This window comes from Netta rufina (genome assembly GCF_964035555.1).
Source record: "Netta rufina genome assembly, chromosome: 4".
NCBI lineage: Eukaryota > Metazoa > Chordata > Aves > Anseriformes > Anatidae > Netta > Netta rufina.
The window spans coordinates 51567610-51711788 of record NC_140127.1 but is presented as its reverse complement, the minus strand read 5'-3'; the positions used below and the strand labels follow the sequence as shown (position 1 = coordinate 51711788).

The following is a 144179-nucleotide window of genomic DNA, read 5'->3' as shown; positions in this document are numbered from 1 at the left end:
TCAACAGGGAGACACCAGATTCTCAGCTGTGGTGAATTTGGTGTTTATTTGGAGATAACAAGAGGCTTTCCTGTCCTGTTAAAGCCTCTTTACCTATTTTTAGAATCCTCTCACATTTATTCATGCAGTGCTTATCAATGTGTGAAATTAAAGCACGAACTGATCAGTATGTGAAAGTGAGGCTCCCAGAGTTAATTTATGAATAAATTATCATAGGGATGCTGAATACATTTAAGGAAAGCTTCAGAACCTGCTTAAATGAGCTACTACTACTGCATTGAAGGCTGAAACTGGAATGACTGAAAGTGTAGACTGATTGACTGACTGACTAAAGACAGGCAAATATTACAAGTTACTAAATAAGGACACTTATTTGTATTTTTCTGGGATGGCTAGTATAAAATCATATCTTTAAAAATGAAAGGTGGGTTCACAGAAACTATTTTTTTTTGCTGTAAAGATGTACAGTTTGAGGACAATGTTTTAATTTATAGAAATTTTTTATGTATAAACTGTATTTTTCTGTTGAAGTTATTGAAATAAATGCTTCTATATGTCATTATAAAACTTGTGTATTAGGAGTATTAGTGCTTTAACTCCTCAAAGTCATTTTGGAGTAAGTAAGTAAACACATATTTTGTTAAGTTAGTCTCGTGTGCCCAAATATACTAGATCACTTTCTTACAGCTTGGGCTCAAAGAGGCTGTGAACCATACATGAAGTCAGAAGTAAAATGGAATGGAAAAAAATTATTATGTGGAAGAATGCTTAAGCTAAATGCTCCATTACACATGAAATCCTCTGAAAAGTCAAAGTATCTGGGAAAGATTTAAGCTGTATGCAGGGTACTAGTAGGAAGACAATTGGAAAGTAGCCTAATTTGTGCTGATAGAGAGTTCTGGTGCACTGTAGGCATCTAGACAGACAATTGCACGTCAAACCAATTTTGTTGGAACTGGGATATATAGCATAGTAATGCCTGACATGATTGATAGTTTATATATGCTCCACTTTCAAACAGAGCAGTGTAATAAATAGCTATTTTACAGCACTGGGTAAAAAGTATTATGTGGACATAATGAAAAAAAAAAAAAAAAAAAAAACACGTAAAGACTCTCTCATTCTCAAAATTCTCAAAAATTCTCTTCTGAGCTGTTTCACAAATATTTGATAAGCATAATATATTAAGTAACAGAAGCTGTGAAACAATGGAAAATTAAAGGTAGATGTTTTCCCAGATAAATTTATAATAATATTGAAACATAATTAAAATTATAATAATTTCATAAATTATTTTATAATAATTTTGTGGTCATAAGTCCGCAAAGATCTGTATAAAGATGGAGATATGTTCCTACAGTAAAGATGCCGGTAAACTGGTAGATATGCTCAAGCCCAGCAACTTCTAAAATTAATGAAAATTGTATCAGAGGGTATCCATTCCTGCTTACAGCCACCAAATGGAAATGCTACCCTTCAGATTTGTAGGTCATAGTAATTGTGTTACTGTGTTATAACAATATAGATTTGTGATTAAATCATCTGAGAAAAATAAAAGCAATTATTTTATTTCTCAGGCAACAGCAACGGATGCATTGCTCACAGCAATTAGTTGCTAGCAGGTGTGGGAGGGATGGAAGACCATTCTTCAAGAGAATTTGAAGATTTATTAGTTCAAGAATACTTTAGGGCAAGGCTAAATACCTCATTATACATGAGGTAAAAACCAGTACTGAGATTCTGTTTTCTCATTTTGAGAACAGGAAGATGCTTATTTTCAGACTCTTCTGAGCTCTGTTGTATTTATTTCATCCCATAGAGATCTCCCTTCACCTCTTTTTCCTCCTCTTTTTACCCATCTATTCCAGCAGACAGGATGTTTCTCTGACATGACTCCACTTCTCGTAAAAATACACCTTCCAATGTTCTTCTTTGGTGTGCTTTTTTTTTTTTTTCCTTCTTTTCCCAAATAATTTATGTTGATCCAAATTTTCTGTTCTCTGAGCTTTGTCTTGCTCTCATGCATCTTTTCCACACAACTTACTGATCATGATTCTTTGTTCTTTTTCCTGTCATTCATAACAATTTTTCCATGACTCTATAGATTTCAATCTCCATGTTAATGATAGCATTGACTGTACTTCTCTTCTAATATTTTGATTTAAAATATAGTGAACAATAGGTGCAATAGATATTATGGAGGCTTGATTTAGTTCTATTTTTTATTTTTTCTTCAATAAAGGGGATCTGTTTATTCCTAGCTAATATCATTTTATTATCCTCCTAACATTTCTCTAAAAATGACAAGGAAGAAAGAAAAATGCACTATAATCAGCTAGTATAAGTATAAAGAGCAATGTTCCAACGGGAAATTAAAAAAAAAAAAAAAAAGTACATGCAAAACCCAAGCTTGACTAAAACATCATCACAAGTTCCAAACATTTTACAATGCACATAAGAGTATTTGGTGTCCAGAAAACTGCATATTTCCTCAAATATTTAAGTAAGTCAAGATTAAAATGTATTTGCTTAGTCAGCTATAAACTTTTCTTATTTTTTTATTTTTTTTTTCAGGTTAATGTTGTAAAAATTAAATTAGATTGACATAAAAATGTTTCCACAGCTCCATTCCAGCAGTCCTTCAAAACAATACTGCACAGTAGTATTTTGATATTTTGGGAAGATAAGATTTGCTTTCACACTTTAAAAATTATGATTTTGTTTCTTTTAGAAATGGAAATTATAGCATAGAAATTATAAAATTGGAAATAAATTCACAATTGTTTATTTGCAGCTATTTTAAGCAACTTTTTTTCTGTTACAATGTTGAAGGGAAATTCATTTTTATGTGAAAAAAAAAGATTCAAATTTAAATGAAATACTAATTTATTGGGTTTTAAGGTAATAGCAAAGTTGAAATGTTATTAAAAATGATTATCTTTTTTTAGACAAAATGACAATGGGATGTAGTTGCAAGAAGTGCAGCCATGAGAGGAAGAAATTAAATAAACATTATTTAGAAATGTGAAGGATTAAAAAAAAAAAAAAAAAAGAGAAAAAAAAAGAGATATCACAGCTTTCAGTGTGATTAATGAAGCTTGGTACGCTGTTGTGCTGAAAATAGAAGACGTTACTTTATGTCATATTGTCTGATCTTGTAAATTCAGAGACTGATGCTAAACATGTCAGATAGCTCTTCAATTTTTATTAATCTAATTTTTAGCTCTCTTTTGTTTGTGAGCAGTCACATTGGCTGAAAAGTCACAGTCTCTTACTTTTGCTGCTGCTAGGAGTACATTTATAATATCTTTTACCTTTGAAAGGAAGTGAAATGCTCTAAGTTTATTTAAGAGCCAGCAGATTTTAGACATAAAAATGGAAACATGATCACTTGTATATTCATAAGTTTTAGATACTACATTTTAAAAGTCTGAAATCTTTTGTGTGCTCTTGTTTCACATATAAAAGTACAACCTCGTGAGCAATTAAATCATACAGAAAATACATTAAAGGCTCTAATGCTGCTTTGTATGGCTTATGAAATAATGAACATGTTCTGCTCACAGCCTTGTCCATTATAATGTTATTACACAGTCATTAAATTGAAGCTGTTATTACACTGCTAAAACAACTGATCAATATCCATTACCGTTCAGTGATGGTTGGAGCCAAAATGAGATTATATTGCAAATGAGCCGCAGACAAGGTAATGATCCCTCCACTTTGATATATTTAAAGGCGTTCCCTAAAGCAGATAATTTCCTTAAGAGAGAGTACAACTTTTCTATCAAGTCTCCAATCTAGGTGAATAAAAGTGCTCTTTAATTATCAAGAAACATATTTAATATGGTTTATAATGAAATAATAGGGGCAAAGTGGTGATCACCACAAAGATCACCACTGCTGGATCAAAGAAATTGTTTATAGTTTCCAGTCATTGATTTCTATATGTTCTGCAGTTCCATATGTTCTTGCACACAACATATGTTTTGTGAGGCTGAGCCTATGTCTTACAAAAGAAACATCAATTGATATGGGCTAGAAGTCTTAGTATATCTCAGTGAGGTAAAATTTAGAGTTTGTCTAAATAGATAAATGAGTAAACAATGAAGGGAGAGATGTCCTTAGAAAGATATTTGTGTCTTTTTCCCATGAAACTCATGACAATTTGTTTTTTCCCCTTATATTTTTCAAAGTTCTGGCTGAAGCTGTTTCAGGCTGTGCGTGATTGGTTCCTTCCATGGCTTTTCACTTGAGGGATCCAGTCTTTCCTATCACCTCTAATACTTTCCATTCATTAAAGTATCTGGGTGTTTTATTTATATATTTTTCTTTTATGTTAACCTGATATTCTCACAAGATAGGTTTCCTACAGCCCAGGTGTCCACATCTCCTTTACATTCTATATATACTTACAATATGCAGAAGTTGTTCCAGTTACACCATCTTGCATCTCTTTTTAAAAATTCTGGTAGTTTTGTTATTGAAGCAAAAAGCTTCACAATTAAACAAATTTAGTAATATATAGCACAGTAATATATGAATAGTATATAATATAATATAATATTATACAGTATATTTTAGTAGTAAAGCATAATTTATTATTATATCTCAAGTCTGTTACACCTTTCCCGATTTTCTTTCTTCTATATGCACCATATTTCATTCACATTTTTTTTTCCCAGAGAGGATGTTGCTTTGTCATACATGGACAAAATTATCAGCTTCTTCCAAACAGCACTTTTGGAACTAGAACTTCAATTTATTTTTCTTTTGAATTCTCTCTTTGTTTTTTTTTTTTTTTTTTTTTTTTTTTAATATATTTTTCCAGAATATTAATAACACTGTAGCCCCCATTTATATGGACTAGTTCAAAAATATAGCCTTACTTTTGAGACTATATTGACTATTTGGAAAGAAAAATTATGATAGGATTACATAGGCAATTTTGCACTGAGGATAAATGCTTCAAGTGTCAGCGAGAATTTTTCCAACACTAATGTAAATATACTGGAAGTCTAATATCTCCTCTTTGCACACCTACTTGATATTCCTCTGAGTCTTACTTTGTTCAGTCTGAGCTCTGAAGCAAGGGTCTAAAAGACTTGGCATGTCCATATCTCTGCAAATGTCCTGAATGAAAGAGGGAAAGAAGACCAACTTCTCCATGGGTATAGATTAGGTTATTCTCTTTGTACATGTCCATAAAATATAAGTTGTGACTTAACTGTACAAAAGGGAAACATTGCCTGTCTGAACTTTTAAGCAGAAAAAAATGTTGGATATAGGCTGGGTTCTGAGGGCAATATATGCTGTTGATCTCTCTCTGTCTTTTTGTGTGTGTGCATGTGTGTGTGTATTTAAAGCTATGAACTCTTGTAGTTTTTGCAGAAGTCACGTTTCTAGACCATTTCTTTGAGCAGGTCATCCTCAGTTTCTCCTCCATCTGGCTTGCTCTTCTCATGAAGGTTTTTTTCCTCTTACCAACCTTATTTGATATCTCTATTTAACAAGTACTACTGGGTTTTCTCCATCATTGCCCCTGAGCTATTTTATTCTCCTCCTTTTGCTTGAATAAAAGCTTTACTAGTTAGGCAACTGGTGTCCTGTGACCATTATGCATGAAATACCAAGCCACACTGCTTTTTCCACTACCTGTTTGCCTGTCTCAATTCACCTTGTTGTGTATCTTTGCTTGTCCGTGATTCTGCTCCACAAGTGTTCAGCTGCCTGGCTTGGCTGGCTGCCACCACCATCACTGTTGTACCACAGAGTTCAGTGGGAGCAACATAAGACCATCTAGGATTTCAAGAATGGACTGAGGCAGCCACTGTGTATGCTATTTTGCTGCCATTATTACCATGGCAAAAAGAGTAAAGCTGACCCAGACTGTGCTTGCTCTTTAAACACACTCTATTATAAGTTCGTTGGCAGAACTGTGTACTGCAACCAGAACAATTGGATCATAGTCCATGGCTACTCTGAGGCACAATAATAATACCTATAATAACTAGACAACGACAATAACCTTGCATCATCTGACAGCTCAAAAGCATATTTAATGTAAAAATAAATAAATCATTGTTATGAACAGACTCTTACAGCCTCTTTTATACTACTATATTCTGCTTCATTTAATGTAAAGTATGCATCTGAGTCTGACAGCCTTGACAGCAGAACTGTCAGAAGATTTAGTGGAATTGTTTGATTTTTCCTTCTCTGATCAAACCGAGAATCTCCTCGTCTTGGCAAATCTGTAATGAGGTTTTGAATGTTAACAGAAGAAGGACATAGTGGGGAGAGTCACAGGTCATAAAAACTAACTAATCTAATGAATATTGTAATTCTTAATTAGTTTTGTCTTGTTTTCTTTCTCTCTCTCTCTCTTTTTTTTTTTTTCTTTCTCACAGTTGTTTTTAGGCAGTATTCTAGTCTTCATTGATATATTCTATATGGATGCACTAATTACATCTTAGTTTTCAGAGATCTGAGGGTTGTGCTGGTAGCAAAACTAGATGCTCCTATTTATAACAACTGTTTGATCAATAATGTATTGCAGATGCGCAGCCCATAGTAAGTTGTTACAAACATACACATGGGATGCCTTCCTACTGCACACACTGTGGTAACTCAATTTGCAGTGGCAAGTGCTGTTCCACTGGATTAGAAGTTTACAGAAATCTTGCATTCATTGCATGTCCATTAGAACAACACCATAGGTTAAGTTATTGCAGTACTGACATTTAACTGGCAAACAGGCGAAGTCTGAACAGGAGAAAGGAATTGTGATGTTATTTTTATTGTATGAAAAGAATAATTGTACTGAAGTCATAAGTATAGCTCTGAAATAACTCCAGAATATACACTCCTTGGCTTCGGCTGAATGCAGTAATAAATAGAAAACAGAATGTAAAGATTGAAGAGAATAAAGACTGAAGAGAAAGAAGACCTTGATTTCCTTTTACTTACACCCACCTCATCAAAACTGACTGCACTGCAGGAAATACGTAGGGGAACTGACTCTGACGGGTTGTTTTTCACTTTTATGACATGAATGCCAAGTAAGCAGAATCTGATTTTGTCCTTATTACTTTGTTAGGTTTGGTGGGTACAAATAAGAATAACTTCCAACAAAATTCAATGTAATATAGACAGCAGGCATATTTAGATTTGTTGTCATTACAACAAAAATATTGCACTCTATTCAACAAGTAATAGTGAACAACGGTGACTATAAATGCCTCAGCTCAATGGAGTGGCTTAAGTACATCTAAGATACATACATAGTAATGAGAAAATATGTTATTTTTCATAAATAAAGATTCCAAAAGCTTTTTCGTACCCAAAGTAGTAACATTTTTTCCAAGGAATAAGCTACCTTCATCATTACTTTGTAATCTTAAATCATTATTAAACACCTTTCTAAATATATACACCAGTAACTTCCTGAACTGGAGGCAAGATCTTTTGGTAAAACTATTCCACATTTGTAGACAGAAAGATATAATGGTCTCTCTTAGCTTTAAAAGTGAATTTTATAATAATATTTTATAATAAAAAGCAACACATTCCTAATTCTTCTGAAGATAATTTATGTTAAAATAAAAAATATATTGTTTTCAAAAGCTTGTTAAAAGTTTTTAACTTTTTGGGTTAGTAGAAACCAAATCATTTGCTGTCATTTTTAATTTCTATTCTAATTTAAGTTCTTTTCAATCAGTCCCTTTTGTTATGTTTGTTATTGTACACTATCTTGCACATCCTCTATTGTCATCATAAATTTTTAAATATTTCACCAGAACTTCACATAATACATTTTCTTCAACAAAAGTTAACTAAATAGGCAAAGATTCTAATGTTTGAGAATAATTCAGAAGATAATTATTTTCCAATGATTTTAAATGATTTCAAAACGAATATCAGATCTGTCTCAGATTTGTCTTAGGTACTCCAAAAATTACAGAATTTGATTGCCGGCATCATTCTCTAAACAAAACACATAAATTAAAAGTTACTGTCTGGCTGCTAATCATAGCTCTATTATATTTATATATATATATATATTTAATTTAATACAATTCTCAGATATATATTTACCTGTAAACTTATGAAAATTTATCTTTTGTTGTTTAATCCCACTATTTTCCTAAGAGGTCTTTTTTATGCTTTAGTTTAACAGTAAAAATGACAGCTATATAGTGTTTTATATCTCTTCAACACTTTAGTTTATAAAACACACACACACACACAAAAAAAAAAAAAAAAAAAAAAAAAAAGACAAATTGCACCAATTCATCTGGCTCTTCTTGCCTTCTGAGCACATCACCGATGTGTGTAGTGTTGTCTGTGGGATATCACCAAGTGATTGATGGTACTTTTTTCCTACCTAAGTGCTTATAAGTGTTTAGAATACAATTAGTTTTTCTAATGGAGTTTAAGAGAGTATGATCATCATCAGGGAAGCTACTACAAGTTTTTAGTTTAAATGGACAGTTGTGTGCCAGCTGAAGTCACAGAAATAAGTCCATTAATTTGCAGACAGACAAGTTTAGACTACAAGAAATTCAGGATAAAAAGCCATAAAGTGTGAAGATAGAGCAGCTAAATTCCAGTATCCTTTATACTAACTTTTTATGGGTATAGTTCTGTCAACATCACTGGAGCTGCTCCCAAGGTACATTGGTAGCAATGGGACTAAAACTGAGATTTAAATAGTTCTCATGGAGCATTACTTGATTCAGTAATTCTTGTTCATCAAAATAGGCAATCTAATTTCTGCAAGATTACCTACATAGGCTAACCGATACAAATTTCAATCCAAAGCTCTAGGAGTCCACAGTTTTTCTGCATCATTGGTTTAATCATAGTGGAAGATCACATCATGGTTTTATGCATCCATATGCGCATTTGACACGTCTCTGAGGAGCTGAATGTTCATTACTTTGACCCTAAGTAAAAGGGAGAAAATGCAACCATTTCTTTTAGGAGCTTGATTCACCATCACACTGAGCAGGTTGTGGAAATGTCAAGGGCTTTGAATTGCCGTTAAAGTCAAAAGCTTGAAAGGTTGAGTCATATAGACATTTATTTTATAGCAATTAATAACTTGAGACATTAAGTCTCTAATATGCTATACATCTTAATTAGAAGCCACATCTTCAGTTCAATTTAATTACCCTCCTCTATCATGTCTTCAACTCAATTAATTTCCTTTGCAGTTTGATTTTTCCTTCTCATATTCTGTATGAGATTTACACTGGATTCAATAGTTGTTATGTTGTGTGTTTATATGAAACTTGATGAGAACAAAGAGGAACACTTAAGTGACTCATTTTTACTCCCCAGGTGACATGCAAAATTCTCATGGATACTGGAAGATGCATCACAGAATACCTCTCAGCGCCTCTGAGAAAGTCCTAAAGCTAACTTGACTTGAAGATAGCTAGCCTTTTTTAGTTTATTCTTATTGCTTTTACAATAAGTCACAGTTTATCTTATTGCATGTCCAATTAGAATTATAAATTCAATACAGTGGGAAAACAAAACAAAACAAACAAAACAAACAAAAATAAACATAATGGGAAGGACTTCTTTTAAATACAAATTTAAAAGCAGGTCATGAATTAAAAGAAATCTCTCAACTTCTAAGTAAAAAAAAATAAAGGGAAGGGAAGGGAAAAAGAGAAGAAGAAAAGAGAAGTAACCCTCTTTTACAGATTATTCTAATTAACTTAATACATTAATTTGGCATTTTATGTTCTGCATGGATATGTTTATTTTTCTAACTAACTCACTATTATATTTCATATCTAACTACCATGCTGACTTTAGTCTATTTCCATGCATAACTTACATCACCTAATTTCTGTCTTTACCAATCTCCTATTCAGATTACATAAACCAGTTTGCACACAGCTATTTTGAATTCAGTATCATCTCAGCAGCACATTTGTCCCACCCACCTGGTCCACAGGAATATGTGGTGAGATTCCTCATGAACCCAATTTTTTCAATTTATAAGAAAAGGAGAAGTGAGCTAGTCTTCCATTAGGCAGGCAAAGATTTGTGCATAGATGGGAAATACATAGTCAAAGCATGATCCACCAGAATTTCCTCCCTTCTAAAGAATGTGAATTCAGGGAAGGTTTAGGTTGGAAATTAGGAGACATTTCTTTTCAGAAAGAGTAGTGAGGGTTGCCCAGGGAAGTGGTGGAGTCACCATCCCTGAGGGTTTTTAAGGAAAGGTTGGACATGGTGCTTAGGGACATGGTTTAGTGGGTGACATTAGGAGTAGGGTAATGGTTGGACCAGATGATCTTAGAGGTATTTTCCAACCTTAATGATTCTATGATTCTATGAATGTTGTTTCTGACATAATACATCTCTTTTCTGCCCTGCTTATTAGCCTAGATAAAGACATATGTCTATTCAGTGTTGGTAAACTACCACCACTGCCAGCCCCAGCATGCTGTTCCTCACTGGGTGTGCTCAAATACTTGAATCTCTGTTTCCCATACTGCATGTGTTTTGGTTTGGTTTGGTTGTTTCTTTGTTCTGTTTTGTTGTTTTGGTGACAGAATACCTGCCTCCTTTATTCACAGACATCATCTTTCTCCTTCTGCTTGTTCCAGATGTCAGTGGTTTGGTTTTAGGGCTTCAGAGACCTTGTGCCTTGTGCCAGAGAATAGTCTTGACCAACACTGTCAAGAAACTCTCAGAATCTCATAAATCTGAAGAGATCTCAGGCATCTCCAAGACTAAGTTGTTTAGATGTCTCTCTCTTTCTGTCAGCATAACTCTTCAGTGTTTGAGAGATGAACTATAACCTTCCTATAAAACAGAAGGCAAACAGGGGGGAAAAAAGCCTAGATCCAAAAAAGGGTCGTCACTTAAACATGAACTTCATTTCACTGCCAGCACCCATGTCCAAAATTTTGAGCACACACCATCCACCAGTGTCCTAGCTTTTCATTTTCTCATGTATGTGGAACAGGAATGAACAATCAGACATCTCTCTTGTGCCTTAGCTTCCTTTGAATCACAAGTTAAACCTTACATTATGACACAAGTCACTTGTGTTGTCAGAAAACACAACAAATTGATATAATTCTCATTTTCCAAGCCTGTTTAGAGAAAGGGTGTGTTAGTGCTTTGTTTTTAGCAGTAGCTTAATGATAGGATTACTCCTCCAGGCTGGGATTTAGTGTTTTACTCTGCCTGAAGGATTACAAATGAACATCTCTTCTTCTGTGGCCTAATATAAGATACGGGGCTCTTCTCTTCCCTGTGAAGTCATTCCAGCCCACATGACATACCTGAGGGCTTTCTGGAACAGGAAGAGTGAGACAACTGTGGTCCTACCCTCCAAAGACAGAATGGGAGAAAAGGAAACTTAAATCTTGGGAAGTGTTCCACTGAATATATTCTTCATCCTGGGATCAAGGACAAAAATGAAATTCTAGTCCTTGAAAAGAAATTCTCTAGTTTACAGATTTTTCTTTCTTTTGCACTCTTCTGAAATATTTAATTATATTCTAGACTTAGGAAAATCACTTGAACAAGACAGAGTTAAAACATCCAGGCTTCCCTAACCAATCTATTACTTGGTGGGTACAGCACATACAATTTTCTATTATAAACAGAAAACTATGGGCTTAGTTAACTGAACCCAAATGACACATATCTGTGGTGAATATGCTAATCTCTCAACTTTAATGGAAGATGGAGTTAGTCACTGAGCTGTAAAAATAGGGTTCTATACATCTTCACAGCCCTCAGAGAGGACTAGGTGAATCCTCAGCTGATCTCAAGGAAAACTTCAGATGTGTGCTGCACCTAGATTTCCTGTCAGTAAGGTCAGGTGCTCAGTGTTCAGAGTGATGGTTTCAGTGTTGCATTACTTTCTCCATATTTGCAAAAGGAAGCCAAGGTCCCTAAATCAAGTCTGTGAGCCTGCTTCCAAGTGCCAACTTAACTTCTTCTAAGTTAGGAAGCTTCTTGCTAAAACATGTTGTGGAACTAAAGGTATAAATGGGTTCATGGACACAGTCTCAGATAATAGAAGCCTATTAAACATAATTTCCCTTAGGTCAGGAAATCCCCCGGCTTCTGACTCTCAGCTGTGGGAGGTAGTGAGAGGGTAAGGATGCTGGTATCTACACTGTTTCCTGAGGCATCTATTACAAATCACTTTCCAATACAATCCACTGATTGATTGATTGATTGATTGATTTTGTGATTCTGTAGCATTGCTCATACATAAATTTAAATTGAAATCAGGTAATAATAATAGATGTGTAAAAAGAGAACAGTCAGTACGGTCGAGATTAACTTTTGTCATAAATATTATCCTGGAGCAAAGGATGCAGCTAATAGTAATGAGTTTTTCAGATAACAAGGTTCCTTCAGTACTTAATGTAATCTTTTTTTCTCAGTGAACTGTGCATTGAAAAGCTTAAACTAGTTGTATCAGAAATCTACAATAACAGCAACTGAGGTTAAACATATGTACATACATATATGCATGTTTCTGCAGATTTTAACTGTGAAAATATTAAGACACAAAATGTTGATGTTGAGAATATATTGGTAAAGAGAAAAAAAAAAAAAAAAAAAAAAGAAACACTCTTTAAACAGTAGCTTTAAAAGTTGCGCTTATTAGGAATTCTGCAAATGCACTAAGCCACTTTTGTCCCATGAATCTTCCTAGAGCTGGTGGATTTTTAACTGTTTCCTCTGGTCTGTTGTGCAGAAAACTGATAGATAGAGTAAATCTACCCTCACAACCTTCCAAAGACAGTTAGTTCTCTGACATTTTAATGGCCTCCATTCACATTCGATTACCATACTTGTAACGTCAAAGCCATTCCAAAAGTGGGGGTATTCCCAGCAGCCATGTATCTCATTGCTCACAAATGCTAGTCCACAGATTCTTAAATAAATATGTTGTAAAAATAGTGATCAGGGAGTATTCTTTTGAAGATTCACCTCCTGAGTCACAAACTGTTACATTTGTTAAAGGTCGTCAAATGAAAGGGAAAAAAAAATCCCTTGATTCACAAAAAAATGTGCTTTATTTTTTAAAAACCTAATTAGTAGAAAGTCCTCCAGAAAAGGATTTCCAAATCACCTTTGGCAGGGCAGACACAAACCTGCAGAAACAGAGAGGCCTGTAGTAACCCTTTATCTTCCTGCAAGGAAGGGTTACACATGATTAAGTAAGCTTTCACCATCTGGCTGAAAGCACCTGTCTGCTGGTATTATCCCTGCAAGCCAATGCTCCTGAACAGATCTGCCACCTTGGCTTTTCAGAAAGCAGATGAAGTTTTGAAAGTGAAGAGATCCAGGCCTGATGGACTCACAAAGTCCATCTGAAGGGAGAAAAACATGAAAAACAGAGAGAATCTGGAAGTCATGGTTTCAAGAAGCAGCATTGTGAATGATGGGCATATAACTGAAAAAAAAGAAAAAAAAAAAAAAAAAACATAAGGAAAAAAATATATTTGTATATTTCTAATTCAAATTTATTCTTACATGTCTTCCTTGAACTATCTCTAAAACAAATACATAACAGGGGGTCCTCTGTTCTCCTTTGAGAAAACAAGTGAGTGTACATGTGCATGATGGAGGGAGGGAGTGGGGAAAAGATAAAGAAAAGGTAATTTGGCAGCCACAGTTCCAGCTCAAACATTTATATTAAAAGGTTTCTAGTTGGCATCCATACAACCCAGATTTTTGATAGATCCTTCCTCAATATATTGCATCCCTTCCTCTACTTTCCCTTTTAAGATTAATTCAGGCTTCTTTTTGTTCATTTTTTAGTTCTCATCCCAAATTGTTGTATTTGACAGAGTTCAGAAAGTGAGTGTAAGGACAGCAGATGTGACTTTTTTGTTTTGTTTTGTTTTGTTTTTCTTGAGGGACACCCTTCTACAAAGCACCTGTATATGCAAGACTTCTTTTTATTTGACTTGAGACGTCTTATTTTACTCAAAATACACACAGGTATGTAAAAAAAAGCAATTTCATTTATACTCATTTAACATTCAGATAGATGGGATGAAGATCATAAAGGTGTATAAAATTTTAGAAGGAAATTCTGTCTTCACAGAGAACTTTTCCAGTGTTCACAAGGATGTATAGTCAGCAAAAAGCATAATGAACATTTGCTCCCAAAATGAGGATGTTCTTCTTGTTGTTGTTAATTTAGTTTCCTGAATTTGACACCAATCCTAAGAAAAAAACTGTTTGCATCTAGCTAAGACTATCAAATGTGTTTGAATATTTGTTAAATACCAGGAAAAACTGAAGATTTCTAACTTTGTAGGGACACCATTCTTCTAATATAACCATTTTGATGGGGTATGTAATAGGTAAGTTTTGTGGTATGGCTTTAGTAAGTTGGTTTCTGGAATAGAGTTTTAAACTGATATTTTTATTTGTTATCATTTATTTATAATAGAATTGCTTTTACTAAAGACTACACCCAGAGGTCTCAAGTGAATTGATTGCATAAGAAAGTCTATTTTTAACACAAACTACCATCTCAGTCTCCTTCCAATAATATTGTTACATTTCTCACTTTCCTCTTCTTCAGGCAAGAATAATATATTATAGAACAAAGACTTATACTAGCAAAATATGCAATGAGAATCTTCACAAGAGGTCTCTCGCAGAGAAATCCTCTGATTCTTAAATATAAAAAGTATGTCCATATTACAAAAAATGATGATATATAAAGGAAATTTATATTAAGTATTGTTTATCAGCTGTTGAAACTGGACAGCTCTAAAAGTAATTATATAGAATAATAATAAAATAATCTAATAAAACATTATAGATAAAATAATACAGAATAAAAACAGGCTTGCATCTAGATGAACTGTGGGCACCATAAGTGTAAGAAGAATTTTATTTTAAGCATATGTAAGGTGACTGCCAAGGAATCAAGAAATGAATGAATAAATAAATAAATAAGAACAGAAAGGACTCTCAAAATTTACAGAAATGCCTGGTGTTTATGTGTTCAGTGATGCAATCTAAGTACTTTTCTGACATCCTAAGAAAATAATTTATGGATGATGGGAAAAGAAACTTTCATTGAAAAAAAAAAAAAAAAAAAAAAAAAACAGAACATCCAGGTATGCAATTATTTGTATCTACTGAATTCTCTCTTGTTTCTTTCTGCATTGTTTCAAAAAATTCATTTATTTTATGGTGATTTAAAATTCTTATATTATGATATTTTTGTTTGTTTTCAGTTTGTGCCTATTCTAGAATTTAAACAAGACAACCCTTTGTATCTTTGGCAAACATTTACAATCAAGAAAATGACAGTTTATCAGATTTAATTGCATGTAAGAATTTGATGTTAAAAACAGTTGACAACATGGCAGATGTTCATCATGTGCAGTAGGACACAAAGGTATTATTTTGCATCTTGTCAGATGGAAATGTTTAGATAGTACTTAGTAGAGGCAGGTTAGGTGATTTTGGTTTGGATCTCTGAGAAATAAGAGATTATAATAAAAGGCACCTTATGAAATAAGCTCTTAGGAGCTTCTTTACTACCCAAAGAGAAGAAAAGAGAAGACTTGGACAGAAGATGAAATATTTCAAAAATTTAAAACAATCAAAGAGGTCTCAATTCTTGAAGATGTCTCATCACAAGACAAAGAGCTGATTTAAAATTTATCAACAATACTGTGAACAACCTCACTAATTTCAAATGTCTACAAGAAATTTAACTTAAAAACTCTTTGGCTAAATTTGTAATTAGAAAAAGATAGAACAATAGTCCTGGGTCTCTGGGTGGCTAGAGACCAGATATCATTCTTAAACTTAGTATGAAGCTGTAGTCTACTAGTCTACTGCTTGCTTTTGGTAAATTGTCTTTACAAAGATATATATATACATATATATATATTTCTTGTTCTGATCATTGTTAATTTGTTCCAAGAGAACTGATAGAGAGTTTGTTTAGTCTCATTATTGGAGCTGGTGCTATCTTAATAACCTTTCTCAGTTTTTCCTTTCAGTACGGAAAACAAATTTGCAAAGACACTGCTCCATTAATCAGATTGATTCTAAGTCATTAATGGCTGTTAATTACAAAGCAAAAATAAACAAACATACCCTTCAACCTTTTTGTTTCCTTCTAGAGATCTCTTTACAGACTTGAATGTTAGTTTATTTCTAACATAAATATGTTGCATTTCATCAGAAGTATAATTTAAGTCTAATAAAATATATTAGAATTTTAGATCAAAGTTTTTTTTTTTTGTAAAATATCATGATTTTACTAAGATAATGGTTTGTGTTTCATTATTCATATTCAATCTCTATTCTTCTGGTTTTAACATGGTGCAAGCTAAATGATTGTTCACTGAAACAGAAATCATTATTCCAATTAGAAAATACACTTGCCCTATACATCAAAATATTAAGACCTTTTAATTACTTGATGGATATAGATAGCTTCCTTTCCCCAGTGCTTCCTGAAAGAAATAACATAAAATCTTTATTTCATAGCAATGTTTCATATTAAACCACTAGCAATCTGTCAAAGAAAGGGGACATTAAATTTTCATAATTGTAAAATTGTCAAGTAAGAGCACCACTAAAATGTTATTGATTAAAAACGAAGGGGGGGGGAGGAGGGGGAAGAGATGGAGTGGGAAGGAGGGGTATGACTAGAACTTGCACACAAATATCTTAGATATTTTCCTATTTATTAGAACCCCGAGGTCAACGAAAAATCAGGAAGACTCACTGTCAAAATACTTGCTAAGTTTTGTGTGTCAGGAAGGGCTCAGAGGCAACTGAATCTCCATCTGTAAGAAATGAATAACACAATTTGCATTAGTAGGCTCTCAAAAATTATGCTAAGTTTTAAAAATTAGTGAGCATAATACAGCTCCTAAACTTGCTTTTGCTTCATCTCAGCAATGTTGAACTCACCCTTGGGATATGATGAATAACTTCATTAACCAGCTTCTTACACTAACATGTACATGTACATAGGATTCTCATCTGTATGCAGCTGCTACGGCACACTCGTTCCAGGTTTACACATAACGATAGTTTACACATCTTCATTCACAGCCTAAATTCAAGTCAAAATATAGAAATTCATTGTCAGTGTATTCAGCAACAGTTGTCCCCAATTCTTACCACAGACTTCTAATATCATGCTCTTCAATCTTCCTTCACTTACAAATAAGCAAGAAAAAAGAAGAGAACTTCTGACTGCAGGTGAATGGAAAAGCTATTACTTAAAGCTGTGAAGTATGTAAGCTTTGTTAATATGATAAATGACTAAGAAGCTTCTATTTAACTATTTACAGAAAGAACTAGTTTCGTGAAAAGCAAAATAAAAAATGCTATAAGGTCTTGCATCAAAAAAAAAAAAAAAAATCGTGCATAGATTTTTTAAAAAAGGCTATCTTTTATATTTAAGATTGCAGAAAAGAAAGCTGATGGGCCATGAGGTGGGAGGAAAAGAGTTATTGACTGTGAGATCTCAGAGAGAGAGAGATGAACGAAAAATTAAATGGAGAGATTTCCCTGATAGACTGGGTAGTTGTCTACATTATACATATACATTTTACACATTCATACCTTGCATGTGAAAAGAAGTGGTCGTCTGAACTTCATGTCTCTGTTAGAGTGATATGTTAACCTCTGTTTTACAATACGGCTTACTCCTAAGGATAGTTTTCAGATTATTCAACCAAACTGAGTCAATATCCAATGGCAAATATAAACACAGTAAAATAGGAACAGAGAAATTTATTTAAAACCTTTTGGAAAAAAATGCAATAAATAAATAAATAAAATAAATAAATAAATAAGGATAACCTGGAAGGGGCTGGATGGGAAAGGGAGTGCAGCTGGTATTTGTTTGGCAGAACATATCTGTCAAAAGGGCTGATGTGAAAACTAAACTGGAGGGAACTCCAAATCATGGCAGGGAGACAGACAAGAAATTCTGGGTATTGGGGAAACAAGTTTAATTGCAGTGCAGCATCAGGTAGCTGAAATCACCCTGATCAAGTGTGGCAGGAGAACAGGGTGAAGCTCCACAGAAGATGAAGCCCACATGTCTTTGCACTTAGAATGGAAGGTAGAAAGGAAGTAGATGCTGCAAGTGGCATCAACCAATGCTTGTAGAGACAGTAACAGATATTTGTATTAACACAATTACCAAGCTATATTCTTTGTGGTCAGCATGAAAGAAAACATCTGTTACAGAGAGTGCAGAGGCTTTGCATTCAAAAGAAATTCAAGCTTTTATGCTCATAAAATTTATGCCCATGGAATTTAATGCATATTATGAGACTTTTATCGTGGTGCCTCACATAAGCTGTGTCTCCCTTGTGAAATTTCACATTGGGGTAGGTTATAGGAAGCCAGTAGCCATTACAATGGTAATTTGAGCTGGGACAGAGTAATGGCACCATATTATGAACCAACAATGGGATACTAATGTTTGTAGTACACTCTTGCACTGCATAACAATGAAGGGGAAATATAAGTTTAAAATCAATGTTTAATTAGGTGGATGACTTTCTGACTCTGACAGACACTGAAACTTGCCCAGAACTTCAGTACTGATTCAAAGCTTTTGCAGTGTTTCTACCTTAGAGCACACAGGTCTCTACCCAGCAGTTATTCAGGGCTGTTTGTTTTATCTTTGATTGCATAAAGTCACCCGAGTCTCTGAGTAACTTCTCAAAACCCTTAGATTTGCATGCAGCTTTATTCCTGTTGTGCAAGTGATCTTATGCCATTTGGCAGCACCCACTGTTGCAATGAACACATCACTATTTCAGCAGAATTAGAAAGCTACAAAAAGGGAAAATGCTGGCGTTTCGGGTGCAGTCAACTTTCTTTTGGTAAGTGTGAGCAAACAACTGCCAAAAATGATTTCAGTAAACATACTCTGCATGTTCATCCAAATGCTCCAGGTGGTGAAGCTTCACACTGTGGGTCATGGCTGCCTACAGGACACCTTGCATCAGAAGGGCAGTGATTAAATCAACCTGTTGTGTTAGTCCAAGTTTGAATGGCACTCACAGGCATGATATGGATAGTTTTATTCATCCCCTGCATAACCTGAATATCATGCCTGAATATCATATGTGAGGAAAGAACTGGTAAAATAAACAAGCATATGGCATGGTTAAGTCTGCCACTGTTCTTACACGCTGGCCTAAATTCTCTGCTGCTGCACAATGACATCAATCAGAATCGGTAAGTGGGGAGTGAAGCTGGGCTCCTCAAAAGCTAAACTGCACAATCTCATTTTTATTGTTATATTTCTGGTTCTATTTATTTATTTATTATTGGTTGGTACAAATGATGTGTAAGAATTCTGTGTGTGCCCTCAGGTTCAGCTGTACCAGCTTCATAGTCCATTAAGCTAAATGTCCCTGCTATTTTCACTAATTTTATAGATGTGGTGTAAGGGTTATGGAATTCTGCTAAATATCTCAGAAACACATTAAAATCTGAAGTGTACAGATACTGTATGTAGAGCATGTTCATCAATCCTTGTCTTCACACATCTGGAAAGCTGACAGACTGCTTGCTGGGCACTAAGCACAAAGGAGACAAGTTTTGTGGGGCAGCAAAACAGAGCAGCAGAAAGCAAGCTGCCCAGTCCTCATTTCCTGCTTTTCGTGCTTACATTGGGAATTCCTTAATTCAAAATATTATTTAAAGTCCCCTTGCTGAAGCTTGTGGGTTTTCCTAGAAATGTATGGAAATTCATTTAAAATAACAATCTTTATATATTTATTATATAAATTATTTGGGTTTTCCTGAACAGATGCATTCTCTTCCTCTTAGAATATTACTAGTTTCACCTCAGTTTGCTATTTACTGCCTGCTCACAGGTTAGGTCAACCAATTTGATTTTTTAGTGTCCAATCATGATTTTAAGTCATTTCATTTAGAGCAATTAAGTAAGTTGCTAGAAGTTTCTGGACACACCAGGTCAATTCATTAAGTTTTATAATTCTTCTGAAGTTTAAATTTAACACTTTTCTGTTGAATTACAACTCTAATTAATTATCCTCTGCACTATGCATCAAAAGGAGACATCTTCTCCTATCTTAACCTGCTAATAAATGGCAGTGTTTATAAAAAGGAATGTGTCAGATTCTCATTTGCACCAAGGCTGTTCATGAAAAATGACAGGAAAGGAGGCTTCAGAGATGCACTGTCTCCAGTTTCAAAGGCCCTTCTCTACTGATATAATGGACAGTTATTTTGATAGTGTCTAAATAAGGAAAGATCTAAGATTTTGTGAGTAGAGAGGCAAATAGGCAATGAAAAATGTCACTTCTGGGATTTAGAACCCATTTTATTTATATACATATATGTACACACTATTTTTTTGTTGTTGTTTGATACAGTGTTATATATTACTATAGGAAGAGATCTTTTCTCAATATCCCTAGGGACATGTCTGACTCTCTCCCTGTTGATAAGTCTTTTTAAGCTTCATATGTTTTGTTCTACCAGCTTCATTGTTTTTAAAAGTCACCCTTGGCAGATTTATAAATTGAAGATACTAGGGGGGGCAGGGGTTGGGTAGAGAATGGGGTTATTTTTTTGTTTCTCTGACAAACAGGTATTTGCAGAAGCATGCTAACATTTCATCATCCTCAGGACTCTCCTGGTGTGGAAGGAGAGCTATATTTTGTGGGTGATTGCTTCCGATCCAGAGTAACAGCTTCATTCCTGTCCTGTATTACTATAAGCACATAACCTTTTTGTCCTGAATGAAATTATTATGAGCTGTTTAGAATGCAAGGAAGGAGAGATGTATAGTGAGCAGACCTGTCCAAGGCAGGTATTTGCATGGCCTCTATTCCCTGACCTGAAAAATACAATAAAATTACAGGAAAGAGAATATTTTCTATCAGCCAAAATGCCAATATGACATTGCATTATTGCTGTTACTGAATTTTTGTGACTTTTTTTTTTTTTTTTAAATTTATACATTACTGCTTTAGTATTCCATCCCAATTTTTCTTCCTAAAAACATACCTAGATGAACAGCTCCTGTACACAGATGCATTGTCAGAGACTGTGGGGTCTCCCTGGGGTGGGGAAGCCAGGGTCAGCCAGGACCCAGGCAGCTGGGAGCAGCTGAGGGCAGCCCCAGCCCCAGGCATAGGTCCCTCACTGGACTTGGGGATGGAGCCAGGATATCTGCCTGCAGGTGGGGGTCTATAAAAAGGCATGATGGCAGTTTTGTTTACAGTCTGGGCATCCCAGACATTTTTTAAACAGTAGCTTATCTGAAGCTTAACCCTCCAGGTGTTTGCTCATTCAACATTACCTAACTACCCAAATGCCTGTAACCTGAATACACACCAAATGTTTATACCCCAGGGCTTGTACCCAGTAAAAGTCCTCACCTGGAGCTGGTGGCTCCAGCAGAACATCTGGACAGCCACATCTGCCACCTTCTGGAACCCCCTTGCTGATCCAGATTTCTCAGAAAGCCTTTTTTAAAATAAATAAATAAATAATAGTAATAGTAATAGTAATAGTAATAATAATAATAATAATAATAATAATAATAAATATTTATTTTATTTTATTTTATTTTATTTTATTTTATTTTATTTTATTTTATTTTATTTTATTTTTATTTTATTTTTTTAATAATAAGGCAAGGAATGGACCTGCCATGTTGTTAGTGTGGCTCAGTTATGCTGAAGCTCAGCAGTCATTCCCCATAACATAACCATGTCCCATATGCAGCACTGCTTACAATCATTAAAAGGCAGCTGGTGAAGAAAACCCTGTCAGCAGATGGGTATGGAGGGGGAAAGGACAGGTCTGCTTTGGGACTTAATTTCCCCCTGGAGGTATGTTTCTATCCTTTGTGGCTTGCAAGGGAAAGGGAAGAAATTGTATTTTGTTTCACATTTCACCCTCCCTGAGCAGCCGCTGTTTATTTTCACATCTCTGATTCTAGCTTCAAGTCCCTCTTACAACCTCTCCCATGCAACCCAGAGCTTCCGATGGCTTCCTTTCAGAGAATTCACTAAGGATTTCAACCTCAGCCTATGAAAACCATGGTGGCTGAGCACACCACACCTTCTTCAGCTTCCTTCAGGACCCCCAGACCACTTCCTGAGGGTGAAGCCAAGACAGCACTTCACTGTGTGGTTGGGAGAAGCTGATATTAGTTCATCAGCATCACTCCCTGGACACTGCTTGGCCATAAGCTTCCCATATGCAGGCACCTGACTGTCCATGCAGCACTTGTTCTAGGATTCTTCTCTGGGGCAGCACCAAACCAGCTCACAGCAGTGTGTGCAAGCATCACGTAGCTGATACAAGTGAGCTGTGTGATCTTCTTCTGCCCTCTCTGCACTTTCCACAAGCTCGGTCTTATTTTTATTCAAGGAGAGACAAAGTTGGCTGCAGGCCCAGATTTGCAGCTGGTGTCTCCAGCTTACAGAGGGGAAAAATACAAACCAATAAACAAAATAACCCAGATTCCATGCTGAATTTGCAGGCTATGCAGTTGGCATCATTGAGCCATACAAGACATTGGAAACATAGAAGGAGGTTAAGGCTAAGGTTTAGGGGAGTGTAGCAGTATCTACTGTCTCTCCCCCACTGGTGTACAATAAAATGAGAATCCCGGGGGGACCAATGCTTTTAGTTGTATGGCTCTGCTGTGCAGTCCAGGAATTAAAGCCTAAAAAAAGAAGGAAGAAAATAGGATTTTGCTGATCATGTGTTACAGAGAATACGTTATGCTACTGCCAGAAAATATCTGCACTGCCAGAAATAAATTCTCTTCTTTTAAAATTGTAAATATATATATATTAAAAAGCAGCTTGTTTTCCCACCTGGATTCTACACAAAACCTCAGAGACAGAAGGTACAGAAAGGGTGATTATGCAAGAAGGAGAATACATCTCTTTTCTACTTTTCAGCACTGTGCTTTGGTAATTTAAGCAGATTTGCAAATATAAGTATTGCAACAGTTAAAGGTAGCAATGGACCAGACAATTGTTTTGGACACATGCCTTCCACGGAGGCTAAGCAGCCAATTTTCAGGGCTGCCTTTGAAAAACTTTGAGTAGAATATCCTATAAGTGAGCAGAAATGTGCCACTGTAAATGCAGAACACAGCTGTGTGGTATCAAGCTGGAGAGACCCTACCCTATCTCTCCAGAAAGGTCTGGGTCTGTATTTACAGGCAGCTGAACTTGCAAAACTGTTAAACATTCATTCATTATTTATTTATTTCTAGTCTTTCTGAGGAATGTGATGCTCTTTCATGAGGTAAGTTCTCATGGCTGCCATCTGCTTCAAAACATTGTCTGCATTGGACGTGAACAGATGGGAATTTTAAGGGCAGAATTTTAAGGCATTCATCCTGCATTTGGATATACACAGAGAACATGTGCATTGATACTGACAGACTTTTGACCGACACAGGGTCTTAGCCACTGGGCTGCAAGATTGGGTCCTATGATAAAAACATTTTACCCCTTCAGGAGCTTTCCTGCCTGAATTGTCACAAGACAAAATTTCTCAACTACCACATACCGACCAGAATGTTCACTACTGAGACAGGTTGTAGGTAAGGATTTTTTCCTCTGTTTTGCATTCATGTGATGTGATTTCTAAGTTAGACGATCACATGATAAGGAAAGGGTGTCATAATCTGGTAAGTCTTAAAAACATAAAAGTGTCAAAGAGAAAGATAGGTAATTAGGAAGATTTGGTGCAGAAAGGCTAGGTCTAGGAACAAAATAACTGACAAGGATGTTCATTGATATAAAAACAGAGGAGTTATGAAAAGACTGTGATTGTACCCCACACTGTAATAAAGTTTAAAGAGAACGATTGTGGGAATACTAATGGAAACAACATAGAACAAACAATCTCATTGCATTTATGTTATATTTGTTGCAACTGTCCCTGTTCCTGTTTTGTCATTTTCAATTGTCTTGATACAGGAGACAAGTCTTTATGCTTAGCTGTAAAGCACTAGTCATGTATGTCATGCAAAATAAATAAAAAATGAATCATGATAGGCATTCCAGGGTATTAAGTAAATCAGCATACGCCTACTGCATCAATAATTCTTACTGAATATCCTTGGGTGACTGAGGTGCCAGCAGGGATGAGGAAAAAATAAATAACATGTCTTCAGAACTGGGGGGAAGCATCAAGCAGATAATCACACAAGCACGTATACAGCTTCAAATCCTGGTCTCTTACCAGATGAAAATAATCCTTTAACAGTTAGAGTCAGAACAGGATATGATAATTCTGGTCTTGGGTCCTGCACAATATTGCAGTTTTGCTGAGATCTTCTCTTAATGATGGGATGTGGCAAACATCCAAGAAAGAAATCCCTGGGGGTAGTCTACACCTCTCCCACCATTATTAAAGTAATAATCTATGAAATTACTTCCCTGTTTACTACATTGATGGCTTTAGGCAATGAGGACCATGATCTTGGAAGTCCGGTAGGAACTCATCTCCTGAGCCAGGAACAATTCAATAAACAGGGGGCCCCAGCATAGAATTGAGGTAATCATGTAGGAAGGATGAATTCAAAGAACCTAAAGATCTCTTTGCTCCCCAGGTATTTGGAGACTGGAGGAAACCACTCAAATCACTTTCAAAGCCATGAAGAATCTTTTTGTCCTGATCTTGTTTTATTTTGCCTCTTTTTCCCCCTATGGCATCTTCACCATAAGTAGACTTACAGAGGGACACAGAAGCCTTCAGAAAACTCCTGTGGGTTTTCAGAAACACTAATGTACATCTAATTTATTTGAAGCTCATATACAGTGGAGTTCTTCTCATTTCTGTACCCCACAGAGCAGCACCATGGCTTCCCTCCTGCTGAGATGCTTATCACAGGCTGGCTCAGGCAATTGCTGTTTACCCTAGTGTGAGAATGAGACAGACTCACAAGGAGTATTAGAACATAGCTTATGTCAGACAAACTTGATTATTCTTTTTAGTAAGCACTACAGAATTAGTGTATGAAGGGAATGGGATGTTATAATCATGCCTGATTTCAATGTTAAAAAAAAAAAAAAAACCTTACTAGTATGATTAATTCAAATTGCCTTGGAGTGGAAGTGGGAAGCTGCAGTTAAAGATGATTGACAGATCCTATTGAGATGAGGGGAAGGACACAGGGATCACTGCAGAGGTAACAGGAGTTTTTCAGAAGTAGAGAAAAAAGAGTTAGATACGCAAGTCTCAGTAAAAGCCACAGGGAATTGGGGCTCTCTCACCTATTTGCCTTTGAAAATCTGTCTCACATTTTTATTTGCCACCTTCTCTAATTATCTAAGATAAAGTAAGTGGGATATTCATAAAATTCAGTAAAAAATAAAAAATAATAAAATAGACTCATGAATAATTGGAAACATGGAGAATGGTAGAATGTGTCTGACATTATTTCTGGTCAGACATAATTGAAAATCAGTGCTGTTTATTTGAAAAGGGCTGAAGTAACCAGGAAAAAAAAAAAAGGCAAGAAAAAGAGAGAAGAAAGAGAAAGAAGAAAAGAGTAAGAAAAAGAAACTGAGAGAGAAAGAGGGAGAGGGAAATAGAGAAAAAGAGAGAGAGAGAGAGAGGGAAATAGAGAAAAAGAGAGAGAGGGAGGGAAAGAGAAAAAGAGAGAGAGAGGGAGGGAGGGAAAGAGAGAAAAAGAGAAAAAGATAGAGAGAGAAAGAGAGAGAGAGAGAGAGAAAGAGAGAAAGAGAAGAGAAAGAGAGAAAGAAAGAGAGAAAGAGAGAAAGAGAGAAAGAGAGAAAGAGAGAAAGAAAGAGAGAAAGAGAGAAAGAGAGAAAGAGAGAAAGAGAGAAAGAAAGAGAGAAAGAGAGAGAGAGAGAAAGAAAGAGAGAAAGAAAGAAAGAAAGAAAGAAAGAAAGAAAGAAAGAAAGAAAGAAAGAAAGAAAGAAAGAAAGAAAGAAAGAAAGAAAGAAAGAAAGAAAGAAAGAAAGAAAGAAAGAAAGAAAGAAAGAAAGAAAGAAAGAAAGAAAGAAAGAAAGAAAGAAAGAAAGAAAGAAAGAAAGAAAGAAAGAAAGAAAGAAAAGTAATACAGATTGTATTTCAGGCAAGACTTACAATTTAAGAAGGTAGTAAAAAATAACATAAAATAATGAATTCTATAAATGGGAATGGCCCTTTACAGTGCAGGAAGAGAATAACCTTTTTTCTACCCCTGTCCTTCCATTACTGACCAAAATGAGAATATGTGAATCTGTAGGTACCTGTTTCCCAAAAGAGTATTGAACACTTGGAAGACATTCAAGGAAAGTAAGAAAACACTTTTGAAGAGACAGACTGAACTTCAATGTCAGCAGAGATACTTGCCAGGGAAATTCTGGACAAGTATTTGCATGACTTAGTCACAAAAACAGAAGCCAAGCCTGCGCTCCCTTTGGAGGCCAGGATGGTGCTACTTAATTTTTCCATGAGGACATACTGGATCAGCATCATAAAACCTGTGAAAGAGCAACGTTTTTCCCCCAAAGACTAGGTTTAGTTCTGTAATGTGGTGAATCCAGAATTCCCTTGGGGAATTCTGGATTCACCACATTGTATGCAAGGACTCTACATCCTGCCCTGCCCAGAGAGAGAAGCACCACAGGCTGTGTCCTCAGGGACTGGGTTCCCAGTCCCTTGGGTTGCCTCCACATCCACAATATCATGAAAGATTATTTTTAACACTATTCTTTTTAGTCCCATTTCCCTACCTCCAGGGCAGACTCTATGGCAATTGCTTCACTGCTCAGCAGTCATCTCATTTGCTGATGTCAGAAGCTTACTAATGTAATTTAAATCAAGGTTAGATATAAATCAAAATAATTAAGACCAAAAGGCCAGTAACTGTTTTGGACTGCATTGAGTCCGATACTACCTTAGACAGAAAAATAGCATGAAATGTCACCCACAACTCACCTAAATAGGTAAGAAAACAGAAAATAAATAAAAATAAAAATAAAAATAAAAATAAAAATAAAAATAAAAATAAAAATAAAAATAAAAATAAAAATAAAAATAAAAATAAAAATAAAAATAGGGTCTTTGATTGATGGTTCCCACACTTCATCCTAAACTAAACTAGCAATCTGGTAGGGATGAGAAATATTCCATCAGGTGTTCCCTGCTGTCAGAATTTACATTTACTCTGCACAGCATACATTTATGAACAAAACAGCCTGTCAGAAATTTAGCATGAGGTGTTAACACATTATGAACTGATCAATATTAAATTAATGAATTGCATGCATATTAAGCAGATAGTAGATAAAGCTATGGTATTTCAGCATTAAATGTTGCTTGAGAATCTGGAAAGATTATTTATTGCCAATTGTGATCGCCCTTCTTTTATGTTAATTTAATTTTCTTGTTGTTACTGGTACTCATCTATTATTGGGTGACTTCTTGCTAGGAATTACACTGCACTATAATTGAAATGCTTACTATGCTCAGTACTAGAATTACATCTAATACGTATAGGAAAGATTATACAATCTAGTATCTCAAGACCAATGTCATCAAACTATTTCTACACTCTATGTGCATAAAGGAAGATAAAGTAATATTTTAAATAAGCAGATTTTAAAAGGCAATACAACACAGAGACTGTCAAATTCCTACTACCTCTATCTAGTCTGTTGCTTCTCACTCTTTTTTTCTTTTTAGCCCACCAAAAAGAGGACGAGTCCTCAGGGGAAGAGAAAATTCCCAAATATTTATTCCCTTATAATCATCACTCACTGCACTCACTGCATTTGTGGTTTCCCCAATGTGTTTTACACAATATAATGCCTGAAATTGAGGGTTTCCAGGGTGCCAGGCGCCAAAGAGATGGGAGTACAGTCAGTGCTGAGTTTCTCCTCTGGGCACCATTTGTGCTGTTTTCTCACCACCCCATGCACATCACCATGAGGCCGGTTTCAAAGAAGGAACAGTGTGGTAAAGCAGCAGAGATCTCCATCTGCTGCTATGGAGCTACACGTAAGGACTTGGTCCCATGGGACAGATGTTCTCAGTGCAAGCAGTGATAATCCAGCAGGATGAAACAATGGTCCCAGGTCAGATACAGTAATGTATCTGGGTGTGCCTCTGGAGAGGCAGCTATCCACCACAGCAGCCTGTAAAAAGTGGTATATCTTTATGAACAGACATACTGCTCTTACCTGCTCTGTGAAACCCAGAGTCACTGTTTGAATTTGGATCATTGTCTCTCAGCTGCAGTACCAACACAAAGCGCATGTGTATGGTAAGATGAATACTGATGATACTAGGATCTTATTTATCTGTTAGTAACACTATTAGGGATTGCTTCATTGGATGACTTGACAGTGATAAAGAGATGTAGGGTGATCCACCTGACTTTGCCTTTCAGCTTGTGCCTTATGTTATCTTCTTGCCAATAGTATTGAAGTTTCCTCAAACAAGCAGCACTCAGTGTGCTCAGCTTCCCCCATCATCTTCTAGCATGAAGCCTGCTGTAGTCCCTTCTGAATTCAGTTATGTAACTTCAAGTAAAGAACAGATAAATAGAAGTGATTGTAAGAATGTCCGTAGTAACAATGGAGAAAGGAGAGGCAGAGCAGAAAATATGAAATAGGATGAAAATTACTTCTAGATAACAGGTCCTGGAAAAAATAAAGCTATTTGATGGCCTTTACTATATAAGCTAAAGTAATGTGTGAATGCTATTTTTATGGTGAGCTATACCAATAGTGTGATCCTGTAAATAGCTAAAGCCTTCTTGAGAATTTCCTAGCACTCCCAAGGAACTTGGTTCAGGACATGAGTCACTCATAGAGTGAACCCATCATTGCCCTGTTGTTACCCAGTATACTAAATTGAGTCTTCCACCTCCAGTATGAAGTGTATTTTTGAACATCATTACTTGAACAAAGACAGCATTAGAAAGTCAAATGATTTTGAATAAGCACACTTTTAAAAGGTGGACATGGTGTTTTAAATACAATTTATTTCTTTAAAAATTTATCGAAAGTGAATTCTAAAATATATTTCAAAATTAATTTCAAAGCACGTGCTCAGTGGCAATTTTATGGACATTACTGACTTCTGTCCAAACATTTTTGCTCATCTGATTTGTTTGGTAGATTTTTCTTCCAGTAGATAAGTAAAAAGAATAAAATACAAGACTTGTAAATTTAGGTTAGAAATAATCCTCAGAAATAGGTTCAGAAGTAATCTTTCAGCAGTAATTAGGCCACCATGTGATTATGATCTTTCTTCACACGTTTAGAAGGTGTAAAGTCCATTGCATGTACCCCTGTTTCCCATCTGCTCAGTTAGGACAACAAAGAATATAAAAATAGACAGATGTGATATCCATCATGTGGTCTTAAAAATATTTTTTATAGTGAGTAAACATGGGCAATGAGAACCATTTTTGTGGCAGATTCTAATAGAGTAGAATAGAATAGAATACTTGAATTTTGTGAAATATTAGTTCAATTAGGAGATTGCTTCTAAAGGAAGTTTTATTTTATTTTTCTCTGTTCCAAATCTTTAAAAACAGTTTATAATATAGCTTTCTTATTATTCTTATTAGCATTGCTTAGCATGTTAAAACTTAGGAACTAAACTTGGCAGAAATATATAAAGGGAGATGGTTTTACAAGTTAAATCCTCAATAACATAATGATTTAAGCAATTTTGTTGATTTAGAAAAAAACTTTCTGAAAACAAAATATTTTTTTCAAAAAGACTTTCTTTCCTTCCAGAAATAAGTTTCATTTATATGTTATGTGACCTATTAGCATTTTATCTTATATTGATTTTTATTTTTTACTTTTTAACAAAGCAAGTGTCATCTAAAACTTATAATATCATATGCTGGCTAAAAACAACTTGTTCTATAATGAGATAAGTTAAGGTCATTATTCTAACTATGAAACATAACCCTTTAAAATGTGAAAATAATATGAAAATTATAATTGAAATATTGAGAGAACAATAATAAATTTATTTTTGACATTCTTTTTTAAATTTAAGATTGAAAAAAAAAATCAGTATTTTGATCTATCTTTGCAAAGAATGTGTATTTTAAATGTATAAACTTCACATGGAGTGGAATTTTAATGTACTGATCAGCTCTACTGAAAGCCAATAAAGGACACAGAATTCCAAAGTTTGTAGACTATTCCTCTGTAACAAAGTAAATAGCTGGAAAAGAAAGACAATGAAAAAGACTGAAATGGATAAAAGAAAAAGAAGCTAATTAGAAAAATAAGAAAAAGAAGAGAAAGAAGAATGCAATCAAAAAACCCAGCTCTTACCACTTTCTGCTTAATTACAGAATTCTCTCATAACACTTGGGAATTTCCTGTCAACCCTATCCATCTAATCACCCACAAGCTCCTCAGTTACACTAAATGACATGACTTGCTATCTCCCTAATCACAGCCTGTAATCTTAAACCTGTAAATTAATAAACACATAGATGGGGTTGGAGCTGTAACTGTGTGAACTGTATGAAAGCTTGACAGGCATCGCAGAATATGATGGTGGATTCACAGGAGCCATTGTTTTTTCCCAGTCTCTTACTACATGTGCCAATTTTTCACTCTGAAAGAATCAGAGTATGCACTGTGTAACCCCCAGACCAAAACACTTTATCTGAAGATGCTGGTGGGGTTGCTAAGTAACAGCAATGTGGTTTATGTGACACATCACTCATGCCTTGTGAGCACTTCAGTGCTCTTCAAGAATGAATTAAATCTGAGAAATTTTAGGTAGTACATTAAAAGAAAAAAAAAATCATTAAAAAAAATCTACATATTGACAAATTAGAAGGGATACACAGGTCAATCAAATACCTAGCCATACCATAGGCAGGTAGTGACTGAAGTGCAAAGAGCAAGTAGCGCAAAACAGTCTCCAAACTCAATGGCAAGGTTTAATGGAAAGGTTCAAGTTACTGTGTGAACCTAAAAGGCATCATTCCCAATGGAAATAGCATAAAATAAAGACAGTGGAAAACCGTATAACCTGTGAGAAGTGCTGTGAAGTAATATTCAAAAGGCAAGAAGAAAATTCAGTGTGAGGTTCTCAAAAATTCTCATTAGTCTTAAGTCATGAAAATGCTTTCAAAAGATAAAATGCTGGAGTAAACTGATTAGTTGAATGGGAAAGAGCAATAAACTCCAGATATTAATTATATATATATATATATATATATATTTATATTTATATTTATATTTATATTTATATTTATATTTATATTTAAGTAGTGAATGAAGTCACTGAGCTGCTATCAAAATTATGCAAAATTGCCTGTTAGGAGACTAAAAAATAATATAGGTATTAGGAATAATCTTGGAAATGGAAAAGCAAGAAGCCCCATTTTGCCAGAAAAGCCGCCAGAAAGAAAACATTTCACATGCATACGTACAGTTCCTACTAAAGAATATGTATGGCATTGAATCCTGATAAATGTGTGGGATAAATACATATGTTTGTGCATTTATGCCCAGTGATAATTTCATGTGTGTAAGAACTCAACAGTTCTCCTGCAGACCCCAGCAGCCCTTACCCATTCCAAGTATGGCTGTCTGCACCACAGTTACCTTGTTATAATGAAAACCATATCAATTTTCCTCTATCTGCTTTGAGAAATTAGGTTTGTCACAGAAAAGACTATTCACAGAAAACTTTATTCTGTAAATGTGTAATTTTTCTGTGATATTTTAAACCCTCTGTTTTTAAGATGATTTTTGTGAACTTGTCAAGTTTAGACTGCTTTCAGTTCTGTTAGTGAAAACACTCCGTGTTTTAGTTCATTCCCCTCTGTAGCCTAGCATAGCTCTTCCTTCTGGAGTCTGTACTGTTGTTCTGATTAAATGGCACTGCACTAAACATTGTTCACCTACTCTTGAAACATGTGTGGTGTTTTCTTTTTTTTTTTTTAGCAAAGTAGTTATGAAAACATTAAACAAAACAAAACAAAACAAAAACAATTTGCTTGAGTCTCTTTAAAAGAGAGAGGAGATAACAACAGACAAGAAAATCTACCAGATGGTTCTTTTAATAAATACATTAAAGTCTTTTTTATTTTTCTCCAATTTTAGCGACTAACATAACAGAAACTTTCAGACCATCAAACCAGTTTTCACAATCTGTCATAAGTTTGCATTTCACAGAAATAATCCTGACAAGCACTAATAGATGAACGTTGTTGGTGCAATAATAAAACAGTATAAGGCATATTTACACCATCCTTACATACAGAACACTGTACACACAAAAAAATCACAGACCCAGAACAAAGCAAATTCAATCCTTTAGACGTTTTACGTTTATAGGCTTGGTATCAAACAAATAATTCTCCAAGCAACAGACAACCTCTTGTTCTTGTGTGATTTATTTGTAACATTGTGCTCATGCAAAATAGGTATTTGCTTTATTGCATTAACATTGAAAGAACATTGGGAGTTAGTTCTGAAACCAGTTCAATCAAATTTTCAACCCTGTTTCTCTTCATCCATAGCAAGTCTGAGTCATTTTTATTTGTGACATAAAACGAGGCATTAACTGATGATTGAGATTTTTATTTGATAAATTTCAAAATGATAATGAAGCTCAACTGACTACAGTTCAAAAACCATCTTTCTTCACCATGCACATTTTTCTTTGCTATTATGAGGTGGTTAAGATGAGACACTTTTTTGTATTTTTAAGTTTCTATTTTTTTATATATATTTTTAAAGAAACCATGTACTATCCAACATCCACTGTTCACAGAAGGAAATAAGCAGCAGGAATAGCTCTGGTGGCAGAGTTGGCCAGGAGAAGGACATCAGTAAGTTAGTGGCAACTTATTAAACATCAAATGCCCCAGAGATACGTAATGAAAGAGTTGAGTACTATAACCCATATTTCTGTAAGAGTTCAGACTGCCAAGGACGTTTGCGCTCTGGAAAGTAATCTGGAATGTGGATTTTTTTAAAATCTTGGATGCATTTTCTCATTTCTTCCTCAACACTCAGCTTCTCACACACCTTCTTTTTGGAAAGATTTGTTTCTCTGGACTTGCTAATGAGAGTTTGAAAGAGTTCACTGTTCCTGCGTTTGTCTGGAGGTGGCATCCACTGCACTGGGGCCTTCTTAGATGGACGATCCAAAGTCAGAGTATTTGGCTGATGAGCTGTAGACTGCTGAGTGCTAGAAGCATTTTCTTGAGGAGTGCTTGCTTCTGAGTGGCTGTCACAACTTGAGGTGGACAACTCGTTGCAGGAAGTCCCACTTTCACTACCCTTGTCCAAGACTTTGTCGTGCTTCCTGTCCTCATGGTCTTGTTTCGGGGAAACAGTTCTCTGTGGTGGCCCTAATACAAGGCAGGAAAGAAAAAGTATTAAATATACATCGGATTACACAGAAAACTGATCAGCTGCCATTTAGAAAAACATGACACGGGGTCTCAGCTGAGACAAAATGGAGGCATTTCGTTTTAGTCAAAAGAATTATGTCAGAGTGGTATGTGACTTCTAGGTCTGGTCCTACATGTGTGTTCAGTTGTCAATGTCCTCACACCTAAAAATGTTTTCAGCAAGAATTCAATGCCTGCCTAGGAAGAATCCAGGAAATTAAATGTGCATAATCCTCACTGATTATCTGCATCAGAAATCCCTGCCTGCAAATTTGAAAGAGTTATTTTGCCACCACATCCCAAGAAGTTTATAATGAGAAATTAGATTTTGTAGTATTGTGAAAATACTGCCATTCAATCTGCAATCCCTTTCCTTTGCTTAAGGAAAAATATTCCAAGGGCATTGATTTTTTAATTTTAAATTTTATTTTCATTTTTATTTTTATTTTTTGAAACTCTAATTTATCTGTTCAGAACAGTCTACTGATGCCATGCCCTACAGATGTCAGCTATGCAGAAACCCCAGTCTCCAAAAGAGCATTAATCCTGGAATAACAGAGATCGTTCTGTACTGACAGTCTTTAGGCTTTTTATTATTATTGATTTATTTATTTTTGCCATATACTGATTTCACTCCTCTCCTACTGTCAGTTGTTATGCCAGATTTGCCTCAGTGCACGTACAGGATTAGGTTGTACATCTCTTACTGCACAAGCTGGCAAGGAAAAGGAGGCTACGAAGTTATCAGCAACGAAGCACTCTGTAGCAGCAGAGAGAGCAAGCTGATGGCCTATCAGCAGGAATTGCTCAGTGCTTCATGTGACTGAAAATGGGATCAAGGCTGTATTCTCTCCAGATATTATTTTTGCTTTGAAGTCTGGAGCAGAATTATGAATGTGAAGATGGTTGTCACTAAATCTGTACAAGTATTCTCACTTCCGAAAATTTATTTCAAAACTCCAGCTGTGATGTTATGCTGACATCATATAAACATCATGATGTCAGTTTGGGACACTATCTAAAACTCACAGAAATATGTACAGAGTTCAACAGGCTTCGGTTCAGAGCAAAGATGTTTAAACATCTAAATGAAAATTAAGAGCAGTATTTCAGTGACAGTTATGTGTCTGCTAGGACACACAACTGTCCAAACAGCATCCAAATGTCTTATCAAACCTAGCTTATCCTTACAGTTTATCCAAACACCATGAGCATCACTGTCTTTGCCTGGACCAAACCTTTGGGTATGACAGACCAACCCCAAGTTAGTGGGACAGAGTTGCAAGGAGATTTTTGAGTCACTTATTTTTCTGTTTTTCAGAATTACAAATTAGAAATATAATTACAATTATAAAGAATGCAGGAGCAATACAAACACTCTAGTGTCTTTTTGACAGTGCCATTCTATGATTCAAAGGAATCTAAGAAGATGGCAGTATTTTATAAGAAACACAGGGGAAAACAAAACAAAGAAAAACACAAAAGCAAATATTTAATAAACTAACAAAGCAGCACTCAACAGTCTGCTTTTCTTTTGTTTAAGAGAGCATCCCAAGACACTGTGCCATATTTCTGTAGTCCACCTGGAGAAATCCATGAATAAACAAGATACAAAGAGAAGAGAAAACAATCCATCAGGGCTTGTGCTTACATTATTCAGAGTGGAAATCACAAGTGATTTTCTACTTCTTTAGTAGAAAATATTTAGTGCACGGCTGCAGAAATTTTCCTACTCTTTCTCTTCCAGAAACATGTTCACCTTCTTAAATAGATTTACATGCCTGCCTTCTATTATTGTATCTGGCATTTCATTTCATACCTCAAAACCATTGTATGAATATGCTAAATCTAGACAGTCAGCTGACATCATGTAATTACTCTGCCTGTGCAGTATGCGATTATAAAACTGAGCAGTTAATCAGATAATGATTTCAGTATTGTTACTGTGATTTTCAATAACATAATTAACACCGATGTCTAGTTTACAATCATAGCTTCTTCAAATGTAACAACAGTCTGCAACTGAGAAATTAGTTTAGTGTTATCAACACCCTGTAGACTTCAACTCTCTTTCCTGACCATTTATTTTTTTTCTTTAACCACGTGAATCAAGATATTATGTCTAGTTGGTCTATTACTTCTTTATTGTTATTCCTTGTTTCTCCAGGGCTCAAACCTATACTCTACTAAGGATCTAATTCAAAAAAGTATTGAAACACACATACATGCTTCCAAGAATATATAAAAAAAATAATCCATTTTACAGCTACAAGGCTATCCAAGTGCCTGATATTAGCAGGTATGTAAGTGTTTATTTGGATCAGGGTCCTGAGGTTCAGTACCTTACAGCACTGAATTGCCTAAATTCACAATGAATTTAATCCATACATAGGTTTCTCTCACACCTCTCCTTTTAACAGCTAACAGATAGTCCCTTGGAAAGAATTATCTATATGCTCCTGCACTTCTTTCTTGATAGCGCGTTATTAACAGAAGCAAAAGTCCTGCTGGATGAGAGGTTTTTGTTTTTGTTTTCTCACAATATTTTACACCTGGTGAAACCCCCCAAAAATGTATAAATACATAATAAAGGGTCCTCAGAAGAAATTTGTTTTAATTTTCCAAATTAGGTATTATTGGATTCATTTAGATATCTGTTTCAGAAAGCAACTTCTTATTGCCCTTATTTGTGACTGAGATTGTGTGATGGGGTGCTGGCTCCACTATAACTTCTCAGCCCTTCCAAAATATCACCAAAGATGTTCATACAAGTCAGTCTACCTGGAAATATGTATTTTCCACAAGTATAGATAGAATAGGTCTATAGAATAGAAACTCAGAGAAAGTATATTTGCTCTACTGTGCATGTAACTAAAAAGCTTCACTGACTTCCAGCCTTCACCTGTTGCTCCTTCTCTTGCCCTTTCCAGAACCTCTTACCTGCTGCTGGTTCTCCAACTTAAGGGAAGCTAGAAGTCAGTCACTGCATTTTGGTCCTTTCCAACACATTCTCCTCTACCCATGTATGTCTGGTTGTCCTCTCCACTGCCCAGTTCTCCCAATATTTCCCAGTTAACACTTCTCCGGGCACTTCCAATACATAGAATAGAATAATTGAGTTGGAAGTGACCTACAAAGATCAAGCCCAACTCTTGACCACTTCAGGACTAACCAGAAGTCAAAGCATATTATTATTAAGGGCATTTATCCAAATGCTTCTTGAATGCTGACAGGCATGGGGCATCAACCACCTTGCTAGGAAGCCTGTCAGAGTGTTTTACCACCCTGACAATAAAGAAAATCAAAAATGAAAACAGGAGGACAACAAGGCTTAAGCTGACTGATTCTCTTAGAAGGCTCGAAAACATGATAGCAAAGAGAACAAATGTTATTTTTATTTGTATTTATATACATATAAAAAAAATCTAACCCAACAACATGGTTTTCAATTTGATTCATAATTTTTGCATGAATGAGAATATTGGCAGTATGTGATTTGCATATGATTTTGCATGACATGCAGACTTTTTTTCTCATTGTTTTGCATAGCTACATAGGATTTCAGTCTGGTACACAGCCTTGTTAATATTCCTGAATGAAATTTTCTTCTACTTAGTTTCTCAAATTACATTATTACACAAATCCTATTGTTTTATGCTTTATTCTTAAAAATCTAAATAAAATAAACTATATTTAATATTCTATTGTAAAACAAAACAAAACAAAACAACAACAACAACAAAAAACCCTAATCAAATCCTATATTATGATGGACTCATCCATCTTGTATATCTACCTTTTTTATTACTTTTCACCAGCATTCTAAGTATTGCACTAATCTAAAAGCTTAGAGAAAAGTCACCTGTGAATTTTGATGACAGGTTACAATTACTCTGAGAACATTTTCATTAACAGACTTCTGAGTACTTAGTATGTTACTTTTTTGATAAAGGATTATGGTTGTGTTTTTTTTTTTTTGGTCTAATTTCACCTTTATTTTTTAAAAAGTTTTTTATTTGTATTTATTTATTTTAAGAGCTACAACAGGATAGCACTATAAACCCAATATATTTGAGTTTGCATTGTTACTCTGATTTTCAATAATATAATTAACACCAAAGTCTAGTTTACAATCACAAGGGTACATACTCTGTCCTTGTGAGGTCTCACTTGGAGTACTGCATCCAGGTTTGGTGCCCCCAGCACAAGAAGGAGTGGGTCCAAGGGTGGGCCATAAAGATGATCAGAGGCATAAATCTTTCTTCACCTCTTCTGTGAAGAAAGGTTGAGATACTTGGGGATGTTCAGCATGAAGAAAGGAAGGCACTGGGGTGACCTCACTGCAGCCTTTCAGTAAGGGGGCTTATAAAAAAAAGATGGAGAGCAACTTTTTGTTCAGACAGATAATGATAGGACAAGGGGGAAGGGTTTTAAACTAAAAGAGGGAAGAGTTAGATGTTAGCAAGAAGTTCTTCATTCAGAGGGTGGTGAGGCACTGGAAGGGGTTGCCCAGAGAAGCTATGGATGCCTCATCCCTGGAGGTTTTCAAGGCCAGCTTGGACAATGTCATGGGCAACCATGACATTGATCTAGAGGTAGCATCCCCACCCATGGTAGGAGAGTTGGAAATAAATAGTCTTTAAGGTCCCTTCCAACCCAAGCTGTTCTATGATTCTATGATGATCTGTGGCATATTAATGATATTTCAACTGATAGGAGAAAATCCAGCTAATTCCTTGAGACCATTATGGGATTCAGCTTGCCTCTTACTACTAGAATTGTAGGTTAAAACTAGCAACTGTAAGTTCTGTGCTATATCATCTTATTGAAATTTCTTCTGTGAACATACACATTTTGAAGAATAGTGCTTGATGGCAAAGAAGTTTACAAAAGGACCACTACACTCTGTCCTCTTAAATGCATAACAAAATCAAACTAAACAACTGCTCTATGGCCAGAAAAAAGAAATATAATATTTGTTGTGGTGTTTGCTTTGTTGTTGATGTTGTTTTTTAATAGCGAATACAATATTTAAAAAGCAAATAAATAAGTAAATAAGCAAATACGCAGTTTTCAGCTTGCATCTCATCTGGAACAAAATTTCAAACCAGTTTTTGGATTAAAAGCCAGATCCAAAGAATGCTTAGTATAAAATAGTGAAGTGTTTTTCAGAAGGAGGATTGAAACTCAGATTTTCCTATTTTTCTTTCTCCTTTGAGATGAGTGATCAATTGCTATGGGTAGCCAAATGCTCACATTTGTGTGTTCTTTGACCCAACTGAGTCAATGCAAAGTAGAATATCTTCAAACTGAAGAGAATATTCCCTTCACCTTCAATTACTCCAGTACCTTCAGGTTAATATATACATTTGGAAGTCGTGAGTTAACTTCCCTCAGGCACCAGAGAGAATTAGTATCTGGGAGGCTTTGATTTATTAATGCTTTAAGCCCTGAACTCTTGTATAGAAGGCCAATACTGTTGACAAACCAACTTCAGTACTTGGAGCAAAACCTAAACTTTATGTGACCTAAGAAAGCCAAGCAAGTCAGTTTGCAGATGAGACTGACACAGAAAAGTCTTGTGAATTGCAGCACAGCTTCCTTAACATGAAGAATAGCATTTAGGTTACTCACATCTTAACAAAACAGTTTTGTAAATATGACCTATGATCTGGCAAAGCTTCAAGTTCATGTCTTCAGGGTATGCAGATTAGTTTGTCTTCACAAACAAGCTGATTCTGATCTGTGAATCTGGTTCCAAAACTGCAGCCATTTAAAAAATATATATGTTTTAGATTAAAATATTGACCCCATTCAAGTCAGAGACAACATAATCTGTGACCTTAAGTTATAAAAAATTAATTTCAAAAGAAAGAGTATTAATTTTAGTGTGAATGTAAAATAAATAAATAAATCTTAGAATGAAAGTAATTTAATGGTGAAAGAAGAAGGGGTGAAAAGATACCGTCTTAAAGAAAAAGAAAAGATTTAGAAAGATATATTCTTATAACTTTTCAGTACTTAATTCAAAAAGTGTATTTTTACTGGCATCCCTGGAAAGTTCATCTTTAGGTGAAAACAAGCAAAATTATTGCAGATAATACTTTAGCCCCCAAATATTAGTGTAGGAACATGTGAAACTACTATGCTCTAAAGAAAACCTCACCACAGACTTAACTATCAGCTTCACTAACATACAGAACCTATGATAAATAATAGGATATTCAATAAATCACTGTAGTAAATTAAAAAAAATGTGATAAATTTATATATATATATACATATATCATATACATATATCATATACAGATATATATATATATATATATATATCATGGCAATTATGACAGATGAAGGAAAAATATATTCCTTGATTATTCTGATACATTTTACTACATTCAGAACTTAATAGGAAATACAAATTTCCTATTAAATTATTTCCTATTTATTTCAAATTTCCTATTTCATATTTTCATATTTCCTATTTTATTTCAAATTTCCTATTAAATTAAAATATGCTCAGGAGGTATCTCACACACTTTGATTCCAACACAAAATTTCAAAGTGTGAACTGTACACTTAATTGTTTGTGTTACACTTATTGTTAACATTTCAGAGCATTAGGATTTTTAGGAATGTTTATTTGTTGTTTGAATGCTTGGATATTTCAATAGGAAGAATATGTGTGTGATTGCACATTTGATGAAGCATTTTATTTAAATCCCCTTACCTGCCATGAAAAGTTTAAAAGGCACTGTGTAGAGATTTTGGCTGTACTGGGCATAGCTCTCACAGGAGAAATTACCCTTTAATAGTGTTAAACTTGGTGGTGTGTGAATGGATATGTGGCACTTGAAGGGAATGAACCAATTCATCTTTCAGATTAGTACCACATGCCTGTAAGTGATAAGTGCTCTGTCTCAAAAGAAAAACAAAGCAAAATAAAAAACGACATAAAAATATTTTTTCAGTCACATTTACTACCACCTGATGTTAAATTAACTTCTAGAAAAGTTATAGTAGAAGGAGTTAAAAAAAATGTTTATTTATTGAAAATTTCTTTGTTTACTTCCAGTAAAGCTTTATTTTAAATATTAACATTATTCATAATGTAAAGAGAGAACTAATGTAAAAAGGGAACTAACTTATATAGAGGGATGAAATTTTTTATAGATGGAATGACTGAAGCACTCTGATAAGCACTCACAATAAGCACTCTGATGTCCAACTTGAATTCATTAGATACTTCAACCTAATTTTGTTTGAACAAATAACAAAACCATACTCTTTCCATTTATTATTTTTTTGACTGGGTTCTGTGGTAGGCAGAACAGTACATAAATATAGGAGAGAGTGAAATTCTAACACAATTTGTTGCATTCCAGTAAAATTAATGAAGAGTTCACAATTATAATCATTTTAAAATATATTAATCTGAAAATTATGAAGAAGTACTGAGAAATGTCATTTCTTGGACCCAAATCTGAAACTTTATTTAAGATAAATTTGATACTTAAGGACAACTTAGAAATGAGTGCATTGGTATATATGAAAATAACAATAACAACAACAACAACAACAAAAACTTTCATAAAAATCAGGCATCTTCCATACCTTCACTTGCAACAATGAATAGACCAAACTGTATTTCAGAAATATCTCAGCAACTTCTGGTAAACATCCTTGTCATTCATTTCCAAACTGTCAAGTAGGTTTGCACTCAGCTCTATGTGCTAATATTATCTGCCTCTTTTTGATTATTTTTCAGTGGCTAGCAGAGTTAAGAGCTAAAATCTTTTGTTCTGTCCATGAGAAATGTTTATTAGTTTTCACAAAAAAAGAGCAATCCTATTCCTTAAAAAAAAATAGTTAATTGATATTAAACTATACCAAATTATCTTCAAATTATTAATTTATTGATCTGAAATTTAATAAAACTTATCTAGGGTGATATTCTCAATTGACCACAAAAAGGAGTCAGGGGAGCAGTATCAAAAGCAGGACATTTTATCATGCAGTTCTTATAAACTCCCTTAAGACTTCATTGCTTTTTTCCCCTAGCTGATGCTGACAGAAAGCTTATCTTGTTACCATTGATCACTGGAAGAAAGTTCCTTGATGCAAATCCCAAGCTTCCAACTCCCTCTTTAAAGCTAAAAGTGTCTTCTCAATTCTTTCAACACCAGGATACTGGTCTAGATACTACAATAAAATCCCAGTTTCAAGGATCCAGATGTCTTTAAATTGTTCTAACTATTTTCTTGAAATTACTTCTACCACAGGTTTAAATTACAAGAAAAAAAAAAAAAAAAGTAGACAATGCACTTACAAAAGCTTTATGGGGGCAAAGGGACAAAGAAAGACAATCATTCCATCTTCATATTGCAGAAACAAACCCTAGATGCATCTCCCTCCCAGGATTCACAGGACAAACTATACATTACTGATTAACCTATGGGTTTATAGACTTACTATTCTCTTTCCTATCCTGCATCCTTCCGCATTCAGAGAAAACAGCTGTTGGGCTGGGGAAGGACTTTTAGATACCTGTGCTTTCCTTGAATTTCTGAGGTTGTCAGATACTTGTGGCAATTTATCATTCACCTTCCTCACTCCTTTCCCCTTTCTTCTAAGAACATATTTAAGGATAACCTAATCAGGAATTTCAGTCTGTCATCAACTGAATTGCTGGCTGCTTCCTTCTGCTTTGTAAATATTGATATTGGTTGGGCATCTGCTCAATTGTGAAATAGACTTTTAGCCACTGGATCTGTGTTTGGCAAAGCCCTAATAATAGCTTTAGGCAACATGAAGTTGAATCCCTTTCCACCAAGATAAGTAACACTCCTTTTTGAATGACTCACATTTTGTTTTTCCTAAATTAGTTTTAACTTTTCAGCTGTCAGATGTGGCTCCCCTCTGTGGCCACACAAATGTTTGTGCCAGAACAAAAGGCACCAAAGGGAAAGGAAACAATACAAGGGAAGGGATTGCACTTTTCAGAGAAGGCTTATGGCAACTTGAAACATACATGAAACTGTAACCTGTCTTTTTACTATACACACATACAGTAAATATACTGACTTAATAATGTCCTCATCAACATGTAGTTTACTTTCAATAAAAATATACTTGGAATGTAAAAAATATCCACTCAAATAAGATCTACCTACCACAAACTTATTTCAGTGGGACTTCAGTGATTCTGTCACTTCTGGAAACACTGCTATGTCCACAGAAGCTCAAAAATTATTTCAAGACTGAAGGAGAGGGATTACACAACAATATAAGGAATCTTTGTTTTGATATTTTCTTTTAATGTAAATGCATTCACAACTCACATTGATAAGAACTCTTCTCTTTGTGAAGGACAGAATGGGCAGAAAAAAAAGGGGGGGGGGGGAGGGGGAGAGATATAAACCATATGGGGACATTTTCCTCCACAATTTTACTTCCAGTTTGTCTGGTATCATCTCACATTTCTCTGCTCTGTCAATTACATTGTCAATCACTTTAGATAAAATGTGTAATATCCACCTCTTCCTTCAGTCTCTTTCAATTTCACAGGTTTCTTTCCTACTAGCATGCAAAATAAATTAATGTTAATGTGAATTTACAGAATGTGTATAAAACACACTAGCAGAACATTGCCAAAATACCACGCACTGGCTTGAGAAAAAGTGTCTCATTAAAGAAATAGTTTAGGCACCAGCAATTTTGGCAGGCTTACATGATACTAATGATAGCACTATAGGCAGTATTCAAGTACAAAATAATGAGAAACACACACTCAAAACGAGTCTGTATTTTAATTTTGATTACTGACAGCTATCCGAGAATAAAATGCACAGTTTAAGAGTTCACAGTGAATTTTCCTAAGAGTTAAAGAACTAACAGAGTGGCAATTCAGAATATACTCAGATTATACTTGTATAGTTTTATGCCTTTCCTTCCAGGTTCTTGGGATGTGTCAATCTTCAAGAATTCTGTGAAATGTTTGTTGAAAGCTTTCCCTAAGTAACAGTGATGACCATCACTCTCTTACTTCTATGTACAAGCTTTGAAATACATTTCAGACTAACATTTCAGTAATAACAGTGCCATTCATCTATTTTATCATTAATGGCAGGTACATGGAAAATAAAGTAAAATAATATGTAATTAATGAGGCATCGCATCCTAAACTATGTAAAGCACATGCTGATAATAGCACGCTATCTTTAGATCCAAATTCCTAGATCAGCCTTATGGAACATTCAAAGCATTCACCCTAATAACTACAGAAAATGTGAAAACATGGAAAAAAACAGTCTTATTTATCTGGTATATATTTAAGTAAAATAAAAGTTATTAAACATTGAATTCACTCCACACATTTTCTCCTGTGCAAAAACAAAAAGATTTTGCAAATGATTTGTATCTAAAAATATTATATATCTACACTTCCTCAACCAAAATATTATGACTATATCACATAAACCCACAAACAGATACAAAGACTGAAGGTTGAATTCATTGAATGAATTCTCTTTGGGAAACAGTGAGACTGCACAGATCACAACTGCAGTGCAGTAAAGGCAATGTGAAATTCTTAACAGAAATCCTGAGTATTTGCAGGAGAGCAAACCACATTTGTGACAACACAGAAGCAAAAGCATTTAAGGGACAGGAGTACACTGATCACATTTAAAAATTCAAAACATATTCCTATCAGCAATATTTGAAACATCACAAAATTTTTTCTTTCACTTGGATAATATGTGAAGATAAGTGTGGTGTCATATATCTTGAACTAACCCAAATATGCTATCATTTAATCTGATACAAGATGTAAAAATGAAGACCCAAAATGGATTTACCTTTATTAAAGATGTAGCTGGTATTAATAATAAATTTATTCCTCTTGCAGTTGCAGACTCTATGCTCTATTAATCACCTGCATTGTGCACAATGTAGTTGGGCTGCATCAGCATTAATTAATAGACAACCTTTGCCCCTAAACAGTTTAAAATCTAAGAACATGACAAGAAACAACAGATGGGAAGAGACAGATGGGAAAATACCAAAAAAATGCAGTTTTGGTCAGCATGATAGGCTGCTTGTCTCAGACCTCCAGCTGTCTAATCTTTTGTCAAGACTTATATGAGCAGCATAGAAACAGAGAGTTTTAAGGAGGATTTTGAAGGAGAATAACACAATAGCAGTCCAGATTTAAGAGGAATTTTCTCCCTCAAGTAAGAAGCAGTTTTAGCAATGACACGAATGTGAGCGATAGATAAAGTCACCATGGTCTAGTTGGAGCCATGAGTTACAATTACAACAGGAAATATGTGGGGCTAAGTGAAGATAGTCAACCAAATACCTGGAATGTGAGGACAAACAACCCACCTTTGACACAGAACTGAGAAATTTAATGTACGGACTGAGAAACAAGGATCAAAGCAATAAAATATATTTTTTTAAAAATAGTATTTATTTATTAACAGCACAGAGCACATGCTCTGTTAAGAGATAAAGGTGTGTTTTCCACAGTTACTTAAAGTTTGGATGGAAGAGGAGGAAAATAAAGACCACTTCTTAAAAGTATAATTAATTATCCATGTTTTTAAGCAAGCTCATTTAAGACTAAAAATCCATGTTGCTGTTAATATACACAAAAGTGCCTATAATCAGTTTTCACCCTATCACAAGAACCTGCTTCTTCAATCTATCTGAATTTAATTTATTTTGATAGGGTAGAAAATACCATTTGCCAGAATATTTTTCTGTGTCCTCTGTTATGTAGGCCAATGGAGCAGGCCGGTCCTGGTTAGCTTTTCCATGATTTCCCTCAACACTTCTTAGAGTACTCTCCTAAAACGCTTTCTTACACCACCCTAGATCTTCCTAATGTAGTTCTCCCTTCTTCCTGCAGCACTAATCAACAGCTAAATTACACTAGACCTGTTCTGAGCACTTTTATGCTCTTAGGATTGGTCCTGTGGATACATGTATATTTACACTTCTGATTCTACTTAGCTTACATATGCTACACAATGCACGAATTTGTAAGCCAAGGGATCTTAGAGATCTTGTCTGCAATATTTATTTATTGCTTAAATCCCTTGTCAAAAATATTTGCTGCAAGGTGACATCTAGTTGTGTCCAATGGTTGTATTTACATGTAACATTTCCACCCCTGACCAAGTTAAAAATACACTGGTTCCCAGCCCAGAGGAAACTAATATTAGGATAGGTAGGAGGAATTTATTCTCCTTTTATTTCCAAAGTTTCAGATATCTTATCAGGAGACACAATAAATATGCATAACTGAGATATTTAATCACTTAACACAGTTGCATGAATAAATTATGCCCATCTCAGACTGAAATGTGTTTATTTAAGCTCATTCTTTCTTGAAATATTAACTATATTTGAAAAGTTTTTAAATAATAAAAATGTTAAATAATAAAACATGCACTGATTTTCTACCATCCTGCAAATTGAATACAAAATGAGTCCAAAAGACTATAATTTCTTTCATTATTGTTAGAATTTTGGATTTTATGAAACATACCAAATCTTGTGAGATTCACAACACTTGTCTTATCAGTGCAGAAACATAGATAACTATTAGTCAATTATCTAATTTAGCCCTAACAGAGGCAAAACAAACAAACAAACTACAAGAATAAGTAAGAGAATTTCAGAGAGATACACATTCATTTATACATTTTACAGAAATTCCAGTAAATTATTTGAGTAATGTTTGAATTAAGAGTAGTAACAACATAAAAAATAAAAGCAGAAAAGAAGAATATCTTTAATGTCATTTTGGGACAGTTGAAAGTACTATTGAAAGTTATTACTTTAGATTTCATCTGCCAAACAATTTTCATTTTAACATAATTTTCATTTTTCCTACCTAATAAGAAAAACAGTTCATAGAAAATTACAACCTCACTCTGATTATCACTAATAGTTCTGCCTCAGTGTGACCAATGTCAAGCCAATAATTGTTCTACCAGAATTTCATTAAATCTAAACTAATTTATTTTATTTTTCTGTCTTGGACCGGCTCAACAGAGGATTGGCCAGCAGATGGAATAATTACTTGGGAATATCATCACAAAAAAGTTACTGGGTTAGAATAGCAGCATTCAATGCATTTTAGCAAATAATCATTCATAATGAATATAATCTCATTTTGTATTAATTGGCATCTTCATTGCATTCATCTAAGAGCTATAATATCTTAGTTGTACAAAAATACTAAACCAAACATTAAGATTTAGAAGAAGATAAGGGGCAGCTGATATGAAACACTTCTTTCTTGTAATAACCATAAGGTTTGGGAATATTTAGTCTTTCAGAATGAAATACTCTTTTGTTTCCTTACAGGTGACAAAAAGAGCTTAGAGTGAGTCGTAGTTCTGCATTTGGAAGTTTCCAACAGCATCTCAAACTGAAACCTGCTTTTGACAACAGCTGAGGTGCTGTTTCTTTTCTGTCAGGATCCAGAGATGACAAAAGACTATATGCATAAGACTGTCAGGGGTGTATGATGTAACTTCAGTAACTTGGACTTCCAAGTGCTATCTGTGTGGTGATTAATCAAGGAAAGGCCTACATGTTACTTTTCTTCTCGCTCTATTCCCCAGAAAGGAACCCAAGGTCAAAATACTCCTCTCTTTTATTAGCCTCAGGATTTTTGTACAAAATATTTTGCTTTCAACATCTTGTTTCTCTTAATATTACTCATCTGATTGCCTCAAATGCTAGTTTCATTTAACCAAGTTTTACCAATGCTAGCATATCTTTCCTAATCAGCTGTACATTGAGCTTTCAAATGCAACAAGACATTTACACTGAACAAATTGGTTTTGTGTCTGAAAATGTTATTTTCTTCTGCTTTTCAATGTCATTATGAACGTCAGTGTGCCCCTGCCTTGGTGCCTGAGTTTCTCCATCTGTTAAATGTGGGTGGTCTCTTCTGAAAATGTTTTCAAGATCTACTGCTGAAAATATTGTATGATAACTGGATACTCATAATATTAAACCAGAAGAAATCTCACTGAGATGGGTTACACAATAAAGTACAGCTTGGGCAAAGAGAAAGTAAAATCAAGATCATAAACTCAGTAACAAGTTTATTTCTTGAGACTATAAAAGATATCCCCTTTTTCTTACTTGGTTCCTGCTCTGCTAATGAGTGGTATGACTGTGGTTTGACAAATTTAGGAAAGCAAATGAAGTCTAAACACATGAGGTGACTACTCTGTCCTTAATGGAAAAGATGAACGAAGATCCAGTGATATTAAGATCCAGTTCTTCTGGCTGCTTCTGATTGACTTTGATTTTCACTCATCAATTGAAAGTTTATGACATTGTTCCTTTTAAGGAAAGTGCAAATGAATGTGGAAAAGAGGAAGAAAAATGTGCCAATATGGAATCCTGCATTTTTCACACACGATATTGTAACTTACATGCTGAAAAGCTAGCTTTCGTGTTATCCTTAGTATGCATGAATAGCAGAGCTTCAGAGCTGTCTGTATTCCAGACGAGGTCATAGATGTGAGATGAACACTGGTAGGAACTTTTTATTAACAGAACAAAAATGTTGAGGTTTCCCTTGAAAGAGAATGTATTTAAAACAGAAAAAATAAAGGAGGAACCAATTTCAGAACAGGAAATAGTTCTGTCTTTATTTCTCATTATCATTATGAGGGTGAAGATCCTTGGCAAAATATATTTGTAATATCCTAGTCATAGTGGAGGTTTTACATTTTTTAAGTATATGATGGACTAAAACAAATTTGCTTCTTCTCTTGCTCAGGATTTTTGTGATTTTTGCTTTTTAAATTTTTTGACTCTTGTTTTAAGACATTTTTTGTCATTTCAGCAAGTATACGTAAGTCTTATACTAAGTCTTTAATATTTTAAAGATGAAATCCACATAAGTTAAAAAAAAATATTGAATTAACTTCCAATACTTTGGAAATTATCCGTTTTTTTTTTTTTTCCTTTTCTTTTTTTTTTTTTTTTTTTGGTCTGTAACACAACTGAACCAATAGTTCTACAGATTATTATTTTATTATATATTTCTGAAGCTATTTAAAGTCTTTATGTGAAAGACTAAAGCAAAGAAAGGGGCAAAGAATATGGACTATTTTAACGAGCATGGTAAAGTAATTAGAATAAGAGTATCTATGGATAATGCATAGATAATGCAGTACTAAAAATATAGATACAGGAATACATTGCTACTAATGGTAAGACATTATATAATATAAAATATGACACATTTTTCCTCAGCAGGTGGAGGCAGGCAATTATTTTACAATCACCATATCCTTTGCTTCCTACTGCTATTGTTTGCTCAGTAATGAGAATTTCAGTTCTGGCACATTCATAGGGATACATTTTTGATAGCATGGATCAGATCCTGATCTGAGTTGCAGTACTGTAAATATAACTTCATTTCAGCAATGCTGAAAATGAAGGAGGTGCTTTGGTCTTTCACCAAACTTAAAACAGAACATGAGTTCACTGACAACATCTCATTTATTATCATACATCAACCTGAATATATGCAAAAGAGACACAGTGCTATATTCAGCAATGTTATAGTTGGACCTGGAGGAACTTAACACCTCTGAAACTTCTCTGTTTCAAAAAACTCAGAAATGCTTTCATAGTCATCATCAAACAGCGCTGCTAGGATTGGAACCATTGTATCGCTCTTGCAGTTCATTTTTATTGTTTGTGTATTGTATTTAGATATGTTTTTAAAGCATAGCTACTAGGAAAGGATTCATCATTTTTAGATGATGAATTATTTTCTGCCTTGTGGAACAATCTCAGTAGGCGGTCCAGGAACACAGACATTGAAAGCTAAAAGCCTGGAAAATAGAAAACTCTGCTATACATTGCACAGAGAAGCAGTAGCTGAGGTAGCTGAGTCAGGTTTCTCAGGATGACAATTTTGGAGTTGTCTAAGTTCCAGCATATATACTTAAATCTTTTTTTTTTTTTTTTTTTTTTTTTAATGTGGTTTTCAGTTTTTCCGTAACTGGAACATAGCTTAGAGATGTTTCCAAAACATTCACTTGATTGAATGCTACTCTCCTGTCATCTGTCATGTAAGCAATGAAAATTTTGAAAAAATTCCAGTCATGTTTTCCTCCTTCATATTTCTTTAATAAAGGCTTCACTAAGTATATTCAGTATCTCAGTTTAGCCAAAATAAAAGGAAAAACTTATGGCAGGGAAGTAAATGAGTTAAAGAGGCTTGGAAATAGTAGTATATGGTAGTGTATGGTAGTATAAGGTACTATATGGTAGCATATGTGGCAGCTTGATTCCTTAACCCTTGTCCAAGCCTGGATGTCAGGACAAAGTAGATTGATGTGAGAGCCCTCTTTTCCAGAAAAAAAATAAAGCTCTTACTTGCATCAAGGGACACATTGAGAATTGGCTCAGTTTATACAGAAGCAAATATTGCCTGATATGCACAATTTCAGACATAAGAAATAGCGATAGTCACTGAATGGGAGTCCACAGCATTAAACTAAACCCCCTCTGTGAGCAGCATGTCTTTTCAGGATTAACAATTTATGAAGTTAATGCAAATCTAAGTATGCAGCTGTCCTTTTCTATTTTTAATAAACAAAAAGAAAATGTCATGAAGCAAAGGGGGGAAAAAGCTGTTTCTCAGCTGCAACTGCACAGAAAACAGTGGCAACATTATTCTTCGGGCTGTAAAATTGTACTAACCAGTTTTGTCATGGATCTTAAGAATACAAGATAGGCCCAAACATTTTAACTCAATTTATTGTGCCTTCATGTTATTATTAGTGTCCTTTGAATGAACTTATTTTAACTGATAGTAAAATAAATATGAGTTTATGTGTCATGGCTTTGCATAAACAAGCATTGCTGCTCTAAATATTCCAAGATTTCATTGACTTTTCTTGATGTTTTATGCAAGAATTAATATAAATAATGTCTTAGTTTCCTTAGGCATTTAAGCATGAAGAATCCTTAACCGCTTTGCAAAATTATATACACGAAGGAAAAACTTGCAGCATTTGAGTGCTGCAGTCCTCTGAGTGGGCTTTGTGTAAATATACATATTTTTCTGCTTGCCATGGGTTTCTTACACTTTGGTGATGGGTGTGCTATAAATACGTTGATAGGAATAGAATCTGCAGCTGCATGAAGAGATGAATTCTGAGTAATAAATATTTTGCTAAGGCATCAGCACAACTTCTCACTCATTTGAAGAGTATTGTGAAACTTTTGCAGCAATGATCTGCAAAAAGCCAGACAAGAGGAGGACAGATACACAAATACAAAGGTGGCAACCTCTGACTAAATGGGAGGTGAAGATGCACTGCAAATTGAATTGTTAAGCTAGAGAAAAGTGACAAGTGGTTTCCCTTAGGAATCATTCTTGAGAGGAGTGTCTCATTTAGTATTTGTAGTAATGACCTCTGCACAGAAGCATGCTGCTAAAATGTGTTGTTGACACAAAGCTGCAAGATACTTCCATTAAAAGGGAAGCTGGAGAAATGAACTGATGCTGAAGACCAAAAATGTTAAAAACAGGATGAAATAGAATGGTATAAAAGGCATCTTAAACATTATTAACAAGAATTTCTTCCCTAAGTATCTGAGGTGGAAACAAAAGGATAGGAAATAATTGGTTGTGCTAATTGATCACAGTGCCTCTGAACAAAGTAATACAGACATTAAAGAATAAGATGTATGCAATTCCTGAGTATGACAAGTCATGCATACCCAGAAGAAAGTACTGAACAGCTCTAAAGGGAAGACCTGACCCAGAATACCACATTTAATTACAACTTCCCACACTCTTGAAAGACAATTTCAAATCAAAGGAGATGTAGAAAGAGCTTCTATCTAAATTTTTTTCCTTCCTTCCTTCCTTCCTTCCTTCCTTCCTTCCTTCCTTCCTTCCTTCCTTCCTTCCTTCCTTCCTTCCTTCCTTTTTTTTTTTTTTTTTGGAAACAGACATTACAGTGCTGGAAAAAAAAAAAAAAAAAAGTTGATTTTAACCAATTATGAATATAGTAGTAGCTTTTTAACAAGCAAAACAACACAGTTTTGAAATTTGAAACATTTGTTAACAGGATTCCATGTGGTTGGTTGTGTGATATAGTACAGGAACAAATTCAGTAAAATGGCAATTGTCCTCAAGCCACATCTATGATGAGACATCCAGATCAGCTACAGCTTTGGATTTGCCTAGATATTTTCCTATTGGTAATTCTCAAAGGGCTTTTACTAAATGAGAATTAACCACAACAAAAAAAATGGGTTTCCTTGAGTCATTTCTGCTGGAGGCTACCAGATTTATTTTTTTTTTTTTCTCAGATTAGCAAAACTTTTCCACTCCAAGTGACCCAGTGATGGTACAAGGCAGAAGCAATATCCCTTCCTTTTCTCAGCCTATATAAAAGATCACAGTGTCCAAGCTTAAGAACAAACAAATCAAACACGTGCAGTCACGCCACCCTGTCAGAAAAGAAGCTGGTGAGCTATACACAAAATATTTATTAAAAAATCCTACATCTTACTCACAAACAAACAAAACACCCTCCCCTATAGGTGTTTCTGAGAATTTGTTAGCTCCCAGTAGCACGTGTATTACATGTGTGATGTTGAGAATATGGGGATCTTGGCCAAGCTCTAAGACCAAGACTGCGTGCCTTCCCAAACAAGAAGAGACTACAAAATATTTTGAAGTCAGATGAGAATAATGAGAAAAACCCAGAGTCAAAAAAGTATTTCACAGTTCAAACTCTGTACTGATAGGAGAAAAGATGAAGCTGCATTAGAAGAGCTTCTGGATTCAACTAACTTTCATTATCTATTTAAAGCTATACATATACATGATTTTCTTGATCACTTGGAAACAGAAACCTGTCCTAACAGCCCGGTTTGGGTGTAATGGTAGTGGGTCCACTTTTCAGTGAAACCGTGTCATCATAATTGGTTAATACATATTCTTCACGTTGTTGATTTCATAAGATTTTATCACTTTCATGGCTGTCAGTCTCAGCACTCTCAACACAGTGTTTCTTCCTCCCACATTCTCTTTCATTTCTTTAGCAAAGGGCAGGTAGTAGAGCATGATGTTTATGCTGCCATCTTTGCTGCTGTTGCTTCCACATCTAATGCACCTAAGACAAGTTGTTAAATCATCCTGAGAATAACAGACATTCTGAAGCAGATTACTTTATTTTAAAAACACTATAGAGTAATGATATTTTTAACATAAAGCTAATTTCTTTTTATCACTACAATCTGCATAGGGCCAGTTAGAAGTCTAGTAAAAATCAAATCATTAGTACTAAAGGATATTAAATAAATTCATAAATTCATATGAAGACCTTTCTTCTAATTCAATAGGGTAACTCTTTTGAGGTTATGTTAATAACCTGTACAATTCTTCAGTGCATCTGCAGTGGTTATCACTTACTCTGAAAAGAACTATACTGTGTACCTTTCTGGGGCAAAATTTAACATATTCTTATCTTTTGAAGGTCTCAGCAGCAACTGAATATGATACAATATGCACTAAGCAATGAAACTAAATATCTGTTCATGGGAGAGGAACTTTAAAGATTTATTCAATGTTCCGACTGAAAACCTTATATTCACCCAACAGTTCACAGATCTGTGATTCCAGGAGGAAAATTTAGACTTCCCAGTCCCTCTGGAAACCAAAGTGTTGCCACAACATCACTGTACATGTACACTTATCTCTTCTTCCTAGTATATTTGTAGGGCAGATATGATCATACATCAACTAAAGTGGTAATCAACAGGGCTAAAATTAATGGCTGTATAAAGTTAACAGGCACAGACGTCCTCTAGTGAATCTTCATGAATGGGGACAGAAGATCTTACACTTATTCTCATCTGTTCTCTGTGCAACTCTGGAAGAGGTTATAGCCCTCTGAAACAACAAAAGAAAACATTGTGTCTGTATCTCAGCTACCTTTCAACACAGCCCATTAATCAAATCTATTAAAATTTATACACACAAACACACACACACACATATATATCTAAATCAGTGTTGTTTTAAAAGAGTAAGCACTAATGTATGTTTTATTATTCTTGTTTGGTTCCATCATCATACATCAGAGTTGTTCCTTCTATCACTGAAATACCATATATTTCTAATATAAACAACTGTCAATTTATATCCTGTATTTTTTACAAACTGTTGTGCCAAATAATCATGTAGTCCATAAATAATATTCTTGGTGAACAAGTCTACCAATATGTACCAAATATACCAATAACAGAATATTTTTGATATGGACTCATATTCTCTACAATTTCATCAGTAATACTTAACTGAAAATTTAGAGAAAATGTGAATAGGTATGCCACTTCATTAATTAGCATCACACTGTGTGCAGAACACTCCATATAAATACAAGATATTGTATGCTATGGAAAGAGATTGCAAAATTATGATTTGCTTCTGGACTTAAAATATCGGGCAGTGTCTATGTAAAATAGTCTAACAGTATCGATATCTACGCTGTTAGGACTGCTGCAGAAATCCATTTGGATTTATATTTCTTTTCCAAATTTTTATGTAGCCCAACCTCACTTTTACTACTTTAAACAGACGTTTCAGTGTTGATTTTCTTTATGCTCTGACCTTTATTAATGAAATACTGCGCAATCTTCAGATTGTAGTTCAAGTCTGAATTATGCAAAGGAAAGCTCTACAGATAAATAAACACTAGTAAATAGATGAAACTTCAGCTACTGGCCAAGGAGATTGTTCAGAACGTGTAAATGCAAGCAGTTTTCTTTGAACAATTATACCCAATGCCAACAACCTTTTTACCAGACAATAACCCTATGTTATAAATGAAGTCTTAACTCAATCTGAATTTAGTAATATTTATAAAAGAATATTTATAAAAGGTATAAAAGGCAAGTAAACAGCGCTGGGTGTGTGGGGAGTCTACACTCCACCAACACGCACACACGAACATCAAACATTCTAAATGTATAGAACATTGCTTTTACATACTAAACCCGAGTATGCCTATACAATCAGAAAAGGTAACAAACAATCCTTTAAGTTCCATGACTTAACAGTCTCCATTTTCCGTTCCTTTTCTTGACTACAATCGTCTCCATTTTCCATTCCTTTTGAACAATATGTCTCGCTTTAAGTTGTCAAGCAACTCGGTCTTTGGGCTTTATGTATCCCGTTCTTCCCGGATCGAAGAAAAGCGAATCCATCTCCTTTTCAAGGCCAATAAGGCCTGGGTCAAAAGGCACGTCCAGGTCAGCAGGGGCAGAACAGCAAAAGCCTTCGATGGCTGTAGCAGCAGAGGGGCTGATGGCATAGCAGAAGGATCAGTAAACGAGCCCGCAGCGCCTGCACTGTCTGGCAAACCACACGTTTCTGACTGTGGTCCCACAGGGCTCTTTAAGGCCTCAGAGACTGCTCACCAGGTGCTGAGCAATCCCACTGCAACCTTGTCGTTTTTAGTTGCAGAGTCCCACACCTTGTCCTCAATTTGGTCCCATATTTCAGGATCATTAACTGTCTGATTGTTAATAAGGAGAATAAGCTGTAAGGTTACCAGGACAGTTTGTTTCTAAGGACGTACATGTATGATTCCCCACAATGCGCAGCTGCTTACCAGAGAGAGGCAGCTGCGTGCACAGGTCCGCTTCTCTCAGCTCGAGCTTCTTCCCAGCTCCGATGCACCCATTTCCAGCGACTTTCAGTACGAGCTTCATGAGCCGTTTGCTGAGTTTGGCCGAACCTGTCTTCATGAGGCAATCAATGTGCCTGTTCCCGTCCCGGTCTCCGTTCTGCTAGTCTGCTCCTCTTCATTCCTTCCTTCTGCCTCCCCATTGACATAACTTCATTACATCGTGTTGCCTTTTTTTTTTTTTTTTTACCTTGAGGACAGGCTCCCCTCTTATATCCTTCTCTCCACAGCAGTTCTTTTCAAAACAACTTTTTATTGGTCAAACAACTTTGAATATAACAGCAAACACCCAGAAACTTCCATGCCTTAACGGCTGGAGAAGAAGCAACCCGAGACTGCATGGCGTCTCCTGAATCACCCTTCTTTATTCCCTCTAAACTCTTTTACATTCCTGATCGCCTCACCGTTAAGAGTCTGATGTTACCATCAACCACGGGGATTGCCGACCCCCATGGCCACACTCCCAAATCTCCCCCTTCTTTATTAATATCAACCATTTTCTCGACACGAATTACCACTCCATATATAACACCTACAACAGCTCTGTGATACAGAGGTATCTGTGAGGCCACTACGTAGGCTTAAGTTTCCCATAACAGCCCCACACATCTTTTAATGCTGCATTATCCTACACAGTCAGTCTTCTAATGACGAAAGATACTCATGATGAGAAGTGAGAAGACTGTCCTGCAGCAGTGTTTCATAATGAAGAAATTGGGCATTGCAGTTTAGCAAGATATAGATAAAAATCACTCAAAGTTTCTTGTGGCAGAAATGGTTTGGAATAAAGAAGACAATTCTAGCTTGAATGCAAATTTACATATGGAGCTTAAGTTGTCAAAGTGGGGGATGCTTTCAAAAATATAGGTGGAAAAAAAATAGAGAAGGATGTATACCTTCCTGGTATATAAGCATACATCTTCATAGCCTGCATACTTTCAATATATAAAACTCCTATTTTCCAAATAAATAAATAAATAAATAAAACACCCTAATTAAAAACAGATATGTTGAAAAACAAAGGAAGAAGCACTTCCTAATCCTATAAGGTAAAGTAATAAAATGCCAGCTAATGGCATAATAAGATAAGGAATACAGGCTAATTGGTGATAAAATGTCAATATTCCAATAGATGCATACTAGCAGTCCATTAAAATTAATTAGTCTCTCTTAGCAAGCAATAAATCATGCAAAAGACAAATTGAAAAGGAAATCAGCTGACTACAGTGAAACACTCACAGGTTGGTTTACCAAAGCTAATCTTTGGGCAAATTAAGGAGTAGCCCAGACATGTTAAACAGAGGATTTGAAAAAATGACCAATGTCTAATATTAGTACAGGATTAAGAGACTACACCTGAAAATCTAAAGGCATTGTTGATCTGCTCGTGTTTTAATTATGATTTCATTTATTGATATCATAAAAAAAAAAAAAAAAAAGTATTAGGAAAGCTTTGAGTGAAGGGAAGCACTAGACTGGAAAACTGGGCTGCTTACACACAGCCTTGTTCCAGAAGCTGTTAATAATTAGCGTGCAGCATGTAGATGCTGTAGCTTCATTCCATGTTCAGAAGGGCTCAATGTACCTGTTTCTGTACACACTATCAACTGGATTAAAACCTACGGGGCATGAATGGAAAATGAAGTGTAAATGACTCAGAGGCCTCATTTGCAGGATCAGGGCAGAGGAGTAGGAAGTGCAATATGCATTGGTTGAACGCATAAAAGCAAGCAGACAGAGGGTATGCAACTATGAGATAATAAAAGCAGCATTTCTTGGATTACCACAACACAGAACAGTGTTGTGCCAATAGGATACAACATATCTGACTAAATTAAAATTATTTTTAGATTGAGATCAATAATGGGATTTTATATTTCTATGACTATTCTCAGCTCTTTATCAAAAGACATGCAAAAAGGAAAATGTGACATTTAAAAAGGTGAATTAAACACAGGGCACGAAGTAGCAAAAGGAGAGGTTTTGTGTTAATATTTGGTAGAGGCAAAGGAAAGATAGGAATAAGAGGATACAAGAAAACACACTTTCTGGACAAATCTGAAAATAACAATTGAAACCTTTCCCCCTCCCCCCCCAAACTAATCACAATAATGAAAAATGTATCTGATGAAACTAGGACAGAACTGACACAGAGCTCCATTTTCCCACAAGCTAGACCTCCTCTAGTTATATGCAAAACAGAGTAAATAGTTTTCATTTATTCAAAAAATGATGCTCTGACGGTTTGCATTAATGATGGGATCGGTGAGAGGGGAAGGTTGGAGAGATCCTTCCCGGTCTTGGGTGTTGGTTTGTTGTTTTTTTCTTTTCTTTTTGTTTGTTTGGTTGGTTTGGTTTGGTTTTGGTATACAGTTAAAAAAATCTATATTCCTTTAAATTTCTGGTCTTAATCTGCTCCCTGGGAAATTTTAGGGAGGAGGAAAAGGAGAGGAAGTTAAAGGCAAAGTTTGACAACTATTTGCTGGATTGAACTATTACTTTGTGCTTGTTTCCTTTTAACTATATATTAATATTCTATGAAATTATCTCTGTGGTAAAAATGCTAACTGGAACGGTGATTTGCAGTGAATAATGGAGAGTAGCAGCAGAAAATAAGCTTTCAATTTGTAATCCTGTAAACTCTCAATTTGTGTCTCTCTGTGTGAGATTGCCTTAATGTAATATCAAAAATATTTTACACCAGAAGTTAATAACCCATCTCTATTAACTTTCTTTCATGTAAAAATAAGTCGAATATTGGCCTTTTTAATAGTTGTGCTTGATGTCTGCTCAAAATTGCCTCAGGAAGAGAAATTTTGTACTCTGTTTTTTAAATAATTAACTGATTTTCATCTGTATCGTGCATCTCTCTGTTGGACACCAGTGTGATTTCCTCCAAGAAATTTGACCTCTCAAAAGAAGTCATATGCAACATGGAAAAAGTGGTCCTGAACTATAGATCGGGATTGGCTATCCCATACTCACTGAACATCCCCTTGAACAGAGGTCTTAGCTCTGTCTGCTTCAAAGAACAGGCTCTCCTGGATTTTGTTTTTCTCATTGTGCCTCATTTCATCACATTTCTTCATATGGTATACCTCAAACCAGACTTCAAAAGCCCATGTATCATGGAGTCAATGACAGTACTTTAAGAAGAAAAGTAGTGCTTAACAAAATGTGCTGCAGTCGTGAGTATGGATTTATTTTCTTAGCTTATGTACAAAACTCTCACTCTGATAACAATCACTGGCTCTGTTACACTTCCATTTCAGACTATCCAAGTTACTGACAGCTAACACATTACACCAAGAATTATCTATGGCATATTTTCAGTGCTACACCTGAGCACCAGGGTAGCACTAACATGCGTCAGGCATATCACTTCTGGCATCAGATGAGCTTCATCAGCCCTAGCCTGGAGATGTGCTCCACTTCACCGTATAGACCTGTCCTATGGGAGGGAAAAGATATCCAAGCTCCAGTAAGCTTCAAGCAGCTCATTCTTCTTCATTTTGTTTTTCATTATTAATTTGAAGATTCTCCTTATATTTTCCATTTGTAGAAATAGAATTCTCTCTATACAACCTCTGCATGGTTATTATGTTTTATATGCATTACTATTATGTCAGCAACCAGTGTGTCCATGCAGGAAAATGTAATCAAGTATTACTTTGGTATTGTGTGGTTTCTGGAACACTGGGACGTTAACACCTGTCACTTTCTGATACATAAGGACTCTTCCATTTTTCAGTAAGTTTACCGTTAAAGTAAACATTTTCCTAGGGAATAAATATATAGGAAAAGTTGAAATCTCCATGTAAGTTTATTTGCTGGATTTGTTTTATGATTACCCTTAAGAATGCAGTATAGATGCTAGAGTATAGACAGCTGTCAGTTTTAAACCACTTACCTATTCACACTACTGAATGAAACAACTCTGGGAAAATTCTTTAGTTAGGATTTGCACCCCATAGATGCAGCCACTTTCTTAGATTCACTTAGAATACCTATAAAGATAGGCTATTTCTGGTATTAATTTCAGGATTTAATTAGCTTGGTTATCTAATTCCAGTTCAGTAAAGACTAATTTGCTGATTTGACCTTGCCATGACTAAATGTTTTATATTTGCTCAGTTAAAGATTATGTACAGTAGCCTAGGTTTGGTGAGGTGTTGTAAGTGTTCTATTAAATCTTACTAATACTGTCTTTTAATATCTCTTGATATTAGAGGTGACAACAGGTGGTCCATGGGAGACTGTGAAACCTATGTTTAACAAAGAAGTTCTAATCAATAATAGGTTTTACTATTAATTCATGCTCTTTCCTTGGTTTTAAGAGGTTACTTTCACTTAATTATTCTCAAATTAAATGGTTGGAAAGTGTATGATACTGCTTTTACTGGCTTCACCAGAATTTTGTATCACATAGCCAGAAAATGTTAGATTCTCTTAACTAAGCTGTAAAGGCTTCTTTTACTTCTTTCACTCAGAATGGGAAGGAGTTAGGATGGGAGTGGTAAGGAAGAGCTTTCTGGATGATTTTCTCATGAAGATTCATGATAGAGGTGGCTACTGAAGCAGAGGCCTCTGTCAGGCTGCCGGCAATTCATCAAAATTTACAAGCCATGTATGTTAGCTCTGGGGAGAGCAAGGGAGTAGCAGATTATCCTAGTCTCCATTACTGTACAGAATAGGAAAGAGCAGGAGATACAGGAGCATCCTAATAGGTTATTAATATGTCTCAAGAAACTTTACAACTATTGTCACAACTACTGTGTTTGCTTCAAAGCTTTCTATTGCTCTGTTGGTATACTCCCCATCATCTATGCTGCCCTTAACCCTTCCTTCATATAAAGAACTAAAATGCTTTAATATTCCTAAAAACTATCAGTTGTAAGTAAGGAAGAGTTCTTATCAAACTGTCAAAATATTAAACTCTTTTTTCATAGCCATATCTGCAAAATACAAAAATGAGAAACAGGAGGACAAGTGGACTACCTAATATTATTTCTTTCAAAACATTAAGTATGTCTCCAACCCTGCATATTTATCAGAAATGGGAGCTTCAGAAAGTGTTCAAAGTATTCCTGTTTCAGGTATCTATGATACCTATGTGCCATTGTATCACTGTTTATATAGCATCACTTCTCTACTGTAAGGAAAAAGTGTTTTACTTACTACTTGGGAAAAATAGGCAATAAACACTTATTTAGAAAATGGAAAATAAGTGATTCTGAAGTCAGGGCCTGTTGGAAATATTTTGAATGCTATACATGACAGTTCATTTATTTTATTCATCGACTCCAGATACCATGAGTAGGTATGAGTATGTTCCAATATAACTAAATTTAACACCTATAAATATTCAGAAGGAAAATGCTTTTCCTTCAGGGCATATATTCATTCATTTGTTCTACCTAACTAGTATCAGCATCCAGATAAATTCCATGATGATAAATTGATAATACCCATGCATGGTGTAAAGGTTGTAATTTGTGACTGAATACTGTATTTTATTTATTTTATTTTATTTTATTTTATTTTATTTTATGAATATGAGGCAGCAATTTCCCAGTAGCGATATCTCTAAATGAAATTGAAGAATTCTGAAGGTTAGTACTTCTTGAAGTTCTGAAGGTTTTAAAGCTTAAATAAAATTTTAATTAAAAAAAAAAAAAAAAAAAGAGAGAGAGAGAGAGAGAGAGAGAGAGAGAGAGAGAGAAAGAAATACAGGGTACAGGAAGCCTGAAGGAGGTTTTTAGGCTGGATGACATGAAGTAGGTTGCAGATCATCACTTCAAAGCTATTTGTACAAGGTACAGAGTAACATTTTGAAATCTCTGAGGTTTGCTTTTTGCATTTTCATTTTTTTAAACATTTTGAGTCACAACCATATATGACTAAAAAAGCTTTACCTTTGATGATAAATAATTACAGTTCAGGAATATATTCATTTAATCTGTTCATCAAATAAAACCTTTATAAATATCTGGATTTCTCATGTCTTTTAAACAAATGAGAAAACATTAAGAGTAAGCATGTAATTCAGCACAAAAAGTTGTTAATATATAGGTATAGGTAAATTCTAATTCTAATATTCTAATTAATTCTGATTTTCCCAGGTGTAATAGACTGAATTCTGCAAAGAAAGTTAGAAGTAAAAGGAGCAAAAAGATTAATGAGAAAATAGTTTTAGAAATATTTAGAAAGTACCTTCTTGAAGGAAAAAGGCTAATTAAAGAATATTTTCCAATTTATGGATCTTAGTGCAGTGACTATGTATATAAATTGGAGGAGTTACAGGAACAGGACATGAAGCCTCTGACTTTTGGGACTGCAATCCAAATTTTGTCAACAACTACTGCAGAATAAACACCACCAAATGAGCACTGTCTTGGTGAAATGGGTGTTTATTTTCTCCTTACTAATTATCCACAGACAGGCTGACTGGCTCATTATTAACTCAATTGTGTGGAAAAATGTGAGTTGGAATTTCTCTGCTGTGCATAAACTCCTTTGACAATTTGAAGTTGAACAGCAGCATGTTTTGCTATTTTAATAAAATTGTACAGTATTCTGAATAAACATCCTAGTGTCTGAAAAGTGAAAATGTAACATACAAGGAAGGTATGTAGATAATTACAGAAAATGAATTATAATTGTTTATTGATCCAGATTCCACCATTTCTTATTGTGATGGGAAGGGGCATACTGCTCAGCTGGTCCTTAGACCTCTACTGCAGTGTGTTTGCTTACACAGCTGCAGAACTGAAGAAATAAGAAATCTCCATCCTCACAACGGAGATCAAGAAAAACTAATACTCCAAGAAGATGTGCTAAAATTATTATTTTTTGTTTCAAACCATACTTAATAATGGTAATGACAAAATCTCCTCTAAGGGTTCTATAAACTATTTGATAATGAAAGTAAGACCCTAGTAGACTTAAAATATTGAATTTTACTGTGAATATTAGCTATCAGAAAAAAAAAAACATCAGGCATCTAATAATAAATTATGATAATAATAAATAATTAATGGTATAATACTCAGAAATTTCAGTTACTTAAGTTGTATTTTGGATAGTGAGAACAGCAAAACAGTATGACATAGTTAGACTTAAAGGCAAAAGTCTTTTATTACAGTACCCAAACTCAGCAGTGTGAGAGGCATCAGCATATCCTAAGAACATATTGGAAAGAACTTTTCTTACTTTTATGTAAAAGAGAGCAATTACAAAGCCAGCTCAAGTGATCTTCCTTATACAAAGCATCTACAGCATGCCCACCATGGTTTTATGCCAGTAAGCAGCAGTAATCATTTTTTTCTGTTTCAGTTTAGGTGTGGATGCATTTTCAGCCTGTATGACGAGACTGTCTGAAATACAGAATCACAGAATCACAGAATTTCTAGGTTGGAAGAGACCTCAAGATCATCGAGTCCAACCTCTGACCTAACGCTAGCAGTCCCCACTAAACCATAGCCCTAAGCTCTACATCTAAACGTCTTTTGAAGACTTCCAGGGATGGTGACTCCACCACTTCCCTGGGCAGCCCATTCCAATGCCTAACAACCCTTTCAGTGAAGAAGTTCTTCCTAACATCTAACTTAAAACTCCCCTGGCACAACTTTAGCCCATTCCCCCTCGTCCTGTCACCAGGCACATGGGAGAACAGACCAACCCCCACCTCTCTACAGCCTCCCTTGAGGTACCTATAGAGCGCAATAAGGTCGCCCCTGAGCCTCCTCTTCTCCAGGCTGAACAAGCCCAGCTCCCTCAGCCGCTCCTCGTAGGACTTGTTCTCCAGGCCCCTCACCATCTTTGTCGCCCTTCTCTGCACCCGCTCAAGCACCTCAATGTCGTTCTTGTAGTGAGGGGCCCAAAACTGAACACAGTACTCGAGGTGCGGCCTCACCAGAGCTGAGTACAGGGGGACGATCACCTCCCTAGCCCTGCTGGTCACACTGTTTCTGATACAAGCCAGGATGCCATTGGCCTTCTTGGCCACCTGAGCACACTGCTGGCTCATGTTCAGCTGACTATCCACCATCACTCCCAGGTCCTTCTCTGCCTGGCAGCTCTCCAACCATTCCTCTCCCAGCCTGTAGCTCTGCTTGGGGTTATTGCCCCCCAAGCAGAATACAACCCTATTCTTGCCTGACAATCATGTCAGCCAAATAGAGGTGAAGGTCTTTGACCCTCTCTAGAAGAGAACCATTGTTTGACCCTGAAAGACTTGACACAAAAGTCAAAGAGTATCAGTTATCTACTGGACCAGAGCAGTGGGTATGTGAATGGGTATGTGAAACACAATAATCTTAAGTGTTCCATAGACACCAAAAGGCTTCCTCCCATATATCCCATTACTCCTCCCTACCCAGCAGTTGCCATAGTTTTCTCACCTGCAACACATACACTAAAATGGCAGGAGATAAGAAAACCAGATGAAATGGATGGATTATTTGAGTAACAAATCTCATCCTAAAGCAGTGGCTACAGGTGAGACAAAAACGTATTTTGACTCCTTCAAAATCCGATTATACATGGCAGAGAGTTTGAATTTTCTGCATGTAGCTTTTTTTTCCAGGAAAGAAAGCTGTATGCAGTCAGAAGTGATATAGCTCACAGAGAGATATATTATTATTTTTTTTAATATTTTTTAGCAAAATGCAGTAAGTCAAAACAGATGTACTTCACACTTAAATGTGAAAACTGAAAGAACAAGAATGTTTAAATTATCATAAGTAAATAAAAATCATAAAAGCACGGTAATTCACTTTCCTTAGTACTTCAGACTGCCCTTTTCTTGAGAACTGATTGAGTAAGAGTAGTTATTTATCCACTCCAACTCAGTATTACTGGAATTAGCTCTTAATATTCAAGTTATAAGAAGCATCCTCTCAGCTCGCACAGTATAATCAACCATTTTATGAAAGAATATATTTGATTAGTTTTACTTTAGACTGGCAGGTCTTGAAGAACAGAGAGATGATAGATTGATTTTTCTTTTCTATATAATATGCTAAACAAAAGAATTGCAAGGTATAATTTATAGCTCAAAATGATGAACTACTTTGGAGACAGCTCTGAAATAGTGATTCTAGGATTTCTCTCTCAACATTTTTTTTTTTCCCCATTCTGCTTCAGCCCCAAATATGGAACAGTCCTTCATCAACAGGTTATTTTACTGCTCTCTTTTCACCTTTAAGAAAGCAGCCAGTATATTAAAACATTAGGTAAACTACTGAATTCCAGGCCTATACTAACACAATCAAAAAAAGTATGTGATTTTACCACAAGAACTGTTATCTTAACTTATATCTTTCTGTAATTCATGTTATTATGCTTCTTTAAAGAGTATACATAATTAAAAAATAAGTTGCAAACTTCAGAAAAGTATTCCTTTTTAAAATTTATATAGTTTAAAAAAACTATTTTTACGGGTACTGTAATAAAGCTCTTTTACATTTGTCACCAACTAATATTTTGTTAGTTTTTTGTCACTCAGTTTTAAGGAAGAAGATTATGACAGTATGATTTTGCTTAATGTGCTCTGTCTATGGAGTCTGTCTGAAAATAACCTGTAGTTCACATGGAATGTGAAAATTTCACATCTGCTGTATATCACAAGGTGAAAAACATTTTAAAGGAACAATGTATATTCACAAATAAAGAACTGGCTGGAGAGAGGGAGCAAAAATCCAGCCAAAAAAAAAAAAAAAAAAGCATCAGAGTGGAACTTGGACAGGATTAAATTCATGCTTCTTAAATTGATGATTCAAAAGCTCTCTAGAGTTTATGAATTTATTGCCTGTAGAGGAGGCAAAAACCTATTGGCATCGCAGTATTCAAGTGCTGGCTAAACTTTAAATTCAACATACGTAGGAGGTAGTTAGGCCTCTGGCAAAGTCAAAGCTCTGTGAATTGCTAGGTATAGAAATATAGTATTAGACATTGATTTCCAATGCACTACATAACTTTGACAATTTTCTCAGGTGAAGCCTCACTGTAAAAGACTGAAAACCACTGATACACACATGTAGGCATGCACACATTGGTCACCTGAGCCAAAACCAGATGCTGTGCAAAATTTGGATCAGAGCTAGCTTTGAAGGGCAAGCTTTACCTGTAAATTACCCTGGGCAGGTTTCATCCACAAATTACCCTAGAACAGAGACCACCTGCAATAGGGATGAGAGGATCCTTAATGAATCTCTCAAGGGCTTTAGGCTCACTCATCTCAAAGCATCACATAGTCACCACCATTTGCCTGTAAATGACTCCCCAAAATCTGCAACTCTACCTGTGCAATTTTCAGTATTGAAAAAAACACTGGCAAAGATCCTTATTTAAGAGAAGTTACGCAAGTATTTCTTTGTAGAAGATGAAGAAAATGCTGTCTGACAGAACAGCAGCAAAAGCATCTACAGAAGGAACCCAAGGGAGCAACCCTACAGTCTTTATGTTTTGTTTCACTAAAATCTTACTGTTTTGTTTCATTTCATAAGAAGATTTATGAGCACCCTGAAGAAACAGTATCATTTTTAGATAAATTCTATCTTTATCTACAGGAACCAGAAGACAAATCAATTTTAGAATACTAATTACAAGATGAGAGATACAAGTCAAGACACCCAATCAAAATCAGAAAAGCAATAGGGGCAGATGGCCTGAAAAAAAAAAATCTTTCATTCAGTGCAAAATCTCTTAATCCTTAAAATGGTGAAAAAAAATCAGACAGTTTCTAAAAGTATTTGGCCTAAAGAGTTATATTTTTCTTGTGATAACTACTTCTGATATTTTTCTTTTTATGCAGCCTTCAGTGTAGGCTGTAATGTATTTTCAAGAATTTCTATGTTTGGGAAAATATTTTACTTAAAATACTTCAGCAGGATGAGGTTTAACAATATTTCATTGTACTAAAAATAGTTCTGATAGGCTGTATTAGAATTTAATTTCATTTTTCTCAAGATTTCCTATATTCTTTGATCTCAACCTCTTTTATTTGGTGATTCATACTAAAACAGCAAAATATCACATGAAAACAAGGAAAGATACATCCATGAAGAACAGGATTCTCTCTGGAAAATCTACACACTGGCTGATGTAGGCAAAAATAAAACAAGAGCAGAAGTTATCAAACAGAGCTCTAAGTCTGAGAAGTGTAACTGATCCTTAGTATGATGGAACAAAGCTGTGAAATCTTTTTAGAGAGGTACTTGTTCCATAAGCTGGCAAGAAAGTTTTTGGTGAATTCAGGTTCTTATCAGGGACTGAAGCTAATGAAAAAAGCCTCATAAATAAACTCAAATTTTCAATTTCTATTATATTAGACAAACAAAGACAGTAGTAATTAGCAACTGCTTCCTCAGCTAGGACCTGCTTGGTAAAGTTCATACAATCTCTTAAAACTGTGGTGTGCTAATTATGATTCAGATAGGCAGATGACCATTTCAGATGATCAGAGGGTTTTAGTGCCTAAAAAACTGAATTGATCCTATGAGCTCAGTTATATGAATTTGTAGGACTGCATCTCACAGGTTTAGAAAAGATTGAATCAACTTATACCATTATTATTAAGTGAAAATGAGTATCTAGCAGAGATGTTTAGTTTGTTAAAGAAGTTATTTCATTAAACATATACTTATGAAATAAAAGAATTCCTCCTAATTATTATGATCACATCACTCCACTCTTTAGCAGATTGGTTTCATTACTGGATTTAGAAGTTGACTTTTTTTGACCTTATTTTGTAGGGAACCATCCAGATGGTATAACCTGTGTGCTGGCAGCACTAGAGATGAAGCCGATCTTAGCTCCTGTTAAATTCTTGCCTGCTCTTTGATCACACTAAGCAAGGTTGAATTTATTTTACCTGAAGGTGTATCCTGCAAAACTTAAAAGAGTAAGTGCTACAAAGAAGCAATAGAAGCATACATAATTTAAATGATAGCATGCTTTATACAGGGGGTTGTCAAGGAATATGACAAAACTATGAAGCAAATTGAACAGAATTTAAGGAATCTAATACAGCTGATAAAGCTAAATGAGAAAGATTAAAAATCCTAAATGAAGGAAAGGTCAATGGAAATTAAAATAGCTATAGATGTACAATAATTTTGGTGATTGCCTAGCACATTTCTAGTATTTCACAATTCTAAAAAAAAATGCCAATAGAGAGAAAATGGTTATTAATAGCTTAATAAAGAAAAGAATTGGAAGACAGAAACTAGAACAAAACTTAGAAGATGAGTCAGACTGCAAACAGTATTTCAATCATTGGTAGAGGTTTTCTTGCTAGTTGAAGTTTTCTTGCTGATGAAAATATGCAAGGTTTGCCAACACAGCTCAAGTGACCTTTTATGGGTGTCATCATGAAGATACTGTATGAAGACATAATTTAAGCAAAAATGGAATGGTTTGCACTCACTTCTTCAGGTTTTTAGTGCAACACTATGCAACATTGACTCGGGCATTTTATTTGATTTGCTAATAGTAAATAAAACAAGTTTCTTTTTCTCTCTCCAATGCATGCACATACACACAGCAATCTTAGAAAATTTTTGACTCTAAGTATCAAAGTACTGCAAAATTATTTATCTAAAAATAAAACTTTATGCTCTAATTAACAGCAAGCTCACAAGAGATAAAACTACAGTAAGAAAAATGAGAAGAGCCACTGAAATGAATGAAGCAGTGCAGACTTCCTAGGGATAGTTTCCATCTGTACTCATGTCCCTGAGATGTCCTCATTTGCCTGGCAGTATCTCATTAAGATGAATGGGCCACTTCACAAGTCTTTGGAGAGTTTCTGAAAGGGCACAGAGACACGAAAGAGAAATGATAGTATTTACCTTCTGCACCGTTTAATGGCTATTTACTGGCATGGGGATCGGGTGCTCTACATTTTAAAGAAAAACAACAGAAAGATCCACTCAAGTTCTTAGGTTTCAGAGTTTATTAATTTTATTAATATTGGTAACCCTCAGACATACCTTCATGACAGGTAAGTGCTAGTCTAAATACCTTCAATATGTATAGGTTTAATTGTAATAACATTAAAGCAGCGCATTTCCTTTTGGTACCTAAGGCACATTCTCCAGCTGATCTGAGAGTTGTTAGTTTGTCTTCAGAATTCACTCCAACTGAAAGGCAAGCAGTACTTAAAGCAGCACGATAAACCTGCTATTAGACTAGCTTAATGGAAATTTCAGCCCACTTATTAAAAAAGAAATGGTGGTAGGTAGAAAGAAATGGTGGTAGGTAGAAAGAAATGGTGGTACGTAAAGTTCTGGCACAGCTCTAATTATGCCAATATAATATCCTGGGGAGTTGTAAAAGCTAAGAAAATTTCAAATCAATCTCCTGTTCAAAATAAGCACAGTTGGTACACTCCATCCACCACAATTTCTGGTGGGATCTAACCATGCTCCCTCTCTTCTAAACCAAATTGGCTCTGGATGAAGTTGAAGATTCAGTGATTCTGTGAAGACTTCCTTGCTGCCTGGGACTAATGGACTTTTCCTGATAGAAAAAAAGGACATCCCAGTAAACCAGAGTCACTAGTGCACCTTCTAATTCAGTACTGATTCCTTCTCTACCTTCCTACAAGTAATTACAAAAGTAAGTAATGGTGCTATTTTTCTACTGATAGTTTGAGAAGAGAAAAGATTTTAGCGATACCTAACATCTCCAACACTTGAATGGGAAAAGAGGAAACTGATTGACCCCATAGCTATTTGATGGTTGGGTACACGTGATAAAGGCAGGCGATGTATCCTTGCAGCAACATGTGGCAGTTTGGGATATCCAGGATGCACATTAGGAAAAACTTCTGCACCGGGAGGGCAGTGTGACACTGGAACTACATAGTTCAGAGAAGTCATGAAACCCTTTCCTTCGCAGTTTTCAGGATTCAGCTAGACAAAGCCATGTTTGACCTTGTATAAGGCTGGTGACAGTCCTGCTTCTGGCAGAAGATTGAACTAGACGACCTTGGGAGATTCCTTCCAGCCAACATTTCTAAGATTAGATGAGAATTACAGACATAGATAGGCCAAGTAGGATGCCTTAAATCAAGAAATGGAACAATATTTGTAGAACTGGAAGTCAGATGGTTTGGAGGCATTTGAATCTCCTTCACTCTGGGATCACGTATTAACTTCTAATTAGGTTCTTCAAGTATGTCATGTTCATCAATCCATCATAGTAAAGCTTTAGCCCTAAGGAATCTGTACCTCTCTTGGTGAGTTTGTGAAAATGAGATCTGAATTCCTTTCTCCTATTTTTAAAACCATTGTTAATACCATAACATGTTACAAAAAGGTGGCAGACTAATTTTTTTTCCTGAATTGGAATTCCTCATACCCATATTTTAAAATTCACTAGATATAATATGGCAGTCAAATTCTCAGCTGATGATATAACACTACAGATGAGTTCATTTTTAAATCAGTCCTTCTAATGCTTCAATCTTTTCTGTTTAAGAGCTGAAAGGAAAACATAAAAAACACACTTTAAGCCAGTTGGGTTTGAGACAACTCTGTTTGAGTACTGGTAGAATAGAGAAATTAGAACACTTGTAAGCAACTGAATTAATAAACATTCATTCTTCATGAAACAGAATCATACATCTATGGACATTAATTCTGTAATTAACATAAGTTACAATAACAATGTTGGGTAGCCAAATGACACTATTTACTAAAAGATTGATTTTGATAATTCTCAGATAAAGGAAGTAAACTTGGGATTCTCTCTTTCCCCCAGCTTTTAAAAATTCTAGTGATAAGAACAGCTCATGTGGAGTCAATTAGCTTCCCTTTTTCTATGTTGATGTCAGTTTTGCAGTTATACTTGGCATAACAGCTTTGATTAAGCATTTTATATAATTGTAAGCTTCCTGAGGGGACTTAGAATGGAGCTATCAGGTGCTTGGGTTACATTCCAGATGGCAAGAGATTTGCTCAGCTTCACACTCGTCTTCCCACTGATGATACTAAAACACTGTGGAATTCATTTGCAAGTAATTCCGGGAGCCATCAGGTTGAATTTCAAAGAATTTTAAATATCATCAACTCTGCTTAAAAAAAAAAAAAAAAAAAAAAAAGCAGATGAGTTGCTGTGGTTGTTTTTTAAACAATTCCCAGGTTTTCCCTTGAGTAATTTTTAAACCCATGTCTGCATTCATTACACTCTATAAAAACACTGCTGCTGGGGTAAGGCTACAAGTGAACTGAAACAGCCACCTACAGTTAATCGTTTCCCATTCCTAATCAACGTGAAGCTACATGAAGTAGAGTCAACATTATCTAGAAGCAGATAGGTATGATAAGAGAGTCAGGAGAAGGCAGCCCATAATCAGATACATTTGGGCTACCATCACACCTGGGCTCTATTTAGATGAACATACTTTAACATCGAAAGTTAGCTTCTGCATGGAAGGAAAGTTAGGAAGGAAGTAATCTCCCCTGCAGAGACAGCAATGTTAAGGACATGTGGAAATAAATCTGGGGACACTGACGCTCCATATTCTAGAGAACTGCTAGCATGGAGGGCTGCGAGGACAAACAGAATGACCATTCTCAGAAATCCCTAATAACCTGCTCCATTTTTTTGCTGTTCCTAGCGGGTTGTCAATTGGATATACAAGTTTCTGAGTTGCAAGAACATTTCTATGTGTGTTTATAATGTGTAATGATAGAGGTGAGCTGGCTTCTGGATTTTTCCTATCCCATGAAAATGGGTACCTAGAAGGGGACTTGAGCACTGTGGAAGTATTTACGCACAAAGCTGCATTGCCCAAATTCTCTTTGGTGACTGAAGATTCCTAAATTCAGTAGGCACTGTTTTGAGTTTAGAAACACTGCTTCTGGTATACTCAAAATTGACCCAGTCTGAGCCTAGTTCCTGTTTTGCCCAAATTTGGCATTATTTGATTTCAGGCATCCTAAAAGACTTCATCCACTGGATTTTAGGCTCAACAAGAATTGAGTCAGGTTCAGCAAGAGAACTGGCTTTTTCCCTCCTATGCTGAATAACACATGGCTGTGACAGCTTGAGGATGTCTGAGGAAGAGGAAGTGGCTGTGGACGATTCAGTGCTGTTTTTTGCAGCAAATGACCAACAACCACAAAGTGACTGTCCTGCAAGAACTCTTTGAGAAAGTGGCTACAGATACCCAGTCAGAGGAATGTGGAAGACCAAATACTTTAGTAAAGTATAGGTTGACTTGACACTTATAGCAGAAACTACTGGGGGAATGGCACAACTTTGAGTGGACTTCACTAGTACACCAGTAGACTGTAGTTTTCAACTGAAGATTCATCAAAATACTGTCTGACATAACTCATTATGCTCTGTAAAACAATCAAGCAATGTAACTGTGGGTAGTGATTTGAAAAATTAGCATCAGCAATGTAGTGTCAGACTGTCTTAACAATGTAAGTCAAAGCCGAGGAATTCTGTTTGTGTTTTTTTTTTTTTTTTCAGGGCACAGCTATTTCGAATCCCCCTTGCCTCTGCATGAGCAGAATAGAAAAACATTGCGCTGGAACATCTTAATTTGGTAACAGTACGAACATGTATAGTTTCATTCTGCAAAAAGACCTCTGCTTTCTTATCACTAACGTTTGCAGGTGTTACCTTCAACTGACAGGAGAAGAAAATGTTAAAATGATGTTTCACAACAGGGGATTTTGTGAATCAAAGAATCAAGTAATGTTAAATACAGAGTAAAGGTCAGATGAATACGATCTTGAAAGATCAGGATGATGAACTGCAAGTCTTTAAAGCCTCTGAAATCTCAGAAAAATTTTAAAAAGAAAGGTCAATAAAGGATTTAGTCAATTTGCTGATGAGTAACACTTTAATGAAAAATAAATCTTATGTTCTATCAGATGATTAAAATGTCATGCCTGAACTATATTACTTTCTACAGTTGTAGCAACAGTTATAGCTACATAATTGAGAATTAAAAGAGTTTTTTCAACTCAAATAAGGATTTTATCAGACAACTATTAGAAGTTTTAAACAGTGATGTATAGGTTTACAGAATTTTTCATTAAAATAATCCTTAGAAAACAACACAGTAATAATAGTAAAACCCCTATAAAGCTGAAGTTAAAGAATTAATATGCAGCCGAAAGGATATAACTTTAATAAGATTTTAACTTTGAACCCTGTTTTGAACTTACAATAACAGGCATTTAAATGTATTAGTACTGATATTTTTTGTGCTTAGAGCTAAACTCTTAGTTCTAACTTTTTAATCCCTCAGGTTTTGTCTGTTGGTTTGTTTTCAAACATGAAAATACCAGCCCTGTATTTGAATGAAGTGAAGCCTTCAGAACATAAACATCAATTTTAGCCCACTATTATTTGTCCTATTGATTAAAACGAACAAACAAACAAACAAAAACCTTAACTAAGTCTGACGTGATAGGAAACAACCCAACAAACAAAACTATTTTCTGCCACCTTGGATATTTGAACACAGAGAAAATAAAGAAGCCATTCTAGAAGTGACTACTTGAACATAAACAATAAAGGTTTCCTTTTCTGCAGTTTTTGCAGATGTTTTTGTTCAACAGAAGAGTCAAAAAAGCACAGAATTCCTTCTTCCTTCAAGGAAATCTTCAGGAGCAAAATCAGGCAGGATAGCAGACTTTTGCAAGTTTGCTTGTGATTCAGCTGATTTCAATTTATGCATTTCCTTTTCTCTTACCTACTTAAGTTCTGTGAAAGATAACCATTTTCAAAAGAATCTCTGAAGTTATTCTTTCCATAAATAAAACTGCCAATAATTATCTCATCCCATCTAGAAACTGCTGTGTAATTATGTAGCATCCAAAAGTTAGGAAAGTTAGATTTCAATATAGTAACTATTGAGACTTCATTTGTTCTTTACAGACTTTTAATCTATCATTAATCACAGAATCATAGAATGTAAATGCAATCACTCAGTTTACACAAATAATTATTCTCTATTCCTGTTGAAAGCATATAATCCACAGGCAATAAAAAATCATTTTAAGCTCCACTAATTCTTCACATAAAATTATTTTAGAACCTATGCATTATGTTTCCTCATACTCATGTTTTGTCACTGCCAATACTCGTCAGAAATCTCTAAAGAGATCACATTCTTAGTTCATCTCAGAGCAATGTTCAATTTTTTTGCATTTGCATTTTATCATTCCTCCTGAAATAACGTAGAGGAACATTGTAAAAGTTTGCTTGTTGTTCTTGTATGGATAACCCATTGTTATTTGGCGAGGTTTGAGACCATGTGAAATGCCAAGATGTTATGAAGACATCATAAAATTATTTGCAGCTATATGACGATACTACATTGATGTCTAGTCGAGAAACAGATTTGTCATGCTTTCAGGTACTTATTCAAACAATAAGTACCTGAAACCTGATTAATAATAAAAAATAATAATTAAAAAAAAAAAAGCATCCAATGGATGTCTTCTGAATTTTCATTCTTGCAAAGTCTTCCCTGCTCAATTTTAAGACCTATTCCCCACCTCTGAGATGGAAAAGATGACTATTACCTACAGTGAGATACAATGGAAAGTCCCATCAAGAAACTCTTAAATGCATGAATAATTTCATAGCTAAGGATGATTCCTCTCTTTTTGGGACTATAATCAGTCTGAGACTAAGGCAGCCTGACTGACTTGCTAGTCATTTCAAGTAATTAGAAAATTTGTCGGAAAGACGTATTGATAATGAAACCATTCTTCTAGTGCTTTTTCTTTTAATGTACACTTGTATTGTCCATTGCCTTTAGTTGTTTCAGGATACACACATGAATGTTTCAAATAAAAATGCAGCAGCTTCTTAGGAATTTACATTACATATATATTTCAAAGAGCAATTATGGGTCAGATGGTCCCTGGCTTCTGTGAAGCTGCAAAGAGCTGCAGAAAAGGGATAAATCTTCCTTAGCCTGTCTTGTGCAGCCATCTGGGAAGAAAAGCAGCTCTGATTCTGAATAACATAGCAGTGCTTTCTGCGTTTTTGAGCAGAGAGGAATCTCCAGGCTGCTCGGACAATCCCTGAAAAGGTGGAAGGAAGTGAATCTTCTGTTCTCTTTTAAGAGATGTTGCTTGACATGCGTATTATCTGCATGTCATGCCTTTGTGAGGTCATTGAAAGGATAAGAATTTTGATGAAGGATTCAAAGGAAGAAAAGGAAGTACACTGGAATGCTGGGATTACTAAAACTCTGTTTCATGTGACAGTCAAGTGTAAATAGACCTGACCCTGTCCCCTGTCAGATGTTTCTGTGTGGAGGAAAGTAAATCTTCAGGTACTCTAAAAAGAAGAAAGGAAATCGGGAAGATAAGAAAATAGGCTTTTTTTTTTTTTTTTTTTTTTTTGCTTTTTTTTTTTTTCTTTTGGTTCCCTAACTATAATCTCTGGGAAATAAGGGCCAAGTCATCACTTGTAAATTGGTGGCAAATATTAGCATAGTCTTTACCCTCAAGGCAAATGAGACAGCTCAGATTAACAATGAAAATCTCTCATGACAAACAGTAAATACAGGGTTGTCTTTTTTAGGACAGAGGCTCTGGGTCTGCCTACCCAAAAGATCCAACTAAAATGCATTGAAGTTAGCAGTATCCTTTTTCCTAAACTTAAATAGGATCACAATGAAATCCCACAAATGCTCAAACTGTTCTAAGAAAATTGAGTATTCTTTTTTTTTTTTCTAAATGGACTCTTGTAGCAAAATTGTCTCCTTATATCAAAAATAATTTTGTGATGAGAACTTTCACAACAGTAAGAAAGAATTTAAGGACAATGGGAAAATATATCAAAGTATGCAACACTGCAAGAAAAGGAGCAGCAAATCAATTTTGGCTGTGATTTTAGGCCAATTTTTTTATTAACTACTCTGACAATCACAGAGCGTCACCTATGGTAGAATAAATGTTAAGGAAGAATGAGTGAAAAGGAACAGAAAATATAGAATTAGAATATATATATATATATATATTTAAGAAGTACTTACAAAAATGCACAAATCCCATGTTTAAGTTTTCAGATGTGCATTCTTCCTGAATACAAACCTTGTATAGTGAATGACAGATACAAATAATGTAATTTTTATATAATTTTTTGCAACTAATAAACTAAAAAATACCGATGTCACAGGAAACTGAGAACTTTATGTGTAATCATAGAAAAATAATATTTTGACATAGAAATGAAAACAGTGTAGCTTTAGCTTGTATTCATGGAGGTGTTTTAAACTTTACTTATATATCTAACCTAATAGATATCTTTATCTAATAGATATATCGTATAAATCTATTACTATTCCCCATGCATCCCAGAGCTCTGTACATCCCTAGATAGCAACGTTTAGCCATTTCACATTTATTAAGACTTATAGGGAAGGTTAGCACTGTCCTTTCTTACTGAATGCACTTCTTTTGCCAGAATGGCCAGAGAGCGATCTCCTTCAGCTGAGCCCCTAGCTATACTTTTTTTGGTGTGTGTGCATCCATAGCATAGTGCCAGGCAAATTTTCACTGTCACATAACCAGTTGATGCTATACCACCAAAACGAGTAAATACCACTAAAACTATACAGCACCACTCTTGATTGAAGAAGACGAGAAACTTGAAAGCTCCAATGCATTCCTAAAAAAGACTTATAGTAAAGAACCTGTAGATCTTGTTAACTTCTATGTAGCTCTTACTACAACCAGTAAAATTCATACTTTCATACTAATTCGTACCAGTAAAATTCATACTCAAAACATGACGAAAAAAAAACTAACACTATCAAATCAATTATTAAAACTGAAGCTGTTTTTATTGTCTTGGCCTGAAATACTTACTGAGTTTATGAATTTTCCATAATTGTACCTAAGGAATTAAAAACGTGGTTCTAACATGCATTTCTGCTATTAACATTTTTATTCTAATGTCATTTAAATTAAGTAATTTATACAGTTTTTATCCCTAAAAAATGAGGTTTATTTTTTATTTTCCAGGATAAAGAGTTATCAGTTTTACAGTCCAATTAAAACAATCATTGTAGCGGGCACTTTCCAGTTGAATACTTCCCTCTCTGCCCAGGTGTTTACACGTCCCTTGACATATGTCTCTCTTCTTGCTAAACATTTTTTCTAGCCAATGGTATAAGTTGGGTTTTCAAGTGCTGTGACTGAAGCTATGAAGGCAAGGAAATAAAAGATGAACAGGTTCTCAAATGCCTTTATATTTCTTTCTTTCTTTCTATATTCCCTCTTTTCCATCTTACGAAACATCATAAACTCATCAGCCATCCTGGGACCACAAACGTCAGGCGGCAGGTATTAGCAAATCCCAGTATCTCAGGAGAGGTTATACCCAGAAATATGATTGGTGTGGTTGCCCAAGAGACAGCTCAGTACAAAATGCTTCTTACCCACATCTGCCATAGGATAAAGTTATAATCAAAAAGCCTCCCATGAGCTCTCATGCAGTATTCTCTGAGATGCAGGACAAAATATGCCTGACTTAAAAATTACTCCTGTAAGCAACTTGTAACTATGTACAATGCCCTTCTTCTGTCCAAACAAGCTTTCTCCCCAGAATACCATCTTTTTTTTTTCCTTACTTGTGAAACATCTTACATGATTCACTTTTTTGAATAACACCTTACATAGATAAAAAGTTTAACAATATTTTAATACAAAGAGCCTTTGCATAATTGCAACAGAAAGACATAAAGCTAATATTAAATACAAAATTGTGTCACATTCTATACATTAAATCCAGTTCAGTTCTGAAAGAGTATCTTTAAAAGCCTCCTTGTGCTCTCCCAGTATTTACTTTTGTGTGAACTAGGTTCATCCCTCCAAATTATGGTAGTTGTCAACAACTTTAAACTACTTGCAGTGGATGAGGAATAGGAAAGCCATCAGCACTTCTGAGGTTAGAAGCCCAGACAGAGCACTAGCCTGATATTCTGTCACCTGTGAAGATAGGATAGGATAGGATAGGATAGGATAGGATAGGATAGGATAGGATAGGATAGGATAGGATAGGATAGGATAGGATAGGATAGAACAGTTGGAACGGACCTTCAAACATCATCTAATCCAACTAATGTCTGTATGGCCATTGCAACAGCCCTAAATTAATACTATGCCACTCCAGCAATGAATAGCAAAGGCTCTGGACCCCACAGTTCAGCCCATATTGTTTTGAGAATCCCGAAAAGTGAGAAGATGCTCCTGATACAGAGACAACAATCTAATAGGCAATTAAACTAACAGATTAATAACTGCAATGTTTTAAGAAAGAACAATTTCTGACCTCAGTTATACCAGTACCAATCTACTGTAACTTCCCCATAATTCATTAATGTTTTGTTTTGTTTTCTACAAGGTTCCAGACTAGCTATGAAATACATCTTTTATTGTTCATTAAAAAAAAAATATATATATATATATTTTTCTACATCAATCAATTCAGTTTTCTGGATTCCAGGATGCTAACAGACATGAGGACATCTGTGACAGAAAAAAAAAACAAACCTCACTTCTAGAGCTGACAGCTCACATAACTAATACTTCATCTACCATATGATCTATTGGAGACCGTGATCAATAATAGCTGTGATCTGCAGACTTAGGCATTCCAATTCATGTAAAAACTTTGCAGTGTAACACAAGACTATGAAGAAACTATTATAATTATCTGTTACGAGTGCTGTGTTCACTGAATACGGTCTCCATCATCTGCTGTTTCCTGGCATTTCCAGGCATTTCCACCTTTCCTCTTCTTTCTTGCCCAATAAAAAATTAGAAAACTATATCAAACAGTACCAGACTATAAAACCATGCCTCAGTGACAGCAAGCCTACTGCAGAATTCTTCAATATAAGACAAATATTTTGTTGATAGTTGCATATGACAAATTCCGTATCTCATTTATTCAATCTTGTTACATATACTGTCACTATTAATAGTTTCCTGTTAGAAAATCATTCATTTTGCTATATTTTTCTAAAGTAAAAGATGCTTTTGTATAATACATTGAAGTCAATATATGCACTGTATTTTTGTTGTCCATTATGCTAATATTTTATTCTGAAACAAATCTCCAAAGGCCTGCTATAAGCAGACAGCAGATGGAGCTGATGAATGCATCCATATGTAATCATGGCTGCTTTTATTCTTTTTAGTGGCTGGAAATATATAAGAAATATATATTTTATCCATGTACCCATACTCATTTCTGATGTACTCTGAGAAGTTCTCATGTTAGAATCAAAACATAGAATTAGAACTGAATGTATTATCCATTTTCAGGGAAGATTAATTCTTCAGAAAGGTGCACCAGAAGACTTGGGAGCATTCACTCAGCAGTGTTGAATGTTGCCTGTGAGGATGTGAACTTTTTTGACTTTGTGGAAAGTCAGTGACGATGGAAACACTTAGGGCTTTGATGCTAAAACTGACCTTTGATAATTAGTTAGAAGAAGGGAAAAAAAGCAATCTATTACATGCATGAATAACCTTATCTTAATTGCCAGCAAATGAAACCAGCCTTCTTTTTTTAATGCCTCAGACTTCATTCACCTTAAAAACTTATGCTTATACTTGCAAGTTGGTACTTGCAGGAAACTGAAGTGTAGGAGAGTTAAGATGACTAGAGCCAAATGGACCCATTTTGACACTGGCATGGATAGACCAAGAAAGAGTAAATGCTTTGATGTGAATCCCAGCTCAAGCGAGAGGGCACATATAAGGAAACCTCATTACAAAGCACTGACTCTAGCAGTAAACTGTTGCCAAGAAAAGGAGATTGGGTTTCACTCAGGTAAAAATGTTAAATTAGCACTGTGCTAATTCAAGATTTTGGTTTATTTTCACATCTATCTCTAGAATGAAATAAGGCTATATGGTAACATGAGTGGAATATTGAAAGAAATATTATTAAATTTGGAAAAATAATCTTCTTTTTACTGAAAATTTCACTCATTGTGGGAGTTCACAACAGTTTGGTAGCCCCCGTGCTCTTTTATAGGTTTTCACATGCACGCAGGTCTTTCTGAAACCCCAGAGTTGCAGAAGTCATATGAATATAAGTCCCAGCCAGTAACAATTGTAAAATTTCACAGCAGGGTTTGCTGTTTCTGCCTGGGGCAGGATCCTTGGGGTTGCTCCTGTTGGCTTCTGGATAAATGCTAAACCACAATTAGGGTCCTTTGCCCACCACAGAGAGTGAAAGCAAGAAACAGGGAGAGGAAAGAAGAGGAAAAACAGATGCCTGCAGCTAAAACGCCTCATGTTGTGTTTGAGCAAACACACTGAAGCAACGCAGCACTATTTCATCAAGGTTTTCAGTGGACAGCAGGCAGTTGATATCACTCACAACTAATCACATTGACCAAAAATAAAAATAAAAATAAAAATAAAGGAAGAAAAGGAGGGGGGAGGAAGCTGAAAGCTACAGAATTGTAGCACCCAGAATGGTTAATTACCAGAAACTTGGAAACAATATAAACACAGCTCTGAATTATTATTACCTTTTTTACAACTCAATGAAAAGTTTGTCAATTCCACAGAAAGACATACATGTATAGCCTAACCTACACCTCCTTATCAGTTCTGGTAGTCTGAAAGTGTCTCTCTCCCAGTTTGGATTATGAAACTATTATGGAATATTTAAATTCTCAATACAGTCTCTATACATGATAGTTATTTTAGGATATTTAAACAGGTAGACTTAACTCAGTATGGCAACTTCTACATTCTATCTCTTCTGCAAGACTAGGTACAGGGGACAGAAGTCCACTAGTCTAAATACATAAAATATATTTTAAAATAAATCATACCAATTCCAAACATCCAAAAACAAAAGGCAAGTCTAAAACAATCGTAACAGTGGCTTTAAAATCTTGACAGGAAGAAGGAAATAGGATTTTTCTTTTTACTTTCATCCGTGTGAAGTATACCTTTCAATCTTTTCTTTGCTATCCACAAGAGCCAGTACTCATTTTAAAATATAATTTAAAAGCTTGAATTCTGGTTAATTAGATGAATACAGGAACTTGGTTTTGACTTCTGGAGGAAGAGGACTGAGGTGTGGTAGGAGACTCTTGGTAAATCATGGAATGTCATAAAATCTGGGGTGAGAAAAATGTTATATAATTACTTTTTTATAAATAGTTGTACATTCATAAACCTTACGCTAATAAAGTGTTAATTGTATGTGGCTCTTAACAATATTATCTTATAAACAGATATCAAAACACTTCAGGAAAGTAAACAAGACCAGTACAACTACTTTACAGATGGAAAAAATGAGTCAAAAAGGATCGAAACAACCTGACAAAGGGAGCATCCAGTAACAGCCTCATATTAATGCTACACCTTAGAAATCCCACAAAGGTATTCCTTACCAAATACTGTCTCAAAATAGGAATCTCTATGGTTATGGAATTTAGTCATAGACAATAAATTGACCACCTTAAATAAAAAGCAAACTGCAAAGCCATGCAGTGTCTTGCAATTTGCTCATACATTTTTTCTAAAAATCCTGCTTCAACAGCTAGCATAACCACCTGGTAAGAACCATTTTCTGCAAGCTTCAGATTTGATCCAAATATAAAAACCTGTTCATATTGTCTTTTTAATTATGCAAAACTTTCAGGACTTAAATCAGAGTAAAAACACACCAAAAAGAATCTAATTGCTTTGACTCTGTGTCTTTCACACCAATGAATTAAGCCAGGGCAAAGTATAAAAAGAAAAGGGAAAAGTAGGAAGGATAATTTCAATGTAGTGATTAGATTCCTCATGTACTTGTCACTAAGGCACTGTGAAACGTTAAATCATCGGAAGACCCAGCCATAGCACAGCTGTTGGTAGTTTAGCGGTGTGATACACCAAGATCTCCCTCTCAGTAACATTTCTTTGTCTTTGCTCTAAGCAGTGGAAAAAAAAAAGGGGTGGCATATCATTAAACTGAATTTATCAAGTAGAATACATTTTCTGTATTTAAATACTTGTCAATTAGCATCAAAATTTTTGGATTTAATCCTGGGAAGACATATAATTGTGATCATCTAAGACATCCGTTTAGTCCTTGTGATATAAAATAACATACTATAAAACACTATATTATATACAATAAAGTAATATAAAGTATTGCATTGCTGTCGCTATTTTTGCAATAGGAACTTCTTGGAATCTCACTCTGACTACATGGGCAAGGCAACATTTCCAAAAACCCATGTGGACACTTCATGCAGGAAAAGCTGGACATGGGAACATTCACAATTTTCAGAATTACAGTACAAGGTTTACAAATCTCAGTGATTTGGGAATATAAAATCATTTGGCCAATTATTTACAGGTTACAATTATGGCTGAACTATGATCTGCCACATACAACAAGATGTTAAATTCTGAAAGAAAAAAAAATATTGAATGGAAGCTTAGCATAAAAAACAAAGCATAAAAAATCAGCTTACACTTGTAAAGGCTCAACTATATTTTTGAAAGACAATATTCACAGACAGCTTCCGTTCATTATGAAGCATGTTTCTAATTTCCTCCTGCTGACTCACAGCAATTAAACTAGGAAACATAGTCCGGATAGAAAGACTCTGGCAGACAACTCACCGTTGGCTGATAAGCTTATTCACAATGGCAAATTTGGCTCTAGGGGCAAGAAATGAGGTGTCATGAATCCTACAAAAGAATGGTTTTCGTGTGCTTTAATTTGAAAATTACAGAAAATGGAAAGAGATGTATGGAATAATTATGCTGACAACACTGTGCTTTTAGTGACAGAAGACAAAGTCAGAACAAAAACAAGCAACTGAAAACAGAAACAAGCTAGATAAAGCACTGGGTTCCTTTCCACCTGAATGTTTCTTTAATGAAGCAATAATCTCTGTCTCCTGCATTAAAGGAAAAGGTTTGCATAAGAAAATAAAATCACTGTTCTTCCAAATGAAAGCAGCAAATACAAATAAATAAATAAATAAATAAACAAACACACATTTAAAGTGACAAGTTGCAATGGTGTGAAGCACAACAGAATTCAAGTAATAAATGGGGCTTTTGCATAGGATCTTGAGAGACATCCAGTTTTCAACAGTTAGGCAAATATACACAGAAGTTTCAGTAATGCTTTGTTGTAGCAATTGTAGAGACATTTCCAAACCTGTAACCTTTAATTGCATGTGTTTTTTATTTCTTTATTCATAGATATCAACTGTGAAACTAAGTGGCCAATGTACAAAATGACAGAATAGAGAAGCCTCGGGTAGCTGATTCCAGGCCCCTGTTCCCGTGTTTGCACAGCAACAAGCCCAGACCTGGCTATGGCACATCACTGAAATGCAAGGTCCCAGAGAGCTGCCTGTGACCTGCAAGCTGTGACAAAACATCAGTATTGTCTTCATCACACTCTCACAAGTATGACCAGGACAAGAATTAATAAAAGAAAAAGCCACTTCAGCTTTTTCAGCTATCTAAACTAAGGGAACTTAACACCTTTACCTATACCTACAACTGAATAATAACATTTTAATATTTTAGATGGTTCCTTTTTTTACTTTTCTCTTCATGTCCCATTCATCTCAGAAACCTTCTTTTAACAGGAACTTTAGCTAGCTAAAACAACAAAAACAAAACATAAATTTGCTACCCAGTATTAAATCCCTCTTCCCCCCCCCCCCCCTTTTTTTAATCCTTTCTAATGGTACTGTTTTTCATTTGGTAAAGAGTTTCTACAGCTTTTAGAAATAGGTTATCTCAAACACCTCATAAGTAGATTTTGTCTGGGATTTATACTGCTTTGCATTTGATATCATGTCTGTTGAATCCAGTTGCCAAGATATGCATTTTTTCTGGGTAAATGCCTTCTAAACTGTGAGGGGAAAACCATACTTTTTTTTTTTTTTTTTTTTTTTTTTTGTTATAGAGCTAATTTTTACTTCTATTTATAAAATAGGTGTATTTCAAATTTATTTGGGGTATTTCAAAATAGATTTAGTTTTTACATAAGTGCCCTTCAAAGATGGAACAAATAGCACACATTACTGATATTTCAGAGCACCAGTAATAGAGAGTATTTTGTATTGTAAGATCATGCATGTTGAAGAACACTAGGAGTTAGTTTATATTACAAAGTGTACTTGCAAGAGATAATGTTATAATCATCATTAAGGTGCAAAATGCAAAACTATTGGTCTGGGCAAGCCTTCCAGGCCAGACAGGCTGTACCTGAAGTCGGGGATTTTCAACAGCCAAAGCAAGAAATAATTGTTTCCCACTCTGTCCCTGAGCATTTGGAGCAAAGCAAACAAATGAAATAAATCTCTGATTGGTAGCCAACTGCAGAAAGAAATACTGAATACTAGTGGAAACATTGCACAGGAACACTATGTGCCTAGTTTTCTAAGTTAAAGTCTGTGTCTGAATAAAGATATATCCATTTTAAGTAATAACATATGTGAAACTACAGAGCTTACAAATATTTTACAATCAATACAGAAAGGAACATGACTTTTTTTTCCATATGCAGTCTATGTTAATTTCCATCACCATTGCCATTGAAAATTCTCAAGCACATAACAATATTACTTAGAACTCCGAGACTATTTATCATTCTCAAGATCAGATGCTTATCTACAACCAGCTAGACCTTAATCAGTGCTACTGCTGTGTGACAGTAAAGATCTCAGACTGTAGATTCTTTTCTATGCTATGAACAAAATAGGAGTGGGAAATGCCATCTTACCCAAATACTGTAGAAGCACTTACAGTTCCCTGCTACTGGTCTCTACTGCTTGTCTATTATTTTTTTTCATCTTACATTTCATGTCTCATTTATCCCATAATAAACTTCTCCTAAGTTTATAAACTTATATAAACATTATACTCTATTTTTCAGGAGCATTCTCCAATGAAAGAATTTCAATATCCTTGTTCACGGACCTCTGAACTCCAGACAGAAAGTCTCAGAGGCATCTGAAGACTGAGATCTACCAGTCCTATCAGTCAAAACATGTTCATGAATTCAGTGACTAAAACTTTTGAACTTAACTTAAAACTAACTCCATTCTCAGCAATTAAAACATCTGATACTTCAAAACTGTTCTATTCATGAAAGAGAGAGAAAAAAATCAGCAACTAAATTATGAATTATTTTCTCAGCTCTTTTCAGGACATTGCATGATGTGCTTTGTTGCCTCAAAGTTTTCTCTACATTAAACATAAAACATTACCATATTTTAAAATTTAATGAACAAGTCATAAAGAAATTACAAAGGATCTGTGAATGAAAGCTACATTAGAAGTGTCTTAGGTAGGTAAAGTTTAATGTTGGATTTAAAATAAGTAGTTTAGCATCTATGAACATAATCACCTACCTTTTACTATCAAGACATTTTCTTTTGGGTGAGATGCACTATATTCTATGGAAATTGCATGGTTTGCAAAATTATTTTCCAAAGAACATCCAGAAATCTATTTGCTTTGGTGTGCCAGCATCTACATTTCAAATACTAACACTAAAATATTTTTTTCTGTCTTTATATATAAGGAGAGGAAGTATCACTATTGGATCACAAAGTATCTATACACTTTTCAGGGCATTTGATATTTGACATTATCTTACCTGTTCTTCATGCCTCTCCCTAACTAAATACCCTATCCGTCCATATACATCTCTGATTAAATACCCTCTCCACACACAATAATGTGGCTACTGACTACACAGTTTTGGTTCGAGACAGCACAGCCCCATTAATTAGAAGTCTTAAGGCAAGATGTGTAGTTGGCACTTCATTTGGCTACATGACACTTTCTATATGTAAATCATCTTCCTTTTGATATTTCCATATGCTATTTCTTCTAAATGGATAAACAGCTTATTTCATATTACAACATTACGATTAGTTTAACAGAACCTCCTGAAAATATTTAAAACTTATTAATAACTTCAGTTTTATTCAGATGAAGCTTTACACTTGAGAGCATAAATTTATCCTGATGTGAAATGATATTAACAGTAAAGGAGGTAATCTCATTGTCTTAAAAGAGATATACAACTTCAATCCTTCCAGAATCCTCTGGAGGTATCTCTCTGTCTCTCTTAGCCATAAAATTAATAAATAAATAAATTTCTAATGACAGATGTTTTAAACCTTACCTACATTAGGTACTTAAAGGTAGCCTAAGGTTTACAACATGGACATTCAAAGTGGGCATATTCATGTCTCTGAAGTCCAGATATAACTACTAGTATTTAGCAAAAATCATGGTACAGATAAGCTCACATATAAAATAAAGGCTTTTAAAACACAAATTAAAGTAGGATATCCAACTTGCAGTGGCCTGAACTTACTAGTTAAAAGGCCTTATTTGAACCGTGACCTAAAACCAACAATATCATTGCACCAAACCGCTAGCAAGCATTTATTTTCAGATTATTAAAATTATATCCATAATAAAAAACAAAATATATCCATCATAAAAAAAAAATAAAATAAAATACTGCAATATGGTTAAAAATTGCTTCTGGATAAATATTTTAGATATTAATAATATAACTTTTGTTTAAATTTTGTATATTGTGCCATCCATTATTATTATTTCTTAATTATGTTTTAGCACCAGCAAGTAATTAATTTTCATCATACTTTTCAACTTGAAAGACTTCAAGAACCTAAAGGCATTCTGTGAAAGCTTTGAACTTTCTATTTCCTTTGTACTTTCCATTTCTCTCCCCTGTTCTGCTGGTTCATACTTACATGCTTAAAGATACAGCAAAAAGGTCACAAGTAAAAAAGGCAGCTCAACCAGCACTGAAAACAAAACATAACAAAGCAAGAAGAATGAAAAGTAAATCTCTATAAACATAGTTCACAAAGGCAGCACAGACTGTTGTTGAAACAATTTAGTAAATGCTTCTGTAGTGATATTGTTGCCAGTAAAGCTTCCATCTCATCTCCCAAGCTTCTAAACAGAATGTCCTTGGCATTCCAGTTTTCTAATCCATATGAGTGAAATTAGTTCTCAAGTGGACTTAAATTACTACACCCTGACGTTTTGCAAATTTCCCTATGAATCTCTGACTTTTCAGATGAGAACCCTTCCTTTTATTTATTATAGACATCTTGGAAACATAAACCATTGGCTATTCCCAGCTAGGATTATCGTTTTGTATATAAAGAAGTAAAATCACCCAAGTATCTTAAATTTTACAGTCTTCTAAAACAAAAAGGCTACCAAATTTATTTCAAAGCATTTCCAAACAGCCATAACTACATAATATCAAGGTGGAATAATCAGAGCACAACTGAAATCTTCCAGAAACTTGTTTAGGAACAAGGTTTTCAAACACACTTGGGATGCCTTAACAGTTACATACTTTACTGAGGGTGACATATGATCACTGAGGGTGATATATGATATATGGCACTTTAGTCTGCTATCTTAGCTATATTTTGCATGGCTTTTAAATTAACAGTATTACTTTTAATGTAAAGCATGTGCCCAGAAATAGATCTACTGGTGTTATCAGCAGAGCATTAAAAAACAAACAAACAAAAAAAAAAAAAAAAAAAAAAAAAAAAAAAAAAAAAAAAAACAAAAAAACAAAAAAACAGTACCAGTCATATTAACAGCACTTTTTTTTTTTTTTAATGAATTAGAAAAAAAAAAAAGGCAAGTTTCAAAGTATTACTGAAGGCAATTAGTAAGCAGCAAGTCTATTGCCAACAGTTTGCATTTTCAGTGCCAGTCATGAGATGACATATGGATAAAAGCAGACAGGCTGCTAGCTGGCAACAGGATAAGTCAACAATGAAAAGGACAACATTAAAACAGTCAACATTAGTGTTTTCCATGTCAGGCTGTTGATGAGTCCTTGAAAAGATTCAGGGACTAAAGAAGCAAAGGTAAATGGAAACCTTGGTACTGATAAGTGCAAAGAGGCAACAGCAATAATGGCACTGGACTTGCTGTTTTTCTCTCTGAAGAAGGCAGCAGACTCCTACACAGACAGGAAAATAAGAGCAGGTGGCAAAAATGTGATGTATGTGTAAAAGGACACTGAAGTTATTTGATGTATGAATATCCAGATGAAATGCCACTACTATATATGCAAAATATAATTTATTGCCCGTGAGGAAATCAGATCATACACTGTTCCTCTATAAGAAGATCCAGTTCGAGTGTTTTTGATCATGTTATTACCCATAAAAAGTTACATTTTCTTGCTTTCTGCTTCTTCAGCCCCACAGGTCCCAATCCCCAAACACCACACCAGGGCTGTGACATGAGCGGTGAAATCCTGCTGAGGAATAAACACAACCAGCATGAGCGTGTGGCATTGCTCCTCGGGGAAAGCAGCAGCCCTGAGCACAAGCAGCAAGCACTCAGTGTAAAGGGCTGCTGCAGTCACTGAAATAACGTGCTTGCCTGTAAATTAGATCAGCCCAGCTGGGATGCATTGAGGAAGTCAATGTAAGTGCATTTGCACCATGGGATTTGGTTTCAGAATTATGTGAATTAGAGAATAATTTTGAAACAAGAGAGATTACTCCCAAGTAAAACCATGCGGTTCTTTCAACTGCCCATACTTGCCATTACATTTGCTTATTGTGCCTGCTGGGCCAAAGAACGAGACATAAGATGATATCATAGCCAGTTACATTTCTGCCTGTGTCATCTGTCATTGATTGGGGATTTCAGCCGCATAAATTCAGCAAACTGATGAGAGCACTGCTGCCCCCACTGCTGAGCTCTGATGAATCATTGTGTGCTGCGATGTTGGCCTTTCTTTCAACTACATCTTGTGAAGGCTGTTTCATCTCTGCATTACTTCATTGCCATCGTTGTGCTGTTGCCACTGCCGTAACATGCTGCCAGATCCTGCCATTCCACCTGTAGCAAATCTTAAAACATTAAGAGGTAAAAAAACTCTGGAAAAAAGATTCAGAAGGGAAAAAACACATTGCTATTCTTGAAGAAGACCACTGAGCCATCTTAACCACATTGTAACATCTCCAAAAAATTCTTTGTTTGAAAGCATATCCAGAAGGAAGCGGTAAATGAGTACATCACTAGACAGATTATTTGATGTGACTTGCCAGATGCCATCCAATAAGCTGTTTTTCTTTTATCTGTGTTGGGGCCCCTGAGCTTTCCAAAAAGAACCTCCACTCTGTGGCAAACACTTAACTGAAATTAGTCAAGATTACAAACACCTACTGTAGAACTTTCTGCTTTTTGACAGGTGTGACTAATGAGTTACCAGCTCTTGTCATATGCAATGGACCTTCATTTAACATAAAATGAACTAGTTTAAGCTATCATCATCTCCAGTTAAAAACTCAGGGTGGATAATGATGCAGGCAGTTGAGAGTGTCATAAAGAACTGAGGACGACTGGCTGACTAAGGCATGTGTCGTGGTTTTGGCTGGAACAGAGTTATTTTTCTTCATACAGGCTTGTAGGATGCAGTGGTTGGATCTTTGGAGATACCACACCAATGTTTTTGGATGTTGCAGAGCACTGCTCACACAGAGCCAAGGACTTTTCAACTTCTCATGCTGCCCTGTCAGTGAGGAGCCTGAGGGGCTGCGATGGTGTTTACCTTCCCAAGAAACCGTTATGTGTGATGAGCCCTGCTTTGTTGGGAGTGGCTGAACATCTGCTTCATGATGGGAAGCAGTAAACGGATTCCTTGTCTTGCTTTGCTTGGACATGTAGTTTCTGCTTTACTTAATGAACTGCCTTTACCTCATCCCATGAATTCTTCTTGTGCTTTATCTTTCTAATTCTCTCCCCTATCCCACCTGGGGTGAGTGAGACCTGTGTGGTGTTGAGCTGCTGCCGGGCCTAAACTACAACAGCGTGTCAGATACCTCACCTCAGGGCAGGTTATTTCCATAGCTGGACAAGGACAATCTGACAGCGCTGCTACAGCACAATCTCCACCTGTGTCTCTGTTGAATGTATGGGATTTTATTCCAACACTGACCATTCCAACTGACATCCAGTCACTCCTTACTTCCTGGCACTGTCCCTTAGGAGACACACAGCTGTTGTGCTCAAGATACATGGAGGGTTACAGTCTCCCAAAAAATGTGCCCAGCTGAGAGTTGTATAAATATGGCAGATACATCATCCGAGTCTATGTTGTGTGGATGGGTATTTCCTACAAGGAGGAATACATGTATGTACAAGGGAGGCTGAAATTCTGGTGGACAGGATGAAAGTTGACAGCATGTAGACAAAATTAAAATAATATACATGGAAGAGATTAAACTGGACTTAAGAGTTGCCCCCAGAAACCTCCATGATAGACCAGGCAGTAGAGGCAGGACAAAGAAGTTATACATACCTAAATATACATAATATGCTGTAGTTTCGTACACTGTGAACAATTATACAGCTATACATGGCATTGCCCTGTGCAGATATTTGCTCTTCACTGCAGGTGGGTTAATCACCAAGTTGCCCTGGTAAAGCAGCCCCTACAGATCTTCTGTGGAGACAACCCTATCATCAATGGCTAAGGCTCTGTCTGAGATAGGAGACACAGGAGGCTTCACTCACACTACTGCCAGAAATCTGACAACTTCTACATTGGGGGTTTCAGAGAATCTGGAAGCACAAGACAAACATTTTAGAAGACAGTGGAAGAGCAAAGGTTGTGGTTATGTCACATAATCTGGCTTAGAGGAACCAAAAATTGGCCAGATGATTTATATTCTTCTGTTCTTACAATGTTGAGCACAGGAATACTTAGTGTAGAGGAGAGTGTGCCATGTATTCCAATTTCCACCCACTTGCTCTTTTGGAAAGGGGACTCTGCCAAAATGTGCTCTGATGAGAGATACACACGTTTCAGCCCCATATAGTTTCATAGCCAGGAGGAATGAGCAGAGTTTAATGCATGCCTCTTCACCAGCTGTTGGCAGGCAGGAGATCACTGCAGGATTAAGTAAACAAAAGCAATGCACTTAATAGCAGATCAAGGTACCTGTACAGAACCACGAAGCAGGCTTGAAGACTTGTAGATAGAGGGAAAGAAAGCATTGAAAGGGAGTGCAAGAAAGAAGGACCCAAAACAAGACAAAAATCATTGCTTGGAAGGGTTGTTATTGATGGAAACTTTTATGATATATAGCTCTAAGGATTTTACTTGGGCTCTTCTAAAGACTGGAGAGAAAAAAAAAATAACGTAAGGACTATATTTCAAGGACCCTCAACACTCTTCTTACATTCCTTGCCTTCTCCCTTCTCTTTCTCTGCCTTGCTCCCATCCTGTCAGCTAATCCATGCCTTGTACGCTTCTGGTGACACCTTGAAGGTGTGGAGCACAGCCAGCCACTGGGGAGGGGTCCATGAGGTGAAACTAATAAAGAATAGTCTGATTGTCACTATTTAGCTGCTAAGACAGAAAGCTGCATTGCTGCTTTCCATGTATTTTGTGCACACTTCACAGGCTTGTATCTGCTTACACATCTGGGTGAGCCTAAAGGAAGAGGTACTACTCAAGACCAGTACCTTCTTCAAAAATGACAGAGGGGGTCTTGCAACACAGATTCAGTAGGAAGTTGCAAGGAAGTTTCACTGAGTTTCACAGCTGGAAAAGGCAATGACTCAATGACAGAGAGCTACTCAGCAAGAGGCAATCTTTGTGAACACAGCTGAAATGAACAGTCAGTTTATTAATTGTATGAAAAGGTCACAAAAATAGGTCACAAACACAACAGGCTGTAGTAGCATGGGAACGATGAACAAAGGCACATTCTGCTGTGAGGCAGAGTCAGAAGTCAAAAATCTGAGTTGATATTGAAGTGTGAGTTACCAGTGAAGCGCTTTCCTAACAGAAATTGGTGTTTATATATAAATGTATGTATCCTCCCACCATTTTTCTTTTATATATAATCATTTGCTAAAGATTATGATGAAAGTGTCTAGGAAATTGAAGACAAATAGTTCACTTTAAGAGCTGAAGCTATACTGATTTTACTGGTGGTCGGGTGCTGGTAATGAGGAATTCTGGAAACTAAAGATTTAAATATGAAACACACTCTTATCTTCATTACCATATGTTCCAAAAACAAATGCTACCTATGGTCTTACTAGCAACATCAAAGCTTTTAAAATTTTTGTGAAAGTCTTACATTTTCCACTTGGCTCAAAGACACATAGGAAGGCTCTTCAAAGCCCTTGGGAATACATTGTAAGCACAGTTACATTAATAAGAAAATGCCCTGGCCTTGTAACAAAAAGACCAGCTTGCACATTATATCCAAGTCCACAGGGACATATGCAGGTGGACTAATAGGCAAAAATACCGATACCAGCTTATTTCCATTTCAACAGGAGCCTGATACAACATATTAGATGAGAAAGCTGGAAATCTTTCAAAGAAAAAACTGTTTGGTATTTTAAAGGCAACTATCATTTTAGCATATTATGTGGAACTGAAGGCCAGAAGAAAAGATTGTTATTGAAAATCCTCATCTTTTTTCTTTTCTTTCTTACTCAGATAGTGCCTGACAGACACATGTGAAAATGTAGATTTTAACCTTTCAGATATCTACTTCACATAATTTCAGTGAGTGTAATATTATACTGTCATACTTCTCCGTGAAGCAGTTGATGATGTTGATGAAACAAATGGCATCTCATGATTACAGAGGAAATGCTACTGATTGACCAAGAATTCAATTATAGGCAGCTTGGGGAGAGAATGTGAAAGATTCCACAGCACTGCATTTTAACACACAATACACTACTCTGGAAGTAACCAAAAAGTGTAAAGGTTTTTACCCAAAACAGAAGTTTCTCTCTTACATCTTTGAATATATCTCAAATAGAAATGGCTATGCTAAGCATTTAAAATTACTTTTGTCAAAAAAAAAAATAATTCAAAAACTTCATATTACTTGTAAAATTTACAATACTATCTGTCCTGGTTTCAGTTAGAACAGAGTTAATTTTCTTCCTAGTAGCTGGTAGAATGCTATGTTTTGGCTTCGGATGAGAAGAGTGCTGATAACACCCCAATGTTTTAATTGTTGCAGAGCAGTGCTTATACTAAGCCAAGGACGTCTCAGCTTCTTGCTCTGTCCTGCCAACGGGCAGGCTGGGGGTGCAGCAAGAGCTGGGAGGGGACAGACCCAGGACAGGTGATCCAAACTAGCCAAAGGGGTATTCCATATTATCTGATGTCATGCTAAACAATATATAGGGGTGGCTAGCCGGGGGAGGGGGACCGGACTGCTCAGGGTTAGGCTGCGCATCGGTCAGCGTGTGGTGAGCAATTGCATTGTGCATCACTTGTTTGTACACATTATTAGTAGTAGTACTATTATCATTATTGTATTATTATTATTATCATTATTATTATTATTGTTGTTATTATTTTCCTGTCTTATTAAACTGTCTTTATCTCAACTCACGGGCTTCACTTTCCATTTCTCTCCCCCGTCCCAGAGAGGGAGGGGGGAGGGTGAGCGAACGGCTGCGTGGTGTTTAGCTGCTGGCCGGGTTAAATCATGACACTAACTTAAAAACATCATGATTATATCTTTTAAGTGGATTCCCATTCTACTATTTCCAAATAATGGGGCAAGTAGTGCATAAATAATAAGGAAGATACAGATCAGTGTTTATGGTTGAGAATCAATGGCTCTGACAGTACCAATGATGTCTTCTGTTAAAATAAAATAAGGTTTCACAGCCAAAAATAACATGTGAATGTGTATAATTGACTCTCTAAAACTCATGGCATGCTATGACAAAGCATTCAAAATAATTGATGAGAACTTTAGAATTCTGAATGTAGAAGTGAAAATATCATAAAGTGGGGCTTAATACTTGCTGTGAAAGGGATCTGAAACAAAACCGTATGAAATTTAAATCTCATGCTACTTCCTATTTCTTCCGAAGTGCATCTACTCCACATAAAGTTCTGAAGTGGACTGCCTTATCAATTTGCTGCAGAAGAATTACATTGCAGGAACAGTTTAAATTCAGTTTGCACCAAAAGCCCAAGGCGAGCAAAATGTCTAAGTTAGTAGTAAGAATGCCTCTTTGCCACTAGGAGAGATAATGAATCCTATTACTAAAACACAGCAGTATGCCTAATTGTGAAGTCACATGCAAGTTATGGCTTTAACATTAGCATTTTTAATTTTAATCCTATTTTTAATATAGTTTCCTAGCAAATTGGTACATAAAAAATGTAAAGAGGAAACAGCAGGCAACAATCAGCTTTTGATTATGCACTCAGACTCTGAAGGGGTTGGATAACCTAAGTAACCCCAAACCACATATAATACAAAATATGAGTAATATTAGGCCCTGAGAACACATAGCAAGGTTGTTACAGATGAGCATGGAGCACAAACATCCCCAGGGTGGCACCCACCAAGCAGTTAGGAGCATATTGTGCATTCAGTTTGGGCATTGCTGTACTCCTCCTGCAATGAAACCAGCTCAGGCAGAGCCAGCTCCGGTATCTCTGCACCAGCAGCATATTTAACCCTGAAACTGAGTAATGCATCCATGGAAAATCAAGAGCTGGCCATACCTGGATGAGCTGAGTCCATTTGTTAAATGCATCACCTATAACTGTGGCTACAGCAAAAGAATGGAAGTTTCCCTTGCCAGGTACTGTGTATTGAACAGTGTTTTAACTGTTCAGATCTTCAGTGCATTAGCTATTTTTTCAATTTAAAGACTGCAATAACATTTCACCTAACAAACTTTCACCCAGTATTATGGATGTTGCCTTAGCCTGCCATTTTGCTTCTATTAGTTATTAAGTTCTGTACATACACTCAGGATGGAGAAGCAATTTACACTGAATTGACTCAATGCATTTTCTTTCTACTTTCCTTTTCTTCCATTCTATTTCAAACACTCACATTTATTCATGTAATTCCTCACCTCAGTTTTAATTCTGCAATACACTGTAATCTCCACTTACATGTTTAGTGCAGCCCTAATAAATTCTCTGATTGCCTTACACTATTTAAAGCAAATGGTAATCCCAATATGTCCTAGAGATGATGGGAGCAGTAAATCACACATTTAAAGTGCATTAAAATCTTCAGGTGTAAGGGACTATAAAATGTTTAAAATATCACTACAGAATACTTACTGTGGGAAATAAGACTAATTGCTGTTATACTTCGTCATAATCTTATTCTGCCACTGTCTCTGGCAGAAAATAAACAATATGCTAGAGCCTATTTGTCTTGCTTCAGTTAGGAGACCTAGAAACATTTTTAGTACAAATTGTGGGAACAGCTACCAAATACAAAATATGACTGAAGGGTACTGCCAAACTCACCGACTAGCTGACTGAATATCACGTTAATGTTATTTTGTATTTACCTGTACAAGATGTAGAATTTTGAGACTACAACCTACAATCTTTTAATTAACGGATACTAAATTTGTAATTTTCCCTTAAAATTACTAATGTTTAATAAATCACATAGTACTATTTGAAATACAAAAATTGGACATGACTTTTAAAACATTCAGATGTTTAAGAATTCTATGCAGTTAATTTTCCTGAATATCTACATTAAAGCTCAGTAATAATAAAATTCAAAAACAAGAATGCATTGGGTAACAACATACCTATTAAAAATTTAAAAAAACATATTTTAAAGACAGGATAATTCAGTACTGAATGTACAATGTAAAGTCATTTTAACCTTAATGTATGTAGCTGTATGGGTACTGCGGTTCAGCAGCACAGTTAAAAAAAAAATGTAATTAGACCAACACTTTTCTACAGAGAAATATGCTGCTATTATCTCAGTGGGAGATAACCCTGGCCTTTAACTTGAAATAACTCAGCAAGTTACCTTCCTGATAAACAATGCAATATTAATATCACAGCTGGGAGCAGTTCTCTGAACACTCACAGCAGGTATCAAATTTGTTGCTCAATTTTTGTTGGAAATATAGCATTCCTTTCTAATGGACATATTTAGCTTCAAGAAAGAGGAACAGGTAGAGTTCAAGATATAATTAATTTTATATTAAATTAAAGGACAAAACAAACCGTGGAGCAACAATTATTAAATCATAGCAAGCCTAAATGTTAACAACTGTTCAAACCACGTGTGATGGTATGATGCAAGATTCTTAAATTTAATATACGTGTTAGTAATACACAAATAAGCATATAAAAATTGGAAAAAAATAAGGAAATACTTGTGTGTGAGTTCAGTTTACGTTGAGATTCTAAGCCAAAGATCATGATATATTATGGTCTCAGAGATAGTCAATTTTATTTTTTTTTAATCCACTTTAAAATACATCAGTGATAATCTTAAGCATTTTCTACAGTTCAAAAATACAAGAAACGATGCTGTTTTTAATTGGAAAGGGTGAAAAGTCTGGCATAGTTATTTATTCCACTTTTGAACATCAGCAATCCTAACAGACCACTTCTATACCTTTTAAACCACAAGAACATCATGCAACGCACATCATTTTGCAACAGACTGAAATCAAATACAATGCAGAAGTGCAGTAGGCTACTTGCCTAGTATCAATCAGAAGTGCAGATTATTGCTATTTGCATAATCAAGGAATTCTCTTGAAAAAAATAATAAGCTTTACTTATCATGAGAATTTCATAACAAGATATTTTCCAATAGCACATGGTGACAAATGCAGCTAAATGTTATGTTATTTCATTCTAAGCTTAATTTTAGCCATAGCTCATATTGTCATTCATCACAGCTCTTCATCCCTTCTATTAACACCTGAGATACAAGCACACTGAAAAACTCAAGAATGGAAAAACAGAATTTTCCAAAAGAAAAACACATGCTGCAGACCAAATTTGAAAATTGCTGATTCTGTCTCTGATGTTTAACTAACATTTCATTATGATGGGCCCATTGTGAGGATTTTTGTTTTGCAGTAGTCAAGAGTTTTAAAAGCAACTTATCCATAAATTTCAAAGAGCAAGCTAGTATCTGTTTGAAAAAAAGTCTTTATGAAAAAAAATACTTTATTCTAAAATATATAAATGCCACAGTAACAATAAAGTCTCATTGAATGTACTCTATACAATTCTAACTTCCCCCCCCCAGAGGCTCGGATGGGGAAAATAAAGGTATTGGGAAAATCAGAGGAATTATAACACTATCAAACACAACAAAATCATACCTTGATCATGTTAGCAAACAAACACAGAAAGAACACAGCTGTTCCTAGAACAGACAAGAAGGCCTATGTAAACTACCAGCAAATAAGAGCAAATCACAAAAAAGAATAAACTGATTCTGGGTAGAACTAAGGCTGGACATTTCAAGGTGGCTTCTAGCCAACAAAAGTAGCGACAATGGACAAAGTGATAGGTTTTAAATTGACATAGACATATTAACAGGACTACTGACACTTATTTATTGAGGCAAGGGGCTGGACCTGAGGATCTGCAATGCCATGTCCAGGCTTGTTTTCCTACAAACCAACCAGTGCAGCTAAAAGTTGCACTGAGGCTGCAACAAAGCTATTTGCTTTGTTGTCTCAATAGGTTGCTGGAGGAAATCTAGTGTTTTATCTTTATCCTCTGCCTTAAGATATTCCATGTATTGTATTCTATGTATGTATTCTAAATAAAGATTGAGAGACCAGGTAATTCATCTCATCTGATTCTTAGGGATATTTGATTTCTAATTATATTTTGTTATTTATTGATGAGATTTGAGTTACCATACCTTTCTTACAAATGTACAAACTGGATTACATGAAAAAAATTATTCATTTTTCAGAGAGCTTTGCAGGAAGGAAGACTGACTGTGAACAGAGGAAACAAAGGTGCTGTCATTCATCTCCCACACAGCTGCACTAGAAAGAACTGAGAATATCTAATTTCTGCAGACCATGGCAGAATGATTGCCATCAGCTCACAGGAATAAAATTATTACTGTATCCTCTTTATTTACATATGTTTTAACCTATGTGAAAACACATCAGACCATAGCCAACTCCTCACTGGACCTTAGCATGATCCTTCATACTCTTCCTCAGCAGAATCGCGTAAGTATTAAAAATTTGTATTTTTGTCCACTGCAGTATTGCAGGAATTACATCTGACAAACAGGTATTGCATTTCAGAGAAGAGAAAAACAATGAGATGTACAATGCTACAAAACAGGCAATTTTGGAGATTTTGTTAACACAAAGGCATGAAATCCTATATTTTAATTAGCATTGCATGTTTTATTACATATTTTTTCATAAAAGGTCTGTAAAAAAATGAAGCTAAAGGCTGAAGCTATCTTCCCAAAGCTCATCCATCCTACAAATATAGCAGATGAATAAAACTTTCATGGCAATGGGAAGTTAAATCGTCTACACAGATTGCCACTGAACACTTCTGCCTTCATCCGCACGTCATGCTGATTGTTGTTCATATTGCCACTATGAGCCAGGACCCAGAGAAACACAAAGCATAACTCAGGATGCCAAACTGATCTGTTCGTACCATACAACAGAACCACATAATAAAAATCAAACTTTTGCAAATGTTCTACAGATGTTACTATGGAAACCTATATTTTTCAATTTTATTTTTATTTTCAGAGAGTCCCTTCCCGTTTGTTAAAAAGTTTTAAAGTTCTTTTAAGTCCTTAAAATCTTTTGTAAGCTGAAAGGAAAAGTGAGGTAAAATTTCCTTTAACAAAAATCACTATACTCCAGAAAAAAATCCACCCTCCAACCAAGAAAAGGAGAATTATAAACACAGGGTGAAGCTGGCCAGATCAGTGATTCCGCAACCTCTGTCTAAAGATTTTTTGGTAAATACTTCAATTAAAAAAAAAATTAGCAATCCCACTACTCCTCAGTGATTTAAAAAACGTGAATAGGAAGGAAGAAAAATATGATACAACCTTTACAAACAGATGGAAAAGTGTGATGTGACTTAGAAAAAAAAAAATCTAATTTCCCCGTGTTATTTCATTCTTCATTTTGTCATACTGAAATATGGAGCTGCTCTGAGGAATTCTGAACTGGTTTCTGACAGAGTAAATAAATAGTTATTAGTACTAAAAGTTATGGATTGAAGGATTTAGGGCAGATATTCTATTTTGCAAAACTTGTTTCAACTGATTCTTTAAATGTCAAACAGTAAAGCAAGTACACTAAGAACACAAAAAAGTATTAGGCATATTCACAAAGTCCAAAAGGAACATACACGTGAACACATCACATTCTGGGGTCTGTATTACTGTGTGATTAAATAAACTGTATTTAGCCATTGTGAAAAGAAGATGGAAAAGGTCTCTCTCTCAACTGCTTCTGTCCTCATTCCCATGTCTTTGAAGCATCTCAGCTCCTGCTGTGACAAACTTGGCTTTCCAAAGCCAGTCCAAGGAAAAGCAGAGCTGGCACAAGCTGCCCCCTCTGGATGTCAGAAGTGAAGAACCAGTGGTGGGCAGTAATTTCCAAGAGTTAGGTGAGCCTCCAGTGTAGCATCCTGAAGGTACTATAGTTGTGAACTAAGAGAAATAATTTTAATAGTGATACTTAGGATCCCTGGGACCAGCAATTTTAGATATTTAAATTAAAATGCCAGTTCTGTTTTTGCCTCCTGTCTGTATACAGCACTGTGATCATCACAGATAAATATACTGTCTTCTGTTGCTGACTTCTTAACACATGGCATGATTAAATATGATCTTCCTTTTCCTCTCAAAGAATTCTTCTTGAATTTTAATGGCTTATGATTCTCTTGTTGTCTTTGAAGAGAATATTGTTTTCCATAAAAACTCAGTTCAATATTAAGTTTCACAAAGTTAACATGACAATGAGGTAATGCTAAAGTTGCACATCTAAACCTAGAAAATCAAGTCCACAGAATACAGAATGGGGAATAAAAATAACTCAGCATTAATTTTTAAGATAGATGCTTTTTGTGTTTTCTTAAATATTTTTCAAGTTGGATAAAATTAGCCATTTTCCCATTAATTTTGTATGGAATTTTTCAAAGAAGAAAATTCATTACATAATTGCATAGTAATATTAGCACAAATTATTTTATTTCAATTTTGTAAGTTTATTGCCTCGAACTGGGAAGGACATAAATCTACCTCACTACCTTTGCTGCTATTGTATGAAGGGAGGCAGAAAGTAACTGCAATAAATAAGAACAAGGAGAAAAACAGATTAATATCTTAGCAGCTTTTATTTTTTTGTCCATAATACTAAATAAAAATGCATAAAGTGCATAAAAATGCCTTTATGCTATAAGTGCAGCCACAATTTGGCTTTTCAGCTGGACTGAGGATTTGAATCTAAAGGAGAAACCAACTAGTGAATGGAAACAAAGGACTTTGAGTGTGTTGCAGAACTTATGAAGGAATAAAAAAAAATGAAGCCTTAAACAGCGAGATCATGTATTTCAGCCTCCATTTTAAAACATGAACTGAAAGAAAGAATAAGGAAGCGTGACATTTTACAAAGAAAATACAAACCTCTTTATCTCTATTATGCCACCCAAAGAACTTCCACTGCTGTGGAACAGAATGTGACCATAGGAAGTAACAGTTAAGGAATGGAAACAAGGGAACCAGCTGTTTCCATATGTCTGGCAAGACAGAGATGAGAAAACAAAGACAATTAAGAAAGAACCAAAACTGCTGTCTTTTAAAGGTTTTAATTTTGCTAAAAACAGAATAAATCATAATATAAGGTAGAGGGGATTGTTTTTTAAATCCCCTGAGTACAAAGTCTTCAACTGCTGGTAGAATGCCTTCCATTTAGAAGCAAGCATATAAGGCAACAGAGACTATTAAATTAAAATAACAACAAAACTTAAAGGTAATGAATTAAACAAGAAAAAAAGAAGAGTAAGGACAAAACACAGTGGCAGAAAAGTAAGTGACAACAAAGAAAGGAGTTAAAAATGCATTAAAAAATCAAAACAAAGAAAAGAAAAATGATATCACAGTCAAAAGGATAATGAACAGATCTATAAGCCTCTCAAGAGGAAGATGATGGCAAACAAATAATAAAGCTATATAGGTTCAAGTAAGAAAGGAAAAGGCAGAAATTAGGAGGACAACAGGAGTGCATAATGAATATTTTGCAGGAGTATCTGTGACAGGAAAAGCCATTCAAAATTTAATTTATGATAGGATGCTTTTCCCAAGTCCAATGACTTGGAAGGATATCTCCCAGATGATGTTTAGAGTAACTCAAGTGTAATCTGCAAAACTTGACTGGTAAGCAACTGGATGGTATAAAAGCCATACCAAGGAATGCTAATGTAGCAACAGTAATAACTCCATGTGGAGGTGACATTTCAGATCCAGGAGGAGGCAAGCAAAACATTGGGGAGGGAAAGTGGTAGTAGGAACCCATAATGAATGTGCTCTTCATGAATGTCAAGATTATCAAAACTGGATAGGTATGACATTTGGTTTTGTTTTTCAAAAACACAGCCACAGTAAACTCAAGAAAATAGTCTGGAAGAGCACATTGCCTTTTTGAGAAAATAAAAGCTTGGATTATGGGTGTGCAAATTTAACAAATGTGTGTTCCTTCTGCTTGCAAAGCCTGATTCTTAAAAGCAAACCAACTGCTTGCAAATAAATCACAGATATGAGTAAAGACAAGTCATTTGGGTGGTTTGAAGAATCCTGTCATTCATTTGTTCTTTAGATCTAATCAGAACTGCCATATGAGCAAGATAAAAATCTGCTATTAGAGCAAGATGCTTATGGATTGCCTGAACACTAAGATTGCTGCTGCTTCTCCAAATGCTTAACATTGCTCTTAAAAAACATGAGAATGGCTACAAATCTACTGATGAGATAAACCAGATTCTAATGAGACTCTCTAATTATTTTTAAAATACAGATGTTACATTTCTTTGCTACTTACATTGAATGCTTACAATTTATCTTCTTTTTAAGCTGGATTTTGATCTGCATACTACCCATATTGGTTAGCGAAGCCTCTGAAAATGCAATCATGTTAATATTAAAGAAATTCTAGCAGAGGGATACCCAGAGGGCCCCTATATCTCTGGCTACCATGTATTGTCCAGTATGTGAAACTGTGTGCTCACAACAAAAGACTGAAAGGAAGACAAACTCTGGGAGTAGTTCACCTACTCTCCAACTTCTTTTTTTCAGACTTCCCAAAGCAGAGCTACATCAAAAAGAAAATCCAAATTCATCATCTGACCACAGGATGTTTGGGAAAGAAAACAAAAGCAAGACAGAACATAAAAAAAAAAAAAAAAAAAAAAAAAAAAAAAAAAAACCACAGCAGCAGCAATAACTCCTCTCCATTTTAAAGTTCTGCATAATACTGTTCATATAAACAAATACTAACTCTTAGAAATACTGATTGTATATGTTATAAATGAAGTCTTAATCTGAATTTAGTAATATTTATACAAGAAATATTCATAAAAAGTATAAAAGGCAAGTAAACAGCACTGGGTGTGTGCGGAGTCTACGCTCCACCAACACGCACACACGAACATCAAACATTCTAAATACACAGAACATTGCTTTACATACTAAACCCGAGTATGCCTATAAATAGGTACAATCAGAAAAGGTAACAAACAATCCTTTAAGTTCCATGACTTAACAGTCTCCATTTTCCATTCCTTTTCTTGATTACAAACAAGTCTCCATTTTCCATTCCTTTTGAACAATGTCTTGCTTTAAGTTGTCAAGCAACTCGGTCTTCAGGCCTTATGCATCTTCCCAGATCGAAGAAAAGCATATCCATCTCCTTTTCAAGGCCAATAAGGCCTGGATCAAAAGGCACGTCCAGGTCAGCAGGGGGCATAACAGCAAAAGCTGTAGCAGCAGAGGGGCCGATGGCGTAGCAGAAGGATCAGTAAAGGAGTCCACAGCTCCCTCACTGTCTGGCAAACCACATGTTTCTGACTGTGGTCCCATGTGGCTCTTTAAGGCCTCAGAGACTGCTCACCAGGTGCTGAGCAGTCCCACCACAACCTTGTCGTTTTTAATTACAGAGTCCCACATCTTGTCCTCAATTTGGTCCCATATTTCAGGATCATAAACTGTCTGATTGTTAATAAGGAGAATAAGCTGTAAGGTTACCAGGACAGTTTGTTTCTAAGGACGTATGATTCCCCATAATGCGCAGCTGCTTACCAGCGAGGGGCAGTTGTGTGCGCGGGTCTGCTTCTCTCAGCTTGAACTTCTTTGCAGCTCTGGTGTGCCCATTTCCAGCAACTTTCTGTGTAAGCTTCTCTGAGCAGGTTCGGCCAAACTCAGCAAACTATCTCCAAGAGGCAATCAATGTACCCGTTCCCATTCTGGTCTCCGTTCTGCTGGCCTGTTCCTTTTCATTCCTTCTTTCTGCTTCTTTATTGATGACATAACTTCATTACATCGTGTTGCTTTTTTTTCTTTTTTTTTTTTTTTTTTTTTTTTATCTTGAGAACAGGCTCCCCTCTTATACCCTTCTCTCCACAGCAGTTCTTTTCAAAACAACTTTTTATTGGTCAAACAACTTTGAATATAACAGCAAACACTCAGAAACTTCCATGCCTTAAAGGCTGGAGAACAAGCAACCTGAGACTGCATGGAGTCTCCTGAATCATCCTTCTTTTTTCCCTCTTAACACTTTTACATTCCTTATGGCCTCATAGTTAAGAGTTTAATGTTATCATCAACCACAGGGCTTTCCGGCCCCCATGGCCACACTCCCAAATTTCCCCCTTCTTTAATATCAACCATTTTCTCGACACAAATTACCACTCCATATATAACATATAGTGTGTTTTGGTTTTGTTTTTCCCCCCCCCCCCCCCCTTAAAATACTTCAGACATTTTTCCTCTAACAGCTCTGTGCCATGCCTCCTCTTGATTAGAAGAAGCCGCCTAATTGGAAAACAAGTTTAAGTAAATCTTCAAGGCACCATATTTATATTTGAATTCAGAAAAAAAAGTTGCAAAGCAAGTAGGTATTTTTCTTGACAACCTAACCTGATGATTAGAGAAGTCAGAGGTGGGAGGTCTATATTCAGTCATTTGTTCTCTCTGATTTAAAGAACTGGCAACTTCTCCCTCCCACATAATTGTCCCAAGAATTAGGCCCACTTTCTAACACAAAGTTCCTGACAAATTCTGACTTCACACCATTTGTTGCTTTTCCTAACAAATAAGGAATAGTTTAAGTCAAATACAATTTGAGCTGCATTTTTATAGCAAGCCATCTGCATCTTCTGGCAGAATTATGCAATAAATTGTAGGCAGGACTACCGCTTTCTGTGAACTACAAAAAAAATTACAGCAAGTAACAGCAGCACATTTTGCTAAAAGATAAAGTTTTTATGAACATCATGGTAGAAGATAGGCAAACATTCCTTTGGCTTTTCTGCCAGCAGTATTAATGAAATTTCAGCTAGTGTGGCAGACCTAGTAAAAACAAGTGAGAGAAAATTTGTTTTCCTGCATTTCAATTTGTTTTTATCCAGCTCATTCAGTAGGGATGTAGCAAAAAATAAAATAAAACTGAATAAATAAGGCAGAAGCTGCATGCATTGAGGTCCCAGGAGACACCAACTTTAGTTAAATTTTCTTTAAGAAAATATATTCATGGCAGTAGTCTTCCAAGCCCCAGGCAAAAACTTTCCTGATTTTAAAATGCTTAACTCCAGTGGGCAAGATAAAGGTGCTGCAGTGAATTTATCTCCTGTAAGTATAAATTTGAACAAGACTTGAAACAATGATCTTATTCCTGAGCAAGCCCCCACCATTAAGAGACTACTCAGGAAATCCACATAGAGAAAGATATTTCTTTGGTAACTCTTGACTTCCTGATACCTTTTTTTCAGTCTCTTTCATACCCTCTTTCTTTCAGCTCTTTTTCATACGATCAGTTATTCCTGCATGCAACCTATTTTTTATTTTATTATTTTATTATTATTATTTTTTATTTCAACTACTGAATTTCTTTTAAGGTGTTTAATTTCTCCTGGTACTGCATGTGACTTTTTTTGACTGCAAAGTCTATTCATATTTGTGTTTTTTCAAAGTCCTAATGTCCTTACACAGGAGGATTAAAAATGAGAGACAAGGGGTGGTAGGTTTTTTTTTTTTTGTTCCCTTTTTTTTTTTTTTTTGGGGGGGGGGGGGGGGGGGGGGGGGAGGAGGAGGGGTCTGCTTTTTAATAACCTTATGTTTTGAAGGCCCTCACCCGTAAATTTCAAGCATTATATCTTAATTTCAAGTTAAATTTCAACTCCATGCTTACTGCTTTTACATTTTTCTCCAAGTGCAACCATTCATCCAATCCCTTGCCCACCAAGTGGTCCATCTATAGAATTCAGGTCTCTCCAATTTAGGGACAAAAGTGTCACACCAGACAGTGTCAAAGTGACTTTACACAAGTCCAGGTATATTACATCAGTTGCACTTCCCTTATCCACCAACACTGTAACCCTGTCATAGAAGGCCACCAGATTTGTCAGGCGCGATCTGCCCTTAGTGAAGCCATGTTGTCTGTCACTTATCACTTCCTTATTTTCCATATGCCATAGCATAGTTTCCAGGAATATCTGCTCCATGACCTTGCCAGGCACATAGTTCAGACTGACTGGCCTTCAGCTCCCCAGGTCTTCCTTTCCCCCCCCCCCTTTACAAAAATGGGGGTTATGTTTCCCTTTTTCCAGTCAGTGGGAATGTCACTGGACTGCCAGAACCTCTCAAATATAGTGGCTTAGCAATTTCATCCGCTAGTTCCCTCAGGACCTTTGGATGCATCTCATCCCATGGATTTGAACACCTTTAGGTTCCTCAGATGGTCACAAACCTGACCTTCTCCTACAGTGGGCACTTCTTCATTCTCCCCGTCTCTGCCTTTGGATTCTTTAAATTGGGTGGTATGGCTAAAGCCATACCTAGAAACTACCTTTCCTTCCCCCCCAACCCCAGTCATCTCCCTCTGCTCTCCATCCCCACCTCCCCAGCACTTGGTTTTCTTGGAAAGAGAAGGAAGCTGTGTTTTTTAGTCTCCCTGACTTCTCAGTGTAGACAACACATGGCTCAAAACTGTGAGGCAATCTGCTCTGAGTCTGGATGTATTCTCAGCTTTAACTCAATAAAATGTTTCATATGAAGTTTCTATGGATGCAATTCTTTAGGGACAGCACAGGGAGAGAGACCTGGTTCATCTCACCTACAATGCAAGCCTAGTTCAATCAGTTTGAATGGATTTTCTTTTGTACAACAGAAGAGGGGAAATAATTTGCATCTTCCTTTGCACACCCATGCGTGGCTGATTGTAATCCAGTCTCCTGTGCAATTCTTTGAGCTATGTTTGTGTAAGGAAGCACGAAATAGAAGGATTTGTTCCCCCCTGGACAAATTAAATCAATTCCCCTATTATGGACTAGTGCTAATGCACTGCCATCTAGTGTGGAAAATCAATATAACAAAAACAAACCAAAAAAAAAAAGGTTCAGCAACATGGTAGATGAAATGCTATCAGCTTCCACCAAATGTTTTGAACATCCCATTCATAATATTAGTCACTCTTCTTTAAATATATATATATATAAATGCTGCCTTTTATAGAAAACTGCTTGACTTGACAGACTGCAATGGCTTCCATTAGATTGTACTGTGTCAGGGCAGACAGGCTCATCAGAGCTCTTCATCCCTGTAGCCTCATTTGAAGTGACTTTGTAAAGCTAAAGATAAAATTTTACAGTATTTTAGTAAAAAAAAAAAAACCTTGCTGTTAAAGAGTTTTTTCTTAATTAGCACAAACTTAATTTCAGACTTATAATTTCAAGGCTTTATTCTCTAACTCACAGACTATGAAAAGCACTGCATCTTAACAGATGGACTGCACAACCAGAGATCAGGGACTCTTCAGTTTTGTCTCTGCATTAACGGAAGATCTTCTCATCTCTTTCAAGAAGATTTCTCTCAATACAGCCCCAAGTTTCTGTTGTTTTGCATCCTGTGCAATTATCTACAATTGCTCAATGGGCACACAAAGGACCTGACCTGTTTTGCTTGGACCAACTTTGCACTGATGAAGTTATGTACAAATGATATAAACCAATAGCATATAGCATATAATTTTACAAAAACTGCAGATTTTTTTTATAAAGACTGATTACCATAAATTGTTTCTCATTTCTGTAACTTGCTATAACCTCTACATTACCACTCCGCTAATCAAGAATTACTCAAGTAACACTGTAGTCTGCCTCTTTCCCAAACTATACCATGACAGTGTTATTTAACTGGTACAGATATTCCTCATCATCCCCACCACAACAAAATCCTGCTTTGAATCCAGGTTGAACCAATGTTTCTTAGAGTCCACATAGCTAGTTTCTGCATAAATTTATTTATTAAAATTATTTATTAAAATATAATCACTTTTTGGTCTCCAGTAATGCTGGAGAGATACTGTTAATTTGGAGGAGGGAAAAGAGAAAATGTATTTATGTGCCAGTGAGACTATTTTCCTATCCAATGAGGGGTGAAACGTTATAATCTTAAAAGAGAAATATGTGGATATAAAATTTTGTATAGAATTTGGAAAGAAGAATTATAAAAAGCAGAATTACTTTACCATAATCTTCTATAATGGATAATATAATTCTTATTTGATGTAGGATTTAGCACTACATACAATGATTGCTAAAATCAATAATTGTATTTTGATAAAATTTACATATAAATATAAACTGAACTAAATGCAAAGACTTCAAGAAGCTTTCACCCATGATGAAACAAATAGTTCTTAGTTTATGCAAAATCATTTAGGAATTCTTTTGTGCTACAAGTCATACAGTAAAACAAATTATTTCAACACTAAACATTCTAATGATCACGAAGGATCAATGAGATATTTGTTTGACTACTGAAGAATGTATGAAAAAATAAAAGGCATACATGATATGGCAATAACATCCTGAAACATACTGGTGCAGCTATCTACTTCTTAGATGTTAATAAAAAAGAAAAAAAGCAAAGTATCTTGCCAAGAATTTAACTCCTGACAATAATTTTATAAGGGAAAATACTTTTCATAAAGTACTTTATTTATATTCCTCCCAAACCACCACAATATGACTCAGAGTACTGAGCCAGGGTATCACATCTAGCCTTTTCTTTAAACATTTATAGATAGTTAAATACAGATACAATATAAGATATATAGATTTAAGGTTATGACACATCAGATTTAAGAAATATTTGGAAATACTACATTGATAATTTGTTACTGTAGTTTCAATGGTAATATACAAATAAAGGTAGAAGGAGAGTACTGAAAAGAGGTCACAGCACCAACATACACTAAGCTCCTCATTCGCATGATCATGCATAAATGAAAGGCTTTTATCTTTAAAATAAAAAGCAATTATCTGCCCCTCCAGGAAGAAAGGATGACAGACATAAACAGAGTTATGAGATCAATTAAACTCTGGAGATGAGCCTAAAAAGTCCTGAAATGAGGAGGCCAGCCCATGCAAATCACTGAGGGGTTAAACTCCACGGCTCACTGCATCTATGACGTAACACCAACTTAAGCACAGAAAGTATCTACCAAAACCTCATGGCTGCGCTTCCTCAGGAACCCTTCCTTCCCTCTCTGCTATCGTGAGCAACTGGTCTATGCGTAGAATTGTCCTATCCTAGACAGAAGTTAGTTCTTTGCTGAGGGAAAGAAGAAAATGGAGCTCATAGTTTTGAATGTCTAGCAGTTTCTTCTAGGTATACTACAGCAGATATACTAACTAGCAGGTATACTAACAACAGAAGAAACCCATAATAAATTTCTTTTGTCATAGACTGTACACAATCAAGACTTTTTCCTTTTCCATTGATTATTTGGATAATTAAAAACAACTTAAAAATACACACATTTAAACTCACTATAACTTGTAAGGCAAAAAAAATGTAACATGACAACATTTTCTTGGTAGCATCTTAGCATTTTATTGAAGATGCACCACAATGGAACGTATGGTGGACATGAAGACTTTAAACATCAATAAAAGGGAAAAAGTTCTAATGCATGTTCTTTTTTTCCTCACAATTTGTTAGTTTTTCACGCTGGTAAATCAGGCATAATGATTAAAAAAAAAAAAAAAAAAAAAAGACTTTCTAGCCACTAGAATACAAAACCACAAATACAACACTACAAAATCAAAACAGATATTTTCCCCCTGTGAGGTTTCTGACACATCCCTATTAGGCCCTGGATAGCTTTAAAAATCCACTATATCTGAGGCATATCTTAGGAAGAAGGTATGAATTAATGAATCAGTACTTACAGATAGATTAATATAAATCCAGGAGAACCACTGAAAAGTAATTCAGCATGGTTCATGTTTGCTTTATGATTTGTTTCTTAAGTTTTCCAAGCCACCAAAAAAATTCTGCTCAGCACATTTTCAGTTACTATGTAAATTGACTCAAGCTGTGCTGGGGAAAAATACAGAGGCTGAAGAGCTCAAGCAAAAATATGTCACACTAAAGAAACCAAACACCAATCAAAAATATAAAAATGAGGGAAATCCTAAAGAAATCCAAGGTGATCTGTCATATTTAAATTTTATAGGAGGTATCTATATCTCAAGAATGGCAATGAAAACGGTTAGAGATTTAAACAGTAGTGATTTAACTTTTTTTTTTTTTTTTAACATGTTTCTCTTCAAGCAAAAGGTGATCAACTACCATAGTAATATCCAACATTAATTTTGTAAAATTTGTGTAAGGTACTTTCTTATTTGTGGCTTGTTCAACATTCTACGGTCTTGAATTTAAGGCAGAAAGTCCTGTAAAAAAAAAAAAATAATAATAATAATTCCTGGAGTATTTGTTTCAGTTCAGACTAGAGGAAAGATACAGAAAAATAAGTAAAATGATAACTAAGTTCATGTTTTGAACCTTGTGACATTTGGAGCGATCAGAATTTAAAGCTCCTACAATCTACTTCATTTACCTGCAGCAGTTCCAATACTAAGTTAAAACACCTAGCACAGAATCATAGGGTAATTGAGATGATCTCTAATCCAACATTCTGCTCAAAGCTTAAATCAAAAGGAAAGGTCTGACATCTGTAAGTCCAGACCAGGTTAGCAGAACTTGATCCTGCTGAGTCTTGAAAACCTCCAGGTATGCCCAACATACACAGCATCACGGCACAGCCTATTCAAATACCTAAATGCAGGAGACTTTTTCCTTCTATCACGGAACTTGTAAGTCTATTAAAAAGCTCTAAAGCTGAGTGTTACACAGCTGCTACAAGTATTATGGAATAGTCTTAATTTACTGATTCATAGTCTAACACCACACACCTTCTTGGACAGCAATTACGGCAACCCATTCTGAACAACCAGTAATTACCCAGTAACTTGCAATAGCTTTGCTATACAACTACTCGATAATACAGTAAATAGCTTTTACCACTATTGCTGTTGTACAGTAGTATCACTGTTATAAACTGATTTAATTGAGCAAAATAATGACTGAGAGGTAAACACTAACAGAAAATTTTAAAAAGTGATTTTGGATAAAAATGTCGATTTCTGTATTGCTAAACCTCTAACATAACCACAGGATAAAGAAGAAGTCAAACAAGTACAGTTTATCACCAGTCATGAAGGTAAGAACCACTATATCTTCCAAACCAGCAACACAAACTTCAGGCCTTCTATTCCTACTGTTGACTGGTACTCAAACTGCAGATGGAAATTCTCCCTGAACTTGTCTGAATTTTCTGAAAATACATTCGAGACTATATGCGTTGATTTGGAGCTCAATTTTAGACTCATGCTATTCTCAAATGTGATTAATTATATGGTTCATTAAAAAGAATATCTGTTTTTGCTGGTAGCCTCACTATTGATTAAAAGAAGATAACTGTTTCCAAAAAGATGTATTGAAGATTAAAAAAGTACATCTTCTCAAACTTCAGAGTATTTTTACTGTTTTCAGAAAATGCAGCTAAGCAACCCCCCAAGCTCCTTTAAACATTTCATGCATCTTAAGTGTGACAACACAGATAGGCTTGCATGCAGTCACTTTGTCAATACTAATTAAAAATCAAGCGCTTTTACATAAGTCTAAAAAGCAAGTACTTTTTTTTTCCTAGATGTTTTGTTTCCAGGTTACCTACTGCTTATAACACTTTTTTTTTTTATTCTCCATATTTTGTACACAAATTTAAAGAATATTTGGATCAACGTTACTAAATTAAAGATTGCAATTAAGTTTACACCATTTCAGCAGCACCATTTAAAAAGCTCAGATAACGTGCTTTGTCACTGTATAAACATTTGCTAGGTATCTCTTGCCTTCCTCGTGTCTTTGACCAGAAACCCTTGCTTTTCATGTATAATAATAACTCAAGAAGTTATTTCTCATTTACTTTGTGTCATAAGAAGTTCATGAAATTACATCGAAGGAGGAGGTGGTTGGGGGGGGGAAAAAGCCATGAATCACTGCCCTGGGATTTCAAGGCTCTGAAGCAATCTCGTGATGGTGGCCTGCCATGAGTCCTTGGAGGACACAGCTCTTGGCTTCTCTGCTTGTAGTCCCAGAAAGCAGACAGTCGCAAATTCCTTCCACCCACTGCTGCCAGGCCTGGCTTTAAGGACCCTGGCCACACACGTGGGACTCCTGCACAGGCCAAAATCCTGTATCAGGCCCAGGACCCCCAGCAAGGCCACAGCAAGGACAGGCTCCAGCTCCCCAGAGCCCAGCCTGGGCCCCTGCTCAGCCCACCTAGCCAAAGACACCGAGAGGCCCCCACATATTTTTGGCAGCATTGACCCACATCCAGCTCGCCCCTAACATGCCACATCCATCAGACCAAACAACTGAAGCCTCTGAATAGACCCAAACATATACTTGCACAGACCACGCAGGCTTTATTCATCACCTGCACAGCAAGAGGATTTAGGAATAAAGCACTGCCAGAGCTCAGCCACCAGGGATGTGATTAGACAGGCAGCATTTACCCTAATCTCTTCTACAGCAAGTGCCTTCTTCTTCCTGTAATTAAATGTGATCACAGATGCAGTTATTTAGGGGCATAATTTCACCAATTTAGACACCAAACTACTTCCATTGCAGGTCGAAAATGCAAGTAATGAAAGGGTGTGAGTGAAAATGTGAGTGTTTTTATGACTGGAGGCCAGGCTGATGGTTAATGATCATATGAATATATATATAATCTTGGCAGGTTATGGGATTAAACAGAAATTCAATCAGTACTCAAAATGTCACATACTAAATAACCCATAAATGTCTGAAAAGTTTGTATCTTTTATCTTATGGAGTTAGTGTTATTCTAAAGCTTACAGATATTGTTATCTGTTATTCTCAATTTTTGGAGGTTGGGGGAGATGATAGACAAAATGTATATCCTTAAGCTATCTCTGTCTATAACATTTAGAAATGCTATATTCATTTATTATATCCCCAGAGACAAACTGACAGCATGAAAAGATTTCATGTGAAAAAAAAGAAAATGGTCAGAAATTGATGTTTGAGTTATGGTAAAACTGAAACAGGTAGCAGCTATGTGTAGCTTTCTAAGGAATTGCTAACATAGAAAATTAAACTCTACAGGTATTAGTAAAGTAAGAATTGCAAGCGGGATTACAAATTAGTGTTCATAGTTACATTCCTTTCACATTTTTTGTTATTGTTTTAATATGATAAGGCATATGCACATACAGAGATACTGACAGTTCCTGCTCTCAAGAACTGGTTCTGAAAATGGATGCTACTGAAAAAGGAAGATGGGGAGGGGGGATAGATGCCAGAAATTTGGAAACAAGAGGACAGATCCAATCTTACTTAAACACCTGCCCTATTCTGTCTTGCACCATATACAGCTGAATTGTTTTGATATTTTTTCCGGAAGTCCAAGTAGCTTCAGTAATATTGATCACACTCTTACAAGATTGCATGCAGTTATTTTTAGAAGGATGGAATGAGTGGTATTTTTGTTCCTAAACACTGGAAAGAGACAAAAATAGGTGAAAAGGCAAGAGTAGCCATGCCTCCATTTTGTTTCAGATCAACTAAAAAGTCACAGTAGGCATTAACAACATAAATAGAAACAGCTGTCTACGAACAACAATACTGAGAAGTTACTGGCTGTAAATGAGTGACTTAAGAAAAAGGGAAAGAAACTGTCTTTATTAAGAAAGACTAGCAGAAAATGTTGTTCAGCTTTAATGTGTAGACAATACAGTGGAGAAAGACAACCCCGATAAATTTTCCAGACTTACTTTATCTGCCTTCTAACACTTATGTAGTTTGTTTTCATATTATTTAGTATTCATGAATTCCAATGAGAACGAAAGAACCTTGGATTAAAGACCACAAGCATTACAGAATACTTCTACTTACACATAATAGATATTTATCATTACTCTGGAAGTTTTGCTGGTATAGTGGTTTTAGTGGGGATTTGATTAATAGGCAGGAAAAAAAAACATCTTGTTCTAATAAACTGTTTTTAAGTTATGAAAACATATTGAAAAGAACTATATCATACCTATTTATTTGTATAATGGGTATAGATGTAATTCTGTACCTCTTTAAGATCAGTCATCCTTAAAATATATTCCACTATATACAAATATTGACACTACCCCTTTTTTATGATAATTATAAAGGGTCAATAATGCGTATACTTCACAGACTCTCCAAGTTACATTCATGCTCTAACTCAGCTATTACAGAACACAGTTAAGAAGGAATAAGTCAATTTCTCTTTTGTCTTTTGATATTAGAAATACTGTGAACCTAAAGTTTCGAAATCTTTAGCTAAGCCCATGTTTTTTCACTGAAACTAGATATAGTTGGAAAACAAAACCAAACTTGCATGTCCTGTCAATAAGGCATAATAGTTTAAATACATGGACCAGTGCATACCACTACCAAACTTTCATCTTGATGTAACTTGTATCCAGCCTACTCAGAGCAGGGTAAGAAATCTACATGAAAACTTTAGATCTCCAGTTCTGGAGCAAGTGGTGGAATTGAGGCAATTAGCTAAACAGAAAGATGAAGGAAATATGCAAAGCATGGGGGAAGGAGAGAAAAAGACAAATAGAAAAAAAGATGAGCAAGTCTAAGATGAGAAGCAAATATGGAAGTAAGCAGCAAACAGCCAAAGGTGGAAATGTTTAATGAACATCCTCTGGATATATGTACATCAAACAAAAAATGAAAATCAGCCCTAGAGACTCTTACATCTCTCCAGGACGGGGGAAAAATTAAAAAATAAATAAATTCTACTTTTACTAAGTGACTTAGTATCCACTGAGCCCACGTACAGTTGTTTTTTCATATACAGCTTGCCACCAAGTAAGTAAATGAAATCAAGACAAGGAAAAGTGTTCAGATCTTCCAAATGAAAATTCTTCCTCTCAATAAGTTCGTTTATTCTGGGAAATTGCTTATTTGTGCAAAAGGATAAGAATGCCTTGTGTTTGAGCATTTAAAATCATACTGCACATGTCCACTTTAATTCTTTTGTACCTTAAACTGTGACCATCAGATAGGATGGACATGGGTATTTCATTAGTAATCTGAATAAAGAAAGGAGCTTGCTAACTCTGCTGGGAAAAAAAACTTTGAATCATGAACAATATTGCCAGATTATATACCTCTGAGTATCACTAACCATGTATGTATACATGATACACATACCTATGCATATAGACATGCTTGCATTAGAATTTAGACATAAATTTCTTCTTCTTATTTAACAAATATAAAACGCTTTACAGATATCCAACAAAATATTTACTGGTTAAAAGCCTCTGTAATGATAGCACACTTTAATAACTTCCATGGAATATGCTTACGTAGTTATAAACCTTGAAATAACCTATGAATATCCTTGTTCAAAGATGTATATACACAACAATTTCACTATTAACCTATGTTGCAGAAGTCTGTTTACAACAAAATGTGACAAGAGTCCCTGAGCACCAACTCCTCTCTCTCTGGGAGTATTTGTTAATACTACTAAAGAGTAATTCCCAGTGAGGATGAAGAAGAAAAGATACAAAACACATCTGAAGGTTTTAACAAATAAATAATATATTGCCTGATTTCGTTTCTGAATCACATCTTTGTGCTAATGCAAAGAGAATATCTCTATATATTATGTACAGTAAGACTAAATGCATGCTAAATGAAAACCTGGAATATTTAATTTCATTAATAAAAAATAATGACAGTGTTGATTTCTTTTTAGTTCTTCATCCCTCTCCTTTTCCCCCAAAGGAAACATGCAGCATATCTACTTCTATGCATTAGTTACTCTTGCTGTATGTACTTGCACTTTGGATTGAGTTGTTTGTCTCTGGATTTATTCATAGTGTTGTAAAAGTGTTGTAGAAGCCCCTTCAAAAGGAATTTCTATTACTTTTTTACTCTATAATCCATTCTGGTTTTCCTTATTCACTAAGAGCATATCATGGAAACAGAAAAGAGGTCGGGCACAGCGTACAGGAGCACTACAAAGCAAACCTGACAAGCACACACAGCCCAGAGGCAGCAGAAGCTGCCTGGAGGCAGTGGCAATCCCCTGAGGCAGTGGCTCCTGTCTCTTCGCCTCCTTTACTCAGAGCCCCTGCAATAGAGTTCAGGAATATGAGAACAATGAGAAAGGGAACAACTGAATTTTGACCAGGCGAAATGATGATGATGAATGAATCACTGTATTAGCCAGAGCTGAACAGTCCTCCCACTGCTTATGGCCTGTCTGGCACCCATAGGGTAAAGAATGGATAAACACATTGCTCACAACCTTGGAAAGACAGTACCAAGACAGAAGTCATACCATAAATATGAAATAATATTTGCTTAAACATTTTCAAACCATTGTATTCATCACTAAAAACGTGAAACATCTATCGACACCACTGTGTTACATGTGTGGTGAAGTCCTGAGAAGATTTAGAGATGTGATTACATAAATGGAATGACACCTTGCAGCTAGATGCACCCTTTCATTTAAATGTCTTCTGAAACTCAACTGTTAAAATGTAACAAACATAAGTTTTGGTATCACATTCTGATAAAATGCAACCAAAATTGAATGGTTGCATTCAATTCTTTTACAAGTGCCATGAAAATTATAAATCCTCCTTGCTTGCCTCCTGCCAGGATTTTGTGTACTAGGAACAATTATGACACTAAATAATTACTCACGTAGTTTTAATTTCACTTTGATGTGAAAGACTAGTGCAAGGCAATTTGGTGCTTTAGTCCCAGTGAAGGTCTATCTTGCAGCTGTGAATGGGGCTGGAGTGTGAGTTTCATATGCTGTTTATGACTAATCCCATTTAGGTTAAAAAAAAAAAAAAAAAAAAAACTGAACAATCCTTAATGTGTATGAGGCAAAAGCTAAATATACAAAGGTCATTACTGATTTAAAAATAAAAGAATAGAAGTAATACAAAATATTTAAAGAGATGTACTTAAACTCTACTGAGAATGATAATTTCATTTCAGACCTAGCACTTTTTTCTCCTAACATTTAGTTAATATATGAACTTTAATTAGAATATAAATTACCCCTTCTCAAAGAGAACATGCAGTTTTATCAAGCTAGAGTGAACAACCTCCCCAGGAAATCCATCATGAAGCGTTTGATTTACTAAAGAAAAATGAAGTTTTGCCAGGTAATTTTTTTAAAGGATTTTCCATTGGGCTTGTGGCTCAATTTAAGAGCCATGATTTGAGAGTGCCATTACTATTCCTGCCACTTTAAGTAAGAAAAGTCTAGCGATGAGAAATGAAATAAAGTCATCCTCAAATACAAAAATATCAATACCTGCTTGCCAAGTAAAGATGTTATCTGGTATCGTGACTCCAGCTTTCCTCAACAATTATATCAAGTCAAACAACCCCCAACCAAATAATCAGCCCATAGTGTAGAAAAGCTCTGTAAGTGTGACCTTGGACAACTTACATGACTCTGGCAGTAGAGTAATCCAAAAGCGGAGATAGAAAATGGAGGGCATGTTATTCACATCTCCTACAGTGACACCAAGAATGTGCCTAGCTGCTGAGAGAACACAGAGCAGTGCTGGCTGGGAGCTGTACCAGGCACCATGTTGGTCCTGGCCACCCCACAGAAGTGAAATGCATGTATACCACCCTCCATACTTTCCTTCTTTGTGCTAGGGACCTTCCTCAGCAAAAACCTCACCCTTAAACTGATAGCACACCAAAATGTGACTGATTATTTCTGGATGGTTTGTTCAGGTCATGATGATGTTCAGCTGGGCCACAAAGAGTGCCCTTCTCAGGCTTAGGTTAGTAGAAACCACTTCAGTCTTTCCTCACACCCATAACATTTTATCTTTGAGAGTTGGCTGACAGGCTTTTCATTTCTGGGGAAATATGTTTAAATGCAGAACTGTGGCAGAAAGAGGATAACGTGAGTATTGTTGAGCTCCCTCTTTGTGCAGCACTCAGTGAATTTTTGCACACCACACAAATTCTCATCATAGCATAATGAATTCCGTATTTGCTGCAAAGGAGAAAAGCAGCAGTGAAATTACCAGCCATATCACACTGTGAAAGCAAATATGTTTCAAAATATATTTTATTAGCAGTAATGTTTTAATTTTAAATCACAATGTTGGAATGGTATACTGTGAAAAACTTTTGCACACAAATTCTGCACTTGAACAGTAGATAACTAGCAATTCATGTTGACAATAAAGGAAAAAAATAAGATATGATTTGCTCATTCCACTGTCAGAATGTAAATGTTTCCCTGCAACCACTGTCATAAATCCTTGAAAATGCATGAAGTGATCTGACACCAAGAAACAGTTTTCCTGCAAAATATTAGGAAACCAGCAAAGTCAGCTTCTCCAACATTGTAACTTCATTCCCAAGCAATGCATAAGAAGTGTAAGTATGGAATAGTTATCAAAAAAAGTATATTTCCATTTCTGAATACCAGAAATAACAGCTGCTTGTATCAATGAATCTGTTACTCATCTAATAGTGATCCTAGTATATAATACCAGACAGATGTTTCCTCTGATAATCTCCAATCTTCCTTTTAAAATACTGTGCAACAGTCCCAATTCCCAGCTCCAAACATTAAAGTGGTTATACAGTACTTAAACATTTAACTTTATTTTAATAAGAGCAGAATGTGGATGTAATGATTCAAGTTCAATCATAAATCATTGTATTGAGTCTTGCATACTTCTACTTGAATTTAAGAAAATCAAAAGGTTCCCAGTATCATTTTTAGAGCAGTGTCTTCACACACTAGCTGTAGAGAAACTCTGGTTTTCATTATTTATTGAAAAGAAGAATTTGTTCTAATTCCTTTTTAATTTCGCATCTTTAAAAAAAAAAAAAAAATCAGTCCCTGAAATTGAGTCTGTAGATTGAAATGATGACTGAAATTAGAACACCAATTTCAGTAGTCTAGATTATTTCACTATGTCAAGTGGTGGCATAAGGAAAATATTTTCATAATAGTGATTTATGACTGTATGCTTTGATTCATCCTTTTATGTTCAGTGACGTGCATTTTGGAAGATGACAAGACAAAGCATATCCTATTACGCTTATATTTTTAAACAATATTAGAGTTAACTGGACTAATAAACAGATCATCATGAAGTTTTATGTCAATTTGCCAAAGTCACAACTTACAAAATCACTCTTAAATTTTAAAGAGCTTCACACAATAGTGACCAACATTTCTAGATTCTGATACTGTCAGAAATCTAAAGCTTTCCTACATCACACCTGTGATGCAGGGAGACATGATGGATCAAATCCACCAAGAATACCCCTCAAATATTTGAGACTCCGATTCAGGCTCAGAAAAAAATAGCCCACCTTAACATTCCACAGAGAAGCAATATCCTTATTTTACTTTTGGTTTAGTCTCCTTTCTCTTCTAAGCCTAGTAATTTCTAGGTATACATCACATACGTAAAAAGGTTAGTTGAAAAGAGTATCCCAAGACACTCCATGTAGCAAAAACACTACCAAATAAATAGTGATGGATGAAGAGCAGCTTGGCATTGCCACAGAAACCACCCACAGAATGGATCTCCTTACACTGTTCCCTCAGAGCAGTTTAGGGTTACCTGCCAACACACCACCCCCTAGCTATCCCAGTGGGATGATGAACTGGATTTGGCATTTACAGAACAATTAACATCTCAATCTATTTCACTTATGTTTTTTCACCATGTTTCAATTATCACCTTCTGTTTTCTTCTCCTCTGTATTACAAAGATCCAAACAATGAGCTGTTTGTATGGTATTTTGTTTACTTGTTTGTTTTGGGGGTGAGTGGTTTTTTTTTTTTTTTTAATTGCTTCCAACAGATTATTCCCCTACTGATTATGAAATTATTAACACTTGTTTATGACAATTTCCACAGAAACCAGTGTAATCTCTGCATACTGTGACCAAGCAGAAAATAAGTGCCATAAATTCATGCAAGTGTTACCCATTACGAATAAAAATAGGCACGGAAACAAAATGTCACGTGAAACAGGGATACTGAAACAGAATACAACATTTTTTTCATGAAATATTACTGTCTTCTTACAGTATCCATGTCAATTCAGAGTGGATAGCTTCCAGCTGAGCATGATGCTCTCAACACCCATAAGTCAGATTGTGTAGCAGATGTTAAATGTAAAATCCATTAAGACCAATTAGATTCTACAGAAGAAAAAAAATATATAGTAATAGCACGCACTGGCAATTCTACATTACACAATAGCACCAAGAGATACAGTGAACTACAAAAGAAAAGCTTAAAAATGTAAATTACACAAAAACCTTACAAAGAGACCTACTAACAGAGGGCTTGCTAAGTTGTCTGCAGCCATGTGAAGTAAGGTCTCCTTGCTTCTGGTCTCCCATCTCCACCTACATGGAACTTTTGTGAGGACTATTACCAACAGGTAATTAACTAAACAGTGGTCCACATGATGGCCTGAAACTAATGCAGCAAAAGAGCTTGAGCCTCTTTCCCAAACTGCAGATATGTTTCACACTGTATTAACAGAACCAAATCACTCTCTCATGGGCTAAGGTCTGTAAGCTTTAATAGCCCTAGTTAGTCTTCAGGATCTGAGCAAGTATAGCTCAGAGCTGAGCTACTGGGGGAGAAAAAAAATGAAAAGTGATGCACTTTAGTAGAGCCCTTTCAATACCACATTAAAAGCTACCAATTTTATCAGCCATTAGGAGAGAGAGTTTGTAATAGATACATGGAACAGATCTGTTGAGCACTTTCCAGAAATGAGCCATCAATATGTAGTAATTGTGGAGACAAATGAAGCAGTCCCTGCATAGGTGATAGTTTGCACACCACTGGAGGCAAATAATATATATATATATATATATATATATATATATATATTTTAAAGAATTATGCATGCTAAGAAAGTGCATCTCTCTATGTGTCAGGACATGTTACCAAAGTCTGAAGGATCATCTCAAACAACCCCTGGTTCTTGAGTCAGAGTTGAATCAACTAATCCATCCACTGATACTAAACAATCTAAAAACTAACTAAATTATGTTTAGTACCCAAAGTGAATTTCATCTGCCACAACATTTCAAAAAGTGGAATTTATTTTCTTAAAAAGTGAGATTGTTTTTTTAATTCAAAATACAGAAGATAGAGATATACTAGAAACAGACCTGAAATCCATTTCCCCAAGCAGAGACTAAAGGCCACCTTTGGCCTTCAAATGTTCCTTAGTGGCTTGGGAAGAAACTCATTCAGGTTGTCCTGATCTAAGGCAATGGCTACAATGTGTATATCCTCATGTATTTTTCCACACCTCCAGAATTGTCCACAAGTCCTCCGGAGAAACAGTTGGAGAGAAAACTGTGGCTGCTATAGAATTACAAACCAACAACTAATATAGCTGCTGGTAGCAGGTGGTCATGATGCGTACAAAGCTGTGTTTATGTGAGCAAATAAACAAATATGGTCCTGGCAAATGGTCTTGGAGAGACCACAGCCAGTAACTTTGATCAGTCTTCTCCCCCCTGGTATATAGCAGCAGGGCAGGCTTTTAAGGTTTGCTGTCCCTTCAGTGGGTTCTTATGCAGGAGACAGAAACTACAGAAAGCACCCAATCCACCCAGAGCCCTCCATTATAAAGCATTGTTTTATCAGAGATCTCCATCAACTGGACATTTAAGTCAGTTAAAAAGAAAAATAATCCCTAAGGCATTACTTCAGACATCGTGCTCTGCCTGTTTCTCTTCTTATTTGGATTTTTTTTCTTTGTTTATTTTTTAAAGTTATCTCAGCATTGCTACATTTTGGAAGAATCTATCACATAATCATACAGAAATTTATAAAATTACATTAAGCAGAGGTTGCCAAACTAAGCTACGAAAAATAAAACCTATTCCCCTTCTTTTAAGCCTACTTTAGCTCAGCCATTGTTTGCAACCAAGAGTAGGGGAAAATAATAATATTAGGCAAAAACTGAAGTTTTCAATTATCAAATTAAGTAATTAACTACCTGTTTTACTTGTTATAACACAATAAACTGGAAGCCAAAAAAAAAAAATTAAAAAAGAAATTGTGGTGTACGACATCTAATTCATCCCTGGCATGATTCCACATAAATCAGTGGCATTACACTGGGGATTAATTTGGAATGCTGATCTGAATTAGAGCACTGTTCTATACAGCAACCTCATCATAACACACACACAAAAGAATCCAAAACATTGTAAGCATCACAAATGCACACAAATAATTAGGCACCCAAAAAATCTATGTCTGATCAAACAGAATAGGCTATTTCATAGTCTTGATAACAACAGTAAGGAATTTCTACTATTTCGAAAATTAGGTCCCTCTTTTTCAGAAAGGAAAATTAATTAACACATATTTTACATGATTAAGTCCACACAGAAGAAAGTAAAGCCCCTCTGACAACTCAGTTTTTACATCTCCTAATCAGATATGACCAGCTTGATGGGTTACATAACGAATCTTCAAAAGCTGTTTTAATATAGTTTTGAATACTGAAGAACTGAAGTTTGTTCACCAAAGGGTGGTCACCACCTAAATATCATCGAACTATTGAATGAATTTCTCTTCCGAAAAGAAAGCCATTCACATCTCCCTCCTCTACTAAATCCTGTGCCCAAGTCTGGTTTTGCACACAAAACAGGTTGCTTCTGTTTAGCCCCACTCCTGGTGAGGTTTGGGGTTGTGTATGCCACCCAGGGACAGATAGATAGATGCTCAACAGAAGCTCTCCTCCTGCCCTCAGGCAGCAGGAGACCACACAAAGGTAGAAGGAACAAGACAGGGGATGGAGAACAGCAGGGCTCTCTTAACTCCCCAAACACACCAGTAAGGTTTAAGGCTAACCTCTGCCTTTCAGATACAAATCTCTGCCAAGGGCTGGTGTTTTCCATCCAGCTGCTGTTTCAGCAGTCCAAACCTCTGCCCTACAGAGGGCTGAGTACTTTGCAAGATAGAAACACAGCATTCTCCATCGCTTGATTCCCCTATTTGCGAGTGACCCGCAACCTTTAAGGCTAAGCAGAGCCAACAAGCAGAGTTACTTAAGAGCTGTGTACACACCACAGAGCTTTTGTGTATGCATTTGGGTTTTTTCCTCCCTTTGAGCCAGGCTCCTTCTTGTTCCCCAGGACGTGGCTCTGCCCTCGCTGCCCTCACCGGGAGCGCACCCGCTGCCAGCGTGCTTACTCCGCAGCTAACGAGAGCTGAAGGCGATGTTGTAATGAAATATTAAAAACCCTTCCTCTCTCCCAGCTCCAGCGGCGCAGTCCCCACACCATGGAGCGGCACAGCCAGCACTGGGACCCGCCGCGATGCCCCTGGGGGAGACCCCGGCACGGGGCAAGGGGGCTGCTCCTCCCCGGGGTGCATTCACTTCCTACTAAAAGGTGCAAACAGCCCCGATTTCTCCAACTGGGTCTTGGGGGGGGGGGGAGGGAAGGAACTGCTCCCGTTGGCACTCCAGAGACATCAGGCATCCCCGGGCTCCCCCCCTACACAAAGTACTGTGGCAGTGACAATGCTTAAAGAGGGGTCGCAGCCCCCTTTTTCCCCCACCTGCACGTTGCTGCGGGACAACAAGGTGTTTTTAAGGGTATTTTTAAGGGGTTGGGGGCAACAAGGTGCTTTTGTTTTTTATTCAGGGTAGTGGGGAGGCAGATTTAAGCAGACACCGCTGCGCACCCACCCCGGGGGCAGCACTTACTAAAGAAGATGTACTCGGTGTAGCTGCTCCAGATCTTGTCGTCCCTGTACTGGTTGATGAAGGCGGCGGTGCCGGTGGAGTTGCAAGCCACCATGTGGAAGCCCGCCTCGGAGAGCCGGTCGAAGGCTTGCTCCAGGTAGGTGAACTTGAGGTAGAAGCGGGAGGTGTACTTCTCGGGGGGGCGGTCGGGGTCGCGGCTCTCGTTCAGGGTCTCGCCGAAGACCTCCTTGGCCAGGGCGATCCTGCCGCACACCATGATGCGGGCGACGCGGCGGAACTTGGCGTCCGCCTGGTTGTCCCGCACCGTGGTGTAGGAGCCGCGGTAGCCCACGGTGAGGAAGCCCGAGCGCTTGTCCAGCGCCGCCCGCTGCAGCCGGTCGCTGCTGCCCTGCGAGTTGCTGTCCTCCAGGTCGCTCTGGCAGCCCTCGTCGTTGAGCGAGCTCTGCTTGGTGACCTTGGGCGACAGCAGCTTCACCAGGTCGCCCAGCTGGAAGTACTCGGCCTCCCGCAGGAGCCGCTCCTTCTCGGGGAAGTGCTCGGGCAGCGCCAGCTGCTTGTCCCGCAAGTAATCCAGCACGTACCTGAAGAGGAAGCCGTCGCGGTCGATGAAGAAGCGCGCCCGGCTGTCCCTGGGCAGCTGCCGTGCCGCCGCCGGGCCGCCCCGGCAGGGCGAGAACATGGTGGCTAGCGTGCTGTCCGGGACACTGAGCAGCGTGGAGTGCCTCGTCACGTACACCTGGCCCCCCACGTTCAGCTCCACCACCTCGGGGAACGGCGAGCCCGACGGCCCCGACACCATGTCGCTGATGGGCAGGATGCTGCCGCCCGCCTCCTTCAAAGCCATGGCTGCGAGCGGGCGGGCGGGCGGCCGCGAAGGAGGGTCTCCCTCCTAAAAAAGGCGGCCTCCCTCCTTCCCTCCCTGCCTGCCTCCCTCCCTCCACCCACCCCACCCCTCCTCCTTCCCCGCCGCGCCCGGAAGCGCCTGGACGGAGCCGCCGCTCTCCAGCTCCGCCGCGGGGCGCGGCGCCGGCCCTCACCTGCCCCGCGGCGCCCCCTCGCTGCCCCGCCGCTGGGACGGCCCTGCCTGGCCCTCCCCTGCCCGGCCCCGCCCGGTCCGGCCCCGCCCGGCGGCGGGGGGCTCGGGGGGCTCGCAGCAGCCCTGTCCCCGCGGCCGAGCAGCCCCCGCAGCCGGCTGGCACTTGGCGAAGCGCTGCCAAGCACGGCCCAGGGGAGAGCCAAGCCCCTAGCCCGGCTCCTCCCCTTCGCCTCGGCTGCTGGGTGGCTTTTTTGGTTCGCTTCGGATTATTTTTATTTATTTCTTTGTTCCTCCCGCTTAAAAACCTCTCAACCTCTTCCCCAGATCCTTCTGTCTCCCATACGCTGCCGCGCCGCTCGGCGCTTGCAGAGTTTCACAGCCAGAATGACGGTGGTCCGTCCAAAAGTAGCATCCAGCAGGGTGCATATGACAACATATTTCAGCGTATAATCAGCACGCCTTCACCGCGAGGGAAGGGGAGGAATTTAATTGAGGGCATCAAAGAAACGGGTATTCAGCCGTGCCAGTGGTATGGCTCTGACAGGCCGTGTTGGCACGCAAACGCTGCATGCATCGTGCTGCTGCTTCGCTGGGGCACAGCGTGCTGGGGTCTTGATTTTCAGAGCACTGTGGTAGAAGCTCAACATACTCTCTTGCTTCACAACAGAATTGGGGTGATTCAAAGCAGAAAAGAAACTCAGCTGCCACCAGGATCCAGATGCCAAACGCAGATTTTGTCCTGGAACACATCACCATCTGGATTGTTGGCTGTGTAACAACTACATTTGTACTCTATCTATAGAGTGGGTTTTTTAATTTTTATTTATTTGTTCTTAGCTGGAGCCACAGCTCACCTGCATCCAGATTTCTGATGCATGTACTTTCAGTCTGTGCTGCTGGAACGCACTAGAGTGCAGACTTGTGCCCATGTACTGGAAGAGAGACGTGTGATTGCTCTTGCCAGTAGAAACTAAGGCCTAAAACAGACAGGATTTCTCAAACTACTAGAGCCAGATCTAAGTGTGACTCTGTCTTGCTGGGTACTTCATGGCAACACTAATTTTTTATGATTCCTTAAAAGTTAAGAATTCAAGCCTTAATTATACCATATAGATGCAGTAGCCCAGTTTGTTCATAAGTTAAATAATGGTCACACTTCAGTCTTCAGAACACATCCATTCACAGGTACAGTTGCAGTCTCTCACCTACTCACTAGAAGGTGCTGGTGAAGAAGTTGTTTCCTTCAGCAGTCACCAGAAGCTCAGTCATGTTCCTCAACCTATTTAGAGAGAACTTCTTTTAATGCACTAGCACAGATATCTCTCCAGCACTTCATCCCATCTGCCTTAGGTACGTCTTTCGACATGGGATGAATCAGTCTACAGTGCTACCATCTCCCTCCATTTGCTGTCAACAAATGCTACGTCTAATGTTTAGAGAGCATTCCCAACTTTCACATGGTTAATGTTAGGGGAGGTGCATCTCACCTATCCGTTGGGTGGGGAATGTTGGAAAGACTGAGAGAAGACTTCAAGAAAACTAGGTTATGCTATGCTTCAAACTTAAAAATTACTTGGGTCTGAAAGAGATTGTTATAAAGAATAAATGTACAGAAAAGATACCATTAGTGCCTCTTCTTGACCACACGCCAAAACTGATGAATAGTTTTGAAAACGGATGACTGTAAGAAATTAAGCCACAATTAAGCTTTCTCTTTGGTTATTTGTTTGAAATGCTCTTGAAGGTCAGAAAAAAAATATTCAAACTGCTAGACAAGAAGAAAGTAGAGCATTATTGTTTATTGACCATTTTGTCACATATTTCTTTAGGTGCAAATCCTTAAGGCATGAGAGAAGAGAGTTTCCTTGTCTTATTCTTGCCTGCAGGGTTTCTCCTTGAGAATTCAGTTGAAATGTTTCTGCTGATTTCTAAGAGGACGGATTTCATACCTGCCCTCTTATGTGTAGTATGGAATAATAATTTGTCCGTGTCTAAGACAACTTGTGTCAGAGCACTGCATGACTGTGATGTTGCAGCATTACACCGATGAATGGCACTGAGCTGCTACCATACCCAGTACAGTGCCATTAGCAAGGAAACAAATGCTTGTCGTTCTCATCTCCAGAAACACATGGCTACAGCACAACTGTGTTAAACTTTCTCTCTACTGACTTGTGTTTGTAAGTACGTAATCTAAGGATATGCAACTTGACAAATGTTAGAGTGAGATCATTTACCATGTAGGATTGCCCAAGTTTGGCAGGTTGCATACAAGTCATGCATAAAACAAATGTTAACATATTACTCAGGGAAAGTAGAAATTTCTTCTCAAGATTATTGGGGGGGGAGGAAAGAAAAATGAGTCCTTCATTTTTTCCAAGCTTAACAGCCATTGTCTGAAGCACTGGAAAAATCACCATACTGAATTCTTGCTGTCACTTCTGCATTAAACTCCTTTATGCTGCCAATTATTTGGTCAGCTTATGGTTTCCTTTGTGAATAAGTACATTCTGTGCTCAAAAATGCATATGTCTGGGTCAATGACCAAACTTCATATAAATTGCAAAGATAATTTTTCACGAGAATGGGGCAGAGAGAACATATTTGTAATCTATAGAATAAGAAGCCTCTTCTTCCTTACATAGTATGTCCCAACAATGTCCTGCAATGCCATGTGGGTGAAGCCTGAGCCCAGTTCAACAGAAACAAGTAAACGTGCAAGTACATAAGTAAATTTCCTTATGCTTTAAATGGGTGGTGGTGTTTGATTCCTAAAGCAGAGAGGGAAAAAAAGATGCAGGTGAAATCAAGAAAGTGATTTTGGGGAGCATTTTAAGATAGGGCAGAAGACCTCATATAGGCAAGAATTTCTCTTTGAGATTCACCTTAGGTAGGCACACTGGTGCAAGCAACAGACAGCAACAACAGCCCCTGGAAAAGCAGTCAGCCTGGGCAGACACAGGCAGACCATATTCCTCAGAAAAAAAGCGTCCTTTTACCTTCTTTTACGTTCTTCCTGCCATGGAGTCATTCCAGGTGCTGGCCTGATCAGGCTACATGATAAATCCAGACTTCTCCGTGACAATCATGCTGAGAGGGGAAAGTAACAGAAAGGAGGGGCAGGGAGATCATCCAGACTGTATCATCCAGATCGACTGGGTCATCCTTATGAGAAATTCATATAGATACAAGCACGCATTTACTGCTGCTCAGACTGCTCGGTTCTGAAATGGAAATCAGGATATTAGGGACTAACATATTTACTTGGCTTATTGCTCTGTCAGTTTTTGAACTGATAAAGGTTTAAACCTGTAAATTTTTTACACCTGTAAAAGGCAAGTTATTTACATTTAAAAAAAAAAGTTTCTGTAATCTGTTATGAAAATGTATTTGGTTAAAAACTGATAAATAAAATATTTAAGGTTTCTGAGAAGAAGAGTGCTGAAGGTGAGAGTTACCTTCACAAGTGACTTGTCCCCAGACAACAGTTAAGATTAGAGCACATATTTTAAAGATACATTTCAACATTTTTTAAAAACAAAATTAAAAAAAATAACTTCACTATTACTATCCATGGTGGTTTCTGCTGTTAGTCTTATTTTTACATAGTTGAATAATACAAAATGAAAGATTCATAAGCACTTTTCAAATTAAATTGCAAAATACATCATATTCCCCTAGTGAAAATGAACAACAAAGTAGAGGATAACATGTAGGAGAAGAACAAACAATGAAATTGGCTGCTTAATCAGAGGTTCTTAGAGAGAAAATTATGAAAACTCTGTAATCCCGGTAAGTGAATAAATTAAGTGAACTTTTTTTATTTTTTAGCAAGAAGAGTCTTCTGGCAGATTTCCAGTGAAGTCAAAGGGAATTGTTTCTCTGTCCAGAATTTCAGGATCAGGCAGGAAGAGTATCAATCAGAAAAAGTTCCGGATAATTACAATGAGAAGGTCTATAATAATTACAGATAAGCATTTAGGATGATTATGTTGTCTTTCAAGAACTCATCAGCCTCCAAAAAATGACATTAAAATTGTAGACAAGAGTGTGACAAACTGCCAGCAGAATCGGATTTCTCACTCAGTAAGCCCAGAAAGAATTGGCCACTTTCATGGTTCTCTCCTCTTTTTGTTATAATTTCTGTAATTTTTCTGGTTATTAATATATTTGTATTAAGAAGTTGTACATCTTTCTTGTTCTGTGTTGACAAGAATGCAACATTTCAAAGAAATGGTTGTTGCTTTTTTTGTGTTGTTGTTGTCTTTTTTTTTTTTTTTTTTTTTTTCCTGAAGACTATGAGCTTGTCACGTTTCCCTTCATCTAACAACAGTCAATTCAGTATATGTATTGTATTTGCTTCTTCTTGGGTCTTCTCCTTACTACATTTTCCTTCTAGTCCTGAATCCATCTTTTATAACCTTAGAAGTATTTCTATGTAATGTTTCATTATTCCAAAATGATTAGAGCTCTGTCATACAAGACTTTAGAAATAATTTTATTCATGTGATTAATTCTCAGAGTTAAGCAGAAGCACACATGTAAACTTAGTACTGTGGGAATTTGTACATTCAGGACCTAAACAGCACTGCGAGTGTACACAACATTTCATACATTTAAATGAGTATTATAGATTATTTAGTTATACCGCTGGGACTGAAATCAGGAGAAACTAATCTGCACACTTGATTCTGAGAATGTGGGAACTTTCTTCTTTACAGTCTGTAGTAATTGATTGCTCTAATGTAAGATGCATTTTGAAATGTACCTGCTGTTTATTAATGTTTCAAAGATTATACATTCACAGGGAAAAAAAAAAAAAAGTTGGTGAGAAGTTTTTTTCAGTCATGTTAATCAAGAAGAATTTAGCAAGTTTTGCTTCTCAAGGACTGGAAGTTTTAGTCACTAACAGTTAACATACATGTTCCCTTAAAGTATTTACAAAGATTATCATTGTTAAATCAGCTCCATTGTTCTGTGGCTGAAGTGAGTTGTTTGAATTATTCATTGCAACAACTGGACAAACTTTACATGATGAGTTCTTGGGGTCCAAAGTCATCTATGGAAGTTAAAATAAGCTGGGTCTTTCATACTGTAGTTGTTTGAATGCTCCCTATACTATGTTACAGAATGAGAGAATGCACACACAAAAAGAATAACCTCAGGAATTCTTCCTATAGGAACCAGCCTAGCTTCATTACAATATTTCAACTGTATTATTTTATCCAAACAAATATGAGAATAATTTGATATTTGGTGTTGCTGGACTCGTTACACAAAGAAAGCACAATTTCTTTTGCTTCATTAAGATTAAAACATAGTAGAAAACAATATAGCACTCTGAATTAGCATACCCAGAGTATTTAGGCTCTTGGTTCCTTTTTAAAACAGAAATTTGTCTTTGTGAATTTACACTAACCTAAATCTAGCTAAATTCTAGCTTCACTGGAGCAAATTTTACATTTAGCATACTCTGCATCTAACCAGCCCATAGTAAGAATGTGTTAGCTCATTGTTAATTAGGCCTAATAGCCTGAACAGTTATGCAAGTGTAACCTGGGTATAAGGACATTTTTCTCACTTTTCTCAGTGTACTCTGTATTCAGTATTTGAATGTACTATTTTTTCCATCTTCTTTCATTTATCTTTTTAAAAAACCCTCTTTTAAATGTTGATCAATGTGAAGCGATCTCCATAAAAATCCTGTGTATTGACGTTCTGCTCAGCTGCTCATTTCTTTCTTATTCTCCAGCAGCAATTTTCCAAAGCCTGCTAAAATGAACAGCCTGACAGAACGCACATATATCTGGCACAACAGTGTTTCATTATAGTGAAGTTAGGTTACATTTCATTAACACCTGGCTTCTGAATATTAAGTTTATAATATGTCCCCTTCATATAGCAACAGATATTATGCAGCTATGCTCCTTTTTGCTCTTGTCCAAACAGGGAACCTCATATTCTCTTGCTGCCATTTCTTTATGAACATAAGTCGAGTCAAATCCAGAAGCATCAGGAACCGATAGCACATATGGGTAGTGGTACGCACTTGTGCTGGAGAAGCTAGAGTCTGACTGTAACTGTTTTGTCAATAAAAATTTTGATTTTCCTGTTTTTGATAGATTCTACATAATCACAGCTCCCTTTGGCTTCAGCTTGTGTTTGTGGTATTCAGGAGTTCTTATAAGTAGGCACTTAATGTCTGAGTGGGTATATATCTGCAGTCTAGCACATGGAAATTAATGCAGCAGTGTTTATTTCAGGAACTCCCTACAGTGGTACAAATTATGGCTCCACTAAACTTGGTATAGATTTTTCCTGTTTGCTGTAGGTTATCTAATATTGGAATGGATGATGATAATGATCTTTTCCTTCTTCATTAAGGTATAAAGTATCAAAGAAAATATAATGCACAATACTTCTGCAATATAAGATTATACTTGAGTCAAATGCACAAATCCAAGAAATGTCATGTTTCTGGTAATATCACAGCTTGCCATATTGTACATCAACACTGATGTTGGATGAGTCAAAAAGGATGTGTCAGACATGGCTCTTATTCTACAAAACACTTAAGGCCAGATCTATAACAGGATATACAAGACCCTATCATGATGCACTGGAATTAATGTGAGTGAAATGCCTAAACAGGAGGTAAATGCTTCAATACTTGGGTCTGGACATATAGAAACTTCTTCAATAACAGCAAAAAAGAGCCCCAATGGATATGATGAGATGGATATTCACATGCTATGCAGGATCAGAGATTATACTGTCTTTGCTTCTCTGTCAGTTATACTGTTATTCTGATGTTTCATTAGTATGAAACAATATTTATATAGAGCATAAAATAATAATTCATAATGCTTTAAAGCATACTGTCTACTCATTCCACTCTGAAAGAGACAAAATTACATAGTGAAATATGAATTTCTGTTTGTTTCTTCTGTATATTTTTTCTTCTTTCTTTGTGTACTTGATACTTTCTTCCTAACATTCCTTTGAAGAACAAAATCAGAATATAAAGATAGAGTTTCTTTGTCATGCAGGGAGCAGCATTCACAAAAGAAAGCTGTGGAATGGATTATAATGATAAATTAATGATAGCTTTAAAGTAGAAGAAAAATTATGAAAGTGACAAGGCTTCAGTGAATAGCAAAGTAAATCTACACGTGAATGCAAAAATAAGTATTAACTACTAATAACAATGTGCATTTGATTTTTCAGCCAACAAAATTGTTGTCACTATCAAAATAATATTAATAAAAGCCATAAAGTAGAAAGAATAAAGTAATTTATTTTTTGGGGGTATGTGTGCTGGACTGACTGAAAGGATTTAGAGAGGGCTACAACCCATTTCTGAGAGAACAATAAAAAAATGAAGTTGGGATTTTCACAGGTGCTATGGAAAATATAAAAACAAAACAAAACAAAACAAAACAAAAAACAGACACAAAACCACACATACATGTATAAGGGGACAATAACACCAAGAAAGGCATATTTCAGTAGAAACACTGTACAACGGTTTTCTCCTTACTGTCTTATGAGCATTCATATTGTGATTGACACTTTTTTATTTGTAAGAAAAGAACCTCCTTGTAAAGTGTATATGTATGTATTCTTTATAATAACGTATGTCACGTAAAATGTTGTTAATTAACTGTAAATAACTACTTCACTGTTACAAGATTTTTATATCAAAATAGGCAATTATATCATGTATATACTGATATACATATATTCATTCCTGCTGACCTTTTCTGATTTAATATATAGAGTGGAGGGAGGAAAGACATCTAGAATTTATCTGAGTGCACCAGTATTCAACTGTTTATTTGTTTTCTATCATCATAAGAGTATTTTATGATCGATAAGGTAGTATCTTATAGTCAGCTGAAGCTATTGAAGAAAAGCCAAACCCCTCCCAAATATGGCCTCTCTAACAATTGTATGCATAGAGATGATGAAAACAAAAAATAGAGTAAATGCTAACAGGAAAATGTACTTTTGTGGTGGAAATGTGCTATATAAGAGATTAATGGGGAATTTATAGACATTAATATACAGTAATGTAAGCTCAATAATAAAAGGTTGTTAAAATGCCTGTATAAAATGGAAAGAAGTCTAACGAAGTAGGTAGGAGAATGAGAGAGCTAGTCATATGAAGAAAAGTAGGACATTATAGGCATAACTTAAATATGGCTTGAAGATTACATTAACTGGGCTATTAACAATGAAAGATATATATTAGATGAAGCCAGCAGAAATGTGAAATAGGAAGTCTGTGAAACGGGAAGCCTGTACCTTCCTTATGAGCAACTACTCTTATGAATGGAACTACTTCATCCCCCTTTACTTGGCAGCAGAGGACCTGGAAAGGGGTATAAACTGTTGTTCTATCAGCTTAAATTGGCCATCCAATTCAATGTGGAGAGCCCATGCCATGAGAGAAGGGTTTCCTTTTTCCTTCTTCCCCATGACAGGTGTTCATATTGGCACTGATTAGCTTGTTCTTCAAGTGAAGAACAGTGGCCACCCAACAATTCCTGAGGCTGCAGTGTCATTAGGGGTTGAATTTGAATAGGTCTCAGAGAATAAACTAGTTACAGAAATATTGTATATTCTGCCTTCTCCAGAAAGAACAGCTCAAGTGTGAAATGACTGAGGAAATGAAAAGGCATATGGAAAGGTCAAGAGAGCTTTTGGAGTAATGGGAGATTTTCTTAAACTAGTCATAGATTTGAGAGAATCAAGTGGAAGAAATGAAGCTAGTAGCGTGTATGTGGAGATAAAACACAGCTGCAGTTTTCTACATAATAAATTTTAAAATACTTTGAGAAAAATACTGCTGATAATCACAAAACCTACAAATGTGGAGAAGAAGTATGGAGGATGTCAAGCTTAAACCTGAAATTAAAGCTAAAAATAGAGGTGAAACAGAGGTATGTCCTATTAAACATCAAAATGCAGGAACTAATAATTAAAATACAAAAGGCTGAGGTACTAGAGAGCTCAAAAGATAATTCAATACAATTATTGAACATACTAAAGGTAGCTGGTGCTGCAAGCAGGGAATGAATGTAATATAAATACTTGTACATAAAATATTAATAAATTATTAGAATTAAGGGCAGAAACATTGCCACACAAATTCGGATTTGACAAATAAACCTTTTATTGTAAATTACATTAACATTGATTTCAGTTTTATGTAGCATACCTTGTATTAAAATTCATGAAACTTTATTGGTTTTGTTCATTTTTCCTTCTGCTGGAAATTGGGAATTGAGAGATCATACTCCTAAAACAGCAAAACATTTGAATCTTCAAACTGACCCTTTTGTCTTTTTAGACTTTATTTATTTTTTTCTTTGTTTATTTTCTGATTTTTTCTGAAATTGATGTTGGCAGCCTGTGTTCTGTCAGCTCTTGGGGTTCACCAAAATGTAGCTAAGGTAAGCAGAATTAATACTGATCTAAAACTAACATTAATTCTCAAATATTTTGGTGCTGTGCAGCAAATTACTTCAAACACCTTTTGTAACTGGATTGGAGAAAATGCAGAAAAAAACCCTTCAGTATAATCTGGTTGGATTTTTTTGATTTATTTTTTTTTTCAGAATGTGATCTACATGAATACTTACACTGTTTTTTCTTGTTTTTATTCTTATCTCCCAAGCTGATGACAGCTTCTGTTGTTACACACAAGAACAACTGCATTTCTCCAAAGTGAAATACATCTTTTTTTTTTTTTTTCCTAACATGCGTGATAGAAAAAGAATTGTGCTAAGCAGCAATACGCTAAATGATCAAATTCTAGTAATTTAACCTAGTGAGACTTCACTGTGTGTAAATCAGTACAATTTGGCCTCTAGAATCATGTGTGTCTCTGGGAGTAAAAGCACATTTTTTTTCAGTAATGTTAAACAAGGAATGAGTGTAGCCAAACTTTGCACGTGTGGAAGGAATACGGTCTCAACCAGTTTATTCATCCTGTAGGCATGATACTGTAACATATAATTAGATTTCTACTGCATAGTTAATCATAGAGGCTGGTTTCAGATGAAGTACAGTGTCTGGCTGCCATCCATGCATTTTTACTGTGTTAAAAGAAAATTTGTTGATAGTGTCAAAATCACATTCATGAATATCTGTGGTTGAGATTGCCCTACCTAGGAACACATAACACTACATTTTTATGGTGACGTGATCAAAGGATCAACACTTTTAAACTCTCCTATTTGTAAAGAGGTAGAAACCAAACACTTGTTTTGGTCTTGTTGAAAGCTTCCTGGTTTAGTTTCCTCATGGTTATGTTAAGAGTTACCTCTATCTGTTCATTGATGATAATGGGCTCAGGACATAGATCAGAACAGACATTGGCCACAGGAGCCTACAATTCAAGAGAGGTAATAAATTATGTGGTGGACCAGGTGTATTCCTAATAGAGCAGTGCATCAAATATATTTTCATACTGATGGGTAATAATACTTCCTACATAATTGATTAAGGCTACCTGGTCATTGGGAGGCATATTTCCAGGGAAGAAAATTATTGCTTTCCGTAGCATGGAAGTCACTTTGGAAGAAGGCACCTTGGTGTTCCACTGATCTATAAGAATAACCATACGGGGACACTAAAGGAGAATGCAGCAGCATAGGATGGCAGAGCCGAGATTTATCTAGATGTAGAAGGTAAAGAAATTGAATAAAATCCAGGCTTCCCTGAAATCTCTTGCAAAACTCTCATTTACTTTGGTAGGATTTAGTCTAGGAAATCTAGAGTTTATCTTTAAGCTCAACTAGAACTCTGATTTAAAAAATTCCAAGTAGACAAATTCATAGTTATTAAAACGCAGAACAGTAATCTAAAGACTTTAACCCTGATATGAAATAAGTTACTTTCCCATCCTCAGCCTTTTTTAGACCAATGCTGGCTTGAGGGGATTTGTTACACTTGGATGAAATATCTGAGACAAAAAGCTCAATGAATCATGCAAAAAAAGCAGTGAAAGTGCTGGGAGGTGCAGAGGGAAAGATTGCCTGTTAGGGGCTTAAATAGAAGGGAGAGTGGAAAGGAATTATTTTTTGAACACATAAAAATATCACGTGAAACAAAAACCTCCAGCTCTACAGAAATATACTCTAGAGACTTTAGGGAAAACTAATTTTAAATGCTGTTTTTCCATGTCTTCTTTTATAGAGGTTTATGTCTGATCTACAGCTATTAATGATGAAACCCTCCCATGTTAAGAAGCAGTACTGGGCCTAGGTACTCCCTAAATCTCACTTAAACCTTCCAAATTGTGTGTAAGCGAGACAATAAAATGCAGTGCACTATTGTGAATAATGCCAGAGAGCACATTTTCAAGTTTTTATAATGAGATAGAAATACAATTTATTTTTTTTTCTTCAAATGAGCAGTGAAATGCTCTCACCATGGGTCAACAATGCCCCATTGTTTTGTTATCACCTGCATGCTTTAGGCAAATATTTCATTTCATATTCAGTTGCTATACTGCATAGGCTTGTTATACAGAGAGTTGCCTGAGTTAGGTTACATTTATATTCAAATGACAAGTCATGATTCATTTTTTAAAAGATCCTTTGATAGCACTAAATAGCCTGATTAGAAATATATCATTATGGTACATTATGTCAACCAAATCTTTATGAGGCAGCATTCAGACCGGCTTTAATGTTTATCTTCAGTGACGTCCAGAAAGGGAGACTGAAGCCAAGCATGGTCATGCCGAGAATGGAAATTTGAAGAGTCTTTTTCATTTATAATAAACACACCCAGCTGGGAGCACAGCTGCTAACTAGGGAGCCAAAGCTCTAGCTTCCTGCTACCTGGGAGAGTCTAATTACAAAACCACCTAGACTGGCTCTCAAAACTACAATAGCAGGGTCAGAAGTAATTTAGGCATGGGCAAGAACACTATCAAAATAAGGCATCTGAAACACCATATCGCTAAGCAGTGGGGATATTTTATACAGTAATATAAATCCAAAGAGCTATTAAATGAAACCGAAGTAATATGCTTCCAGGGGTATTTAACTTCAAAATCCTATTTGACCCAGTGTGTTTGATCTCCTTTTACAAAGCCATTTAGAAGATAAACAAACAAATAAATAAATAAAGTGGGAAAAGAAAAGAAAAGAGAAAAGAAAAGAGAAGAAAAGAAAAGAGAAGAAAAGAGAAGAGAAGAGAAGAGAAGAGAAGAGAAGAGAAGAGAAGAGAAGAGAAGAGAAGAGAAGAGAAGAGAAGAGAAGAGAAGAGAAGAGAAGAGAAGAGAAGAGAAGAGAAGAGAAGAGAAGAGAAGAGAAGAGAAGAGAAGAGAAGAGAAGAGAAAGAAGACACCGATAGAAGTGGAAGTTTAACACTTAAACAGAAAAACATTTTAAATAAGTCCAACTTATTTAACAGATCTCATTAAGTGAAGATCTAGAAAATCAGATAGAAAAGTATTCCTTACAAGTCCATCTTTCTTATTCTTGTTATAAGAACAAATGCTATAATAAACAAGGAAGCATAATTGCCTTTACTATATTTAGGTATTCTTGTAATTGCACTGCAATTTCCTGTATTTGGGGAGATTTTAAGATAGTACAGGAAAAAGATTTTATAAAAAGTAAAAGTTGAATGTAATTAGTGAGTAGTGAGATACAAATACGGATCAGTAGTTCCAATAGGCCCCCTACTCCCAGAGTTTGCAATTGTTTTCCTTTGTTTTGTGTGTATCAATAACCATGTTTCTTTATACTTCTAAAGGAAACGGCCAATTTCTGTCAGCCCCTTTTCTCCATTATGAACATTATATCAATCAGGTATATTTTATCATGGAACTTTGACACACAGCTTTCTATCTGACAATTAAATCTATATTATAGACTGAATTTTCCTTCAAAGTTTGTTGATTAAATCACTCAGTTTTATCTTTCCCCTTTCAGTCCATTTCTTCCTGTCTTTTTTTCATTTTTCCTAGTGTAGGATACAGCTTGCCATAAAGGCTTAAAAATAGAAAGTTTAGTTATTGTACATATATCGTACCATATGGAAGAGAATAAGCAAACCAATGAACTTCCAAATATGACACTTAAAGGTAATAATATAGATTAAAGGTTTTTTACCCAATTAAATGATTTTTCCTGCATGGTTAGAATATCAGTGAGCTAATTAATTAATTAGCAAGTGATGAATGGCAGAAGATAATAAGCAACTGGACAATGCGTGACATAAAACATGATTCAGTTGTATATGGTCAGGTTATAGATCCTTTGGATTCACACTTACACCCCATGGTATCTAGTACTGTTGCCATATGTCAAACTGGCTTGAACAAAGAAACAACAAATCCAGAGCTGAGCTGAGCTGTGGAGCTGAGTGCACCCAGTCCTTGGAAGAGGACCAGAAAAGTCATATTTAAGTTTTCACTGGTTTGCTTATTCTCTCTGGCTTGGGGCAAGCTGGCTGTGGCCAGTGGAGAAAAAATTTGTCAGAAGGGAAAAGCCTTCCTCTTCTTCAGTCTCCCACTTCTTTCCGGACGTGCATAGTAGGGAGAATGAAGAAAGGACAGAAAATTGTCACAGAAGAAAAAATTAAGAAGTTATTATTCTCTTAGCACAGACTGCTGCTTCATAATATATGCACAGAGAAGACAAAAAAATTCTCAGAAACCTTTTAATACTTTTACTTTAGGATTACTTTGTCTGTCATTTCACCAAACAGTGAGGGATGCAAAATTTCAGGATAGGGAGAAGCTCCGTTATGTTTCTTTTTTCTTTGTCCCTGGAAACATTTTGATCATTCCTGAGTTCTTTGGCATTAATAGCCTGAAGACTCACCAGCATATGACAGTCTTGTAGGACTTTATGAAGTGCAGTTCTCCACATCAAACCACTGCATGACATGTTGTGATGTGCTTTTTGTGCACTCTACTCCTGTGTAGTTGCAGAAGGAACACAATGTTCAGACATACTAAGGGAACTGGGCAGTGGCAGAGCTATGTTTAAATGAGATTTGGATACCCCCAATAACTACAAATCATATCCAAAGGTTGATCCACATTGATTTTTGGTATAGGAATTTATGATCACCATGTTTTTGAAAAATGGGTAACACTGAGATAACAAGTCTTATAGTCTTTTCCTTAATAATAAACTCATGGCAAACAGTGGCAAGAGTTCATGCAACTATCTTTACTGACAATTTAAAACCTCTACAATAGCTATCACTCTTCAATCACTTATTCTTTTATTTTCTTTCAGAATCAGAGAAGAATTCCAGGTATTTTTTCAAATTCTTGCATCTATAATTAAAGAATACAATTCTTTCCTGCAGTCTGCTCTTCAGCATATTTTTCCTTCATTAGAGTTACTAAGGCAATAACTTTCTCACACACTATATTAACTGCAGTTCAGCCTGATCTTCACATTCTTGCAGGTTCCCTCAACACACTCTGAAGTGCATTTGCACAGCTGCCTACATAGGGACCTCTTCTTGGGGTTTCATTGAGGGCTACTCCGAGCATCATTCCAAAAAACATGTAAGAGAGCAGCTGCCATCTGAAGCAGCTCTGATGAACAGGCTGGAAGTAAATGGGAAACAGTTAAATGAAGGAAAACATTACTTACCCTTCTTCCTAGTTTTCTACCACAGGGCTATGTTTCAAGAGGGTTCAGGACTCAGGAATAGATGCTGTCTTATAAGAATGCAGAGTACAAGGTGTACATGCATTTTCATGTGTATTTTGTAGGATCAGAAGCTAAAAGCTTCTCATTTTTATGAATTCATCAACTGCAAATCTGCTTCTTTTAAGTGCATAAGGGTTCTATTCTTTCTAAGTATCAGCTTCCTATTGATATTAATGAGAATTAAATGAGCTTAAGTTATGGTGATATTAATTTAGTCATAGAAAAACGTTTTTCAGTTTTAAGTAATCTGGTTGTAATTTCCTAAGATATATGTGTATTTTTAACAATAGATGGTCCTGTGGTTTACACTAACACTTGTTAAATACAGTATGGTATTTATTTCAATATTCAAGGTGTACTACTCTACCTTACTGGAAAGATCTCATCTTGAAGATTTCCTCCTACAGGAAGGAAAGATGTGGAGAGTTTTATTTGTTTTTCAGTGACTTATCTATTTCTATTGATTTTTAAAACTCTTTATCAAATTGTTATTGCCTAGACTTATAATTCCCTAACCCTGAGCTTTATTTCCACTGTAGACATGATAACTGTATTAATTATTCAAGAGGCTCAGACAACTTTCTACCAGTAATTACCAGTACAATAATGTTAAAAATAAAGGTGAAAAAAAAAGGGGAGGGGGGAGGTAATGAAAAAGGCAAGATTCTTCTAAACCCTAACTTTCCAAATGTTTCTTGCTTATTTAACATGGGAAGTAGCATTCCCATGAAATCTACTTTGCACTAACAGCCAGATGATTTCCGTATACAAGTGGTCAACAGAGGGAAGTACAGATCTTACATCCCCTCCTTTATGTAAGCATATATGATAATCTTCCATCTAGTTCTTAATCAGAGGAAAACTCAGACAAAAAATGCAGGACAAAAATCTACTTTAATCTACTGCAGAGATTAAATGGTGAAGATATAGTTAATGGAACTTTATTTGTTAGTTCTGAGAAAGATTGCTACAGCAGCCAAAAGACACACACCTATACATCATAGAGCAGTGCAACATATAGCAAAATAAATAAATAAAAAAAGAAGAAGAAAAAGGCTTGTTGCTGTAAGCTTCCTGGTAAAAATCCCTCTTAAATCACAATAAAAGACTCAATCCCTAGCATAATACTTTCTGAAAAGAAAAATATGGCCTGCCAGTATCCTGCCTTTAGCTGGGAGGTTGGGAAGATTTCATTCACTGTTTATCAGTGTTTATGTCCATGCCCTTTCTGTACAGATGGAGATGTAGTGAAGCAGAAGCTATATGGGGAATATAAGCAGGCTGGCAAAGGCTTAAAGCAAGATATGAAAATAAAAGACTCAGTCCTATGTGTCAGAAATGGCAATGCAAACTAGCTCCAAATCTGGGACGAATCCTTCATTTTTTTTAAGTGTTCCTAGTTTTATTTTTGAAAAGTTTCTGGTCTTGAATTTCTGTTAAATAAGAGCTGTTAATCAAATGGTTGTTTTGTGCTTCAATTACATATAGATGGATAGCTGACAAAGAAGGAGGAGAAATAAAACATCAAATTACTGTGTCTGAAGGTTTGTTGAACCTTCATCACAGTGTTTATTGTGTCAGTGTCAGTGGTGGCTTCTATCATGTATTTATCTGGCTCCTGTGCTAATAAATGAGCTTGATGTCTCCCCAGGGATTGACACAGTATGGCCTTGGAACAAAGAGGATATTTTGTTTTCTATTGAATACAGGATATCTCTACAGTCTTTCAGAAGTGTGTGTTTCAAAATAATGAAAACAAGAATTGAAATCATTAAACGAATGTATCCAAACATGCTTAGGTACTTTTCCTCAAAGGCTAGGAAAATCACAGATCCACAAAACACAGGCAAGACAAAACCCCTCAGACACCTCTACACAGGTCTACAGTCTTGAAGCCCGTGCTTGGTGCAGGCAGCTAAGCTTAACAACAGACAAGCAAGGAAGGAAAGGAAATTTATACATATACCTAGGTTATTAACTTCTCTGGGATCTGCCTTAATCTTTGACTCCTCCACTTTATCTGATTGCTGGAAACCATGTCCACTGCACTGTAGTGCTGATCTGGGACTTACTCTGCTCGTTTCCAGATTGAATTTGTCTATTTTTTTCTAAATCTGTTTGTCTAAATCTGCCTATTTAAGAGTGATGGCCTCTGTCCCTAGCATGGTATTCTCATCTGCTTAACAAAAGCAAAGGGTTGAGGTGAAGTAGTTTAAGTAGTTATCTTATTACTATTTAGTTTAATACAAGATGAAATGCAAATTGAACACTGAGAGCAAAACCCCTGCTTAAGGAGAGTCTCTCTGGAGCACTTTAAGCCCTTCACAGATAAATTAAAAAGTCATGACAGATTTTAGTGTTTTGTAATCTGCCCCTTTTCCTTACTGGTTCCACAAAAAGCTTGATTTTAGAGGTAAGGAAAAGTTTTTAGATTGCCTTGTCTGTCCCATGCCAGGCTTGGATTATGTTCACTGGTATTACGCCAGTTTTCTAGCCACCTCCAGAGCAGCAGCTTATTTTTTCTCTTTGTCAAGGATACTTCTCTATTGGCAAGAATAGTATGAAAAAAAAAAATAAATAAATACTGCAGTATTTTCTATGGAGACCAGCCAGGAGAAAAAAAAAAAGAAAAAAGATTGAAGTAAGAAAATGAGACTGAGAGGAGAGACAAAGGAAGAAATAATGGAGTAGAAAAGAAAGAATAAAGGCATGAAGAAGCAAACAGAAAATTATCAAGGAAAATAGCAGAAATCTATTCCATAGCAGTTTTGTTTTGTTTTGTTTTGTTTTGGTTTGGTTTGTTTTTTTTGGTCCTTAGTATTTTCCTGCCTTTTACCAATTAAATTCTATTCTTCTATTCTTCACCCCACTTTTTTTCTTACTGACTTTTTTTTTTTTTTTTTTTTTTTTTTTCCCTAGCCAGGTAGCTTATGCAATATTTTACTAGATTATTGGGGCATCCCCTTAATGCTTTTTTTTTTTTTTTTTTCCCCACGGTGAATCAACTTTTATTATGTCTCAGTGCAGTGACTTACTCATTACCACAATAGCCACAATCTTTGGCTCTTTAGTATTACATTCAGTTTGAATACTTCTCCTTAAGCGATTTTTTTTTTTTTTTGTCCTGTTCAAAGAAGTGGAATATAATAATGGGAACTCAAAGACTGCACAAGGACAAAAGCAATAATGATTCATATTTCAAATGAAATAAGAATTACTGCTAACTTGCTTACCTTTGGATATCTGAAAAAAATAATAACGTTTTCATTACTAATCTGGGAATAAAAGGACAGGGCAGTCAAGAATAGGCAATAATTCTGGATCAGATCTCTTCTGTAACAATATTAATTACTACAGAGGAGCATAGCTATAATCCAAGTTTGTATATATCCATATATACATATGCAAAGATATTATTAGGCACAATAAAAATGTGGACATTAGCCAAGATTTTAGAGACTAGTTTTCCAAGCCTTATTTCTCTTAACTGTCCCTAAGTTCTCTCTGCTTTGCTGAAATACAGTTTTTGTACTCCCACACACAGGAGTGACATTGTGGCCATGAACATTCTGGTTATGCATAAAGAACTTTCTTTTTCTCTCAGCAAATTGAATAATAGAGTGCATTTTCTTTTACTTTGGCAATTGTAATTCCCAGAATATGTATAGGAATATTCTTCTGATAAGAATTATTAGGTCATTGAGTCCAGTGGAGTGAAAATGTAAAAAAGATTTTATAAACATTTTGTTCAGAAAACTGCAAAATACTTCTCAATGTATGTGTAAGTCAAGAATTTGTATCATAAGGGATAAAAGGGAGACTCCGAAGACAGCGTCCGAGAGCTGGGTAGTGACTGGGAATTTGTTAGGTGAAAATTCCCAGGATATCACTTCTCATTGCTCATTATTACAGACAAACACATTGGCTAAGTCTTTTAGATTCCTCTTGTAGATAAATTCTCCAATTCTCTTTCATGGCAATATCACATTGGCATCTTATATTTTTCTTTTCACATGCCAGGAGTTATTTAACAGAAAAGAAAGTATTTCTACTACTCTGAAAGAAGGGTTCTGAACAGAAGAGTCCACTGTTTATAGAATAAATTCTTTTTGTAAGTCCCTAAGTTCATGTCCTCCTATTTAACATTATTACATTTCCGCTTCGCTTTAGCCTAAGGCTGGTTCTTTTATATGACATTCCAGTCATTCTCTTAGCAGGAAATATTTCACTTCTGATGTTCCCACATTTTGCAGCAAAAATAAATAAATAAATAAATAAATGTGGAAGCACTATCAAAGTTGCAATACTATCAGTATTTTTTTTCTAGTACAGACAGGATTTACATATTGATTATTTTCTCCTATTTTCCTGATTCCTATGGCTTTTCATTTGTTTTCAATAATAAAGGCAAGTCAGCCAACAGAAAACTCAGTCTCACACATCAAGGTTAGTAGCTTTTTTCATGCCATCTTTCAAAAACTTTTCTTTATATGTTTTATCACAATTGGTAAAAAATCAAGATGAGTTTGCCAAAAAACTTTCTCACAATATATGGCCAGCCAAAAGAGCATATGTTTCATACATAGCTCTTCTGGCTGAGAGAAGGAAATTTGCCACAACAGTGAGTACCATGCTCTCAGGTACTGGTGGGGAAGAAGCATGAATAAGCAGTTCTTACAGTAGCCTTTAAGAGATATATTGACCTATAGGTGAAAAAATATGCCAGGTCCTTTCAATGTATGTATAAATAAAATAAAATACAAATAATATCATAAGCTTTTATCACTTATTAGCCTGCCTTGAATATCAGAAAAGTAAATCCCACTGAATCCCATGTATACCTGCAACCAGATGCAAAGACTGCAACAAGAGTATAGCACTGATTATTATTTTATTTTTCTCAGTGTTATTGTTTCTAGTATTGTCTTAACATTTCTCTAGGTTAACACCTCTGAGGTAGTTTCATTACTGGTAACAACTGTGAGAGTGGTGTTTCAAGTAGGAGAGTGTAACTATTTAAATATCATGCTGTTTACAACTGCTTCAAACACACTCAGGTAAACTACTCTAGTGGTGGAACTCCTGATAGCCATTATGACTTGCGACATTTATGCTCCATTCTAAATGCTGTATGGAGTCCTCAGGACAAAGCTGAAATGTTCAGGCTGTTGCTTAGATACTACTTTCATGGGCTTCATATGAAAATCTACTTATGCAGGCAAATAAATAGATAAGAGTTAATAGGCTGAACCTACAATGGACAAATACAAATCACTGCTTTTACAATATATTTGGATTGGAAGAAACAAATGTGGAATACACAGAGCACTTACACTGTGCAAAATGAAAGTAGCTGTGCTTAGCTGGGACATGTCCTCCAAATATTTGAGGCCAATCTGTCTTAATGAAAAGAAGTTACAGTAAGAAATTACATTAATTCGAATCACAGTTTATCAATAGGTATTCTTGCTATAAAAGTATGCTTGAATACCATGTTTGTTTGCCTATGCCAGAGTATCTTACAACTGGGGACCATGCAATAGCAGATCAAAACCTATATCATATTCTGAAATTTGAAAATCACCTTAGTCACGTACACCATCAACTTTATTTCCTACCCCAGAGGAGTTAAATTTGCAATGGTTCACATATTGTATTCAGCATACACAAATTATATCTAGTGAAAACTGCTTTACTAAAAATAGTTGTTGCTCTGCATAAGTATTAGATTGGTTCCTGCTATAACATTTCATCAGTAGAAAAACAAACAAACAAACAAATCTCCAACAAATTCTGATATGTGTTCTGCTTCACTAATATAATATAATATTTATTTATTTATTTATTTATTTATTTATTGGCACCAATAATTACTGACTGGGAGCAACACACTGAACAAAAAGGGTTCTGTGTAAAAGCTGACAGTTACAATATCACAATAA

General features: G+C 36.0%; 1 protein-coding gene across 1 annotated transcript; it reads right to left on the bottom strand.

Annotated features, from left to right (window-relative positions):
- Positions 1–32930: 32930 nt before the first annotated feature.
- KCTD8 (potassium channel tetramerization domain containing 8) lies at positions 32931–123346 on the bottom strand (the record flags this gene model as incomplete). Its single annotated transcript, XM_084285964.1, has 2 exons — positions 32931–33391; positions 122503–123346. The coding sequence occupies 2 exons, from the start codon at positions 123344–123346 to the stop codon at positions 32931–32933; spliced, it is 1305 nt and encodes a 434-aa protein (XP_084142090.1).
- Positions 123347–144179: the final 20833 nt, after the last annotated feature.